At 42.7% G+C, this 144179-nt stretch overlaps 2 long non-coding RNA genes across 3 annotated transcripts; one reads left to right on the top strand and one right to left on the bottom strand.

Annotated features, from left to right (window-relative positions):
* The first annotated feature begins 47330 nt into the window (after nt 1-47330).
* LOC121009857 (uncharacterized) lies at nt 47331-70388 on the top strand. Of its 2 annotated transcripts, none has more exons than XR_005780870.1 (4): nt 47331-47669; nt 66906-66960; nt 68285-68415; nt 69727-70388. It is a non-coding gene; the product is annotated as an uncharacterized LOC121009857 (long non-coding RNA). The 2 variants fall into 2 exon arrangements; XR_005780869.1 differs by having other exon boundaries at nt 68280-68415.
* A 4632-nt stretch (nt 70389-75020) lies between these two features.
* Nucleotides 75021-130324, bottom strand: LOC121009856 (uncharacterized). Its single transcript, XR_005780868.1, has 3 exons — nt 130242-130324; nt 77627-77791; nt 75021-75133 (listed from the first exon to the last, which is right to left on the bottom strand). It is a non-coding gene; the product is annotated as an uncharacterized LOC121009856 (long non-coding RNA).
* Nucleotides 130325-144179: the final 13855 nt, after the last annotated feature.

The following is a 144179-nucleotide window of genomic DNA, read 5'->3' as shown; positions in this document are numbered from 1 at the left end:
CAGATGTCACGATGGTTTTCTGAACCTCTTCTTCATATTTTACACTACAATTATACACGAAATTTGTATAGTGCTTTATTTTCTTATTTTCATTCAGCTCAAAATATAATTGTATTTCCCTTGAGACTTCCTCTTTGACCCATGGACTATTTAGAACTGCACTGTTTAGTTTCCACATGTTTGGAGTTTTTCCCATTATCTTTCTGTTACTGATTTCAATTTCGATTCCACATGGTCAGAGGATTCCTGTTGTGTGATTTCAAACCTTTTGAATTTCTTGAGGTTTGTTTTGTGGCCCTGGATGGTCTGTCTTGGTGATTGTGCCCTGGGTACTTGAAAAGCATGTGGATTCTGCTGTTGGTGGATAGAGTGTTCTAAGCTAACTAGACCCTGTCAGTTGACGGTACTGGGTTCTTCTGTATCCTTTGCTGATTTTCTCACTGTTCTATCAATTGTTAAAGACAGAGATGTTGAAATCTCCAACTACAATTGTGGATTTGTCTATTTCTCCTTTTAGTTTTATCAAGTTTTGTTTTCCATGTTTTGTGGCGCTGTTGTTAAATGCACTTAACACATATTTAAGATTACTACATCTTCTTTGTAGACTAACCCTTTTACATCATGCAAGGTCTCTCTCTGTCCTTGGTAATTTTCTTTGCTCTGAAGCCCCTTTGATCTGATGTTAAGATAGCCACTCCTGCTCTGCTTTGTTTTGATTACTGACATACCATTTTCTTATTTTCATCCTTTACTTTTCCTGTCTGTAGTGTTGCATTTGAAGTAGGTTCTTATGGGTGGCATGCAGTTGTATCATGTTTTTTTCTTTTTTACCCACTATCGATCTCTGGATTTTCTAATTAATGCATTTAGACGATGAAATTCAATGCATTTAATGATACGTTAGGGCTTAAGTTCTGCCATTTAATTTTTTGTTTTCTATTTGTTCCATCTGTTTTTCATTTGTTTCCTTTTTCCTGCCTTCACCTGGGTTACGTGAACATTTTTTTTTCTTTTTACTTTATTTAAATTCAAGTTAGTTAACATATACTGTAGTATTGATTTCAGGAGAATTTAGTGATTCATCACTTACATACAATACCTAGTGCTCATCACAAGTTCCTTCCTTAATGCCCCTTGCCCATTTAGCCCACCCCCCACCCATCTCCCCTCCAGCAACCCTCACTTTGCTCTCTGTATTTAGAGTCTCTTGTAGTTTGTCTCCTTCTGTTTTTATTTTATTTTATTTTTGCTTCTTTCCCCTATGTTCATCTGTTCTATTTCTTAAATTCCACATGAGTGAAACCACGTATTTGTCTTTCTCTGACTTATTTCTCTTAGCATAATACATCCTAATTCCAACCACCTTGTTGCAAATGGCAAGATTTCATTCTTTTTTGATCGCTAAGTAATATTTCATTGTGTGTGTGTGTGTGTGTGTGTGTGTGTCTGTGTGTGTGTGTGTGTGTGTGTGTGTGTGTGTGTGTACACACCACATCTTCTTTATCCATTCATCAGTCGATGGACATTTGGGCTCTTTCTATAACTTGGCTATTGTTGATAGAAATGGAAGGAAAACTTTGAAAGTCATTCTATGAGGCCAGCATTACCTTGATTCCCAAACCAGACAAAAACTCCACTAAAAAGGAGAATTACAGACCAATTTCCCTGATGAACATGAATGCAAAAAATTCTCAACAAGATACTAGCAAATTGAATACAATAATGCATTAAAAGAATTATTCACCATGATCAAGTGGGATTTATTCCTGGGCTGCAGGGGTGGTTCAATACCCACAAATCAATCAACATGATACAACACATTAATAAAAGAAAGGATAAGAAGCATATGTTCTCCTCAATAGATGCAGAAAAAGCATTTGACAAAATATAGCATCCTTTCTTAATAAAAACACTCAAGAAAGTAGGGATAGAAGGAACATACCTCAACATCTTAAAGGCCATATATGAAAGACCCACAGCTATTATCATCTTCAATGGGGAAAAACTGAGAGCTTTCCCCCTAAATTCAGGAACACAACAGGGATATCTACTCTCACCACTGTGGTTCAGCAGAGTCCCGGAAGTCCCAGTCTCAGCAATCAGACAACGAAAAGAAATAAAAGGCATAAAAATTGGCAAGGAAGAAGTCAAACTTTCACTCTTTGCAGACAACATGATGCTCTACATGGAAAACCTGAAAGACTCCACCAAAAAACTGCTAGAACTGATACATGAATTCAGCAAAGTCACAGGATATAAAATCAACATACAGAAATCGGTTGCATTTCTATACACCAATAATGAAACAACAGAAAGAGAAATTAAGGAATTGATACCATTTATAATTGCACCAAAACCCATAAGATACCTAGGAATAAACCTAACCAAAGAGGTAAAATATCCATACGCTGAAAACCACAGCAAGCTTATGAAACAAATGGAAGAAGACACAACAGCATGGAAAGACACTGCATGCTCATGTATTGGAAGAAAAAATACTGTTAAAATGTCTATACCACACAAAGCAATCTACACATTCAATGCAATCCCTATCAAAATAACACCAGAATTCTTCACAGAGCTAGAACAAACAATTCTAAAATTTGTATGGAACGGGAAAAGACCCCGAATAGCCCAAGTAATGTTGAAAAAGAATACCTGAGCATTTTTGTGCACAATTTCTTCTTTTATCATTTCTTCTCTGCTTAGGAAAATTCCATCTCACCATTCTTATAAGGTAGGTCAGCTGGTGACAGAAGGTCTCTTAGTTTTCCTTCATCTTAGAATGTCTTCATTGCTCCTTCATTCCTGAGGGATATTTTCACTGGGTATATATTTCTAGGTTGACATATCTTTTCTTTCAGCATTTGAAAAATATTGTGCCATTTCTTTCTGGCCTCCCTACTTCCTGATAAGAAGTCTACTGTCATCCAAATTGCCTTTCCCCTCTGGGTATGGTATGGTTTCTTCCTGGCTATTATCAAGAATGTTTCTTTGTCTTCAGTTTTCAGAAGTTTGACTATGATGTGTCTTCATGTGGATTTCTTGGGATTATTCTACTTGGGGTTTGCTCAGCTCCTTGAATCTGAGGTTTAGGTCTTTTACCAAATTTGGGAAATTTTCAGCCATTATTTTTACAAATCCTTTTTCAGCTCCACCTTTCTCCTGGCCTTCTGTGACTAACATGACCTTTTATTATAATCTCCAGGATTTTGTTCATTTTTTTAAAGTCTATTTTCACTTTGTGGTTCAGACTGAGTAATTTTTATTGTTATATCTTCACATTCACTGATTTCTTTACTCTGTTCTCACCATTCTGCTGTCCAGCCTATCCACTGGGCGCGCCCCCCCCCCCCCCCCCTGTTGTAAATTCAATTATACATTTTAGTTCTGAAATTTCAATTTGATTCTCCCTTATAACTTCTTTTCTTTCTGAAACATTCTCTTTCTTTGCTGAACTTTCCTTTTTTTTTTCATTTGTTCCAAGGATGTTCATAATTGTTCACTGAGGCATTTTGATGTTAGCTGCTTTAAAATCCTTGTCAGATGATTCCAACATCTGTGTCATCCAGACGTAGGCATCTGTCAATTGTCTTTTCTCATTCACATGGAGATTTTCCTGCTTCCAGGTAGGATGGGTGATTTTCACTTGTATCTTGAACATTTTTCTATTATATCTAGAGACTCTGGTTCTTCTTTACGTCTTGCTTTTTAGCAGCCCTCCTCTGACTCGTGCCACCTCAGTACTGCCAGGTGATGAAGAAAGTCCAGTTCCCCATTGAGCCTCCATCTGGTGGGCAGGGATGCCTCGTTACAGCTGAAGGGTGGGACTCCAGGCTCCCCATTAGGCCTCCACTGACACCACATCACGGCTGGTGAGTGAGGGGTACCTCATCTCATTATTATTCATTCCCTTTGGTGAAAGTGGACATCTCAACTCTCTGCCTGGCCTTTGCTGATGGGGCTGGGGGTAAGTGTCATAGGTTTTTCTCATGGTGTTTGGATGGTCTGTCTTACTACACTGCCCCTTTCCTGGTCTTTGGAGAGAGAGGACTTTTCTCAGAGACTTGTTTCTTTGTCTGAACCCATTAGCATTTCCAGGTTTACTACCTTCTCTAGAATCTAGTCCAGGATATATGAGGCAAAATGAAACCTCAAGGAACTTATTGCTGTGTCTTGGGTCTCAAAACTGGTCTTTCTCCTCTCCACTTTCCAGAATATACTTATGTTTCCTTTATGGATAACGTCCAAAGATTTGTGCTATACTTAGTGGGAGGAGTAAGAAGTGGTCCTTCATATAGATATACATATAGATATAGATAGATATAGACATATATAGAGATACAGATATATATGACTGTGAATACAGATATATATAACTGTGAATACAGTTGTATATATAGTTAACATAATAGAGTTATATTAACTCTAGAGTAATATAACATGCATATTATAAAATATATACACAACATAAAAAAGATGAAATTTTCAAAAAGTAATCTAAAACAAAATTCTGTAGATCACCTGGTGCATCATACCGAAAACCATTGCTTAGATTCCATTTGAAGGGCAGAGAGAAAAGGGCCTTCCTTCCACTACTAGCCCCTGGGTTCTGCTGTGTTCCACAGACACCCCTCGAGAGCCTGTCCCCATGCTGTTCAGACATGTGTTCCTTCTGTGTGGCTCGTGAGCAGATCATGAAGACAAACTGTGGGTATGACCCTCTGCTCTACAGGGTACCCAAGGAGGGACAGATGAGCTGGCTCTGTTCAGCCTTAATGTACCCCCTACGAGGCAAGCCAGTTACATTAACAAACAAGATCCTGAAAGGGACACAAATCAATCAGAGAAGACTTATGTAGTGACTCTTTCTACACGGGTAGCTGTAGTTTAAAGCACTCAAAAGAAAATCAGAAAATCCATTCCCAAGCTCGAGTCCTGCTGAGTCTCTATGGCCTCCAGCAGCTCAGGCTGTTCTTCAAGGGTGGTGCTGATGACACTGCAACACTTCACATTTTTAAATGGCCTGAGGTGAAGGTAGGGGAGGCTATGACCCTTGGGGCAGGATTTCAAGCCAAACTGGAAGACTCAGTGACCTCAAACGACTGTACCTGCTCTACTTCATAGGCTTGAAAAATTCCCCATCCTTCTCTCCATGCCCCTCCACACTCAAGGGTATGTAAGCACTTACCTGCACTTAGCAACTGCTTACTTAGCGTCTACTCTATTTGAGGCAACATGCTAAGCGCGGCATTGAGAGAGACCACCAGTCCAGACCCAGTCCTATTCTGATCTAACGAGAGAGGTTCTTCTGCTGACGCTCTACTGCTTTAACTTACAGAAGGCAAATTATACTGCCCTCCTCACCCACAGTGAACATGGCTAATTAATCATGTCACCACGATGTACCACTGAGCCTGGATTTGGCCCCAGATTCCTTCAGAACACATTTTCCCCTGTAATGACTACCAATCAATGACAGTTGCCCCACAAGATGAGAGTATGTGCCATCTTCAGAAAAAGTCTCTGGTCTCTACTCCAGCTCTGTTCTCATTTAGATCCTTTCCATGGTTTGTGGAGCATAAAAGGAGTCCATATTTCTGAGATTTCATACTTATCATCTGGAAATGCTCTGACTGGTGGAGGACTTGGCATGCAGTAGATTATGCCTGGTGTGGCTCCTCCTTACAAAGTGATACAGGTCATCTGTAAGGCAGTGTTATTCCTTCTTCCTCCAAGATATTACCTTGAAGTAAACTACAAACTTAAGAACAAAGTTAACATTTAATGAAAAAAAATTTTTTTTAAGTCTAACTGTATAGCTGTAGGCTCCTTTGGGAAAGCCTTACTTTTCTCCCAGGCTCCCAGATCTCACGGACATCTCAGCGAGTGAAAAATGAGCAACCCCACGTGTCACACACACACTCTCCTCTGCCCTGAGCTGGCTGGCTATGTCTGACGGTTGGGATATGGAACGGCACCAACCCTCCTAATGGCAATTCCAGCCACATCTTGTCAGCAGAAACTATGTGTTTGTGGTCTGCTAACATGCTATGGAACTGCAGGAAACACAAATTTGTAGCAAAAATATGAAATGCATTTCTGTAACTTTTTTTTTTAGGAGTACAGTTGATTCTCATTATCCACGGTACTTATGTTCAATAGCATCACAATAAATATCGAACTAGCAGATACTGAGCCATGCTCCTGGGGAAATACGAAATTAGGATCCTCTAAGCCCTGGCCATGATATTTTCACCAACCAATCAAACCAGAACCTTATTTTATGTGCATCTCTATTTAAAGACACATTATTTATCATACATTACTGATTCATTCACATCAAATGCATGACTAAAGGCACTATAACCCATGCTTGAAGGAAACTTATCTAGCACACATATTTTCTGCATATGGCACATCACAGCCTTCTCGCACTTATGAACACTAGACAGTAATTTAGCACTTGTGGGCCATTTTAAATAGCAAGATCACCTCCCAAAAAAGCACAAAAATGCACTAAAACATGGCAAGAAGGACAGTTGTTTGCAGGATGAGAGCTGAAACAATACCGACACTCCCTCTATCCCACCTCAGCTGGAAACGTGTATATCAGACAAAATTTTCTACTGCTTTGCCCACGTATGCAAATAACCACAAACGTGCCACAAGTATTGATTTGGAGATTACAAATAAATTTTAGCAAGTAGGCAGATTCAGAAATAGAGAATCTGCAAATAACGAGGATCAACTGTATTTATTATGTTACTGCCATGATTCATTTTAAGCTGTGTACCATCTGTAACGTTAGGAGGTCAAGAGAATCTCCAAAGACTCTAGTATAAAAAACTGTTTTCAAACATTTGCTGCAAATCCACAAGAAATGTAAAGTTCTAACTTAACCTGTTGTGGATTTTCGTGTCTCCCTGAACCACTCTACTCCCTGCTCCCAATGTATTTCCAAGTTATAGCATATTCATAGCAAATGACTACTTAGGATTTCTTCATATTGTTTAAATTTTTCTTTCTTTTTTTCCCCTTTCTTTCTTTTTTTCTTTCACTGCCATTTAAGCATTCCTGTGGCATGCATCACCATTTTAATTTATTTGCTTACTTCAGACAGTTTTGCTAATTCTGAGTAGTTAAGCAGAGGCCCTGGTGAGGGTGAAAGAACCTCCACCCACCAGAGTGTCTAAGCCTGTGTGATCTAAGTTTTGTAGCCTCAGCAAGAAGCCTTGTTTCATCTTTCTCCTTTCTCTGTAGGAGCTTGAGCTTCTTGGAACCATCCTTGAGCTTCTCAGGAACCTGTGCCTGGGGAAAGGATCATATGATACTTCACTGTGGGGACCACTTCTCAGGATGGGGGCAGATAAGAGACTGGTAGGATGAGAAACTGAAACTGGGTTGGGTACTGCAACAGTCCTAGCCCATATTCTTTCCCATTCATCTGTGAAGTTGTTTGGCCAAGAGAAATCAGCACCTAGAAGATGAAGCAACATCATGCGAGGGTACCTTACAGTATACTCTTCAAGAAGGCATCTCAATTTAGAGGCTTTGTGCCAGCTGCAAATCCTATAGGGAATACCCAAGCACGACTTTTCCATTGAGAGGTGAGAATGGCCATGCCACCTCTCACTGGGAATGTGTCTGGTTCGGCTTCCTAGTACCTCAAGATCCATTCCCCGGATGCTAAGGACTGTGGGAATGGAGAGGATTTCATAAAAAAGAAACTCTAAAGGAAAAGTTACATTGAAATGCTGTGTGTCTGACACAAAGCTAGGCACATAGTGAGCCCTTGACTAATATGTATTTAATCAACTGAAAATACCCCCTGGGGGAGAAAGAAATAGAAAGGAAGAGAGAGAGAGAGAAATAGAGAAGGAAAGAAGGAAGGAAGGAAGGAAGGAAGGAAGGAAGGAAGGAAGGAAGGAAAAGAAAGACAGCCCCAGCAGCTTACTACACAGATTTCCACTACAGGCGAAGTGGTGGTGGGCTCGACATGGTGACATCAGCATGTCAAGCTGTGCAGGTGTACATGGGCAGATGTTTGGGGAGAAGCCCACGCATACAGATTCTCTTATCTTCACCAGCCCCTTTGCCATCCTCTGCCTCTCACACGTCCTGGACTTCACACACAATATGGATGCCCAGCTCCAAGATGAAGTGTTGGGGTAGAAGAGGGAGCAGGGCCTTTGTGTTAAGCGCCTCCTGGAAATGCACCGTGGGGTTGTTTTCTGTGTGGGAAACATTTACACCAAGCGTTTCCCCATTTCCCATACTGATCTCATCTGGTTAGCAGCCTCCACTTCCAGCTTTGTGTAACTCTCTTTGCCAGCTGCAGAAAGCAGACTTCTTCCAAAATCTAACGAACAAATTTGCCTGGCTAGGCTAGTAACTGTTTTGTTTTTCCTTTCTTACTATGTCTTTTGGTAACATAGAGCTGTATTTATATTTTATATTTGAAAATGAAAGGAATACTAATGCATCATAAAAGTGCCTTCATGCACACAATTTCTCCAGTAAAGGGCTTGACAAATGTCCATTAAGTAGATGCTCCATCCCACATTCTACTTGCATTTGTCATTTTATTTTCAGCATCTCAGCTGGTACACAAACGGAGTTACAGTAGCACAGGCGTGTTTCTCCCAGCATCGCGCATGCAGGTTTCCTGTACCGCTGACTTGCTACTATTACAGCTCAGGTATGAAATGGCCAGAAGTTACCAGTTGGGAATGATGACATAAACGAGTAAATGGCAACACGCGAGCAGTCCACCAGCATCAGGTGTGAGTTTATGTGGACACACTCTGTAGGGAGATGGATTTATCTGCATCGTACGCAGTTTACTTACATTTTCGTTACATAACAACTTTCTATGAGAACAGCGATTAATTTATAAACACTGCCAGAGTATTTTCTATCTGGTTTGTGATTTTTGAGAGTGCATTTTGTGGTTGTGTTTTGTCGTGGTTCTTGTTTTCGTTTCTGTTTTAAGAGTAGATCTGTACATAAAATTGTAGTTAAAGCTTTGCCTTTTTGGGAAAAGTAATAACTAAGTGTGTGCAGGGCAACTGGTGTTTATGGGAGGAGAAACCTGAGGGGAGATGCTTTAAAAGAGAAGTCAGGGGATATGAACGGACACTTTTTCAAAAAAGACATCCAGATGGCTAACAGACACAAGAAAAGATGCTCAACATCACTCATCATCAGGGAAATACAAATCAAAACCACAATGAGATATCATCTCACACCTGTCAGAATGACTAAAATTCACAGCTCGGGAAACAACAGATGTTGCCAAGGATGCAGAGAAAGGGGATCCCTTTTGCACTGCTGGTGGGAATACAAACTAGGGCAGCCACCCTGGAAAACAGTATGGCGGTTCCTCAAAAAATTAAAAATAGAACTACCCTAAGACCCAACAATTGCCCTACTAGGTATTTATCCAAATGTTACAAAAATGCTGATCCACAGGGACACAGGGACCCCAATATTTATAGCAGCGCTACCGACAAAAGCCAAAGTATGGAAACAGCCCAAATGTCCACCGACTGATGAATGAAGAAGATGTGGTATATATATATATAACGGAATATTACTCAGTGATCAAAAAGAATGAAGTCTTGCCATTTGCAACAACGTGTTTGGAACTAGAGTGATGCTAAGCGAAATAAGTCAGTCAGAGAAAGACAAATATGACTTAACTCATATGTGGAATCTAAGGAACAAAACAGATGAGCATAGGGGAAGGGAAGCAAAAATAAAATAAGATAGAAACAGAAAGGGAGACAAACCATAAGAGACTCTTAAATACAGAGAACAAACTGAGAGTTGCTGCTGGGTTGTTGGGTGGGAGGAGGGGCTAAATGGGCAAGGGGCATTAAGGAGGGCACTTGTTGGGATGAGCACTGGGTGTTAATATAGAAATGATGAGTCACTAAATGCTATTCCTGAGATGTTTATTACACTCTATATTAACTCAGTTTTAAATTACAAAATAATAAATTTTTTACATAAATAAATAAATTTAAAAAGAGAGAAGTCGGGATAATTGTCAATTTGTGGAAACTTTTTTTTTCTTATCAGGTACAGGATTTTGAATTAGGAAGTATTTCTCCAAAATTGGGAGAAGACGAAGTATTGTTAAGTTTACCTTTTGTATGCCCTTTAAAAAAGAAAGTACATAATACAATATATAAAAGAGAAAACAGTGTTTATGAGTTTTATAAATGGATTTCTTGCAGGATGGCTTATTCTGTAGCTGTGATCTTACCACTTCAAATACATATAATTTGAACAAATCTTATATGGGAAAGAACCAACAAAAATGATATTTTAAGGTAAAACAAAAGAAGCCTGAAATCAGTAGTCCAGAGTTGGTATGGGGACTCTGATGGTTATCAGGGGTACAGCCTCCTTCTAGCTTGATGTTTTGCCAAGCTACAGCTTTACCTCATGGTCTAACAGTGGCTGCTCAAGTTCCAGCCATCATCTCCACATCCCAAGGAATCAGAAGAAAGTCAAAAGTGCCTTCGCTGATGATGTCATATTCCATCTGACAGTCTTCCCGTGGGTTTCATACAATCCTTTATATCCATAACTTTCTCTCACCTGGCCGCATTTCAGTGCAAGAGAGGCTGAGAAACACGGTCTTTCAACTGAGCATGTTGCTGCCCTGAGAGAATTCAAGGCTCAGTTATTAGGGTAGGACAGACAAATGAATGTTGGGAAACAGCCGTAAGTCTAGAATTCTCTCCTAGCGGGGAGGAAAAATGAGACAAGAGCTCCCGACTCCGACTGTGCTCACAGGAGACACAGATATTAAGGAAAGGGCCACACTAATAATACAGGTGAAATCACAGCTGGGGTAAATTCGATGTGAGCCTGTGGTAAAGGGATTCAGGAACTAAGCTGGGAACCAACTGCAGAGCTGAAAGAGTGGATGGTGGGATGAACAAAGGAGAAGAAAGTGCTTCCCAGCAGAAGAGGGAGGTGTGAATCAGACCAGACGGAAGCAGGGCCAACCATGAGGCTCTGCAGGTGCAAGGTGCTGACCTCCTTGCTCCTTCTAGGAGCCCTGAGAAGCTTTTTGCCAGAGTGGAGGCAGGGATTCCACGGCTAGATTCCCACTTTGGAAACATCTGGCTACTAATGGGCTACGGGGAGGGGGCTTTCACGTGAGGATTATTGCAAAAATCCACGCAAGTGGGTGGTTTCCAGAAAGAGTCAGCCTGCCCTAGAACAGAATGCGAAGCAAGAGTTTTCTCTTGGAGAAAAACACACGGTGGGATGTTTCCTTGAGAGAGGAGAAACAATCATTTTCTGATCCGTAGTCCCACCTACCTAATCCCGGGTGGCTAGGCACACTTCTGAGGAAATTGGGCAGCATTTGAAGACACAGGCTCCCTGTGGCCATAGTCTCATCTAATAGTGGGTCTGAAGGGGGTCTTGGGAGGAAAACTGGCATGAGTCTACCTGCAGCTTGTGATTTTTTCCTTTGTGCATTTTCCTGGTCCCCAGCTGAGTTTCTGATGTGGAACTGGAGGCTCACCCAGGGAAGCACAAGGAGAGTGGCAGGGGTATGCTGGGGGCTCTCTGTGACCAAGGCACCTGCAGCTGGGGGGAGCTGAGGGGGTGGTGAGTACTGAAATGAGAGTGTTCTCACTGTCCTACCTGTAGCAACTGCCTGGCCCAAAGCAGGCCCTCGATATATGTAATATTCCTTGGATGTTAGGATGAATACATCGCCTGTTCTATCATCAGACTGGAGGAGGAGTGGGCAGAAAGGAAGGGAGAATATGGAGGGGGGGGGGGGGGCGGGGAAAGCCCTCAGATGGGAGAGAATAAGCCAGGAAGGAAGGTGGAAATTCGCAGGGGAGGTTTTGCATACACTCTGCCAGCGGGGCATCCCCGGCAAGGTAGAGAGCCGCTAATGAAGCAGCCTCCTCTTCTGGCTCACGCCCACCGCCCCCTCGGTGGGCACAGTTATGGACGCCTGCAATGTCCTCGCTGGCCTCCCCGCTTGCGTGAGGTTACCACTCAAAACGCCTTCGACGGCAAGTCTGCCCACATCCATCCCAGCTCCTCACCTCCTTCCTCCAGTTCAGCCCACGCCCCACCCTGAGTTCACCACACAATGCTGTTTAATTCAGGCCCTCGCAGCAATAACTCACCTTGGGTTCTGGAGTCAAGCAGACCTGTTAGGGTTTGGATTCTGGCTCATAAATCTACAAAATTGGAGATAATCATAGTGCCTGGCTTATGCGGTTGTGAAAATTTAATACGAAGTTCCAAGGAAAACACTTAGCCTTAGGCCCACCTCCCAGGGGTCACTCAGTAAGCTGACCATCACAGTCGCTCCACACCCATTTACTGCATTGCCCCCTCCCCCCAACCACCGCATATACACTCCTGCTTAACTTCAGGGCTGGTGACTCTTTTAGCACAATGCACAGCACTTAAGTTAGGCTATCAAAAGAGTAAATTCATCTCATACAAACAGCCCTGTGAAGTAAGTTTCATTATTAATGCCCCCATTTTACCCATGGAGAAAATTAGGCACAAAGAGGTGAGGTCACTTGCCCAAGGGCACAGAGCTTCAAGGAGGCAGAGCCAAAGTTTAAACCCAGGCAGTTTGGGTCAAGCCCACACAATTGACCCCTATACCCAGACCGGAAGAAACAAGCCTCCTCAGAGAGAGAGTGTGCTGTTCTGTTAATCCTTCACTGAAGGGTGGAAAAGCTAAGCCCCTCCGCTGCCCTGCCTCACCTGAGAAATCTAAAGTTCCATGACTGCCCTCCCAAGATGAGGCTTGGAATGTCTGTGTCCAAGCCTCCAAGTCCATGCAGCAATGGCAGGGACGGATCCGAGGCTGAGAGTCAACACGAAAACCCAGAAGGGAGGGAGATGGAGACAGAACACTCAGGTCCACCCAAAGCAAATCTGAGCACACTGGAAGGCAACAAGCCGAGAAAAGGAAAGAAATGTTTGTGCTGTTGATTCATTCATTCGGTATTTGTTGTATTATTTACTACAAAGCACGTGAACAAGAGAAAGCTTTTGTTCCCACTGAGTTCACATCATGGTGCAGGAAGACAACCAGTATTCAAATCCGAAAAGCAGAAAATGTACACCTTGCAGAGAATCCAGACAGGGTGGTGTGATAGGTGAGGGATTCTCTACCTCAACTGCACGTTAGAATCATCTAGGGTGATATGTAAAATCCAGGTGAGCCAGCCGATCACCAGATTAAATCAGAATCCATGGTGGGTAGGACCTGGACACTAATATTTTTATAGCTCTCAGGTTACTCCAATGTATCTCCAGGGCTGCAGACTTGCTTGGTAGAGAGCAAGAGGGTGGGTGGCTTGAGCAGGCTGGCTGTAGAAATCCTCTCTGAGATGGTGGCATTTAACAAGGACCTGAATGTCCAGGAAGAGCAAGGGAAGATCCCTCCTGGCGGAGGGAAACGCTGGTCCCTAAGCCCTAGTGTCCCGACTTCCTGCATGTTTACAGTCTGCAGCCACTAAGCTCATTTTCTCCTGGCTAATAAACAGTGTGATCCACCAGGGCTCGGAGTCACAAGCAACAAAAAAACAAATTTTGCGATGTTAAGCGGAGAAGCAATTTAGAGAAGAAAACTGGGTTCACACAATGAGAAGACGGAAAACCCAACTTGGAAAACAGGCGTGAGCCAAGTCAGTCTTAGAGGACCAAGAGGTAGCATCTTTTGGCAAAGCAGCCTGACTGGATGCCACCAGGGCGCTACCAGGCTCTGCTGCAGCTGCGGCCAGTGAGTTCCAACTATCCCTTCATCTGGCCCCATTCAGTCCTGACTGACCAGCCCGGGCACATCCTCTGCTGGCTCAGAATCACGCTGCCTCGTCTCTTGCAGTAGGAAGCAGGGCACTAAGCACCACCAATACTACCTGGTCCGGAGACGGAGCTGAGTGCAGGAGGCACAGGAGATGGGTGCGAACCGCCCACCACAGACGACCTCAGCGTGCCCTTGCCACCTTGTGGTGCCTAGGGCGTGATTACGTCAGTATTAGCTCAGTGAAAGAAAAGGTACCGCCCTCTGTTTCTTTGTCTTATAATTTTCCTGCTTCACACCGATTGCATAATGTTTCTCTTGCAAACTGCACACACCCAAGGAAAGATGTGTTGAATGAATAAGACTGTTTTCATCTGTCATCCTGCAAATGTATTCATAGAAAAAAAAGGGGAAAAAAAGTGTAGATTGCTTTGTGATTCCTTTGCTTCCTTTTCTTTCCCTCCTGTTCACCTTCCAGGTTTATCTTTCTCAAGGTTTAAGCCAATTACGGCCCTGACACCCCTTCCTTCCATGTCACGGCGCGAGCCTTCACTCACAGGCTGAAGTGAAGGTCACAGGACGGAAGGACTTCCCTCCCGGTTTTCCTCGCGGCTCCAAGATGCAACTGCGCCACCCAGCAATTTATCCTCCTTGTGCACAAAGCCTGAATAACTTGCCTTTTGAATGGTTCTGATTAAAGGATGAAAGAATTGCATTCTGAGATTTGCAAATTCATAATATTCTCGAAAAACATGAGCTTCGTGGAGTTAACGTTCCATTTAAAAATACACTCTGAAAGACCTACAAGTTACAAGGCCGATTTTGACAGACAGCTTCTACTGCCTTTGGCATTTCAGTAATGACCCCAGAACTGCTATTGACCTGCCAGCATTGCCTGCTTGGTAAAGTGACAGTCTGCTCGACTTCTTCCCCTATTAAAATGTGGTAGGAGCAAGTGGGAGGCAAGGGAGAGAGAGCAAAGGAAGGCAAGAAGGGTAAAAAGTGAGAGGGAAGAACGAAACCAAGGTGCGCTAGGCAGGCTAATGGCTCCCACAGACGTCCACATGGGAATCCTTAGAGCCTGTGAATATGTTGCTACCTTCCAAAGGACAAGGAAGGTTGCAAATGGAAGTAAGATTGTTAATCACTTGACCTTAAAATAAGAGATTATCCTTGACTGTCCAGAGGGGCCCAATGTAATCACAAGGATCCTTAAAAGTACACGCAGGAGGGGCACCTGGGAGGCTCAGTAGGTTGAGCATCTGACTCTTGATTTCGGCTCAGGTCATGATCCCAGGGTCGTGGGATTGAGCCCCACATTTGGTTCTGTGCTGAGCTGACTGTGGAGCTGACTGTTTAAGATTCTCTTTTTCTCTCTCTCCCACTGACCCTCCACAACTCATGCTCTCTCTCTCTCAAATAAAAAGAAAGAAAGAAAGGGGGGGGGGAAGTACAGGAAAGAGGCAGGAAAGTCAGAGATGTGACAAAGCAGGTTCTGAGAAATGTAATGTTGCTGGCTTTGAACATGAAGGTAGTCACTAAGCATCAAGGAATAGGTGTCTTCCAGACAGAGGAAAAAGGAAAATAAAAACAAAAACAAATGGATTCTTTCCCTTAGATTCTTTCCCCCGAAAGGAACACAGCCCTGCTCACACCTTGATTTTAGCCCACTGAGACCTTTCTTGGATTTGTGACCTACACAACTCTCAAGAAATAAATCTGCGTTGTTTTAAGCCACCAGGTTTGTGGTAATTTGTGACAGCAGCCATAGGAAACTCATACATAAGGCAAGGAGAAGGAAGGAAGCATTTCTCAGAAGGAAGCACCTCTGGGCCAGATACTGGGCTGGGAGAACTAACATCAGCTACTTTATTGGGCATTTGTGGTGCATTCTGGGCATCTGAAGTAGATTCTCTCCTAAGAAACTGAGTTAGCATGAATTCCAAGGAAAAAATGGCCATCCTTGGACAGAAATGTAGAGCTAAAGGTTAGGGTGAGTATTCACATGGTAAAAGGAGATCATGGATAGAATACAAAAAGTCTTGTTTGTGAAGCAGGAGATGGGTGTCACTGTGAATAGCAAATATGGAAAATCCACATGGTGCCTGAGAATCTACCATGAGCTAGACATGGGGCAAGATGCAGGGAGATGGTACCAAAGGAGACATGGGCACTGCCAACATGGATAAATCAACCTTCAAGAGATGTTGAATTCCAAGCAGGCCACAGTGAGATACCATTCGACACCCACTAGGATGGCTATACCCAAAAAGACAGACAACAAAAAGTGTTGACAAGGGTGTGGATGAACTGGAACTCTCCTACACTGATGATGGGATTGCAAAATTCCACTTTGGTGTAGTCACTTTGGAAAACAGTCTTTCAGTTCCTTAGAAAAGTGAACATAGGGCTACCATATGACCCAGCAGGTCCACTGTCAGAAAAATGAAAACATGTGCCCACAGAAGAACACATACATAAATATTCATAGCAGCATTATCCATAATAACCAAAAGGTAGAAACAACCCAAATTTCCATCAACAAATAAATGGACAAATAAAATCTGGTGTATCCATGAAATGGAATATTACTCAGCCATAAAAAGGAATGAAGTACTGAAAAATGCTGTAATGCGGATGAACCTTGAGAACATTATGCTAAGAGAAAGAAGTCAACAGAAAAGACCACATATTGTATGATTCCATGTATATGAAATGTCTAAACAGGAAAATCCACAGAGACCAAAACTACATTAGTTGTTCCTTTGTGCTGAAGGGGAGGATAAGAGTATTAGGGGGTGATAGCTAAGGGTAGGGGATTCCTTTTAAGCGGGATAAAAATTTTCCAAAATTAATCGTGGGGATGGTTGTACCATTTTGTGAATAAATCAAGAAAAAAGCACTGAACTGTATACTTGAAATTGGTAAATTGTATAGTATGTGAACTATATCTCAACAAACCTGTTATAAAAAGAGTTGCAAGCAGGATCAGCATGAGACACCCAAGCCAGGAACAGGCCTGAGCAGAGGCAAAAACAGGCTGACAGTGGATGCCACAAAGGTTTGTCTGGGGCAACTCTTGCTACCGGGGGTTGCTGACTTGAAGATCCTCATCAAGGCTGATAGCCAAACCCAGCAGGCAGACTGGCTTCTTCCCTAATCTGAAAAGCATCTGACAAAACCGAGTTAATGGCCCAAAGATGTTCATCTGCATGGTCTCTTTGGGGCCCTAGGATTTTGTCAGTTCTGAGACCATGGGACGTCAGTTCCTGTTGTGGCTCCAAAAGGAACTGCCCAAATGCATTCCATGGCAGGGTTGCCTTACACCTCCCTCATCTGCGATCAGCTTCTCAATCTGTCTGCTTTTCAGGAATTGGGGCTGTAGGGCCCTTGTTAAAATGGGGTTTGCCTTATAGTACCAATAGTAAAAGCATACTAGTGGCCCCTTTGCTGGCTACTTGTGAAAATCCCAATGCTTTTGGACCACAAAGGAAGAAGAAAAAGGCAGGGGAAAGGAGGGGGAGAGGGAGGGAAAGGGGAGCACTTTGGTCACAATGCACCTGGGGGGGTCATTGTGTCACTGTCTGAAGTCACCTGGGACTGGAAGCACGCCCCATGCCCGCATGCTCATCACTCTGTGCCAGCTGTCCCAGCACCTGGTACATAGTATGCTCTCAATAAATACCGACTGATTAACACAAAGGAGTAAAGAGTGACAGATAACATAAAATTTCAGTCTTTGTTTTTTCTCCTGCTGCCTCCAGTCTTTATATAGGAAATTATTTTTCAACCGTATGAATCATGACCCCCCCACACAAAGGCAAAAGAGGCAACAGACAGCGGAGTTTAAGATTATTTTGACTTTGGTGTCCTTATGAGCACTCTGTCCCAGGAAGGGCAGCTGAGAATGAGATACCCTGAGTGTCCTTAGGTTGGGGTATAACCCACTCAGCTCAGAGAGAGAGCAGGGAGGCCAGTGCAAGACTTCAGGTCTCTTAGCAACTGAACTTTGGGGAAGAGAAAGGATGAGAAACTGGGGTGTATGGTTGCTTGTGCCAGGATGTCTTAGTTGGGGTCATTCAAATTTGTGGTTTCAAAATATGTCTATAGTCTTCCCTTCAAAAAGAGGACCCTAATTCCCCACCTTTGAGTATGTGCTGGACCTAGTGACTCATTTCTAAGTGACTAGGAGGAGGAGGAGGAGGTGACAGGAGATAACCCGAGGGTAGGTTGTGGTCAGCTGAGTAATGTCCACATCCTAACCCCTGGAACCTCTGAACATTACCTTAAATGACAAAAGGGACTTTACAGATGTGATTAAGGATCTCCACATGGGGAGATTTTCCTGGACTATTCAGATAGGTCCTAAGTAACCACTGGACCTTGTAAGAGCAGGGCAGCGAGGATCTGACCAACAAAGAGAAAGAAGGTGATATGATGCCGCTGTGATCCGAGGAATGAGGATGATCTCAAGAATCTGTAAACGAATCTCCCCTTGAGCCTCTGGAGGGAACACAGCCCAGCTGACACCTTGCTTTTAGCCCAGCGAAACTGATTTTGGACTTCTGACCTAGAGAGCTGTAAGAGAATAGATGTGTACTGTTTAAACCACCAAGTTTTTAGCCATTTGCTATGGCGGCCACAGGAAACACACAGGGCTGAGAAGACACTGCTTCTTCCACCTTGCTCTCTTGGATCTTCTGGATGCCAGCTACCCTGTCGTGAAGACGCTCAAGAAGCAATAAAGGGAATGTTTTCAAGCCAGCTGCACTGCAGGCCACTGAAGCTATTCCCTTCAGGAACCTCTGGCATTCACTGTAGAACATGTGCCTCACCACATTGAGAGCTAAGGAGGCTGGGGTGTGTACACCAGGTCCTATCCGCCACTGGGGGAGAGCTGTCCCTGGCATAGGAGGTGAGGAGGACGTGAGTTCCTCAAGATTGCCAGTCTGTGGAGTGGGTTCCGGTGGCCAGGGAAATCCAGGGGGGAAGATGCGGTTTGGGGCAGTCAGAAGACAAAAGGGCTTCCACTGGGATGGTGACGGTAAGGGGATGTGGGCAGAATTCTGGCACCTTCTGCAGTCTACACCAAGCAATCAAGAGTAGGGAGGAGTGTGGCAGAAGAGGAATGCCCAGAGGCACAAGGGGAGCTCGGTGGGTTAAGCCTCCCACTCCTGATTTCAGCTCAGGTCACGATCTCACGTTTCATGAGTTCTAGCCCTGCATCGGGCTCCACGCTGATGATGCACAGCCTGCTCGGGATTCTCTCTCTCTCTTCCTCTCCCTGTACTCCCCTGCTTGCGCGCTCTCTCTCTCTCTCTCTCTCTCTCTCTCTCTCTCTCTCTCTGTCTCTCTCAAAATAAAGAAATAAACGTTTTCTTAAAAATTTTTTAAAGAAGAATGCCCAAATCAGAGTTTCTGCAGAAAGATGAGCAGGTGTCAAGAAACCCAAGTATGGAGGTTTTATACCATTATTGAATTCCAACTGTGTGCAGCAGGGAATCTGCAGAATCCCTAATTCTTCAACAGCACATGGAGGCGGTAGGGGGTCACATCACTCCCATTTTGCAGATGGAAATGTTGAGGCTCAGAGAATTTGACAGGGTCGTCCGAGATCACTCGAGGCTAGCGAGCACAAATGGGAGAGCGGGTCCTCTCTGACAGCTCTCCCCTGCCTGTTGGGCAGCTGCAAACTGCCTTTAAAGCAGTAACAGCTCAAGTCTGTCTCCAGACAGCCAGTGCCCTTCTGGACGTCATGCCCCATCCGTGGCAGCATCAGGCTACATTACTTCCAAATGTCATCTGCCACTCCACCTGCCTCTAATCGTGTGCACACACATGGGTGTGCACACGCAAGTGCAAAAGCACAAGCAGTCTGCTGTGTCACTGACATGACAGAGAGGCTGTCCCACCCAGCAGGCCACACATGGCGCTCCTCTTGAGAAGTTTAACCAGCTTATACGGGAGCAAATATTTGAAGTTTACCAAACATAAACTAGGTAAAACCTAAGTCAATCAAAAGTGACTAAACACTGCTTTAGTCCAAATACATGTTTCTAAAAGGTCACAGCTGGTGTAATTATCCATGCTAGACTTAGCACGCATTCAGCTGTGTGCTTAAGACTGCCAAGAACTGGAATACATTCAGAATCCTTAAATAAGAGTCACCTTGTTTTCAGAAAATGCTTGGTTAAGTCAGTCTTGGGCGGGGGGAGTTCTGGGGGGAAGCCTATTAGAGTTTAATGACACTTTGAGAAAATGTATAAGGAAACTTCTCTGGAAAAGGAAAAGAAATACACGTCAGAGCCAATTTCTCATAGTACGTGGGTTGAGCCTTTTTTCCTCAAAGTAAATAAGTCCTGACAAGTACAACAACAATAACAAAAGAACACAATGACAAAACCAGCAGCCCAGGATGTCGGTCAACGGGAGCAAAAATCAATTAAATGCAGGCTGAGACAGTGGCCTCGGAAAACTGGCCAGGGTCGCCGGGGTGGGGGTGGGGTGGTATACCTAGGATGTCAATTTCAGTGGGCAGGCGACTTGTGCAGGCGTGGTTGTTAAACTGTGTTTTGTGTCATGCCAGAGCCTTGGGCATCACCACAAAAAAAGATGAGCCAGGCAGAGAGCTCCCAGCTGTCCTGCCTGGCTTACACCCGAGCAGCTCAGACTGCCTACAATTTTGCTTCAAGACAAGGTTGTCCTAAGTAGGTACCAAATTTGAAACCCTCAGGTTTATACAATGTCTGAAGTTCATGCCTGCCCTCATGCTCAGAGAGGAAGTGATACCCTGAGCGTCTTTCTGGAGAAGTGCAAGCAGGATACAAGAACCAGGGTCTGATTCTGGAGGCAGGTTGTGGGAGGACAAGAGGCTAATGTTTAGACTGCAGAGCACAGATCTTGGGGAAAAAAACCTGATCAACAGCAGGGGAGAGAGAACCAAGGGGGAGTAGATTATAAGCACTCAGAAAGGCAGGGATTTGTGCATCTGGCCCCCACTGCTGCATCCCCCGGGGCCAATGAGAGTACCTGGCACACAGCAGGTGCTCAATAAATATTAGTAAATGAATGAGCGAAGCACCGGGTGGAAGAGACCAGGGGAGAGGCCATGTGCAAGGATGAGGCAGTCGGGCAGCACACTCCGGCCAGGACGGTGGAATGGAACCAGCCAGTGGGGAGAAATGGAAGACGGTGGCTGGGGCTTAGAGAGACCACCCGAGAGGAACGGAACAGAAACTTGGGCAGGAGGCTGGCCACATTCTCTAGGACACCTGAAAACGTCTCTGTGGGTGAGAAATGAGCTGTTAAAGGCTTAGAACCAAAGTTTGGCCATTTGCTCTGTGGCCGGAGGAAAAAATGACCAGACTCGCAGGCAATGGCAAGACAATTCCACAAAGGACCCAAATGAGACTCTAAAAACTTTCCCCCTGAATTCAACCAACTGTAGGAGAGTCAATGCCTGTATAAGTGGAACTCAGGTCAGGGAGAGGGTACAGACAGGATTTGGACTGAATCTCTAATGTTTCACCTTTAACAAAATTTTTAAAAAGAGAAAGAAAGCTCTTAAATCTCTGTGGGTAGATTACTGTGTTGGTGAAGGGCACGGATTCCCTGAAAACAGGTTCCCTGAGCTCAAATCGAGGATCCTGCTTGCTAGCTGTGGGCCCTCTGGCAAGCAGCTGTAAACCTCTATGGGCCTTAATCTCTTCCTCTGCAATATGGGTCAGCAAGAAAACGTCTCTCCTACAGTTGTCTTAGTAGTAAGTTATGCCATGCAAATCACCTACATAAGCAATAGCTTTAGTTAGGGATCAGGAAAACTGTTAACATTTGGTAAAAGGGGAGTTGGCACAGTGGTGTTCAGTAGAATTTTCTTAGGTTTTAAATAATTACAGTTAAGAAAAATAAAACTTCCCGGGCACCTGGGTGGCTCGGTTGAGCGTCTGACTTCGGCTCAGGTCATGATCTCACGGTCTGTGAGTTCAAGCCCCATATCAGGCTCTGTGCCGACAGCTCAGAACCTGAAGCCTGCTTCAGATTCTGTGTTTCCCTCTGTCTGCTCCCTCCCCCACTCATGCTCTCTCTCTCTCTCTCTCTCTCTCTCTCTCTCTCTCTGTCTCTCTCTCTGTCAAAAATAAATAAACATTAAAAAAAAAAAGAAAAGAAAAAGAGAACTTCCCCAACCAAAGGCATACCCTTCTGGCTATCTCCCTAGCTCACAAGGAAATTAACCTTCTGGAGCCACCAAAGAAGGAAGAGGAGAACAGGGTAAATACATGCCAGCAATTCTCAAAGTCTGGTCCTGCAGCCAGCAGCCGCAGGACCAGGAATTTGTTAGGAGAGCAAACTCTCAAGCCACACCCCTGACCCACTGAATGGGGACTCTGGGGCTGAGGCCAGGCACCCTGTTTTGCACGCCCTCCAGGGGGGTTCTGATGTGTGCCCAGGCTGTCACTTAGAACCAAGTGAAGAACCCAGTGGCCTGAGGTTCCAGTAACCTATGCAGCTGAGTGTCTGCGTCTGCGATATTGATGCTGCCACTGGCGGGGGTGTCTTTGTCAGCCTCAGGGGGGATAGCCACTCTCCCTAATAACCCTGTTAACTACTCACAGGGGAAGCTGGGAGCACTAGTTCAGCAGTATGCCCAGGAGAAACCACAATCTCACTTCTCCCAAACCTCCTTGGTGGGGTGGAGTAGCCTCAACTAGGGTGATGAGTGCATCTCTTGTGAATTTCGCTTAGTAGGACAGTATCTGACCATAACTCCAGAATAATTCTTTGTTTGTTCACAGAGATCTTAATCTCCCAAATCCTCTCAGTGCCTCTGCACCCCCAAATCCACCACCACCACCACCACCACGACCAGGGTATGCTACACAGATGCCAGCGATACCCCTTGCGCCCTAAACGTCTCTTAGAGCCATAATATTTGTCTTACCTGCCCCCCCACACCGGTATTCTCAGGTGGGGAATTTCCAACAGTGGTGGTTGGAAATAGGAGAGAACTATCAAAAGGCTATAAAGGCAACTTTGTAAATTGTAAAATAGACAAAATAAAAATGGTGGGGTTTGTTCCACAACAGTGTATACACTGCAAATTTATTATTGAGATAGAAGTTAAAAACAAAGACAGATTGTGAGCATATTCTCCTGGGAAAGGTTGTACAGGGTTAGGAGTAGTCAGAAATGATGATCTGGGATGATTTAGTGCCTTTATCAGTCAATATTGATGCCCAATAATATTTGGCATCAAATATTATTAGCCCTTCTGTTACCAAAAGTTTAGAACAGTTCAAAAACAAATATGCAAAGAGAGAAGAGCCAACCTTCAGAAAAAGTAAAGGGGGGAAAGGAGCATAAAAATAAGGCAGTGCTCATTCACCAATGATGAAACTTGACTTCCTTACAATAACATTCATGATAATAAACTTCTGATCTAGAAAACCAGGCTGCTTGTGCCCAGTGAAAAGGCTCAGGGGGTGAGGGAGGGTGGAATCGCAAAGGTCAGCAAAGTTAACTACAAAGAAGGACCTTAAGTGGATCCATCATGGTTGAACTACTAGATAGAAGGATTAAGTGGCTAATAAAAGGGATGTTCTACTGACCTCTAACACAGGAGGGAGGAGATAATGAGATAAGTAAAGCTGGAGAGGATAATAAGACTATAATTATGGCCAACTTCAAACTACCAGATGAACACTGGAGAATCCTCTAGATACTATGGAGAAAGGAAAATCTGGCCTCCGAAAGTTAATGCTGTTTCCAGCGCCTGCAATGTTCCCAGCTGCAGCTCCCTCAGACCAATGTGAAGATAAAACTGTCACCATGGAAGTTTCAAACATATTACGGTGGTGTTTGTGGTCCAGTATACTGAAAGGGGAAGGCAGAAAGGAGAGCCTCATCACCAGGAGAAACCACCGTGCTCGGAAGCCAGGCCACTGTGATTCTTTTAGACAGTAACTCTTGCAGCCACTGTTCACAAGCACTTAGTGAGTTTCTGCCATGTACATGGTGGTGAGGTTGGCATTGTGCATTCTGGGATGTTGAAAAAACACACAGATACACACACACACACACACACACACACACACACACACACACACACACACTGTAAGTTCCCTGGCTGGAAGATAAAGTGCAGCAAATTTGTATGTTGATTCCTTTTGAGTGTGGGAATTCAGGGTCTGGTAACAAAGCAGCAAAAAATAAATGTATTAAAGGAAGAGCATTTGGTTAGGGACAAGCACACAGTCTCCCTTTGCATCTGGGATGTTTAGTTTTTTTCCTAAAGAATGTTTATATAATTGTTCCCTTAATCTCTTGGGTGAAATAAATGTATGGCAGCTTTACTACACTATTGGTTCAAATTATTACTATAATGACACAGCTATCCAGGGAGCTGTCACTGAGTTTCTTGAAATGTCCTGATGGCTGTCATGTGCATTATTAAGGAGCACTACAGAAGGAAAGCCCCTCCCAGCATGTCCTGAGCCAGAATCACTGATGGCCCTGCAGGCCTAATGCTTGGGACCCAGGGCACAGGCCTGGCTGTCATGAGCCAAAAGAGTTGCTGGGTTTGCAGCTGCAGGGTCAGTGTGCCAGTGGAGTGGCCCTGAGGTACTGGGCTTCCGTATTTTAGACCAGCAGTCCTGACCACATGATTGGACATTCACGAAGACAGGAAGGAACATGGTTTACAGCACAAGGTCCCTCAGGAAAGAGAAGACACATTTAGATCTTGAAAAGAATTTAAAGAAGGGCCTGTTTACAGGTAAGGGCAGGGTTATGGGGACTGGGAAGGGATGATCAGGTACCAGAGAGCAGCATTAGCAGCATCAGCACTGGAGGGACACAGGCAGGAAATCCTGCTACAAGAGCCTACTAGGAGCCAAAGCACAGAGGGTGCAGGTGAAGAAATACCCCCCTCTCTCTCCTCCACCTCTCTCACTCCTGCCATTGCCCCAGTGGCTGAACCCCAGTGGAAGCCAGAGGAAGCCCACAGGAGTCAGACTCCTGGGACTGGCACAGAGTAGAAGAAGGCAGAGAGTGGATCTGGGGGTGCAGCAAAGATTAATAACCAGCCGCTACAGCTCAAGGGCTCAGAGTGTTAGAGGAGAGGGTAAGGGAAGTGTGAAGGGCTGAGAGATGAATATGAGTGCTCCCGGGTCAATCACAGCACCACAGTGATGTCCCACTGATGTCCTGAAGCCAACCTGAAGGACGGTGAAGACTCTTCTCATCACAGGGGAGAGAAGCAGTCAGGAGTCTGGGATTTACAGTCATACAGACCTGGGATCGAGTCCCAGTTCAGCCTTGTTCCTGTTGTGTAACCTTGAGCAAGCTATTTAACCTTCCCAAGGCCCCGTTTGCACTTCTGGAAAAGAAGCATCATATAGAATTGTTTGAAATCAGATAATGTTTATAAAGAACTGAGCCAGAGAGCCTCAGTTGGTTGAGTGTCCCTCTCTTGATCTCAGCTCAGGTCTTGATCTCAGGGTCATGAGTTTGAGCCCCTACTAAATAAATGCATAAAAAATAAATAAATAAATAAATAAATAAATAAATAAATAAATAAATAATTTAGCCTATTTCCTGGCTCATAGTAAATGCTCCAAGATGATGGTTATTTATTTTAATTAGGAAATCAGAATCCCACTAAAACTGCTTAGGCAAAAGGGGACAGTTATGCGTAGACAATCTTCAGAAAGAGACCACAAGCAGGATCCCGGGTGGTATCCATTCTCCGTCTCTTGGTTGTGCCTCTTTCTGCACACTTCCATCCTCCTTCCCTCTCTGAGCACTGGCTGTCTCTGTTTTGCTGTCCACACAGTAGACTGTGGATCACCCAATACAGTTCCTGAATATACTACAATCATAGTAATTCCCAGTCACCCAACCTCACTTGCCAGCTGACCCTCAGCCCTGGCTCTAAATTCCTGCGGAAGAGACTTGATTGAGCTGATTCTGGTGAGGAGTCCATGCTGGCCCAGTCGCCCTCAGCTTTCTGGCTCTTTTCCACTGGCCCCTGCAGATCCACTGTCAAGCCCTGGCTGCCTTCCCTCTGCCCTGTGAAGATTGCATTCATGTCCTTCCTTGACTTTGGCTTCTGCCTAGGGGCGACCAATGGGGAACCACAGCAGGACACTAGGGGAAGGGAGTGGATGGGGCCAGGACTCCCTCCCTTCATAGTCAGCTGGGGCTGGCTTCATCCCTCTACCAAAGGCCAACAGCTTCATTCAGAGAGATCCTCTTTGCAGGATTCTCAGGTTTTAGTAACAATTCCCTCTTCTTGTCCCTTCAGGACCAACGGTTTTAATAGCCTGGCTGTTGCTAACCCTTGAACATTAGCACTATCCCTCTGGTGTCCCTATACCCCACCCGCATATTTTCCCCTCACTAAATACTCCTCAAATTAATTTGAATACATTATCCGTATCCTTCTGGGATCCTAACCAACTTACATGGCTAAAGACTCTTAATAAATGAGGCACCTTGGTCCTATACCTACTGGGGCCCCTGTAGAGGTAAAGGGACTACCGAAAGGTGGGAAGCTCAACATGGTTTGTGATGCTGTTACTGCCTTTGTGCTTACTACCACTAGTATTATAAACTTCATTAATGGATTCAAACATCTACCCGTTCTCAACAGAGTCAACCTCCATTTCCCACACAATTCAAATGCAAAGACCTCCAAGAATACAACCACTTGCGTCCTTGAGCCCTGTAGCTGTGCTTCTCCTGGCTTCTTGCAGGAACCTCCACAGTCTTTAACTTGGTTTCCTTCCTTTGAAAAAAAAAACCAATACCTTGGGACTCCTGGGTGGCTGTCTGTTAAACAACTGACTTTGGCTCAGGTCATGACTTCAAGGTTGGTGAGTTCGAGTTCCATGTTGGGCTCTGTGCTGATGGCTTACAGCCTGGAGCCTGCTTCAGAGTCTGTGTCTCCCCCTCTCTCCGTCCCTTCCCTGCTCATTCTCTGTCTCTCTCTGTCCCTCAAAAATAAATAAACATTAAACATTTTTTTAAAAAAGAAAAGAAAGAAAACAATACTTTGAAAAGCCTTGGTGATCCCCAGTTTCTTAAGCCAAGTGGTGACACTCGCAGAACTTGGGGGGACCCAGGACTGACCCAGCTTCTGAACAATCACAGACTTGTTTATGTGCAAGAGAACGTCTCTGATCACTGGCAAGAAAGGGTATGTGGCTCTCCCCTTTAAAGTGTGATTTTCAGGATCATTGTCAAGCCATGGAGAAGCCCAGAGCCTCAATCCCAGGCCTCTGCCATTCTAGCTGATCACACACCTCTGTCTGTTCTCCCTTCCACCTAGATAATACACTCTTTTGTCAGTGATTAAATAAACCCATTAACCTGCTTCCAAGATTAGGAAGAGGTTATTCCTATTTAACTGTTTACAATGCACCAGAAATTGCTGAGGGTACCGAGTACAAAATGCAATCCAGTCTCCCCACTCTCTCCTTCCACTCTGAGATAACATGCCTGCTGTAAGAAGTAGTATGACCTGCCATACTGGGGTTAAACATGCACATTCTTGATGGCAAAATACATCCTTCCACATAGCAGAGGTCAATTTTGTAAAATTAAAAGCAAACATCAAGTGGAATTATTTTTCCTGACCAGGAGGAGGCTTATAGGATGAAAATAAAAAATGAAGAAAATAAGGATGAATTTACTAAGCCAGGCATCTGATTTTTTTCTAGCTTGTTTAAATATCTGTGATTCCAGCATGGGGTCCCACTCTCTAAGCTCAATGTTCCCATCCAGGCGATTTTCAGCTGAGTTATCTGCATGATCTGTTTCCATGGAAACAATGGTGAGGTCACATACCTAGTAGAGTGACTTCTTGGTGACTTTACGAGGGTTAGATCTAGGTGAAAAGTCGAATTCTGTCATTTAAGAGCTGTGTGACCTAGGGCACCTCAGTAGACCTCCCTGAGCCTCAGTTTCCTCTTCTGACAGTTGTGGATAACAACAGCCCTAGGAGTTTTTACAAGAATCAAATGACACTATCTGGGTAAAGTGCATGGTATGTTTTCCGGCATTGAATATGCTCAGTAAATGTTAGGTGCTTCTGTTTTTACTATGTATTAGGAAGTTAGACCATTCACTCATTCATTCATTCATTCTCTCATTCATTTATTTCACAAACAATTATTGAGCTTCACTATGTTACAAATACTGTTCTAGATGCTAAAGATAAAATAGTGAACAAAGTTGACAAAGTCCTGTCCTCATGGACCTTACATTCTTATTCTAGTGATGGAGATAGACAATGTACAATAAACCATACGTACATTTCACATTCTATCTGGAGTGATAAATGCTATGAAGAAGCTTACAAGAGGATTACAGGAGAGAGGCATCAGGTTGCTGCAGAGGGAAGGGGAGCTATTTCAGATAGCATCCTCCCTGGGGAGGAGACATTTGAGGAGAAACCAGAAAAGCACACGACAGAATATGCCTTGTGGATGTATGGGGAAGGGGAAGGGCAGGAGGTGAGCAGAAGAGCAAATAGGCTACTGAGACAGGGGTATAGACAGGAAGGGAGAACTCATGGGTCTTAACGTGTTAAAGAGCTGCAACAGGAAACAAGAGAGCATGGTGATGAAGAGACAAAGCCCCAGAGTCCTGCTGCCTGTAAGAGAATCTCAACTCCACCATTTACCAGCTCTCAGTGCTGTCCCCTAACCAGCAGCCTAGGCATCACCTGGGAGCTCATTAGAAACGCAGAATCTCAGGCCCTAACCTGCCCCACGAGATCAAAATCTGCATTTCAACCAGATCCCCTGGTGATTCATAAACCCGTAAAATTCTGAGAAGCACTCGCCTAGGGACTCATTAGTTAACCTCTCTGGGTCTCAGAAACCCAATCTGCAAAATGGACATCATAAAAGTAACTCTTTCATAAGGTTATTGTGAATTGTAAATAAGCTTGTGGCAAGAAAGTGCTCAGCCCAGTGCTTGAGACTTTGTAATTGCTCAATAAACCTTATTTTTGCATTTAATCCTTGGTGGGTTATCATACCAGAGGGCTAGGTCCTGAAGGTTTCATTTAAAGAGGAGGAAATCCCTGCATCCTTTATGAAGCCCCATAAGAACCCAGGATGCTAAGGGAAAGTTCCCCTGGGACTCCCAGGAACTGTCACATTGCTTGTTGACTGCTTTGAGCCCCATTTTGAGCCTATACAGAAGGAATGGTACCCAATTCTACTGCACCTATTGTTGAGACTGCTGGCTTTAGAAATACCCATCTCCGTGGTTATATACAGAAGGCCATCTTCACATGTGAAGAGACCACTGGAGCCCTATTATCAGCAGTGCCTACAGTACGAGTCAGGTCTCTGATAGTGGAGATGGTTTTCAAGGATGCATGCACACTCCTTGACCTAGTTCCCCTGTGATTCATTGCTGTCATCGATGGTTTTCCTCCATGGGAAACTAGCTGACTCTGGAGAGGCTCAAACCTGAATACTGGCCTGGATACCACTGTATTTTCAAGTGTAAGGGAGTGCCTCTCGAGCCAAGATGGCAGCTGTCAGAACTCCCTCAATCCCAGTTACATTACTGTAAATCCCCAAACTATAATTGTGTAGAAAAGCAAAATCTGTTTATTAAATAGGAGCTTGTAACTTTCGATTAAACATTGTTGGCAACTATAATAGAGTAGCTAAGCAGTCTGCTGTGCAGACAGACTCTCTGGTTTCCAACCCCAGCTCAACCCTGTCATGCCCTCACTCCAGTTACCTAACCTCTGTAAGTTTGTTTCCCTCATCTGAAACTGGGGGGAGGGAGGGGGAAGGGTAGCAAGAGGACACAGGGATATTGTAACAAGTAAACCAGAACCTTTAAAAGTCCTGCGAGACACTGAACATTCTAAAAATGTTAGCAGTTGGGGCACCTGGGTGGCTCAGTCAGTTAAGTGTCCGACTTTGGCTCAAGTCATGATCTCGTGGTTTGTGGGTTCGAGCCCGGCATCAGGCTCTGTGCTGAGAGCTTAGAGCCTGGAGCCTGCTTCAGATTCTGTGTCTCCCTCTTTCTCTCTGCCCCTCCCCTGCTCACACTCTGTCTCCCCCTCTCTCTCAAAAATAAATAAACATAAATAAATAAATAAATAAATAAATAACTATTTAAAAAAATAAAAATGTTAGCAGTCACCATTGCTGTTATTATTGTCTGTGATTCCAGGTGTGTTACATGCTAAGTCAAAGAGGACACTTTCTCAGATAGACGGGGCCCATTCTTCAGCTAAGAGAATAATAAGGGCAATGTTCTGCTAGTAGGGACCAAAAAAATGACAAAACTGAGCTGGGATGATCACAACAGGAATGAAAAGAAGCAAACAATTCAGGGCATATTTTTAGAAATAGGGGCGTTAGGACTTAGCGATCGTATGTGTACAGGTGGTAAAGGAGCAAGAGAGTCAAGGTTTCCAGTCTACATTCTTACATAGATGGTGATGACATTGCATTCCAGGGGAGACACAGAGAAAAAGTTCATGGAAAAGGTCAAAAGAGTTTAAAGGCAGTTTGTAAACTCTGGGAGTGTGCAAGCTCTGGACAAGGAATGTGTAGTTGTTCAGAATGAAGGGGTAAGAAACAATGAAATAAGCCACAAGGGAAATGCATGATGCAATCACGCTGAGGTACCAGATGGTTAAATCCAAAAGCATGAACAATACCAAGAGTTGGCAGAGGTATATGAGAACTGGAACTCTCCTTCACTGTGGATGGCAGGGCCAATGGGTATGATCCCTTCGGGAAAATGTCTGGTAATATTTATTAAAAACTAAATACGTTAGCAATTCCTCTCCTGAGCATAGACACAGTCTACGTGAATGCTTAGTCCGTGAAAATACGTGTATGAAAATGTTCTGAGTGGTATTATTCATAATTGACAAAAACTGAAAGCAAGCTAAGTGTCCTAAATGTAGAATGAATAAGGAAACTGCAATGTGTTCATACTATGTTACAGTGCACAGCAATGGAGAAAAATAAACTATTCAATGGCATAGTCAAAATATTGACTGAAAATATCCAGCTATTAAAAAATAGCACTGAATAGTGATATTTATATAAAAATGCAAGAAAAGGCAGAACTAATCTATGAAATTATGAGAGTGGAAATGGTGGTTACATTTGGTGGTGCGGGGGCCGGGGTGGGGGGAGCATATCATCTGTGAGAGAGGACACACAAGCCTGCCCTCTGGGGTGGAAATGTCTGTATCTGGGGTGGAAATGTCTGGATCAGAGTGGTGGTTCTCTAAATGCACACATATGAGAAAAAAAAAAAATAGTGAGCTGCACATTTTAAATGTCTGCCATCTATTTTGTGAAGGTTATATCTCAATTTAAACAAAATACATTTAAAAAAAGAATACAGGGCTAAAATATCTGAGCAGCTCTTGAAGCAGCACACACAAAAGCAGTGAGCAAAATACAGGCTGAGGTGACTTAGTACTCAAAATTCGTTTTTGGCTCTAAAAGGACTATTGATCACTGTTGATGGTCATTTTTGGAATTAATTGTGGTTTTGGTGTCTGCCAACCATGGCCCCGGTGGAATCTGTAACAAGCCTCCAGAAGGAGCCAACTGAGTGAGTCTGAAGGAGAAGGGTGTGTCCCATCAACTCTGCTCATGGACTCCGGGGAGCTTGGGACAGCTGAGTGTCTATCACAGAGCTGCCACTAGAGGGCACCCCTGGGAGCCTCTGCCGGGACCAGCCCAGGAGCTGTGGCTCCGGAAGGCTTTGGAGACACAACCCTTGTCAGCAGCCTTCTCAGTAGAGACCCACAGGCTTATAGTACAGGGTGTCAGCCTGGATTCTTCTTCTGGGGTAGCTTGAGTGGAGCTGCTTCCTTTCCTGGGCCTCGCCCTTCTCAGGAGCAAACAAACAAGCAAAAAAAACAAACAGTACTGGCTCCTTCTAGTCCTATAAATTTCAAGATTTCATGATGCTGTAGCTGAAGTGTTCAGCTATCAACTGTTTGTCCAGTATTTATGGAGCACCTACCATGTGTATGGGGGACACAGCCACAAACAGGACAGAAATGGCTCCTGTCCATATAGAACTTGACTTTCTCATAAGGGAGACAGACAGAAAACAGGATGTGTTCAAATGGTAGCTAGTGATCTGAAGAAAATGTATTAGGAGGACCTGGAAGGTGACAATGTTAGATAGGGTGGTCAGGGGCTGCCTTTCTGAGGAGGCGGCATTTAAATTCTTTTTGTTTTTTGGTTATTTATTTTTGAGCGAGCAAGAGAGAAACAGCGTGAGTGGGGAAGGGACAGAAAGAGAGAGGGGAAACACAGAATCCGAAGCAGCCTCCAGGCTCTGTCAGCACAGAGCCCGATGCTGGGCTTGAACTCACTAACTGTGACATCACGACCGGAGCTGAAGTCGGCCACTTGACTGACTGAGCCACCCAGGCACCCCCCACACCCACTCCAGGCAGGAGGTGGCATTTAAATTGAGGCTTGAATAACAGGAAGAGGGTGACTAGGGGGAGAACAAGGGCGGAGATCAGAGGCAGAAGCTGGAATCTGGCGTCCCTGCCCCACCTGAGCCAATCACCTGTGCTGGACTGGCGGTTAGAAGTGCCTCCGGCATCTCTCTGCTCCTGTTCCTTGGAATCAAGAGGCAGCAGTGGTCTCCGGTTTTCCTGCTCTCCTCATCACAGAGAGGAAACAGCAATTTTCCACCAGCAAACCCAGTTAAGTGGAGACTAAATGGCACAGGAGTTAACACTGAACATGGGAGCTGGGAAACCTGCTGGATTTGGAATGCATTCGTTCACAACAGAGGCACACACACCTGGAGGCAGTTCCAACAGGAAATAAACATGAACTAGCAATTAATTACGTGTTGGGTCTGCAGATGGAATCACACGTGCGGAAACAGGAAGGACCCTCAGCCCCCCTGGCTGGTCTCCCCTCTCCCCAGGCTCCCTTCACACCCAGGGTTTACACAACCTCGTGGTAATTATCACATTGGATTGCTATTGTTGGCTTGCCTGCTCTTCTCACTAGGGTATGAGCTACTGGAGGCCCAGACCATGTGGAGCTTGTCTTGCTCACAGCAGCTCCTCTTCACTAGCTGGCACTTTGTGCACATTCTAAATGTTGCAGAAATGAATGCATGCACACGTTCACGAGTTAATGCACCAACTCAATTCAGACGATAGTTACTGAGTACCTACTATGCATAGATATTTCTCCAGGGGCAGCAAGTAGAACAGGAAAAAAAGGTCCTGAGTTTACGAAGCTGGCCACATGGTGGGGGACAGGGCAGACAGACGATAAAATCAGTAAGTGAGGAGGCCCGGTGGCTGCTGTGGAGGGAGTGAGGGCAACAGTAGAGAGTGAGAAAGCCAGAGAGTCAAGGGCAGCTGGTGAGCAGGGACAGAATAAGACCAAGCATGAGCCTTGTTAGGGCTTGGCTTGACTGTGAGAAAGATAAAAGGCCATCAGATAGCTCTGAACAAAGAACGACATGATCTGGCTTGTGTTTTTAAAGAATCAGGAAGACTCACCTAGATATGAAAGCTAAGGGCTTTAGTGTCCATCCTGTCAAGTTACGTAAGCACCAAAAGAGATGAACCCTTACCCAGGGCAAGAATGAAAGAAACAGGTATCTGAGGCTCTCCCTGGGAGTCATGTAGAGAAAAAGCAGTTTGAACCGTACTCTCAATCAACTGACTTCAGAGTTTAGCTGCCATAGCACCAATGATATCACCTGTCTCCTCGCTCATTTCTACCCCAGTTTTATGGAGACGTAGTTGACATACAACACTGGATTACTTTAAGGCGTACAGCCTAACAATTCAGTATGTGTACATATTGCAAAATGATCACTGCAATACGCTTAGTTAACATCAATCTCACCACCCCACGTAGTTACAAACTTTTTCTTATGATGGGAACCAACTTTTAAATGTGCACTATTGTTAATTACAGTCATGGTCATTTTCAAAGATAAATGCGAGGGTAAGGAGTGGCCGCCTAGAAGGTGAGCGCTGCCAATCTTAGCCCCAATCTGACAGTCGTCTCAGAGACCAGAGCTCTCTGTCAGGGTCTCTTGGTGTGTGTAAAGACTTACAAGGCAGACAGAGCTTGTCGGGGTGTGAAGATTTGCTCTGAAAAGTCCCTTTTCAGCAACCAGGGCCCAGCCATGCAGGAGCTAGAGACAAGGGGGGGCCATCAGCTAGAAGGTAACCAAAGACATCCCCCTCACAGCCATCTTTCTCTCGTCCAACAAGCAAGTGGTCCTCCCTCCTCAGGACCATGTACTGACACGGAAATCCCAGAACCTTCTTCCTCCTTTGCTAGCTATCTCTCGACTTCCTCTTCTTGTCACACCTCCCCGTCGTCAATCTCAGCTAAGTCCCTGGATTCACCCCATAACTGTGATCTGTAATTGATTTCCTTTAGGAGCTTTGTGTGTGTGTGTTTTTTAACTGTCTCTGCAGGTCGGAGACAAACCTCCATTTCTACTACGGGTTTTCCTTAAAAACAGCAAAAGCCCATGTCCCAGTGCACCTGCCGCATCCTGTCTTAGGCACTTACAGCACTTTGGAAAGCACCCACCACCTGGTGAGTCCCTGACTTTGATCTCCCCCCACCCCCTCCACCCCACACCATGCCCCCTCCCCTCCCGGGCTTCCCTCACCAAGGGAGGGTCAGTGACCCAAGCCTAGCCAATCAGAATCAAGGTGTTGGATTCAGATTAAAGCCAGGCCCCTACATGTCACTCTATGAACATTTGCTGATATTATTTGGAAAAGAGTGTTCTTTGGCCTACCAGGATTGCTAAAGTGGCAAAGTGGAAGCCTGTAAGCTACTGATGGGCCCCAACTCAGGGAAAAGTCTGCCTGTGAACAAGTCTACCACAGAAGAAAATAGAGCTAAAGTATGATGAGGAATAACTTGATGGCCACCTTCTTAGAGCACCTGGACCTAGCCATGCCTGAAGCCAGCATTGCCCTGGACTTTTTTAGGTATAGGAGTTGAGTTATTTTCCGATGGCTGGGGTCATAGATCACCACAAATTTGGTGACTGAAAGCAACACATACGTATTTACTCTTTTACAGTTCTGGAGGTCAGAAGTCAAATCAAGGTGTTGGCAGCACTGTGTTCCTTCCAGAAGCTTCAGGGGAGAATCCATTTTCTTGCCTTTTCTAGCTTCTGGAGGCCACCTGAATTCCTGGGTTTGTGGCCAGTTTCTCACATGCCTCTACCCTTCTGCTTCCATCCTCTCATTTCCTACTTCTGCAGTGAAATCTCCATCTTTCCCTTAGAAGGACCCTGGTGATTACACTGGGATCACGCAGGTGGTCGAAAATAATCTCTCATCTCAAAATCCTTAGTTTAATCAGAACTGCAAAGCTCCTTTTGCCATTGGAGGTGACATCTACATAGGTTCTGGGGAATCAGATGTGGACACTTTGGAGATGCCACTGTGCAGCCTATCCCAGGAGTCAATGCATTCTTTTTTTTTTTTTTTTTTTTTTTTTTTTTTTTTTTTTGGTGCTTGAGCCAGTTTAAGCTGCAATCTGTCACTAAATCCACATCATTTTACTTCTGGGGAACACACAAACCCTTGTATTCAGTTCATCCAATCAGAGTTCTAACTTCTTTGTGTCACTTCAGTATTTTTAATTTCAGCTGACAGTACAGAGCAGAGGTTAGGAACACAGATTTTTGGATTCAGACAGTTTGTATCTACATCCTGACCTTTCCACTCACCATTTAAGACTTTTAAACTACAACCCTTTTGACCTGACAAATGGAGATAATAAAAGCACCTGCTTCAGATGGTGATTGTAAAAATTAAATGAGATAATGAATGTACCATGCTCGCAGTACAATGTCGATGCTCCCTAAACAGTGCTCTTTCCACCAGGCTGCAGACCTGACTCCTTCCTTCTGGCATTACACTAATTTTACATACAATGTGTCTCAATTAATTGCTACATTTTATTCAGCTCCTTTAGAAATGGCTCCAGACTCAGAGAAGGAACCTCTCAGCAGATTCTCACACCAACACCTCCGTTTTAAAGATGTGGTCAAGCACTTCCACGGAATAGACGACTGAACCAAATTTCTGTACATTGGCCACGCCTCCCTTTCTTCATCATCTGCCTTTATTGCTAACATCACTCTGCCTCCAGAGTAACCCTATCCCATCTACGAGGTCTGTATTTTTCAGCCACTTGAGGCAAACACTCCTCTTCATACCTATGTAATTTCATTTTTTTCCCTGGCTTATCTGGTAACTATGGCTTTTCATGTTCTTTCAGAAAATGTGATTGTTTCTCCCTTCTGCCAAATTCCACTCAGCACTTAATGTTCTAGTTTAACTCGACAGAAATTGTTTCAGCCTCGTACTCCCTGGACATCGCATTTGTCTGCAGGGTGCCTCCCTGGATGGAGTCATAGGGATTTTCGAAGTTGGTGTTCCATGCTTCCACAACATCCCATAGAACAACAGGCAATAGCTTTACTGGGTGGTTCAGCTTTGGACTGCAAGCCGGCAAGGGGCAGTCATCTGTGACAAGTGACAGTTACACTATGTGGCTCATAGTGGCTGAAGTTTCCATGTATTTTATACCGCAGATGCAGGCTACCTGGAGGAAACACAACAGGGTTTCCTAGAGACAGGGCAATTTGTGCTGAACTTTTACCTGGATACCTGCCCATCCCAGCATCCACCCCACCCACTGTCTCCTCTTCCCTCCTCCCCTATGAAGAATTTCTTTGACATTTATTCCTACCCATTTAAGGATAATTTTTTTAATTCGTTCATACAATTAATCAAAATATACTTATGGAATACATTTTCATTTCCGCCCACTCAGCTAGTAACCCCTTTATTATTGAAGACAGTAGAAACTTCATCTCATGAAAGGAATCAGGCCCCTTCTGAGCTTCAGGTTGGTCTAAACTACCATGGTAATTCCTTCCCTCTTTGCCAGCCATTGGCTTACATTTGGGCATGTAACCAAGTTCTGTCCAATGAGACATCAGAATAAGTCTGCTGGGAAGCTTCTCTTTGCTGACAAAACAACAGAACCTCAGGGGAAAAAGTCTTTGCTTCCCTTCCTTTCTGCTTGGAATGGAGAGATTGATGCTTGGAGCAGTGGCAACCATTTTTCCCCCATGAAGTAAATGCCAAAAATAATCTTAGAAACACTGAACCCCACTCTGACCTCATCGAGCTGCTAAACTTATTATGTGATATTTTTAGCTACCTTTATTATTTAAGCTGCTATTCATTAGGCATTTTGTTACATGCAGCTGAATGCATTTGAAATGATACACCATTTAACTCTTTGCTTTCTAGGTGGACTATTAAATAAAACTTAACCCTCCCTATGCCTGCCTTAAAAATTGTGTGGGGGCACCTGGGTGTCTCAGTCGGTTAAGCATCTGACTTGGGCTCAGGTCATGATCTCATGGCTCATGGGATCAGGCCTCACATCAGGCTCTGTGCTGACAGCTCAGAGCCTGGAGCCTGCTTCAGATTCTGTGTCTCCCTCTCTCTCTGCCCCTCCCTTGCTCACACTCTGTCTCTCTCTCTCTCTCTCTCTCTCTCTCTCTCTCTCTCAAAAATAAATAAACATAAAAAAATTTTCTTAATTGTGTGTATAGATATGGTGGGTGCACCTTCTTATTGAACAACCTTTAAAATGACATCAAGTGTTAGACTCCCGGATGGTTCAGTCATTAAGCATCTGACTTCAGCTCAGGTCATGATCTCACAGTCGGTGAGTTCAAGTCCCACATTGGGTAAGCACAAGCCCTGCTTCAGGTGAGGTTGTGCACGACTTCAGGTGAGCTCCAGCCCCGCATCAGGTAAAAACAGGAGCCCCAAGTAAGCCCCACGTCTCCACCTCTCTCTCTCTCTCTCTCTCTCTCTCTCTCTCTCTCTCTGCCCCTCACTCACTTGTGCCCTCTCTCCCTACCTAAAAAACAAATAAATAAAAGGACTTCAAGTGTTAACAGTCCCCAAATGTGTAGTTATGTATCTTGGGAGGTTGAGTTCCCCCACTGAGCCTACTTACTGAACAAGATTTCTACCTTCCCTAAGCAGTCTATTAAGTGCATTTCTGGGCTCTTAACACCCAAATATTGTAGCACTTGATGGTTCTTATCACCCAATATTGTAGAATTTGATTATCTCTCTCCCTTTTCCCTATCTGGGCCATGCAGCAAGGTATCAGGACCAGATCTTATTATATAGGAAATATGCAGAAAGGAAAAAAAAATCCTAGAATTCCCAGCTGTGAAATAAGAAATCTCCAGTATAAAGCTGATTTCAAGAAAAAGTGAGAACAGAATCAGGAGCCATACTTTCCATGGGCATTGCTAATTAAAAATGGCGGCTTAATCACACAGTTTCCAGTTTAGACTATAACTAAGACTTTTTTTTTTTACTATAGCTTTGCATCTGATAAGTAAATTAGAAATCTAAATATAAAGTGGTCAAAGGACAAATTAAAAATATTACATAAGGATCATTGAGTCAGGAGAAGCAGTTAACCCAAGGCCTAAGCATCTTAGAGCTTCCCAAAGGTGCATCTACAAAGAGTGTTACATGCCTGATGATCCCTAAGACTAAGACCTAAAACACTCAAATGAGCATTAGCTCACAAGCAAGGGCATCTGGTAAGACTACAGATGGAAGTCAGATGGTCCACACAGAAGAAACTTCTAGAAACATTAACACAGTCTCTCAAATGCAGATGTGGGTCAACCACAGGCCAGTAGTCTAAGCCTCAAAAGGCCTCACAAAGTGGAATTTATTCCCTTGGTAAATTTACTAGTCTCCAAGGGCTGATCCCTCAGTCTTAGGGGCTCAGAAAGCTGACTTTTCTAACACAGAAGGATCAGTTCCTTCTTCAGATATGGAATCATATTACTGAAGCTCATGGGAGTTGTTATAAAACTGAAATGTCAACTTATTAATGCAAAATGATAAATGACTGGCATAAGAACTTTTAAAAGTTCTCCCAATTAGTCCAGTCTTTTCATAGAGCCGAATGTGTGAGGAGGAGGCAAATCTATTTTATCTGAAAGTTTAATGGAATCAAAAGGCACTGGATCTGTAAGAGCATCACATGAGATAACCTGATAGAGCCCATGCACTCTGAAGATGGCCTTGCCAACGGACCAAAGTCAACTGAGTACTTCCTCATCATCTCCATAAGGGATGCCCTTGCCACTGGGAGTAGAATTCTTCTAGGTGGCTGGGAATGCCCTTTTCCCCCAGGGCAGAGTCTATATGTGCAGTACCAAAAACTGCCTCCAAGACAATCCTTTCTCGCTGCTCTTGTGAACACATTAAAATCCCTTTGACCAACATGTTTTGGTTTTTTGTTTTTTTGTTTTTTTGTTTTTTTTTTACTAAATGTGCTTATTCATTCCATCAGATTGCTGAGAAATCTTGTAGCCTAGAAGCCATCTCCTCTTTTCCAGTTGTTCAGAAACATTATATGTTGACATTAGGGCTTCAATCTCAGAATATAATCCTGATTAATGTCCTACAAGAGCTTCCAAGTGATATCCATAAACCCCACATCAGATCTTGAGTTCCACATTAGATCAGTAACACATGACCAGTATGGTTGCATTCCTTCCTTCCTTCCTTCCTTCCTTCCTTCCTTCCTTCCTTCCTTCCTTTAATCAACAGATATTCACTGGGTAGCTGGTATACAGTAGGAAACAAAACAAACAAAAACTCCCATCCTCATGGAGTTCATGTTCTATTAGGAGGAGATAGACAGTACACATACACATATTATGTCTGACGGTAAGGATTGGAATGGAGAAAAATAACGGTGGATAGAGATTTCTGGGGGTGAAGTATGCAGTTTCTAAAATATGGCATTGGGAGTCCTCATTAAAAAATTACATTTAGACAATGACCTGGGAGGTGTGTATGCCATGAGGATATCTAAGGAAAGATAATTCGAGGAAAAGGAAGTAGTGTATGTAGCTAGAGCAGGGTGGATCTGGGTAGAGAAGCAGGAGATGAGGTCAGGGAGTTAATGGTGAGCAGGATCAGGTAGGACCTATGTCTGTGCCTACCCAAAGTTAAAACATACCATTGATAAAAATGTTCTCATCCCTCTGGCCCATGTAAACAAGTGGGCATTCTGGTTCTTCAAATATTAAACAAATTTAAGGCACTGTCCCAACATTCATTCAACCACTATTGCTGAGCTCCTACCATGTGTCAGTCCTTGGGCTAGGCCTGGATGATACCATAATGGAGAAGAGCCTACAGTCTAATGGGGGAAGATAGACCTCACACAAATAACTACTTGTCTCCATTGAGATAAGAGCTTTGCCAAAAAGGAGACTACTGGATACCCCAAGATGTAGTCTAGTCTGGGAAGCCAAGAGAAGATTTTTTAGGAGGACAGACATTTAAGTGAAGACCCAAAGATGAGACATTAATTAGGGAAAGGAAGAAAGGCAACAAGGAAAGGGAACTCTTCCAAAAAGATGGGAGTAACGTAAGGAAAGGCAACACAGTCAGTGAGTCAGAAAGAGCAATATGGATAGAGGGAGATAAGCAAGAGTAAAGCATGATGGTGGATTGGGTTACAGGAGTCGGGGGCCAGACATGCAGGTGAGAACGTTGAGTTTGGATTTTATGTCAGCACAATGAGAAGGCAAGAAAAGTTGGGGATCACCTGTTTATTCCTTCAACAGATAGTTAAGGCCCAACTAGGTACCAGATGTTGTCCTCAGCACAGAATGTTGCTCTGTGTAGCTCACAGACCAGCGAGGAAAGCAGGAGGTAGCATAAACCAAGCAACTATGGAATATCCACAGCCTTGCAGCTCTAGAGACTATAGGTCAGTAGTACTATATTATCTACCACATTTACCTGTTTATAAAGTCCTTGAAGAAGCTATTTATTTTCTCCATCTTATAGCTGATAAAACTAAGATACAGAAAGGCATAAGGAATTTCCAGAAACACACAGACGTATGTGATGGATTTAGGATTTGTGGCAGATTAGGTTTTCCAAACCTAACCATGACAACTCATCCTATCCCACAAACCCTTTTTGTTAAATGACCTTGACATCCCTCCAACTGAGTGGCAGAGACTAAATCCCCTTCCCTTGAACCTCAATGGGCCTGTAACTGTGGTGGAAAAGATGGTGTGTGATCACAATTGTGTAGCTAAAAACACACCTCCCGTGTTTCTCCTTTACTATTGACACATAATCCTTCACTTCTGGCCACCAAATGTGTGTGGGGTTTTCCCCATCAAGCAAATCTCTGGGACATCAGCTGGGTGTACTACAATTCAATTCAGTTCTGACACTATCTACCCGGACTTGCCATCAGATTCCACAGGTTAAGGGCTCAATTCCACAGGACTGCCCCACCACACACACACACACACACACACACACACTCTCTCTCTCTCTCTCTCTCTCTCTCTCTCTCTCTCTCACACACACACACACACACACACACACACACACACACACTTTAGATTACATTTCTCTCACATTGTCACCTACACTTCTGACTGGCTATAAATCAAGGTTCCCACAACCCTTTCATTGGGTTCCACAATTTACTAGAATGGTTCACAGAACTCAGGGAAATATGTTCACCAGTTTATTATAAAAGAATATGATAAAAGATACAGATGAACATCCAGATGGAAGAGATACATAGGGCAAAGCATGTGGGAAGGGGCACAGAGCTTCTACGCTCTCTCCAAGAGCACCACTCTCCCAGCATCTCCACCTGTTTGGTGACCCAGAAGCTCCCCACATCCCTATGCTTTGGGAATTTTTATGGAGCCTTCATCACATAGGCATGGTTGATCATTAATTCAATTTCCAGACCTTCTCCCCTTCCAAGGAATAGAGGCTGAAATTTCCAAACTTCTAATATGACTTGGTCTTTCTGCTGACGGCACCCACCCAGGAGCCCATCAAGCATTGCCTCATTAGAACAAAAGACACTCCTATCACCCAGGAAATTTCAAGAAATTTAGGAGCTACGTGTTAGGAACCTGTTTGAAAAACCAAACAATAGAACCAAAAATATTCCTAGTGCTCTTATTACCTAGGAAATTCCAAGGGTTTTAGAAGTTCTGTGTCGGGAACCAGGACAGAGACCTGTGTGTATATTCTATTATTTCCACAAGGATCAGTCACAAAGGTGAAATGGTTTCCAACTGCTTCTGAGAGGCCTGCTTCTGGAACCAGCCATCATGCTGTGAGGAATCCCCCCTGGGTCACGTGGAATGACCACATGGAGAGGTCATGCAAGATGTCCCAAGTAAAAGCCCCAGACCCAGCCAGCAGCCAGCAACAACCCGCAGACATGTGTGCAAGCAAGCCTGCAGATGACCCTAGCCATGGAGTCACCTCTGGTTTTCAAGCCTTCCCTGATGAGGCCCCAGATACGGTGGAACGGAGAAGGACTAGCCCTGCTGAGCCTACTTCAGATTCCTGCTCCAAAGAATGTGTGCACATAATAAAGCAGTGATGTTTTCACACCCCTTAGATTGGGGGGTCTGGTGTACAGCCACAGCAGCCAGAACAGGTTCCAACTTCCTATGTCCTCACTCCTCTTGAAACAGGACTTTGGCTGCCTCCATTTTGACCTCCATCTCGCTAGTTGGAGCTCTTCTTTCCAGCTTGTCTCTTGGCTCAGGTGAAAGACCCTGTGGGCAAACCATCCCCTGATGGGAACAGAAGCTGCCTCCTTAAGCGATAAAGACTTCCCAGAGCCCACAAGACCCCAGTGGGGACTGATTCCAAGACAATGATGGATTTGACCTTCAATGCCCACCTGCATGTATCCACCCACCTTTGCCCCACATTTTCCTTACCTAAACCTGGAAGTATTTTTAACACTTTGGAGACAGTCTTTGAGCGCTAGTCTACTCTCTTCCCGTTGTTGGTCTTACTGAAATAAATCCCTTTCTTACCTATCCAGCACTTGTCTCTCTGCCTTTGGATTTTGTCAGCTTTGAGTGGCCACACCACGTTTGGGACCCCCGGAGACAGGTGCTCTTGTACCCTGACTACAACACTTGTTTCCTGAGACATTCATAACCCCTAGGGTGTACCTTCTCCCATTTGTTGCAACAAATCCGTGAACCTAATTTTGTTTGCCTACAGGGGTATTCCTGGTGGTCCTCTGCTGTCTACTGACAATAAAAATTGGTATAACTACTTTGAAAGCTGTCTGGCAGGATCTACTGAAGCTGAAAATATACATGCCCAGCGACCCCAAAATTTTAATCCTAGGTATAAGCCCAGCATATGTGAGTGCCTATGTGCACAAAAAATAAATGTACAAAAATGTTCATAGTGGCATTATGCATAATAGGGGGGAAAAAAACTGGAAACCACCCAAAGTCCATCAATAGCAGAATATATAAGTAAATTATGGTATATACTTAAAAGAGAATTCTGTATAATAAAAGGGAATGAATTCTTGCTACACTGAACTATATAGATAAATTTCCCAAAAAGAATGATAATGGGAAAAAGGAAAAGCCAAACATGAAAAAATATACCAAATTATTTCAATTATATTAGGTTCAAAAACAGACAAAATTGATTCATGAAGTAAAAGTCAAAACAGTGGTCATCTGGAGGAGATAAGTAAGGGGCTGTTAGGAAGCTAGTAATGAGTTAATTTTTTGTCTCAGTGATGGTTCTATCAGTGTGTTTGTGATAATCCATCAAACTGCATATTTTTTTTAAAAAATTTTAATGTTTATTCATTTTTGAGAAACAGAAACAGAGCAGGGCTGGGGCAGAGAAAAGCGGGAAACACAGAATCTAAAGCAGGCTCTAGGCCTGAGCTGTCAGCGCAGAGCCCAACGCGGGGCTCAAACTCACCAATGGAGAGATCATGACCTGAGCTGAAGTCAGATGCTTAACCGACTGAGCTGCCCAGACGCCCCATCAACCTGCATATTTATAAATGATACAATTGTCTGGATAGATGCTAACTTCAATTAGTAAGGTTAGTTTAAAGATTACCTAGCCATACTTTGTTAATACTTACAACTGAAATAAACTGAACTATTATATAATGTATTCACTTAACTAACTTTATTGAATACCTTCTATATGCCACACACCATGGATATACAAGAGCTAATGTTCAGTCATGCCCTTCCCTTCATGGACCTTTCCTTTACAGTCAAATGGAGGAGACTATATAAGAATAAATGCACAGTAAATGAAGCATGAAGCACTGTGGGGAGGGGGGGAGGAAAACAAAAGGAAAAAAGAAATATTAGAAATTCTTAGAGGCAGCCTCAACATCCTGTAGGTTCATGTATATTGCATGTGAAAAGAAATATTAAAATGATATATTTGACTATCACAAACAGATATGCCGAAACACATTGCACTGATAACAAATAAATTGCAATGTGCTTCATAAAATGTTGATGTGGTTATACGTAATATATTCTCATTTCAAAATTTATTGCTAAATTATTTAACAATTCAAAACTGTGTGTATAGATCACAATTTTGTCAAAGTTGCAAAAAATGGTTTCTATTTTTAAAAAAAAAATTAATTTCTTTGGATATATTTTTTTTTCCTTCTTTTTTCTTCTTGGTCTTTAGAATATTAAAATAGAACTACCTGAATGTGAGGGGGTGGAGCATGAGGGGGGTAATTATTTTCCACTCTTTTATTTTAACCCTATCACTCACCCCCTGAGAGACCTTCTCCATCTACTTATCTCCTATAACTCACTTGCTCATGTGCTGGAGTCCAGCCAGCCTAGACTCACTTTAAAACTCCACCACGGTTTAGTGCTAAGCTAGGCAGAGAATTAGGAAAGAAAAATTGCTCGGGGAATTTTTGTTCAGTAGTCAAGAGCTCAAGCTCTAGAGACCAAGAATTTATACGTCAACTCTGCCACCTGTTGTATGACCTCGAGCAAGTCCTTGATTTGAACTGCAGTTTCCTCTTCTGCAAAATGGGGATAATAAAAATAGCACCATCTACATAGAGTTATGAGATGAAATGGGGAAAAAATGAAAAGCATAACATAGCACAGTGCTTGGCATATTGTGAGTTCTTCCCCTCTTGCAGACAACACTCTGGGATCTGAAATCACACCCCCCACTTCTCTTCACTCCCAAGCCTCAGTCCACTGCCATTTGGAGACAATCAGAATCCTGACTCAAAACGATTTAAGCAAAAAGACTATTTAGTGGCTCTTGTAACTGTAAAGTCTAGGGGAAAGGGGCGCAGGATCAAGGGATTCAACATGTCAGCAGGATACTAACTCTGTATCTCTGTGTGTTTCTGTCTTTCTGTCTCTGTATTTGTGCGCACCTCTGGTCAGCATCATTTTCCTGCAAGGTATCTCTATGTTATGTCAAAGATGGCCACCACCACCTACAGGCTTAACCATTTATTAGTATCAGAGAAAAGAGAGTATCTCTTTTCTAACTGCCCCATCAAAATTTCCAGGAGTGTCTCTCATTGGATCATAGTGGTCACATGCCTATGCGTGAACAAATCACTGTGGTAAGAGGATTGGAAAAAACCTTGCAGCTGAGTGGTGAACTGAGCCTCACCCAATTACATAAACAAAAATCAGAGCAGGAGTGGTTCCCCAAGGGAAACTGAAACTACCATGCTGCCTACAGTGGGTGACTTTTCCCAAGAAACAATTAACATTCTCTGGTCCATTCCCCAAAGTCTTTTCTATCATAGGGAGGCTTCAAAGAATAGCTAATACTAATTAAGTGGAGTCACAGAATATAGGACAGTAGAGCTGGGAAGTCATCATGTGCAACTCCCTCATCTCACAGGTGAGAAAACTGTGTCTCAGGACGGAGAAAGGACTCACCAGAGACAACATGGTGAATTAATGACCAAGGCAGGAGAAACCAAAAATCTCTGGGTGCCTGATCCAGTAGATTGTTATTTCAGTTTTTATTTTTCCCTCCATTCAAGTGTATGTGGCTAATATTTGCCTACATCAACCCCTTTAGAAGAGTCTATTTTTGGGGCACCTGGGTGGCTCAGTTGGTCAAGCGTCTGACTCGGTTTCGGCTCATGAGTTCAAGCCCCACATAGGGTGCTGATAGCATGGAGCCTGCTTAGGTTTCGCTCTCTCTCTCTCTCTCTCTCTCTCTCTCTTTTTCTCTCTCTGCCTGCCTGCTTCTCTCTCTCTCCCTCTCTCTCTCTATCTCTCTCTCTGCCTGCCTCTCACTCTCTCTCTTTCTCAAAATAAATACATATTTAAAAAAAAGAAGAGTCTACCCTGATATGAGCAGAAATTACAGGTTATGCTCAACAGTAACATACAGTTGTATAATCCTTGTACACTCTCTACCAAGGATGAAGAACATACCATAGTGAAGCTTAATACACACCACTTCATGCCCAGTGTAAACCACCCAAATATTTCACTAAATATTGTGACAAGGGAGAGATGAGGCCCCAGTGAAGATTCCAATGGAGGAGCAAATCACCTGCCTTTGAGCATCATGAGGGTATTGAAGGATGACTCTTTGAACTTCTCATTTCTGCCCTGCCTGGCAAATGTTATCATGACCGCCCCTGAAATAGAAAGGGACTTCAGCTTCTTACCTGTCTGTGCTTAGGATAGGATGGACGTCAGGCAGCCTTGGAATTAGAGTTTATTCGTGTTTAACTTATGTGAATTCAACCATAAGCACTCAGTACAGAGAAAGAGGGCAAAATTAAGCAGTGTGGATTATCCTACCATTTTTCAATAAATGAATGCCTGCTCCAGATTGACTGTGAGAGGGAAGTATAAATCTGTAAGCAATGCCTTTATCTGGAGCTCAACCCACAACAACACAATTGGATTTAGTGCTAGCAGGAAAACCGGCTGGGTTGACTTATCAGAAAATATGAGGGCTAGTCTCCAGGGGAATTTGGAGGTAATTTGGGCTATACAAGGTATTCACCTTAAGTGCTGACTTTGAATAAAATGTGATGGCTTGCAGAAAATGGACAGCACAGAAAATCTCACAAGCAGTATAATTAGCAAATAGTAACAATGGCTAACACTTTACAGCACTGCCCTACACATTTATACCTCCATTAATTAAATTCTCAAAAACAACCCTAAGAAGTAGGAAGGTAGATTTTTTATAATCCCAAGTTTATAGATAAAGAAAATCAGACCTGCCCAAGGTCATGTAGCTAACAAGTAACAGGAACCAGAATATAAAGATATAAATGTGTGTTTTGTCTTCCCTACTGTAGGTTAGTTTTCTCTTGCATACCCAGAAAGGTAGTCCCTTCTTTGTATAATGTTGCCTTGGTTGTGCTTTAGTGGGCCAGAGCTTAAAAAAAAAAAAAAAAGCAGGTCTGCCAGGCAGAGAAGAAAATGTCCTTCCTAGCTATTTTTTTCCAAAAGCCTTGCCTCTCTGAGAAATGTTACAGTAGGTTATACTATACAGACAGAAGGGAAAGTTAGATGCTTGGGCTTTTTCAGGAAACTTGATTTGAAGACAGGTAAGTATTTATTCAGCAAGACAATAAGCACAAAGTCCTTTGCAGTTCCCACATGAGCTGGTCCACGCCTGGTGGCTGTTGGTGGCTGGGGTCATGACTGAACAGTGGAAGCTTTAGTCCCAAGAACCGCAGAGCCATGCCCAAGCTTGGCATGGAAACCTCAGGGTTTTCCCTTCAAGTGAACTTCAAGGCTGGAAAAATGAGCCTGTAAGTGGTGACCCGTGTAGGCCAAGGCAAGTGGACCCTTCCTTGGTAATGCTGCCCTGCAAAGACTTTCTGAGCCTCTGCTGGACTGTATGAGGTAGGAAGTAGAAGAATCTCAGGTAAGGACAAAGACTGAATTTTCTGCTACTGCAGATTAAACTTGATTTACACAACTACGGGAATGTGCCATGTCTTGCCCCATGGTGTTGGGGAATAAAATGCATCCTTGCTACATAGATAAGGAGCAAATTCCTGAGAGAGGGGACTAGAGTTGACCTTTGTAAGAAAGCAGTGGAGTGAAGGTCTTGGGGAGGTGAAGGAGGTGATGAAACAAATTAGGCCTCCACACAGATAACATTCCTGAACAAGGCAAGATAAGGGAACAAAGGCATATCCTTGGCCGACTAGAGATAGGGAAACAAAGAAGAGACCACTGTGGGTGGCCTCCAGAGACAGTGATGGGCAGGGAGAGAGGAGGAGAGCTGAATGATGGGAAGGAGGGAAGGGGAAACTTGGAGGAAAAGTGCTTAAGCTTGTATAATCAGTGTGCTGCTTTAAATCGGCCTGCTTGATGTGGCTTTTTCCCCCCAGCTGGTGGACTGATGGAAGAGACAGGACTGAATGCAAATGGGGAGTTTAGTTTCATGAGTGTGTTCAATGCTAAGGTGGCCTTATCTCTCAGGGGACTACTATAGTAGTCTGTCTATGAGATATAATTGGTGTCATAATATGTATGATGCATGAGGGGACAGGAGGACAACAGAGAGATTGATAGAGAGGGTGAGTGAGGCAGAGCTGGTTGGCCAGGTAGCCAATAGGTTCAAGGGAACCAGCACCTCAAGGACAGATACAAAACTCAATAAGCACAGCACATCCTGCCGTGGTTTGATCAGGATTCAGCAGGGGATGCCAGTTTTGAGGTCAGAGGAGCATGGAGACACTAGGCTGAGTCCCAGTCCTCAGGTTAACTGGCAGGAGAAATAAGCAAACCACACTGGATGGAAGAGGTGAGAGGGGAACAGAGCTCAGAGCTTCCATGAAATCAATAAAGAAGGAAACAAAAAAAGATCTGGACCTCAGAAGGCTCCCAGGGCCCAGCGCTGATGCAGGGTCTACTGGAAACTGGGTCTTGTAGGTAACATCATCTAATTCTAACCTTCCCAAGGTGTGTTGACAGTAGTGATGGTGACAAGTGCCAATCAGCCTGGGCTCAGGAGCAGTGTTCCTGGGTTCAAATCCCTGCTACACCACTTACACTTGCCTGTGGAATCTGAGTTAACATCTACCCACCTCACGTTATCTCATGGGTAGATGAAGCTAACTGCTATCACCTATTCCAAAGAGTTACTGTTTAAACTAATTGAATTAATTCAGGTTAGGTACTTTATACATACAGAGTAACCACACATCCCAGTTTGTCTGAGACAGTCTAGTTTATGCCTACTACCAGATATATTTGTTAGTATAGCTTCCTTTAACTGAATAGTATCTTGGTTTGATTTCTGTTTCTGGCCAAGATGGAGTACCGTGGGAGGCACATGGGTGGCTCAGTCGGTTAAGCATCTGACTCTTGATATTGGCTCAGGTCATGATCTCACAGTTAGTGTGTTCGAGCCCTGTGTGGGGCTCAGCATTGATGGTGGGGAGCGTGCTTGGGATTCTGATTCACCCTGTCTCTGCCCCTCTCCCGACTTGTGCTCTCTCTTTCTCAAAATAAATAAATAAACTTAAAAAAAAAATGGATGGGCTCATGACATTTGAGAAAACATGGATGGGCATAGAGGGTATTACACGTAAGTGAAACGAATCAGTGTGGGAAAGACAAATACTATATTATGTCACCTATATAAGGAATCTAAAAAAAAAAAATGAATAGACAAATAAAAATCAGAATCACATCTGTAAATACAGAGAACAAACTGATAACTGCCAGAGGGAAGGGGGTTACGAGGATGGGCAAAATGAGTAAAGAGGAGAGGGAGATACAGGCTTCCAGCTATGGGATGAATCAGTCAAGATATAAAAGGCACAGCATAAGAAATATCGTCAATGATATGATAATAGCATTGTATGGTAACAGATGGTGGCTACACTTGTGGTGAGCATAGCATCGTGTATAAACCTGATGAATCACTATGTTGTACATCTGAAACTAATGTAACATTGCGTGACAACCACAATCAAATAAAAAAAAAATTTAAGCCAAATACTTTTTCAGACACACCACAACGTGAAAGAATTTATAACGGCAGACTTGTAACTCAAAAATTATTAAAAGGTCATTTATGAAGAAAAAAAATTATTCCAGATATAAACCTGGATTCGGAAATTTTAACTGCCTATATAAACACAATAATTTTTTTCTCACCACTTAATTTTATCACTTAAATATTTATTAAAACAACTGCTTAAAGTATTCACACACATACACATACATACATATATAAGCACATATATGTAAAGTTTTAAACCCTGAAGCAACCACTAAAATAACACAATGAAAAGTTATAGCTAATAAACCAACAAAGGACAAAAAATGGAATCAGGAAAATTAATCCAAAAACAAAGTGGAAAAATAGTAAAAAAGGATTTAAAAGGAGACAACAGAAAACAAAGAAAAGGATGTAGCCCAAATATATGTATGTAAGCCCAAGCACAATACTCAAATTAAATGTAAATAACCTAAATCCCTCAATTAAAAATCAAATTGTCAAGTTGGATACAAAAAAAGTAATACCCAATTACATGCTGCCTATAAGAAACTCATATTAAATATAAAAATTAAAGGTAAATTGATGAAAAGATATATATCATGCTAATACTATTTGAGATTAAAAGGAAGAGGTTAGGGGCACCTGGCTCTCAGTCAGAAAAGCATGTGACTCTTGATCTCAAGGTTTTGAATCTAAGCCCCATGTTGGGTGTAGAGATTACTTAAAAATAAAATCTTTTTTAAAAATGAGGAGGCTATATTAATATCAGACAAAGTTTAAAAAAAAACTTCACCAAAATTAAATATAGCCACTTCAGATGATAGAAGTCAATTCATCAGGAATATATAATAACAATTTTAAATATTCACATACCTAAACCAAGTAAATCCAGAAGTGATGGAAACTTCCATGAGAAATATATAAAGTGTCATTTTTGTCAAAGATTTCAATACTCCTCTTTTAATTATCGATAAACCACAGAAAATCAGTAAAAAGAAAAAAGAAAAAAAGCTTAGACAACACTCAACCAACTTAATCTAAGTGACGTTACTTTAACACTTATCAACAGTAAACATTCTTTTCAGATGTACATGTAATATATATCAAAACAGCTCATATTAAAGGCCAAAAAATAAGTCTCAACAAATTTACAAGGATTCAAGTCATATAATGTGTGTTCTCTGCCCACAGTGGGATTATATTACAAATTAAGAACGGAAAGAGATGTCGAAAATCTTCCAGATATTTGGAAACTAAGTAACATACTGCTAAATAACCCAAGAGTCAGGGCACCAGGGTGGGTCCGTCAGTTAAGGGTCCATCTCTTGATTTCAGCTCTAGTCATGATCTCACAGTTCATGGGTTTTAGCCCCACGTTGCTTGGGATTTTCTCTCTCCCTTTCTGCCCCTCCCTGCCTCAAAATAAAAAAACTTAAAAAAAAAAATCTAAATAATGAGTCAAGAAGAAACCAAGAGTATTTTCAATTCAATGAAAATGAAAACACAATTTATTCAAAATTTGCTAAATGTAGCTAGAGCAGTACTTATAGGAAAATTTATAACACTAAAATGCTTATATGAGAAAAACAGAAAGGTCTCAAATCAACGACTTCAACTTCCACCACAAAAACTAGAAAAAGAGGAGCAAATAAAACCCAAAGTAAGCAAAAGGAAGGAAATAAACATCAGCATGGAAATCAGTGAATTAGAAAACAACACAGAAAAACAATAAGACCAAAACTTGGTTCCTTGAGAAGCTCAATAACACTGAAAAAAAAAAAAAAAATCTAGCCATCAGGAAAAAAAGAAAGACACAAATTTCCAATATTAGAAATAAAACAGGTGACATCACTAAAGATTCTACATATAGCCAAAGGATAATAAGAAAATATTGTAAACAATTTATGCCAATAGATTTGACAACTTAGACGAAATGGACCAATGACTCAAAAGGCACAAACTTTCCAAGTTTACTCAAGAAGAGCTAGATTACCTAAATAGCAAAACAACAAACAGATTAGTTGTTAAAAACTCCCACAAAGAAAACTCCAGGTTCAGGTGGTTGCAAAGGAACTGCTACCAAACATTTAAGGGAATAATAATCCCAATTCTAGGCAAACTTTTCCAGAGAATTGAAGAGAAGGGAATACTTCTGAACTAACTCTATGAGGCCCTTTACTCTGCTTCAAAAGAGAAAGAGAAGCACTGCAAAAGAAAAAGGAAAAAAAAAAAAAAGAAAACCACAGGCCAGTGTCTCTCATGAATATAGATGAAAAAAATAGTAACAACATATGAGCACATTGAATCCAACAATGTATAAAATAATAATACACCATGACCAAGTGAGATTATCCCAGGAATAGAAGTTTTATTTAACATTTGAAAATCAAAGTAATTAATGATAGAAAATTTTAAAACTTAGCCATTTAATAATTTCAATTGATTCACAAAAAGCGTTCAACAAAGTCCACCATTTAATTCTGATTTTTAAAAAAATCTCAACAAACTAAGAACAGAATTCCTCAATCCGATAAGGATATCTACAAAAATAATGTAGCTAACATAATTCTTAATGGTGAAGAGCTAAATATTTTACCTCTAAAATCAGGAATAAGCAAGAATATACAATCTCACCATTTCTATTAAACATTGTCCTGGGGTTACAGCCAGTGAAATAAGGCCAAAAAAAAAAAATAATAATAATAATAAATAAATAAAAACATTGAGACTGAAGTAATGCTACCCTTATTCACCAGTGACACGATCAACTATGTAAAAAGAAAAATTCTCATATGATGTACAAAAAAATTTCTGAAACTAATCCAAGAGTTTTGGAATGATTAAGGATATAAGATCAATATATTTAAAAACTGTATTACATACTAGTAACAAATAATCAGAATTTAAAATTAAACAAGAATACTATTTACAATACCATCAAAATTATGAAATACATAGAGATAAACTGACCAAAATGTGCAGGACATGTATGCTGAAAACTACAAAACATTGTTCAGAAATATTAAAAGCCTACGTAAATGGAGAGATACCATGCTTATGTATCAAAAGACTCAACATTGTTAATATGTAAAATCTTCTTCTCAAATGGATATGTAGATTCAAACCATTCTTAATAAAAATCCCAGCAGATATTTTTTTTTAGAAATTCACCATCTGGTTCTAAAATTTATTTAGAAATGCAGAAGACTCAGAATAACCAAAATAACTGTGAATGGGAAGAAAAACTTGGGAAGATTCACACTACAACTGTGAGACTACTTGTAGAAAACAATCAAGACAGTATGGTACCAGTGAACAGGTAGACAAAAGACAAATGTAAAAGAATAGAGAGCCCAGAAATACACATGTATGGACAATTGAGTTTTTACAAAGATTCAAAGGTGATTTAATGGAGAATAGTCTTCGTGTTTGTTTGTTGAGAAAGAAAAGTCTTTTCAACAAACTGATGCTAGAAAAATCATACAAATATACATGTATTTGTATATACATACACATGTACATATATATACACATACATTGTACACACACACACACACACACACACACACACACACACACACCTCAACCCCTACCTAGCTCCATACACAAAAATTAAAGCAAAATGAAAAGAAAGCATCAAGCCCAAATGGGTTTACTAGTGACTTCTAACAAAATCTAAAGAAGAAATTATACAAAGTGTCTATAATCTCTTTCAGAATATATATGCAGAAGGATTATCTCCTAACACATTCTATGAGGCCAGCTTTACCCTGATACTAAAACCAGGCAAAGGAATAAATTATAAGAAAAAATAAACAGACCATTATGTCTCATAAACACAGATGCAAAAATCCTCAACAAAATGTGAGTAAATCAAATCCAACAATGTATAAAAAGGATAATGCATCATGACCAAGTGGTATTTACCTCAGGTATGCAAGGCTGATTCAACATTTGGAAGTCAATTAATGTAATCCATTACACCAAGAGACTAAAAAAGAAAAATCACATCATCTTATCAATACACAGAAAAAAGCATTTAACTAAATTTGATACTCTTTCATGATAAAAACTCTCCGCACACTAGAAAGAGGGGAACTTCCTCAACTTGATAAAGGATAGTTATAAAAATATAACTAATGTCATATCCAATGGTGAGAAACTCAAAGCTTTGCCACTAAGATCAGTTACAAAGCAAGTATGTCCTCTCTCAACATTCCTTTTCAACATTATTCTGGAAGTTCTACCTAGTCCAATAGGACAAGAAAAAGAAATTAAAAGTATATGGATTGAGAAGGAAGAAATAGAACTGTCTTTGTTCTCAGATGACATGATCACCTTTATAGGAAATCCAAAATAATTCACAAGAAAAGTTAAAACTAATCAGTGATTACAGTGAGGTTGTGTGACACAAGGTTAATATACAAATGTCAACTCCTTTCCTATACACTAACAGTGAACAAGTAGAATCTGAAACTAAAAACAGTTGCATTTACATTAGCACCCAGAAATGAAATACTTAGGCATACATTGAATGAAATATGTATAAGTTCTATATGAGGAAAACTACAAACCCCTGATGAAAGAAGTCAAAAAAGAACTAAATAAATAAGGAGATATCCCATATTCTTGGATAGGAAGCATCAAAATTGGCAAGGTGACCGTTCCTCCCAACTTGATCCATATTCAATGCAATCCAAATTGAAATCTTAGCAGGTAATTTTGCAGATGTTTATATGCAGAGGCAAGAGACTCAGAATAGCCAACATGATATTGTAGAAGAACATGTTGCAGGACTGACACTATCTGGCTTTACGACTTATTTTAAAGCTACAGTCATCAAGACAGTGTGACACTGGTAAAAGAACAGACAAATAGATCAGTGGAACAGAATACAGGAGCCAAGGAGCAAAAGCAATTCAATGGAAAAAAGATAGTCTCTTCAACAAATCATGCTGGAACAACTGAGCATCCACAGGTAGAAAAATGAATCTAGACACAGACCTTATACCCTTCACAAACATTAACCCAAAATGGACCACAGACCTAAATGTAATTGGAAAAAATAAACTCCTAGAAGATAACATAGGAGAAAATATAGAGGACTTTAGTATAGTGATGACTTTTTATGTGTAACATCAAATGCTCAATCCATAAAATAAATAATAAGGTGGACTTCACTAAAATTAAAAACTTCTGCTCTGTAAAAAAAAACAAAACCAAAAACCAGTGTCAAGGGAATGAGAAGATAAGATACAGACTGGGGAAAAAAATATTTTAAAAACACACATCTGGGGCCATCTGGGTGGCTCAGTCAGTTAAGTGTCCAACTGTTTCATGGGATGGAGCCCTTCATCGAACTCTGCACTGGCAGCATGGAGCTGCTTGGGATTCTTTCTCTCCCTCTCCCTCTGCCCCTCACTTCTCAAAATAAATAAATAAATAAATAAATAAATAAACATTTTAAAAATATAAATAAATAAAAAGAAAAACACCTATCTGGTAAATGACTCACCCAAAGTATACAAAGAACTCTGAAAATTACACAGTAAAAAAACAAACAACCCGATCTAAAAATGGACGAAGGACCTTAACAGACACCACTCCAAAGAAGATATGTAGATGCTAATAATTACATGAAAAGATGCTCCATGTGATATGCCATTAGGGAAACACAAGTTAAAACAACAATGAGATATCCCTATAGACCTATTAGGATGGCTCAAATCCAGAACACTGACAACACCAAATGCTGGCAAGATGGGAAGCAACAGGAATTCTCATTCACTGCTGGTGGGAACGTAACATGGCACAGCCACTTAAGAAGACAGTCTGCTGGATTCTTACAAAACTAAACACACTCTTACTGTGCAATCCAGCCAGTGTAGTCCTTGGTATTTACCCAAAGAAGTTGAAAACTTATGTCCACACAAAAACCTGCACATGGATATTTGCAGTAGCTATCTTCCTATTTCCCAAAATTTGGAAGCAAGCAAAATGTCCTTTAGTAGGTGAATGGATAAATAAACTGTGGTACATCCAAACAACGGAATATTATTCATCACTAAAAAGAAACTCAGGGCCATCTGTCTGGCTCAGTTGGAAGAGTGTGCACTCTTGATCTCAGAGTCGTGGGTCCAAGCCCCACATGGGGTGCAGACATTACTTCCATAAACAAAACATAAAAACAAAAAAAAAGAAATGCATTATTAAGCCATAAGAAGACAGAGAAGAACCTTAAATACATAATACTAAGTGAAAGAAGCCAATCTGATAAGGCTACATGCTTATGATTCCAACTACATCACATTATGAAAAAGATAAAATTGTGGAGACAGTAAAAAAATCAGTAGTTTCCAGAGATTAGAGGAGAGAGATGGATGATTAGGGCAGTAAAACTACTCTTGTATGATATCATAATGACAGATACATGTCATTATACATGTGTCCAGACCCACAGAATGTACAACACTGAGAGTGAACTATGATGTAACTATGGACTTTGGGTGATTATGATGGATTACTGTAGGTTCATCAATTGTAATCAGTCCAATCTGGTGGGTGATATTGATAATAGGAAATGCTATGCATGTTTGGGGGCAGGGAGTATATGAAAAACCTCTGTAATTTTCCTTTGATTTTGCTGTGAACCTAAAACTATAAAAAAAAAAAACCTAAAGTATTGATTTTTATTTTTTTTTTTATTTTTTTTTTATAATTTTTTTTTAATTTTTTTTTTCAACGTTCATTTATTTTTGGGACAGAGAGAGACAGAGCATGAACGGGGGAGGGGCAGAGAGAGAGGGAGACACAGAATCGGAAACAGGCTCCAGGCTCCAGGCTCTGAGCCATCAGCCCAGAGCCCGACGCGGGGCTCGAACTCACGGACCGCGAGATCGTGACCTGGCCGAAGTCGGACGCTTAACCGACTGCGCCACCCAGGCGCCCCTAACGTATTGATTTTTAAAAAAGAAAAAGAAGAAATAAATTTTAGTATTAGCATAATCTTATCTGTCATCATCATAAAGGCCCAAGAATGAAACTAGGTCTGATCTGAGGACATGCCCAGGCAGCTGATCTAGGAGAGGGAAGTTGGGGAGACCATACAATACAGACTAAGGGCTTGAGTTTTGGGGGTAGACAGAACTAGATCAAAACCCTAGCTCTACCATTTACTAGCCATGTGACCTTGAGCAAGTTACTAGCCTTTTTTGAATTCTCAGATCTCTCTCTTAAAAACAGCGATAGACAGCAGCAGGTGCAAGGAAGTGGTAACACAAACAGTGGTAGCCTCGTAGGGTAGCTGGGACGGCCGTGGCAGGGGGGAATCAAATGAGATGCTGCGGGGAAAGACTGGAGAAGCACATCCTGTATTCAGTAACCACAAAACAGCTTATTAAAAAGGGGGGAAAAAAAAAACATGGCAAAGCTCTGGGCAAGAAGGGGATGTTGAGCATAGATGCTTGGTCACTGGAGGTGACAGTGAACCCCTAAGGCAGTATGCTGCAGTGCGACCCTTGAATACAAGGCTCTCTGCCAAACCCTAAGGGCATTAACAGGCTTGGTTCTGTTTTCAGGATGAAATTGGAACAGGAAAAAGTGTGAAGACTTTTTTTTTAATAATCTAGCTAAATGTGTTACTCTTCCTAAGCGAGATGCTAATGGAACTATCCCACCAGCCACAGCATGTACTTAGCAGAACTGTCACAAATGTTTAGAAACAAGACTATCCCTCTGTCAATGAGGATGACCTGTCCTCAAAAAGTGGAGTTTCTTAGGGACAAAAGGTGAGGCCACAGGGACAGTAAGTAATCTGGTCACAGCAAGGGAGAGACAAACAGAAAGCCAGACAGATCTGTTGGCAGAAAACAGCAGATGCAAGGTTGAGCTGACCTTTGAAGGTCATGCTGCTTACAAAGTTCTTTTTCTTAAGGGCTGTCAGGCTGTCGAAGTACAATTTTCAAAAAGTTAATAACATGATTCCCATATAAACAATGGGCATATGCCAAAGTTTTATTTAACTTATCAGTGAGAGAACCAGCAGGATGACAAAGCTGGATACAGAAATCGATACACAGACGAGGGGGACTGCTGGGTGAAGTTTGCTAAATCAGATTCTAAACTAGCTAGTGTCCTACAAGGCAATAAAAGCATAACCACTGGGGTTATTTCTTTCTACTGCACATAAATCGTTTGCATCTCTACCAGACAAAAACAGTTTGTACCTTGTCAGTTATTAGTAAATAGTAAGTCAAACAAAATTACATTCCCCAGGAGCAGGGACACATCAAACTAAGGCATATGGGCCATTCTGGTCTGTCTCATGTGTTTGTAAATAAAGTTTTATTGAAATATAGTCACATTTGCTTATGTACTGTCTGTGGCTGCTTCCAATACAACAGCAAAATTGATTAACTGTGACAAAGACCATATGGCTTGCAGAGCCTAAAATATTTGTCACCTGGTTTTCTATAGAAAAAGTTTGCCGACCCCTGCCTTAAATAGTCAAATAAACTTTAGGTGGGCTTGCTACTGAGTATTCTAGCATGACATTGAAAGGATATGCAAATGTAAAATCATCACAGTGATTTAAATATCTTACAGTATGAGGGCACCTGGGTGGCTCAGTCGGTTAAGCATCAGACCTCGGCTCAGGTCATGATCGCGTGGTTCCTGAGTTTGAGCCCCACATCAGGCTCTGTGCTCACAGCTGAGAGCCTGGAGCCTGCTTCAGATTCTAACTCCCTCTCTCTCTGCCCCTCCCCTACTCACGCTCTGTCTCTCTCAGTCTCAATAATAAAAAATAAACATGTAAAATAAATAAACATCTTATAATTTTATATGTCAATTATATCTCAATAAAGCTGAAAAAAATAAAATTCTGCACCAAGAAAAAGAAGAAAGGACATGGTGGGTTCTTTTGGTTTTATTTACAAATTTCAGCTAGACAAACATACAGATAGATTGATAAAATAGGTGATAGTTGGATGACAGGTAGATAGATAGATAGATAGATAGATAGATAGATAGATAGATAGTTTTGTTTTTTAACAAGGTCAACTACCCTTCAGGGTAAATGTAATGTCCACTCCAATAACTATGGCTGAGGAAATCCATGACTTTCTTACGGAAAGGATTATGTAGATGGCCACCATTATTAACACAGAATTAACAGAAGGAGAAGACGTTCAGCAGAAAGCGTAAAATATGATGAAGACTCTCCTTGGCCCACAGCTTCATCCTTCTGGTTCACTTTTTCCTTTGGTCAGACGCTGCCCCCACAGCACTAAGAATTGGATTTGGATTTGACTCTATTTCTGTCTGGGATGGCAGTTACTCCCTGACAGACCTGGATGTCTGAGAGTGTCTTAAATGAACGCAGAGGGGGGAATGGGGAGAACTATAAGGATGTCCATCGCAGAATTCTTTAATGGCAACAGAGTAGAAATTATCTGAATTTTCAATGATAGGGCATGCTTAAAGAACAATGGCTTAAATTAAGTAGTCATTAGAAACAGAGATAAAGTTGCATGTTTGTCAATAAGGGAAGACATCCATTATACAGCGTTGAAAGAACAAAGCTGATCCCGAAGAGCCTGTACAATATGATTCACTGTTTTATTTTTTTTTTAATTTTTTTTTCAACGTTCATTTATTTTTGGGACAGAGAGAGACAGAACATGAACAGGGGAGGGGCAGAGAGAGAGGGAGACACAGAATCGGAAACAGGCTCCAGGCTCTGAGCCATCAGCCCAGAGCCTGACGCGGGGCTCGAACTCACGGACCGCGAGATCGTGACCTGGCTGAAGTCGGACGCTTAACCGACTGCGCCACCCAGGCGCCCCTGATTCACTGTTTTAAAAGATATAAGTGCATGAAAAAATTTTAGAAGGCCAAACACAACTTGATAATAGTTATTACCACTGGATAGTGAATTTTCATTTTCTTCTTTGTGATCATCTGGTTTTCTTTATCCTAACTGTTCTATGGTGAGTATGAATGACCTGTATCATAAGCAAACATTAAAGAGTATTTTTAAAGGCTTTCCTCATAGGGAGCTGTGTTATATCAGTTGTTAAAGAGGGTAACATGGGGTGCCTGGGTGGCTCAGTTGGTTAAGCGTCCAACTTCAGCTCAGGTCATGATCTCACAGTTTGTGGGTTCAAGCCCCGTGATGGGCTCTGGGACAGCTCAGAACCTGAAGCCTGCTTTGCATTCTGTGTCTCCCTCTCTCTCTGCCCCTCCCCTGCTCGTGCTCTGTCTCTCTCTGTCTCAAAAATAAATAAAACATTAAAAAAATTTTTTTAAAGAGGCTAACATAATTTTTATCTCAAAATATATGCATCTATACAATGGAGTATTACTCAGCAATCAAAAAGAATGAAATCTTGCCATTTGCAACTACATGGATGGAACTGGAGGGTATTATGCTAAGCGAAATCAGTCAGAGAAAGACAAATATCATATGACTTCACTCATATGAGGACTTTAGGATACAAAACTGATGAACAGAAGGGAAGAGAAGCAAAAATAATATAAAAACAGGGAGGGGGACAAAACATAAGAGGCTCTTAAATATGCAGAACAGAGGGTTGCTGGAGGGGTTGTGGGAGGGGGGATGGGCTAAATGGGTAAGGGGCATTAAGGAATCTACTCCCGAAATCTTTGTTGCACTATATGCTAACTAATTTGGATGTAAATCAAAAAAATATATGTGTATATGCATCCCTGTCAATAGAGGACTTTTTATAAAAAGGCGGTAGTATAAAGTCTTATCCCCAAGTAATCTAATGCATCCACATCATTATAAACCATTATATGAAAAGTAACTTTCCCAAAGAGTACAGGTTATCATGGAAGAGACAAAGGGAACAGGAAAGAGTAAGAGCATATGTGCAAGTTATGGTACATACTGAAGAGTCAAATTAGCTCTCTTTTTCAAAAGAATATTAACCCAATTAATCTTCTAATAATTTGATACAAATAAAACTAATCTAAACCAGTATTTCACAAGATAGCATGTAAACTAACCCATATGACCTTCTACCTAAAGAATATGCCCTGGGGCGCCTGGGTGGCTCAGCCGGTTAAGTGTCTGACTTCAGCTCAGGTCATGATCATACGGTCTGTGGGTTCGAGCCTTGCGTCGGGCTCTGCGTTGACAGCCCAGAGCCTGGAGCCTGCTTCTGATTCTGTGTCTCCCTCTCTCTCTGCCCCTCTCCTGTTCATGCTCTCTCTCTCTCTCAAAAATAAATAAACATTAAAAAAAAATTTTTTTAAAGAATATGTCCTATAAAATGGTGACTTTTTGAGCCAACAAATATTAAGAATGCAGTAGTATTCTTTCTTTTCTCCCTCCCTCATTTTCCATGTGACATCCTTGGCCGTCTCCTGACATTTGTTGTCTCCTGGCAATATGCCAGGTACTCTAAGGGTAAAAAGATCATGGACATCAATGCAACAACTCATTCCAATAGGTTTGGATCTGTTGGCCACATGCACTCTGTTCCTGAGGTCAAACTGTTCCACTGATATCCTAACAACGATTTTTACTAAGAGTTTTCTGTTTTTACAAAACAACAAAACATAAAGTGACATGACTACCACAAGATATGTGTCTTAGCGTCTAGGTTCTAAGTGAATGGTACTCAAATTCCCTTCTATGTCTAGAATAATAAAGAAGCACAGAGTGACAGTGTCCACTCTGTCTTTTTTCTTCTCAGGGTAAATGTACATGCAATGAAGAAGAAAGGATTGTAGAAAGAAGAGGCGTGGAAGAGGACTTACAAATTTTATTAAGAAATTAATACTAATACCCTTCTCATTTTTCATATGAGATGTGGCACTGGATAGGACAGATAGAACAAAAAAGGCTTGGGTTGGACAAAAGTTCACAGGGAAGAATTTTACTAGATTCTGATATCTTAGATTTGTATGGAGTTGCATCTAAATCAAGATATTGTAGTATTTAGATAGACAAAGAAGAAAAAGCTAAATGCGTGCACAATTAAAGGAAGTTTAGACAATTTATATTTTTAAATGCTAGTTGATTTATTCATGTTGCTATGTTAATGCATTTAAAATGAGCCTTGACAAGGAAATTGGGAATATGCCCTAAGGAATCATTCCACAGTGGAAATTTGTGACCAAAGAGGCCTTTTTTTCAAACTGACATGAGTTTTTCAATGAATTAATTGCAAATTTCAAGAATTATGAGATTTCCTAAGTTATTTGTATTAGGAAATGAACAGGAAAATGTAATTATTTTTCCCCTCAAATAATATTTGAGGTCTGAAAAGAAGCTATGAACTATGTCATATTTCTTGTATCTTTCTGACAGTTTGTAATTACTTTTAATGCTGCTGTTCTCTAAATTATTAATGCTAATCTGTCATGACAGGGGCTGAAGAGAACCAGTGATTATATGCCTTTTTACTAGCAAGCCTGGTTTTAAATAAATGTCTTAATCACAAGAAAATAGAAGAGTAGTTACTTTAAAGGAAACAGACTTGTACCTTCTACCAGGTTCCTCCCATCCCTTAAAATAAAGTAAATGCACAGTGACAACAGTTCAAGCAGGATGACAATCTATGCAATAATTTCTGAAAGTGACATCGTGCGATGACACCCAGTGATTCACAGACTCACAGAGTTGTAAGGTGTCTTAAAAGCTCATCAACTGCAACTTGCCTTCTAACACTCAAACCATCTCCATTAATCATGGCCAATGGCTACCTGTTCTCTGTTTGAATATCTTCAGAATGACAGGCGACTCCCTCCCTCCAACGGCACCCATTTCTCACTTATTTTGAGTCAAGATCTTGCTTCCTATAAATTGTACCTACTGGTCTTAGATCTGTTTTGGTAACACATAGAACAGGCAGGACTTCTTCCCAATACATGCTTGGCACCTCTTCAAATATATGGATATATATTTGGCATTCTCTCTGGTCTTTGCATTTTCAGGCTAAACATACCAGTTTCCTTTAACAAGCTCCATGAGATCAGGGACCCTCTGTTTTATTCACGGCTTTATCTCTAGCTCCCAGCATAACATAAATAATAAATAATAGTGAGAAGAATAAATTTAAGAACTCTATTCATCATCTCTAGTTTCCCACATTTTTGTTTCTTTATTTGTTTCCAATGACTAACAAACTTGACTGCCCTTTTCCAATCCCTGGCCAATCACATCCAAATTCTCACCTCAATTCATCCAGGAATGGGACATCCATTCCCCAATTTCCTCCTTCTGCACGTTTACACCATCCTCACTTTCTCTACTTTTGTTCCAAAGAAGAAAAGCCTCTTATTTCTCTTCAAGGCTAATGCCACCATCTCACTTGTTCTCGCTTCCACTCTTCCATCAATCATATTTCTAGCCTATCCTTAATCTCTTTCTTGAGAGATACTCCTTCAGGTATCCGCATGCTCGGTTGCCGCCTTCCTAAAAACTAAGCTTTCTCTCTTCAAGAACTGCCACCTTTTTCATCACTGCCAACATCTGTGATCATTTTCTACAGACATATTTTAGTCTCCATTCTAAAACTATCAATATTTCATTGCTAATATAAAAACATACACGGGTGAGAAGTGGTTAAGTGCCACCCAAAGCCTGCAGATTCTTTATGTGGTGAAAATGATTTCTGACAGTGGATTACTAATAATGAGGCGTCAATCAACTGAATTCAGAGACAAACTGAAGGACAGGACCAAGTTCTGTTGTTTAATAAACAAATGTTAGCCCTTTGTAGAAACCTTTTATTGTTCAACATCAACTCATATTTATGCAGACATTGGAATAAAGCTTATCTATCCATAAATATATTTTTTACAAAGGCACACACAGGCAGAATTTTGATAGTCTAAATTCCATTTCAAAAACAATTTGAAAGTATGCCTTTGAAACGTCTCCCTATTTTAAAATCCACTGTCAAAATCAAATAATGACACATCCATATCTACCTTTAATTTCCAGAGTGGGTTAATAAGATCAAAAATTAAACCTCTAAAATACACTCTTCTGTTTGCTTATTATTAACTTCTCTTAACACCGCTTTATGCTTCACATTTTTCCACAGCTCACTATTTCTTCATGGTCAATAAATCAAGATCATGATGTGTGTGTGTATGTGTGTGTGTGTGTGTGTGTGTGTGTGTGTGTGTGTGTATTTAAAGCAAGTGGCTGTATTAGGGAATCAGAGCCATGTAAAACATTTGACAATAATTAAAACCAAGAGGCTTTTAGCAAGCACTAGGCTAATTACTTGATGTGCATTGTTCCTCTGAGTGCTAGAAAGCGTAATATTGCCTCCATTTTATACATGAGGAAACTGAGGTTCACAAGGGTTATGTAACATGCCTAAGGCTACACAGCCAGTCAGGGGTGAAGCTGTGATTCAAATACTGTAAAATTGATGCTCTGACCCAGGGCGACATGCCACCCCTCGATTCCACTCTTTTCCTTGAGTTAAGAATTAGGGCACGGAAGTGCAGAGAGGCGAGGGGCTTATACAAGCTCACGCGCTGTTAATTCCAAGAACCTGTATCACCCATCAGGTCACACAACGCTGGGAGGGGGAAGATGATTTCCCATGATCTCAGCTCCTTTCTCAGGATCCACTTTTCCCTGGACACCACTGGAGTTCTGACTGGAATGCTGTGGTCAGGTAGGCGACGATCAGAAACCAGAGTTTGACGGGCAGGAGAGAGAAGGAATGAGAGCTTGAATCCCCAGTTCTTTATTTGCTAGACCCTTCAGCTCTATCCCCCACAGTGTGACCCCACATTTAAGGAGCAGAGAAGAACTAAACAAAAACCTCTGTGGCCTCAGCATTTTTTTCTACAAATAGAGCTTTAAAGAGCAGCCTCTGTACTTGGGGAATACAGCAATGGCAGACAGAGCCCAAAACCCTCTTAGTAATGGAGAAGAATTATCCAGGCAGCCCCTAGTCTGACAAACACTGAATCCTTTCCCCACTTGGAGCAAAAAATAAAATTAAATTAAAAATAAAATCCTCAAAACCCACACCACCACCAAAGTCACAGAGAACTTTTGCTGAGTTGTACAAGCAAAGGACATTTTTGTAGAACACATTTGCATTTGAAAGTACCAACACATTCTAAATGTGCAGTGTATGCACAGATCTGTGCAGTAGCAATTAGGAACAGAAATAACCAGCGCAACTGAATTAGAGTTGATGAGATTCTGGTGTTCAAGGCAGCCGCTTCCTTTATATGACTAATCCCTATGCATTCTTGGGGTTTCAGATTAGATGTTGCTTTTTCTACAAAGTTTCCCAGACTCCCAAAGTCTAGGCTATGTGCCCATCTGATGAGTTTCACCTTGTATTTCTCCTTCTGGTCGGACCTGTTGCCTGAGATCAGTATTGCCAGTTTACTTCTCAGTTTCTCCCCCTAGACTATAGGCTTTGTGAGAGCTGCCTTATATATTTTATCACTAGTATGTCTCACAGTGCCTGGCACAAAGTAGTAAATGTTTTTGAGTGGATCAAGAATAAATAAGCAGTGGGGCGCCTGGGTGGCTCAGTTGGTTAGGCATCCAACTCTTGATTTTGGCTCAGGTTATGATCTCACAGTTTGTGAGTTCGAGTCCCACACTGGGCTCTATGCTGACAGTGTGGAATCTGCTTGGGATTCTCTGTCTCCCTCTCTCTCTCTGCCCCTCCCAAACTCATGCTCTCTTTCTGTGTTTGTCTCAAAAAATAAGTAAACAAACATTTTTTTAAAAAAGAATAAATAAGCAGAGATGGAAAATAGGATAATTACTTACAAACACTAAAAACTCTATCCAACTCTGATATCAGCTTCAATTATAAAGTGTCACAAGACCAGGATGTGGTAAGTGGTGGCCATATAAGTAAGTCATAAATATAGGATCATGAAAAAGGAAGTATCAGATCCAGACCTTGATGGCATCATCATGCTCACTCCTGGATAAGAACTCTACCCAAACTCTATTTGTGGAAGCATTGGTAATTATATAACAGACACAAACTGGTATTTACCTAACTTATCAATGTTATACTTCCATCTGTTCACATATCTACCTATCCATTTTCTAGCTAGCTACCCATCCATTTATTACCTATCAATAGCCTGCTTATCTAGCTATCTATTTATCCATGCATTCATGCATCCATCCAACTGTCATAGGCAAAATTATAAAGATGTCCCCCAAGATTCCTACAGCCTAGTTATAGGACAAACACAAACCTAGTTACTGCTATAAGATATAATTAAGGTTCTAATCAGCTGCCTTTAAAATAGGGAGGTTATTCTGGATCATCCTGGTGGGCCTGACATAATCAGGTGTGCCTTTAAAGCAGATGAGGAAGTAGAAGAAATGAGACAGAAGTGGGAAGCAGAAGACATTCCAAGAGTAAGAGAGACTTACTCCCTTACTTGTTCCCTTGCTCCCTGGGAACCTTGGTCTTATAACTAGAAGGAACTGAATTCAAGCAACAATGTGAATGAGCTTGGAAGGAGATTCATCTCAGAGCCTCCAGAAAGGGACAACAGGCCTGGCTGATGCCTTGACTTTGGACACATGAAACTGACATCAGAGAAACCAATCTAGCTGCCCAGATTTCTGACCTATAGAACTATGAGATGAAAAACTGTGCTGTTTTAAGCCACTAGGTTTGTGGTAACATGTTACAGCAACAACAGAAAACCAATGCACCATCCATCACTCTATTAACTATTTAGCTAGTCTCTATTACCACTTATCTGTTATCCATCTATCACTTATATGTTGTCTTTACCTGTCACTTATATACCATTGCTTATTGTATCACCTTACCTATTTTACTTACCTATTGCCTAAATAGTATATATTTATTATGTGTATTTCCATCTATTCATCTGTCTATCTTTGTTGCCTGAACTGACTCAGTTCCCTTAACAGCAGCCTTCTCTCCCTGACTTCCCACCTCTACCCCCAAACACACATGCTTTCCTCCTGGGAAAGGCCAACAACAACAACCAAACAGTGACAACTTGGATAGCAACCCCACAGGCGATGGGAAGCTCTGTGACCTGCACCTTCCCTGGAATCCCTGTCTCTTCCCAAAGCCTCACATCTGGCTTCTGCTTTCTCCTTGACCCTCATTCAAATAGCCTGCTCAGCTCTGGATCCTGACTCCACCCTGGGATGCTCAGCTCCTCCAAACAGGTAAGTCATTACCTAACTGCCCCATCCTTAACAAGCCTAGGCTCAGTCACTCCCACCACTAGGACCAATATGGCCATGGCTGTCCAAGAAAGACCCCAGATAGTCATCAGGACATTAGTTCATTTTCTTCTATGAATAGTATCTGTTTTGTTCCATTTTTGTTTAACATTTATTTATTATTGAGAGACAGAGAGAGACAGAGCATGAGCATGGGAGGGGCCAAGAGACAGGACACAGAATCGGAAGCAGGCTTCAGGCTCCGAGCTGTCAGCACAGAGCCTGACGCAGGGCTCAAACTCACAAATTGCGAGATCATGACCCGAGTGGAAGTCAGACACTTAACCAACTGAGCCACCCAGGCACCCCATATCTGTTTTGTTCTAAATGAAGCTTTCTTTTCTCTTTATAAAGACCTGATTTCAAATAACTTTCAACTATTATTAAAAGATACCCAATGCAGGAAAACTGTCACTTATATTCGCCATTCTGATACTAAGAAGCATTATGTCTTAGACAACGGTGCCAGCACAGGGCCAAGGGGCCTCTCACAGCAACACTTACACAATATTTCCTTATAAAAGATACAGTGCTGTCCTTCTACGATCACATGCCAGAACTGAAATGGCCATATAAATCCAACCTCATAAAGTAAGAGTCAATTTTAACTATTGAAGCCCTTAGAAATACAGGTCTTACAGCATATTACCTGCCAGAATATTAGATGTGAGGGTTTTATGTAAATATATAGATGTGTATACATGTGTATATCCTTTGATATCCTTTGAGTCCTTGCTTCACACCAGGCATCAGACATACATACTTTCACCTGCATTTCTTCCTATAATCCCTACAGCTCTATAAAATATGTCCTGCTATTATGTGCATCTTTTAGACGACAGGTTAAGAAACCAAAGTCACACAGCTAGAACGTAACAGAGTCAGGATGTAAACTCAAGACTAGTTCTCTTAACAACTGCCCTCCATTTTGTTCTTATCATGGTGAGAGTGGCCAGGCGTGAAGTAAAGAGCATCCTTGCTCCTTGGATGAATCACATTACACCCCTGGCCCTCATTTGTGAAATGAGGGTGGTGGGCCATGTGTTCCCTCAGGCTCCACCAGAACCCAGTGGTCTGCAGTTTCTCGGAGCAGCCCCTGTGGTTGGGTCCGTCTCTAACCAGGATACAGGAGATGGATGCATCATTATCACCTTTCTCCTTTCCGCACTAACCTGATGTCACGTACATCATTGTCCTTCCCTTCTTCTAAAGATCATTTAACACCCCATTTAGTCACCTTTGATAATGCTCTTCTTTCAAAGTACAGTGAGAGGAGCAGCTTTCAAGGTGATTTCTCCGCACTGAGGACATGTCAGTCTCTGGAGAGCCCATAGCCAGCATCCTGGTTCTGGAGCAGATGCGACGGGACCAATGTCAACAGCAGGAAAAATAATCCAGGTCCGTGAGAGAGCAACAGGTTGACCAGTTCTTTATTGAAGAACCAGGCTGTAACAGACATTACTTGCGCTAACAGCACCATTTAGGAACTGTCCATCCTGACCCTGAATCACAGGAGAAGTAGTCCGTGATGTCAGAAGAGTAAATGCATCTCATCTAAGTCGCCAAGTCCAATCAGTTATGAATGGGTTCCTGGAGTGCTGGGGTGAAGCACACAGGAGACGGGTCTCCACATAGCAGGGAAGAGCACTGACGGATTAATGACGTCTGCCAGAGCAGAGGGCTAGAAAAGAGGCTCCAGGTTTGCGGCCTACTCACAGCCCCTGCAAAATCAGTAAAAGGCACAGGCTGTGCCATCAAATCAGCCCAGGTTCAAACATTGGCCCTCCCACTTACTAGCTGTCCAATACTGTGAAAAATTCTTAAACTCTCTGAATGCCAGCTAAAACAGAATAGCTGCAAGTAGAAAGACTGACATGTTTGGGAAGTGCTTAGTTAGGACCCACTAGTGCCTTAGCAATTATCATAAAGTTCCTCAGATAAAAATCAGTGCAAACAAAGCTGATAAATACAGCCAGGTAAAAATGTTCTCCTTCCCTCCATCTTTGACTTTTGAGACAAAAGTCATAAACTGGCAGTCATGGGCTCAGTCTTGCCTTTAGACCTATTTTATCTGGTCCACATTGTCGGCTTACATGATGTCTAAATAATTTTGGAATTAGTTACAAGTTTATTTCACATTTTTTTAAAAAATTCATGTATCTTACTTCTTTGAAAAGTTTGATCTGACACCACTGACCCCATTGTCACATGGCTGTGCGTTGGAACTAACCAGCGGCTGCTGCCTTTGGAGGGTTCCTGAACTCCTTTTTCTTTCCTTTTTTCATTGTAGAATATGTCATATATTCAGGAAAGTGCATAAAATGCACCACAGTTTAAACAGCAATTAGAAAGCCAACATCTGTGTAATCAAGTCCCAGGTCAAGGAGTGGAACATAGCACCCCAGAAGACCTATCTGTCCTTCCAATCACAATCTCGACCTCCCTCCAAGGTCACCCCCATGCTGACCTTTGGGATAATCATTTTCTTACTTTTCACTTTATTTTTACTGTGTATATATGTACCTCTAAGCACACAGTTTGGAGAGCTGTATAGACATGAACTCTTACCGAATGTCTTCTTTTGGGTCCAGCTAACTTTACTCAACATCATGGTTGGGAGACTCACTGAGGTTGACAAATTACATTTATTTTCATTGCTGCATGGGTCAAACGTTCTTTCTGTCATCTCTCCACCTGGCCCTATTATAGGCATTTGGATTTGCGCTTTACATCTGGACACAGATGACTTCTGATACAGAGACATAATCATCATCATAATCATGGTCCACACTCTGACCACTCCAGCCAAGATCCCTAGCTTCTTCTGCAGCCCCACCGCGAGCTCGGCTTGCTGACATTCCCCATGAAGTTCAACCTAAGTAGGCTCAGTCTGTCCAATTCCTCCTCCACGTCACTCAATTCCTAGTGACCTTCCCTGCCCATCCAGTAAGTGACCCCGTCAGCTAAGGCTGACCATTCTGTAGTTACACCTTCTTCTCAAAAGACCCCTTCTTCTCAATAAGGAATTAAGAGATTCAGTGAAGCTAGAGCCAGATCACCCTTCCAGGAGCACATCAGGCAGCTCATAGTATCTCCATCCATGACTGTTTGTCATTACCTCACTTTCTGAATCTTCGTCCAGCTCTCAATCTGTGCAGACAGCTCCCCGCCAACCCAATTTGAATTAATTTGTCAAGCAAAATTTTGTGAAATAATATATCAGCTGCATTACTAAAGTAAGATCTATGACTTCTACTGCAACCCTTTCATCTTCTACTCTAGCCATTCCATCAATAAAACCAATCAAGTTTTCTCGGCAAATTTTTCTTAATAAATCAGCTTTATGGGTCATGGATCCATATTCTTCTTGATGTTTATGGATTTTCATTCCTAATACCAGTTCCATTATTTTACTACAATGGAAGTGAAACATCTAAGACAATGAGAATGGGGGTGCTTTCCAATACCTTCTGGCTATAAAAGCCAAACTCAGAGTTTCAGGAATGCTGAATGGCTTTATTCTACCAACCCTCTGCGGTGTTGGTTCCAATCTCTCAGGATGGCATACAAGGCCCTTTGACCACCTGACCCCAACCAGCCTCCCATGCATGAAGGACATGACAAGGCCCTGTTGTGTCCTAATTATTAATCCTTTTTACTCTCTCTGCAATGCCCCTTGTGTCAAGTAGGACTCTTTAGGTATGAGTGACAGAAAGCCAAGTAATGGCATAAATTGGCTTAAGTTTTATATATATATATATATATATATATATATATATATATATACACACACATACATATATACATACATATATATACATACATACATATATATTATATGTAATATAATCTAATAATCTAATAATAAACTGATATAATATAATCTTATATTATAAGATTATAATATATATGATATAAGATATAATATAATCTAATCTTATATTATATATATATAATGTATATATACATTGGCTTATATATATAATGTATATATATTGGCTCATGTAATTTTTTTTTCAACATTTATTTATTTTTGGGACAGAGAGAGACAGAGCATGAACGGGGGAGGGGCAGAGAGAGAGGGAGACACAGAATCGGAAACAGGCTCCAGGCTCTGAGCCATCAGCCCAGAGCCTGACGCGGGGCTCGAACTCACGGACCGCGAGATCGTGACCTGGCTGAAGTCGGACGCTCAACCGACTGCGCCACCCAGGCGCCCCTTGGCTCATGTAATTTAAAAGCTCAGGAATAACATTGACTACCAGCACTGACGTCCAGTATTCAGATGCCACTTGATCAGGACTTCAGCAAAGAGATCACTCTCTCTCTCTCTGTGTCTCACTCTCTCATACATTCTGCCCTACAGTCACATAACTGCTTGTGGTTTCTCCAATATTTACATTCCTCACTTCCAGTCCTAAAAGACATAAAGCTTCCATGGGATATTAGAGGGATTTCCTATGTTCTAGAATTTATACATCTATGGCCATTCTCTACTGAGAGTGATTTTGCCCCCGATGGGATATTTTACCATGTCTGGAAACATCTTTGGCTGTCACAATTTAGGGGGCATGCTACTGAGGTCAGAGGTGTTGCTAACATCCTACAATGCACAGGACAGCCCCTACCACAAAGGACTGTCCGGCTCCAAAGGTCAATGGTGCTGAGGTAAGAAGCTCTTCTCTACGCCCTTTGCTCTTTGCTGTGTAAATTGATAGTGTTTATAGTTCTCCCTCTCTAGATGCAACAAAATTCTGTGTCTACTGCCCAGACCCACACAGGCCCAGGCCCAAGCCCACTTGTATTGGACCCAGAGTCTACACAGGGACACTGCACATGACTGTGCACAAGGTGCCTGGTTGAGGGGTGAGTGGGACTGTCCGGGATCTGATAGCCAACTGACCAGGCAGTGCCCACAAAACTGTATCCAATTAAATGACATCTTTTCCCAATTTTCATGGATTCCCAGTGGTGGCACAAGAGGAGGCCAGCCTCTTTCCTGCATCCCCAGCTAGGTTTATGCATTCACTTATCAAGATTTCTAGATGGTTCATGTTATTCTTTGAGGTCTTAAGAAGGACATAATAAGGTGCCTGCTACATTAGGAAGCAGACCCGATAAAAGGCACATGTGGTTTCTAGGTAACCCCCACCCCCGCTGAATCATTATTCCTTTGTCCCCCTCCTTCCAACAGACTCATCAGAAGTTCAGTCTTCTAAGAGGCAGTGCCTCTGGTTGCAGGGTGTGGGTCTCAACAAACACCACGGTGGTAGAAAGAGTCTGAGATGCCCCTCAAGGTCCTATCCCCTGGTATGCATACCCTGTATAACCTAGGACTGTGAATATGATATCACTGCCATAATTATTTATGTTATAAAGAGATTTTACAGATATAATTACATCCCAAACCAATTAACTTTAAGACAGGGAGATTACCTGAGTGGGCCTGACCTAATCACAGGAGCCCTTTAAATCTGGGTCTAGGGGCGCCTGGGTGGCTCAGTCGGTTGAGCGTCCGACTTCGGCCCAGGTCACGACCTCGCGGTCTGTGGGTTTGAACCCCACATCGGGCTCTGTGCTGACAGCTCGGAGCCCGAAGCCTGTTTCAGATTCTGTGTCTCCTTCTCTCTCTGACCCTCCCCTGTTCATGTTCTGTCTCTGTCTCAAAAATAAATAAACATTAAAAAACATTTTTTTTAAATAATAAATCTGGGTCTAAAGGTCAACAACAGAGGAGATCAACATTTCAAAGCACAAGAAGAGGGGTGCCTGGGTGGCTCAGGTGGTTAAGTGTCCAACTTTCGCTCATGTCATCATCTTGTGGTTCATGGGTTTAAGGCCCACGTCAGGCTGACAGCTCAGAGCCTGGACCCTGCTTCGAATTCTGTGTCTCCTTCTTTCTCTCTGCCCCTCCCCCAATTGTGCTCTGTCTTTCCCTCTCAAAATTAAATAAACATTAAAAAAATAAAATAAAATAAAATAAAACAAAATAAAATAAAGCACAAGAAGAATTTGACGTGCCATTGCTGACTTGAAGATGGAGGGGCCCATGGGTCTAGGAATGTGGGCCCAAGATGACAGTCAGCAACAAAATGGGAACCTCAACCCTGCAACCACAAGGAACTGAATTCTGCCAACAACAACAGTGATGCGACTGGAAGTGGATTCATCCCTAGAGCCTTCAGGTGAGAACTCAGTCCAGCGATCACCCTGACTTCAGCTAAGTGAGGCCCTGAGCAGAGAAGTTAGGCATGATGTACTGGACATCTAACCTACAGAACTGTGGGCTAACAAACGGGAATTGTTTAAGCTGTTAAACTTGTGGTCATTTGTTACACAGCCATAGAAAGCTAAGACATCCAACAGACCTCTAGTCACACCATACCTCAAGCCCTTTGCGAACCTCAAAACACTGGCTTTCTACTTGTTTCCACTTTCTTTCCACACCGCTGTCAAATGTGGATGATTTACCTGAGCTTGCAAGCTCAGTTGCACCTAAATAAATTTTTTCAGTATAAGACCAATGGAATTTACCTTAAACCGGTTTCTTTTAACACTCCATTAACACTCAAGGTTGTGCCTGACCTTGAACACCCAGTAATGCTCATTTTAAGAGCTTAAAGCATATTATTTCTGAAACAAAATGCAAACATAATATTTTTTTAAAAAGCAGTCACCCTGATGCCGAGCTTTACTCAAGAGCTGCAAGATTTCATGGCAGGCCCTCTCGATTATTTAATATTCTCTTCGTCTCCACCGGAGGCTGTGAGGCTGAATAGAGATGATGTCTCGGGATTGTTAAACATAACTCCAAAATGCGTGCCTGAAACACATTCTGGTTGCTAGAAGATGTAAGATATAAGAGGCAGGGCTGGTCTGTGCTGATGTAACTCTTCCTACTGAATCCCCAAGCTTAGCCAGAGTAAGAATTTTAAAGTATTTGGGCCAAATGTTCATCTACTTGCAATTTGAGGCATATTTAAAAAGTTATCCACCGGGTCCCACTATAATTTCAAAGATATATTGGAAAGAAGTATTGGGACTTGTGAGAAAATTTTTTGATCATGAATTAAAATTTCATAACACCACTACAGCATTTTTGATGGTACTTTTGTCTGCTTATGAAGCATTTCCCTTGAGTTCAGCTGTTCCATTTGCATTTTTAATATTCAGTTGTTTCTAACTCATGCCCAGACTTTTTGACCATGTTTATATTAGAATCTAAAGAGTACCAGCAGTTCCCAATTGTTTGCTACAGAACGCTCTTGAATGTTGTTTTTAAGTAGATCATTGCATAAAAGTACTCTTTTTCCCTTGGACTCACTTTTGTAAAGGGATAAGGGTTCCTGACCAATGATGAGCATCAGAAATTAACAAATATCTTTAAAAGAAAAGATCAATCATAAACTCCTCTGGATAACTAAAAACAGACAAATAATACTTATAGAATGAACATAAATATACCAAATATACAGATTATTATTGCATCCACTGTAAACCAATATATTATTGGCTATTAGTTAACAATTGGGCTTGTTTCTTCAGATTTAGAAAGACTTGTAAAGAAAGTTGCAAACACTCTTATCTTGTTTTTAAAATCTCTCAGGAATTGTTGACCAAGTGCCAAATTACCCCCCTTGTGAGTTTCCTGGAACAAGGGATGGTGTTCAGAGTCCTATCAGTCATCACAAAACTATCTTCAACTATCCTCAACTTCAGAGTTTGTTTTTTTTTAAATAAAGCGTTGGTCAGCTAATCCACATGAATGTGCCTGTGCGTGCAGGTGTGTTTGTGTGTGTGTGGGTACACGCACGCTCACACACACGGGAGAACCAGAAGTCTGCTTTCTCCTCTTCTGACTTCTCTCTACTCCTTCACACACACGCCATCCCACCAGCCCACCTCCTCACTCCTCTCTGTCCTGATGACACTATTACAAATCCTACATGGAGAAATGGGGACAGGTACAGAGGAGAGGGATGCAAGGTGATACTTACCCTGACGTGAGGATGGTTTGTGCAACTAAGGATGAAGAAACGGGCTGGTATTCGCTGATTCCATGAAGAAAACCATTTTTCCGTCAGTTGACTACAGTACTTTCTCTACCTGCTTCTTCCTTTGTATTAGAGAGAGACTCAATAAATAAATCAATATGGTGGGAAATGAGGTAGTCACACTAAATAAAACTGAATAAGCTAAACTATAAAGTTCAAAATTTGCAAGTGGGAACAGTATCTATCCATACTTCCTTTTCATCAATCTTGGAGGCTTTAACTTGGGAGTTCAACTCATGTCAGTGGAGGAGTGAGGGAACGTGTGATATAGAGTGTGATAGATATTGTAGTTTATTAGTGAGTTTGTTTTTCCTGCCCTAGATATTCCCCTCTTTTTCCCTTCTCCTCTGGCCACAGGGTGGGTGCCTGATATGAGCTTACCTACTGGAGTATCCTGTTTTACTGAACACAGTAACTGAGGGCATGTGATTCCAAAAACGCCAGTGGCATTTCTTCACTGGAATTCACATACAGATGATGTAAGAGAGAAATTCCCTTTGTGTTAGTATGAATAGTCTAGGGCTATCAACAGCCATTGTCCCTAGCCACATGGAAATAACTTGTCTGCTTATTGAGGAGAATCACAAAGTAGAGAGAACAGAAAGGGGATGGATGGATAACTAGATGGATAAATGAACAGAAGGATAAATAGGTGAGTTCTCCCCTACCTTCCTTTAAATTTTTTTTTTTCAACGTTTATTTATTTTTGGGACAGAGAGAGACAGAGCATGAACAGGGGAGGGGCAGAGAGAGAGGGAGACACAGAATCGGAAACAGGCTCCAGGCTCTGAGCCATCAGCCCAGAGCCCGACGCGGGGCTCGAACTCACAGACCGTGAGATCGTGACCTGGCTGAAGTAGGACGCTTAACCGACTGCGCCACCCAGGCGCCCCTCCCCTACCTTCCTTTAAAGGAGACAGGGATGCCAATAATTGTATCCCCAAAAAATCAGATACTCCACTCATAGACCATGGGCTTTAATCAAATTCATCAGCTACTTTGCCTTGCTTTCACAGTGCCAGCAACTTGAATTCTCAAAGTCCCATGGAGATCTTAGTGAGCCCCTGACCTTGGGTAAGGAAAGGACCTGACTAGTAGGTACCTATTGTCACCAGCCTTCAAACCCAGAGCCATCATACTGCATTCTTCCAGAATGTGAACTGGGTCACACACACCGCATGCTTCCAGGAGGTAAGTAGGATCTACTGGCATTGGATGACAGCCAAGGACAGCCAGCCCCACCCTGGGACCTATTCTTTGGAGCAACTCTTTCATCCTTCATCTCAGTCTTTGCCCGAGTGAATCCTTAGCTTCTCATCAGGTAGACTCCATAGTGGCCTTTCCCCACCAGTGCTGAAATCATGTCCAGATTTTACAATGAACACAGCTTAGACCCAAGCTGGGATCCTGGCAACCTACGTTCATGTGATTTTTCTACCACCTGCCCCTCTGGCTTCTGCTGCCCGAATCTGGCAGACGATATGCTTGCTGGGCCAATCACTGGGCTACAGAGGGATGACACAACAGCCTCGGCCCCTCAGAATTTATTAAGGATTTCTGAGCCCAAACAGAAGACGAAGGATGCTAAGTATTGTATCCTTATTCATGCAAATCAACAATAAAAATACCACTTATGATGCAATCAGGGAAGTAAACACTGGATATTTGATGCTAATAAATAGATACTGTCATTTTTTTTTACACGTGATAATGGTATTGTGATTATGCTTTTTTAAAGAATTCTTGTCTTTTAGAAATACATACTGACATATATGTGGATGAAATGACATGATAGTTGAGATTTGCTTCAAAATAAATCAGTCATGGTGAGAGAACTGGAGAGAAGTGAATGGGGGTACAGAAAACACACTTCTGTTGAAGACTGTCGAAGGTAGGTGATGATTACATGGGGCTTCATTGCACTATTCTGTCATTTTCTGTCTGAACTTGAACATTTTCATAACAGAAAGTTAAAAAATAATTCCAGGCATCTCCAGAGGCTGTGGTTCTACAGTCTCCTCACTGCAGGGAGGTGGTTATATCTACATTAGAATTTCCCGGGTGCAGGAAATTCAGTTGCACAGTAGAGACTGTTTTCACATGTCTAGTTCCCACCAAAAATATACAAGAAAGTCAAACTCTGTACACCATGTCAAGGTGAGTTAAAGAAAGTAATGTTCCATCAAGCCACAAAGATCAAGAAATATGTCTGCTTACACTCAAACTAAACAAAAATTTTAGTAACATCCCGGCTTAAGCCAAAATGCCTATCTCCACCTTCTGGAGGCAAAGACAAGGATGTGGTTTCAGTTGGAGGCAGCCCCTCTAAATATATCCAATAACCACAGACAGCTTAAGAATTACTTATTTCCTTCTCAAGTGGTTAGTTTGGACCATGTCTCTATAATGGGGGCTTTCAATGCCAATAACTACTGCTCAAACATTACTACTTCAAGTATATCCATTATCATTGCATTGGGGTTCTCCAGAGAAATAGAACCAATACGATATACATAGATGTACATGAAAGAGATTAATAATACGAACTGGCTCACATCGTCATGGAGGCTGTGAGGTCCCACAATCTGCCATCTGCAAGCTGGATAACCAGGAAAATCCGTGGTGTAGTTAAGCCTGACACCAAAGGCCTGATCATTGGAGGGCCATGGTATAAGTCCTAGTCTGAGTTCAAATGTCCAAGAGTCAGAAGTGCCAATGTCCTAAGGCAGAAGAAGATAAATATCTCAGCTTCAGGAGAGAGAGTTAATTCAGCTTTTCTCCATCTTTTTGTTCTACTCAAGCCCTCAACTAACTGGATGATGCCCTTCCACATTTGTGAGGACAATCTTTATTACTTAGTCTACTGATTCAAATGCTAACCTCTTCCAGAAACACCCTCACAGATACACCCAGAAATAATGTTTTACCAGCTTTCTGGGCATCCCTTAGCTCAGGCAGGTTGACACATAAAAGTAGCCAACACAATCATATTAGAAAAAAGCAGTGGTTTCTTCCATGTGGTGTTCACAGACATGAGGTTGTGCCTGTTTTCTTTTCAACGTTTTTATTTATTTTTTTTTTTATTTTTGGGACAGAGAGAGACAGAGCATGAACGGGGGAGGGGCAGAGAGAGAGGGAGACACAGAATCGGAAACAGGCTCCAGGCTCTGAGCCATCAGCCCAGAGCCCGACGCGGGGCTCGAACTCACGGACCGCGAGATCGTGACCTGGCTGAAGTCGGACGCTTAACCGACTGCGCCACCCAGGCGCCCCATGTTGTGCCTGTTTTAAGCCTGTTCACTTATGGGTTTTTTTCTGCAGCAAAATAATTCACATGAATGGAGGACCCACTGTGCCTGATACAACATGTCCATCATTTATTTCTACCAAATCAGTGTATCATTGCTGCCCTCTCAGAAAAAAAAGGAGTCTCTGCATGCTTTTATACACAGGCAATAAAAGAGATCTTTGAAAACTGTGTTGAATAACTCCACAGTCTGCTGTGCATCACTTTTATTGACCGTGAGGAAGATGTTATCTGTGTGGCCTAAGTATAATCTGAATATGGCTGGACACAGAACTTTTCAAAAATATTTGACTTTATTCTGACTTGGACCCAGCAGCACTCAGCAAGGGAAGCAGACGGTGTGGTGAGCAGAATTCAGCCCTAGCGCTGAGGGAGGAGGTACCACCTGAGTATCTCCAGGTGTATCCATGGACATTGGCATCTCCTCCCCTGCCTCTAGTAGTCCCTGATGTGCCCAGCTCTGGTCAGCTGGGGGCCCTGATAACCCTCATCATAGCAATAGAGGCCCATATCCAACAAGGGGATGCAAGTTTCCTCCTGTGTCTCTAAGTCAGTGATTAGTTATGACAGGCCCATTGTACCATATGTTCCCCCAAGACATTTGCTTTGCCTTTGCTCCTTACAAAAACTCTACACCAGTGGGCCTCAGCCTTCAGTGTACATCAGAATCATCTGGAGGGCTCTTTGCATCACACATTGCAGGATCCACCCCCTCAGAGCTTCTGATTCAGTAGAATTTGCATGTATAATGATTCACCAGGTGATTCTGACACTGCTGATCTGAGGCTCACCCTATAAGAAGTACTGTTCTAGAGCTCTCCTGGAGTTGGCAGCCTCTTCCTGAATCCCAGTTTCCTTGGTTGAGGCCCTCCTCTTTCTTGGCCTAGACCTTGGCCTTCACCCTAGCTGGAAAAACTAGAAAGATCATGACACAGGGATTATCCTGATTCATCTTCAAGCCTCCTGCTGGTTCACTGTGAGACCCCTACTTAGACACCACGAGGATGGTCACCAACCTTGAAGACTGAATTCTCCATACTTTCCAGGACACTGTGATTTGAGTTGTTGCTACTACCTCAGTGCGTGTCCTAGAATTGGGTTAAATTCCCTTAGTTCCTCTTCCACCCATCCACAAATGTCTTCATGCCCAGTGGCCCCAATTCTGAGATCCCAATCCCATGTAACCAAACCAACAGGATAGTGTTCCAACCCTCTGTTACGTCTCTCTACTGGAAGCCCAGATCTGAGGCTGCCAACTTGACCTGCACTGATGATTCATCTTTTATTGTTGATGATGATGATGTGCTCTTCCAGGGCATAGGAAAGCCTCAATTCCAGCCCAACTGTATAAATAATTATTTAGGAAGAATTTGGCCAAATGCCTTTACTTCTCTGAGCCTGAGGCTGGAATAAATCTATAGATGCCCAGCTTCCACCTGCAGGTAGATGTTCCAATTCACAGAGCTTGGAGGGGACCCAGGCTTTTCCATTTCCTCAGAGCTTCCTTGGTGATTCCAACGTGCAACCAGGGTTGTGAGCCACAGGTCCATACCCTGACTTCACAAATAAATGGACCAAGACTTGGAACAGTGGCATGTCGAAGTTCCACAAACAAATATTGGAATCCAGCACTATGATTCTGGCCTCCCAATTCCTAGTTCAGCGATCCATGCAGACATGGGAATAGATGCCACCTTCCCAGCCCTGGGCAGGCCCGAACCCAACCAGGGGCTGTCCAGCTTGAGTGTGCCACAGAATCGCCTGAGGGGTTTGAGGTTTATTAAAATGGAGATCTGGAATCTCACCTCAGTGACGTAGAGACTCCCATAGAGAGAGCCTGGGATGGGGGATGGGGAGGACAAGGAAGGGAAGGTGACTAGAGTGTCCCCTAGCCATCAGCATCTGCCAAGCCTCTTCCAAACCTGAGTTAGTATCTTGGCACTGGACTGGCCCTCCGTTCTCTGGCTGTGATGCTCTGAGTAAACCTGAGAGCTGATCCTGACTTGGGCCGCAGATGTGAAGCCCTATATTGGCATCTTGTCCTAAGACCCTCACCTTTTCTCCCTCTCTTCAGCTTCCCCGGCTGAGGAGGTTGTGTGCCTCCCTTACAAAAGACCAAATTTTGCCACTGCTGAAATTTCAGAGGCCTTCCCTGCGCATACAAAAGTAACACAGCCTCTCCTCTCAGGGGCTGGAAAACTGGACTCATTATACACACTATTAGCCAGAAAGCCTTCAGGGGCTATTAGAGAGAAACAAAAGTCCCCCCAGTGACTTCCATAGATGGTCTGAAATGTTTGTCATTGTCCTCAAACAATAGTTTGTCACAGGGACATATAATTCAGCAGAGTCTGAGCAGGCCCCTGGCTCCTCACTGGTTTATTTATGTCATTTATTGGGAGCTTTTAAAGAATTGTTTTTCCCAGGCAGCCAAATGCACTGATGGAAGCACATTGTCAGCCTTCAAAAACCAGAATCACATCGTTGTCTAGTAAATATGTTCCTGCTCTTTAACGGAGTTTTTAAAATTGTACTGCATTGAGGAAAGAAAAATGGCATGTGTGTGAGTAGGATCAAAACCCCCCGTGCTTGGGGGACGGTCAGCTGGGTGCTAGTATCTATCTTTCAACAAAATGCAGCAATTTATTTGTGGAAATCCCATTATAGCTAATAGGAGTTAAAAACCATTAAAAAAGATAAGGATGTCTAGCCATTTCAAGATTATCTTGTGAAATGTGCCCTGCTAAAAAAGGAATGAATTTTGCAAAGAACATCACAAATCTAGTCATACCAATTCAACTCACATAAAACAATTAAAACTAAATAAATCTGATACCAGTGCTAAATGCTTTTTTACATCTATCTTTAACTACATCAAGCTTAGAAATTCTCACTACTAGGAAAACATAGGCTGCACACTTAGGCATCAAAGGCTATTCTCAGGCAACTCCCTTTAAGCAAGATAATTAGACAAAATTTTAAATTAACATGAAGGAAGACAGTATTATAATTCACAGAATTGGAATTTTCAAACATAAAGAACTTTCAAACTGGAGTAAATCATACCCTTGAACCTGTTGTGCTCAACGTGTTTAGTAGCATCTTGGATAAAGATGGAAAGAAAGCTTTTCCAATTTACAGGAGAAACAAAACTCAGCAAAAGAAGTGATCCAATAGAGAATAAAATAAAGATGATTCACATTGATTTTGACAGCCCTGAAGAAATTGTACCCTTTACTAAAGTAATTCTATTCTATGCCTAGAAATTGATTCCAGGAAAATAATCCTAAGAATGTTGGAAGAGGAAATAAAAAAGAAAAAGAAAAATTCATGTACAAAGATGTTCTACACAGTCTTATTTATAATATGAGAAACATGAGTAGCAGGCTAATACTGGATGAATGCATCAATAGATTATGAAACATAATGTTACAGTATTTATGAAAAGTTTATAATAACAAAAAGAAGTGCTTGTTTTGTTTTTGAGATTAAAAAAATCAGGATATTAAATACAGATTAAAAGTTTTTAAAAAAGATAACAGATAGGGAAAAATAGTAGAAACATACCAGCATGGTAGCAGTTCATTCTTTCTTTCAATGTTGCAATTCTCACTCAACAGTCACTCTTTCCACCGTCTAACGTTTATTAAAACAACCAACCTGGGCCAGTACCTGGGGGTGACTTTTATTTTCTTTTACTTCATACTTGTCTATGATTTATAGTTTGTACATAAGGCTGTGATTTCCTCCAGAGGACTCAATTATAAGAGGATTCTCACTGAGCTTATGAAATTATACAGACTCTCCTCTTTCTTTTATTTTTTAAAAATTTTTAGGGGCGCCTGGGTGGCGCAGTCGGTTAAGCGTCCAACTTCAGCTCAGGTCACGATCTCGCGGTCCATGAGTTCGAGCCCCGCGTCAGGCTCTGGGCTGATGGCTCGGAGCCTGGAGCCTGTTTCCGATTCTGTGTCTCCCTCTCTCTCTGCCCCTCCCCCGTTCATGCTCTGTCTCTCTCTGTCCCAAAAATAAATTTAAAAAAAAGAAAAAAAAGTTGAGAAAAAAAAATTTTTATGTATTTATTTTGATAGAGGCAAGGAGGAGCAGAGAGAGGAAAGAGAGAGAATCCCAAGCAGGTTCCGCGCTGTCAGCACGGAGCCCAACATGGGGCTCAATCGCAGGAACCGTGAGATCATGACCTGAGCCAAAATGGAGAGAGTTGGGAGGCTTAACCAACTGAGCCAACCAGGCGCCCCTCACCTCTTTCTTTTAACATTCAAATCCCATCTCTGTTATAGGCTCCCCAGGTCACCTGGACCATCTGCTCTTTTGCTTCTCAGGCCCTGAGAGATGCTATTTACCACCCGATTGTAGGAGTTGCATGCCTCAAAGAGGAAGTCTACTAACTGCTACGGACTGTCTCAGCTTGTTCCACTCCTCTGAATCCCCTCCCCCAACAAACAATAAGATAGTCTCTCTAAACCAATCCTCTATATCAGGTTTCAGTACCATCCTTGATAATGACCATATGGGTTAACACATACTATAAAGAAAGGTGTTTATCACACACCTGCCAAAATGCTCAACACCCTCCAGACAATCTAAATCAGGGCTTTATGGGTTACAAGTACCTGAAACTTTCTCTGGGCCCCAGGGACTTGGCACGTGCTAGTCTCTGTTTGCAGAACACTCTTCTCCCAGATGTCCACCTGGCTTGCTCATTTTTACTTCCTGTCTTTGCCCTAATTTCCCTTTCTCAGGAAGGCTCGTACAACCACACTATTTTAAAACTCTTGACCACTCCAATACCAGCCCTCCCTGTCCCTTTCTCTGATTTTATTTTCTACATCACATTCATCCTTTTCTTGTTTACCATGTGTTGTACTTGTGTTGTCCATTGTTTCTTACTCTCCCACCTCCCACCAGTAACCCCTGTAATGCAAAGTTCCAGGAAGTCAGAGATATTTTTGTCTTTATTTTCTGCACCTGTAACGTCAGCCATGAGAACAGTGTCTGGCACATTATAGGCACTCAATATTTACAGAATGAGTGATGAGTAAATGATGCAATCTTGAGGAAAACTGTCAGTCATAGCCAATAATTTCTTCAACACTTCTCATCTACAGAGAATATTTGATACGTTATTTCATCAGGTGCTCTCAGATGAGTGACTCATTTTACAGATGGAAAAACTGAAGCCCAGAGAAGTGAAACAACTTATCCATGCTCATTTAAGTAATTTATTTGTTTGCTATGGCTACCATAACGAAGTACCACAGGGCATCAACAACAGAAACTTACTTTCTCACAGTTCTGGAGCCTAGAAGTTCAAGATCAAGATGTTGGTGGAGTTGGTTCTTTCTGAGGGCTGTGGGGGCAGGATCTCTTCCAGGCTTCTCTCCTTGGATTACGGATGGCCTTCTTCTCCCTACGTCTTCACATAATCTTCCTTCCATGCATGTCTGGGTCCCAGTCTCCTCTTCTCATTAGGACACCAGTCAGATTGGATGAGAGCCCCCCATATGACCCCATTTTACCTTAATTACATCTTTAAAGGCCCTATCTCCAAATACAGTCATGTTCTGAGATACTGGGGATCTTCAAAATATGCATGTTCCCATAACAGGTAGCAAGTAGGTGGCAGTGGCAGAATTTGAACATGAATCTCTTGACTACAACCCACTCCCTTCCAACATCACTGCTACCTACCCTGGGATAGCCGCTGACCTACAGACATGACAATCACCTCCCTATGTGGCCCATCCACACATCCACTGTGCCTGAGCCAGACAGCTTGATTTCCGACTTCCTAGGAAAGCATGTGACCCAATTTCTCTCCAGCCTTGAATCTTGCTAATCCAATTCCTCCAGTGCTTCAGATTCCATTGTGAGTCACATGGGGACCATCCTCTGTGCTGTGTCATATACACAGAGCATCCTTCTTCCAAATGGCTCCCGAGGCAATGCACAGACACGGCAGAAACCCACAGCCCAAATGATCCCACAGGAGTCCCAGATGCCACTCGGGAAGGGCCAGGGAGAATTTGCCAGAGTTACAGCCTGAGATGACCAAAGCTGTACCTGCCACCAGACCATTTCATCACCCTGCCTCCCCAAGGTCATTATGTTTCCTCTCCTAAATCTATGATGAATAAACGCCTTTTTTTTGCACTTCCTCTTTAGGGACATTTATCTAGCTCTCCCATAGCGTTTATTTGGTCCTGAGCATTAGACAGTCTCCCCATCTATCAGACACTATCATCTAAGGCCCAGACCAGGCCTAGGCAATGACCATCTTCTGTTTCACTGCCACTCAGCTCAGATCCAATGTCGCTATTAAGAAAGCCCAATTACTGGCCCACAAGGCAGTCTCTTTCCACCATCTAAATTTACAATCAACTCAGACTGACCAGGCAAATTGATAAGAACAATTGGTTAGTGACTGATCATGAAGAAAGCTTTAAAGAAAAATCTATTTGGTGGGAACAATAAAGCTTTGGGCCACGGAAGACACACTTCTGATGGGAATATTCATAAAAAGAAGAAAGACCCCCATTAGTCTTATTAATACTGAGAGTTCCTGCCAAGTCTCAGGCACTGGCTGAGCACCTGAGTTCCAAAATGGACAAGGCATGGCTGAGCCCCTCTAGAAGTCCACCATATCATAGATGTGACAGGAACACCTCATTACAGTTCAAGATGGTTCAAAACAGGAGGCTCACCATGAGATACAGCCAAGGTAAACCATGAGAGAATGACCCACACCCCTCACTCAGGGGAAATCAGACAGTTGACCTGGAAGCAGATGCAGTCAGATGGAGAAGGAGGCTGGGACAACCACCAGAAAACAGAGCTCAGGCTGAGCTGGCTCACGATTCCCTGTGTCGTGCAGTCCCTCCACTGACCTCCAACCACCCGTTTACAGCACTTGGCCAGAGTGGGCTGCCACATACGTGATCCTGTCCTGGGCAGCAAGTTTGCACTCCACCGTTTCCCTAAACACCCACTTCACACTCACACACATACACACTCGCACACTCATACTCTCACACATTCATTCATGAGTGTGTGTGAACACACACACACACACATACACACACACACACACGCACGCACTTTCATTTTTCCCTTCAACCTCACATTCGGTTTCAAACTGAGGTAGGTTCAAATTATGGAAAGAGCCTAAATGTCCATCAACTGATGAATGAATAAAGAAATTGTGGTTTATTTCTTTTTTTTTTTTTTAATTTTTTTTTCTCAACGTTTTTTATTTATTTTTGGGACATTTTATTTATTTTTATTTATTTATTTTATTTATTTATTTTGGGACAGACAGAGCATGAACGGGGGAGGGGCAGAGAGAGAGGGAGACACAGAATCGGAAACAGGCTCCAGGCTCTGAGCCATCAGCCCAGAGCCCGATGCGGGGCTCGAACTCATGGACCGCGAGATCGTGACCTGAGCTGAAGTCGGACGCTTAACCGACTGCGCCACCCAGGCGCCCCAAGGAATTGTGGTTTATATACACAATGGAGTACTACGCGGCAATGAGAAAGAATGAAATATGGCCTTTTGTAGCAACGTGGATGAAAGTGGAGAGTGTTATGCTAAGTGAAATAAGTCATACAGAGAAAGACAGATACCATACGTTTTCACTCTTATGTGGATCCTAAGAAACTTAACAGAAGACCATGAGAGAGGGGAAGGGGAAAAAAAGGTACAGAGAGGGAAGGAGGCAAACCATAAGAGACTCTTAAAAACTGAGAATAAACTGAGGGTTGATGGGGGGTGGGAGGGAGGGGAAAGTGGGTGATGGGCATTGAGGAGGGCACATGTTGGGATGAGCACTGGGTGTTGTATGGAAACCAATGTGACAATAAATTTCATATTAAAAAAAAAAAACTGAGGTAGGCTCCAAAGATAGCAGGGATGTCGAAAGGGGTCTGACATAAGGTGCTACATGCCCCCAAGACATCCTCAAGGGAACTCTGACTTTTGCCAGGACTCATTCTATACCAACTTCAGCCTGTCCTCCACACAGATAAGGGAAACACCCTGTGAGATGTGAGCCACATTGGGCCTCCTTCCAAGTCCAAACTCTCCAATGGCTCTTTACCTCACTTGGGACCCTCAATGGCCCACGCAGTCTTTCACACCTGCCCTGTTACCTCGCTTGCCTGCCCTCCCACTCTGCTCCCCATCCCACTGGGATTCAGGCCTCTTGGCTCCTTCCTCAACACCTCACCTCACTGGCCATCCCCCTTGCTCGTTCCACAGCTGGGTACTGCCCTTCCCAGGTAGCCTACCCCCTTCGCTCAAATGTCATCTTTCCAATGTGGCCTTTACTGGTCATCTTGTTGAAAACTGTTCCACTGACACTCCCATAGGCCTCATCTCCCAGTCCTGTTTGGCTTTAAGTCCACAGTGCTTATGCCATCTAATGTAGAGTACACTGTTTTCACTCACTTTGTTTTTGTCTCCATTTGCTCAGGGAAAAGGCAAGCTCCAAGGAGCAGGGAGTGTTATCAATTTGGGCCACAGCTATTTCCTCTGAACATAAGGGAGTGCTGGGACCAAGGATGGGCTCCACAAACAAACAACCAGCAGGAGACAGACTCATTTGTCTCCCGGCCCTCCAGGAGAGAGGACAGTCATCTTTACACTCAGAAGTTCCAGACAAGCACCTGGGAAAAACCAGAGCAAATGATGGGAAGGGGCACTGCCTGCAAGGCTCTGCACCCCCACCCCCACTGCATCCTGGGCAGCTCCATCTCCAAACTTTCACGTAAGATTATACACCTGAAACTGATACTACACTGTATGTTAACTAACTGGAACTTAAATAAAAACTTAAAAAAAGAAAAAAGATTGCTTTTAAAGAAAGATTTCCGGTGCTTTACTTTTTTTTTTTTTTTTTTTTTTTTTTTTTTTTGAGAGACAGAGCACAAGTTGAGGAGGGGCAGAGAGAGAAGGAGGCACAGAATCTGAAGCAGGCTCCAGGCTCTGAGCTGGCAGCACAGAGCCCGACGTGGGGCTCAAACTCACAAACCGTGAGATCATGACCTGAGCCAAAGTCGGACGCTTAACTGACTGACCACCCAGGCGCCCCATCCAGTGCTTTAGACAGAAGTTTGAAAAACACTGGGGAAACATCACAGAGACAAAAAGAAATGGACAAAAAGAAATCCAGCTCTGCTGCTTATAACAGTGAGATATTGGCCAAGTAACATATGTTTTCAGAGCTTCAGTTTCTGTACGTGAGAAATGAGGATGATGCATACCACCAGGTGTGGTATTGACAATATTTAACAAACGGTGAAGCACAGGCAGCAGCCAATCAGAGAGCACCAGTGTCAACATTTCAGGAGACAGGATGGCTGTGCCTGGCATAGGCAGAGGGTTGTTAAAGCATAAGTTCCCAAGTCAATCTCCGGGTCTTCCCAGGAAATTTGAGGGCTCTTGGTGGTCCCTCCTAGAGACTTGGGAGTGTGGGAAAAGGACAAGGCTAATTCAGGGTGAGCAATAAAAACCCAAATCTTTTTGCAGCCACATTTGGAGAACAGACCTAGAATGCCCCAGGAATGAAAATCCAAAACAAAAGGTCTGACCCATCTTCTTCCTAAAAGCCCTTGCCAGGGATTAAACAGCACACCCCGAAGCCACAGACAAGTCATAATACGCCCATATTTTATCTGGGTCATATTATGTGCAGCATAATTAATGTTTAAAAAGCATTTCTGTAATAAAATGTCTCTGGAATAACCGGCATGAATCACAAGGAAGCTGTGGCCGTGTTTAATTTGATTGCAGAAGAGATTTCTAGTTAGTGGAGCATTGCCGCCAATGGCCCCTTACTGGACACAGCTAAACACAGCCAAGTGATTACATTTCCAATCAGAGGCAGAGTCTGGGACCAACAAGTCCCCTGTGAGAGCGTTTCCTGGCCAAGAAAGCCCTTTGTTCCCTGTCTTGTTCTGGGAGTGTGCTTTCTCCAATGTCTCCCGATTACTGGGCCATTTACCCGCATCTCCAAGGAAGATCTTCGCGTGACTCTGATGAAAGAATTCTCGGCTGAGACTGCCTGATGGCAGACCTCTGTTGAGTCGTTCTCTCAATTTGGTGAGCTGATGAAATGCATCAATTATCTCAAAGCACTAAAGTTTGACAATTTCTTCATGAAATGAATATTTTAGTCCCCGCATAACAATGGAGGCAAAATGAGTTGGGAGGAGCAGAAAATTGACAGGCCAGGGTTTTTCAAAGAGAACCAATTTATCCTTGGTACAAAAGACTTTTCTTCATCCATTCCTTCCTACTTCCTACCTTCTTCACCCCTTGGCTGCTACTTCCCTGAGGTCCTCAAATGGGTTAGGGCAGGAGGGCAGCAGGGATGTTTGTTTCACCTATGAACTGGCAGATGCATGACAGGATCTGATACAAACAGGGATGATTTCTGGACATGGGAGACATGATGCACTAGGCCTAAAGAAAATACTCCCTTGTCCCTGGCTTGGCTATGGACAAATAGACAGGTGGTCCAGTCTAGTCTTCTAGATTTCACTGGAGTTCCCCTCCTCATTGCTTTCAGCCTGATTCATAAATAATCAAAACATAGCAATCTGCTACTAAAAATGAATTATCAGAAGCTGTATATCATCTACTCTTCTATAAAAGTATAAGTTGGATCAAGTTAATGGTTATCCCTACAATAATGTGTTTTATACTTGCATTTGAACTTGCTTTATAAACGGGTAATGTTGCTTTGTACTTAAGAACTTGGGCTCATGAGTCTGAATGCCTGGGTTCAACCCATGACTGCCATTTCTTCCACATCCACAAGGCTGATTCTGTCCGGTGGTAGCCATTATACTGACATTTCTGCTCAAAGCGCTAATTAGTAAGTAACCCTTCCAAGCATGTATAATACTTAAAGGTTTGCAAAATACTTTAAACATATATTATATCATGGAAACTTCCCAACACTCTGGGAAGATATTCTCCCATTTTTCAGGCCTTCACAAAGGCAATTGTTCTGCTTTGAAGATTCCACTTGCTGGTTAACATTCAGTTGTCCTGCAGATTTCAGCTAAGATAACACTTCCTCCAGAAGACACTATTCTTAATCCAGATATGGTACTTGGAGCAGTAAACTACTATTGTACCCTCAGTTTCCCCTGCTGGGGCATCACTGCACTTTATTGTCAGTACTTGCACATCTGACCTCCCCTCAAAACAGAGGTTCTTTGAAGGCAGAGATTATGTGCATCTTGCCCACCACATCAGCCAGAGTTTAGCACAATGACTAAACCTAAAAGGCATGTACTATTTCTTTAAAGCATTCATTATTTAATAGATTAATTAGTTTGCAGATACAAAAACTGAGACCTAGTTATGGCCCGACATTTCCCAGCCTCCTTTCAGCAGGCAAGGCCATGAAATTAGTTCTGGCCAATGGGTTGTGAGCAGAAAAAAACATGTATCCCTTCAGGGTCAAAGCTTAAAAGAATGGATGGAGGTTCTCCCAGCTTCCTTTTCTCCTGGTGCAGTGATGTGAGCATCCACATGTCAAGAAAAAAGAGCCCTAGGACAGAACCACTTGGACCCCTGAATCATAAATTGAAAGAGAACTAGTATGAAGAGAACTCAGACAAGCACAGTACTTCCTGTAAGTGACTATAAACCCATGGATATTTGAGGGGCTTGTTACCACATCATAGCCTCGTATGACCCAATTTGAGTGGTATGTTTGTTACTACAGCATAGCCTAGCCTAATCTGATGAATTCAAAAGATTTTCCAGGATGACACAACACAATGGTCCCCAAACTCAGATCCCTTGAATTTATAAGTTAACATTAAGTGAATAATAATGTGTTGCCTTTAATTCCTTATCATCCTAATATCTTTTTTTTTTTTTTGCCCTTATATCCAAAATGCCAAAAGAGAAATAACTCATAAACCACCTACGCCAAAAATCTCTGGAGAAAATGACTAGCCATTTGTTATCAATTTGCAAACATTCCTTGTGTATATTAGGTGGATGCCTCTAGACCCTACAATCACACTATATACCCACAGAAAAAGCTGTGTGGTAGAAGGAGAATCCCTCTTTGTGAATGAGGCTACTGTTCCTTTGTTCTGATTTGACTAATGTGAGTCTCTTCCCTGTGGGTAGGTGAACAGTCATCAGTTAATTTTCTAGATAGTTTCCTCAGATAGGATTATAGTACAATTACAGTGATAATCAGCTCAGTGTGTGGTCAAAATGTTTTCTAACAACAACAGCAAAAAGTATCCTACTACATGGAAATAGGAGTCTTTATGGAGTAGTTAATTGATAGGCTAATGTCTCCTTATACCAACTATGATTGCAAAGAAGGGTCCTTTCTATGAATTTAGGCTATTGAAAATGAGATAGACCAGGTAAGTAGGGATAAAGAGGCTGAATCTTCGAGTTGGGGCAAAGGTAGAAACCGGTCCCCTAGTGTGTTTCATCACAGGGTAGTACAAACCATGATTCTCTGTACACTGCCTTCCTTTTTCCTCCAGCTCTGCAGGGCTAGCCCTAACTCTTTAGAAAAAGAACACCAGCATTTAATAAGAACCTATCCTTCATGGTTACTTACATACATTCTCATTTAAGCCATCAACTCTTTGCAATAAGTGTTTTCCCAATTCAGCATGTAGCACCTGGCTGGTCTTTGGAAAGTCACTGAAGTGCACCAAACCTCCACTTTATCATGTATGAAACGGAGGATCTATCTACTGTCCGTGCAAGGCTGGAAAGGAGTCAAGCACTGAGGGATTTCCTGGGAAATAGATTCTGAGAGAAAGAATTGCATTCAGGAAGCTTATTAGGGAGCACCCTCAGGAACAACCCCTATGAGGGAGTAGAAGGAGCTAGATTAGACACAGAATTTGCACCATGATGCAGTTCCAGAATGACCTTAGTCAATCACATGGGAGCTGTAGGACTGGCAGGTCCTTCAGAGTTGTCTTAGATTGAGGCAAGGCAAGCAGGCCTTCGTATACCTCTCCCCCACCACCACCACCACAGTCTAAAACTCATTGAACATCGGCTGGTCGCAGAGAAGGGGCATAATCTAGAACAAAGCAGTTCTCTATAGCAGGACAATGCCGAGGGGAGAGCTCTGCTGTGAGCCATCAGAAGGCAACAAACACATCAGTAGCCAGGAAATGAATACTTAATTCTTGAAGGGGGAAATAGATGGTAGATCACAGTATTCACTGCAGTGGTAAATAAAACAGACAAGAGGTTTGCCCACACAGAGCTTATAATCCAGTGGTAAGAGGGAGTGGGAAGAGTAAACAAAGAACTGATTTTTTACAATGCACTTGGTGCCATTATAGATACACACTGGTATCCATTTAGCATGGAGGAATATATTCCTGAAATGGAAGTGGCCCGTACATTGGCACCATCTTGAGTCCTTATACCGAAGTTTATTTGGATGTGTGGCCTGTCATTGTACATGGCAAGTGGTCTTCAAATTTTCTACATTATGACTTGCCACCCACCCATAATTTCTTCCAACGGCTGCTCTCAAGCTATCGTTAGACAATCCTCCCAACTTTTTACCATGATACCATAATGTCAGAGGCCTTTCTGCCTTCCCACAGCATCTTCTGAGTCTCTGCCCTCTGTTTACCTTATCATGAACTCCAGGTATTGTCAATGCCTCCAATGAAATACTCTTCCTTGGGTTATCTGGACCAAGTGCAGCATCATCACTGTCATACTTGGCCTCAGTCACTGGAGTCAGAACTGTTTTCCAGGACTCAAAGTATACATGGCAGGAAGAAAGTCTCTTGCAGAGGAAATAGCATATGTTGCCAAACACACTCACTTCAGGACCATACTGCAGGTGCTCAACGGAGGAGAACACTCCAAAATCGTACACTGATATTCACTGGTCAAGGGTATATAGACGAGTCTGCCCAGCCCCAGCTCTCAGGGGCTGAAAGAAAGACATTAAGATGCAGGACACAATAGGGGCACCTGGGTGGCTCAGGTGGTTGAGCATCCGACTCCTGATATCATGCTTTGGTCATGATATCATGGTTGCGCGACTGAGCCTTACACTGGGCTCTGTGCTGAGTGGAGAGCCTGCTTGTAATTCTGTCTCCCTCTTTCTCTGCCCCTCCCCAACATGTGTGTGCATGCACATTCATTCTCTCTCTCTCTCTCTCTCTCTCTCTCTCTCTCTCTCAAAATAAATAAACTTTAAAAAGAAAGTTGCAGGACATGATGAGTAAGAAACACAGACACACACACACATGCAGTAATGTAATGGGTTTTTCATATTGAAATATTTTATAATTTATATAAATGGCTTTAGAACGTATTTCATAGACAAACAGCACTTAGCAGTACTGCACAAGGGTGGTATTAAACAGAATACGTTTACACAGGATGTGTAGGCACTCATAAAAGGGTGACTGACTTAGATGCAGGGAACAGGGAACATTTGCTGGCAGAGCTGAGATCTGAAAGGTGAGTGGGATTGAGCAATGCTTGGGGGTGGGGGAGCATATTTCAGGCAGAAGCAGCAGCATATGCCCAGCCTGAGAGATGAGACCAAGCATGTGGCATATTTGAGGAAAGAAGCTCATGTGGGTAAAGCACAGAGGGTGAGAAGGGGACTGAGGAAAGGTGACGTGAGGATAGAAAGGGAGGTGGAAGTTTCCCTGAGGAGAAAGGGAAACCAAGGCGCCTGTTAAGTAAGGGGTGGTGAAATGAAAGGCTGTGATTTTATAAAAAGAGGATTGAAAGCTCTGAGGCTCCTCCCTTAAACCATCAGAACCTCAGAGCGTTGCTGTTCTCAGAGCTGAGAATGTCTCCCCATCAACCCTGTCACCAGTTAGCATCAGAATAGCAATTCCCTAGAGTTTGCAGCCTTTCCTAGTTACAGCTCTTTATGATTTCATATATGCTGTCATTTCACATTTATCATATAGATGCATCCATATATTTCATAGACACCATCACAAAGTCCTGTTAGGTGGGCAGAGCAAAGTATTCATGAAGAATTTTTACATTTTACAGATAAAATTACATAAAGTGATTCCCATTACACAGCTAACGAATGGAACCAGAACACAAACCCAGGTGTCCTTATTTTCTCCGGGCTCTTTCCAGGCATTTTCCAATGAGAACAACCTTTCCTCAGACGCAAAGGTGTTATTTTTTCCTATCCTTTCTACTGTCACTGAAAAGTAGTTTTCTGGAGGCACCTGAGTGGTTCAGCTGGTTAACTGTCCAACTCTTGATTTCAGCTCAGGTCATGATCTCATAGTTGTGGGATTGAGCCCCACATCAGACTCTGTGCAGACAGCACAGAACCTGCTTAGGTCTCTCTCACTCTCTCTCTCTCTCTCCCCCCCCCCCCCACCTTTTCTCTCTCTCCCTCTGGCCCTCTCCTGCACATACACTCTCTCTCTCAAAATAAGTAAACATAAAAAAAAAAGAAAAGTAGTTTTCTGGAGCCCATTGAGAATGATGTATAAACACAGATGAGAAGTAAAGTTAATGTTGGACCAAGAATCTCTTGACCAGCAATAGAAAATAAGCTAGCTTGTGAACAACTAACAAATTCTAGTCGTTCATTCAACAAAAATGTATTAAGCACTTATGATGATGCAGGCATTTTATGCTATTCAAATGGATACAAAGAGACATAAGGCAGTCTCCCAGCCCTTGAAGTACTCATAGGTTGTCTACCACATGCAGTTTGACTGTTCCCTCATTTAAGAGATGTGATGATGGAATTACTGACCCCAGTTATTTGCTACCCTGGAATCACATTATTCATCCACCTCTCTACCATAGTCTCATAGTGGGAAAAGAATGCATCTCTCCACTTGACCTAAGGCTTGGTCATATGACTTGCTTTGGCTAATGGGATGTTAAAAGACATAATAGCAGCAGAGGTTTGAAACATACTTCACAGCAGGGCTTTCCCTCTTCCTCTCTTGCACTACACAAGAGAAAACCCTGCCCTTGGCAGACACAGTCCAAGGAGGATGAGAAACATGTAGCATAAACTTAACCCAGCACAGAGCCTGGAGCCTAACTCAGCCTAGAGCAGCTAAGCTCCAACTAACCCACAGATACGGAGCAAAAACTAAATGTCTATTGATGTGTAAGCCACTGAGCTATCGTGGTTATTTGTTATACAGCATTATTATGAGGAAAGCTAACTGATACAGGCTATATACATGCACAGTATCATCCCTTTGAAAAGGTAAGAACCAATCACATGAGCCTGGCTGCTGCTATATAAAATTGAAATCAGATGATATCAGATCCTGTTTAAAACACTTTAGTTTCCCCCTAAATTAGGAACAAGGCAAAGATGTCCACTCTTACCACTCCATTCAATATTATATTTGATGTCCTAGACAGTACAATATGGAAAAATAAAAAATAAAAAGCATAAATATTGGAAAAAAAGAAAACTGTAATTATTTATACATGTCATGATGAAGTAGAAAATCACAAAGAATCTACAAAAAATGCCAGCAGCATGTATTTGTGAGTTTAGCAAGGTCACAGGAAACAAGATCAATGTGTAAAACTCAATTGTATTTCTATACACCAGCAATGAACAATTGGGAAATTGAATTTTTTAATGCACCATTTTCAATAACAACCAAAAATATGAAATACTTAGGGAGAAAGCTAACATAATAAGCATTAGACTTGTATCCTGAACACTACAAAACATTAATGAGAGAAATAAAAATAATAATAATAAATGGAAAGATATACTATGTGTAGTACAGAAGATTTGCTATTTTTATTTCTCTCCAAATTGATCTAAAGATTCAATGCAATCTTAATCAAATTCCCACCAGGTTTTTGTTAAAAATTGGCAAGTTAGTTCTAAAAGTTATATGAAAGGAAAAAGCAAGAACGTAGAAAAACCAAAATAATTTGGAAAAAGAACAAAGTTGGATAACTCACACTACCTGATTTTCAGAATTACTATACATTTAGAGTAAGTAAGACATTATAGCAGAGATTAACAGAGATTTTCTGTAAAAGGCCACATAGAAATATTTTAGGCTTTGCAGGCCACATAGTTTCTGTCACAACTACAATAGAGAAAAAGCAGCCATAGAGGATATATAAATATATGATTGTGACTGTGTTCTAATAAAACGTTATTTACAAAAACAGGTAGAAGCATAGATTTGGCCAATAGGCCATAGTTGGCCAACCCTGACATTATGGCATTGGTGAAAATATGGGCATATGGGTTAATGAAATAGAACATCATTCCCAAAATAGACCCAAATATATGTGGTCAATTGATTTTTTTAATAAAGGTACACTGGTAAGAATCACGACCCATGCCACACCTCAAGTTAGATCATAGGTGTAAATGTAAATGGATCATTGACCTAAATTTAGAACCCAAAACCATAAAACTCATAAAAGAAAAATTTCTACAACCTTGGGTTAGGCAAAGATTTCTTAGATAAAACAAAAAACCATGAACCATAAAAGAAAAAAAATGATAAATTGGACTTTATAAAGTTTAAAACTTCTGCTCTCTGAAAGATGTTATTAATAAAATGAAGAGATAAGTCATAGACTGGGAGGAAATATTTGCAAACTATACCACGGATAAAGGACTTGTAGCTAGAATACTTAAAGAACTCTCAAAATTCAGTAAGAATAAAACAATACAGTCTTTTTGAAACGGTCAAAATGCATTAACAAACACTTCACCAAAGAAGAACTATGAATGCGTGATAAATAAATACATGAAAAGATGCTCAATGTCATTAGCAACTGGGAAACTCCAAATTCAAATCACAATAAATAGCTACAAAAGATGTGGGTTTTTTTTTAATTTTTTTTTTTTTTGAAGTTTATTTTTGAGAGACAGAGACAGAACGTGAACAGGGGAGGGGCAGAGAGAGAGGTAGACACAGAATCTGAAGCAGGCTGCAGGCTCTGAGCTGTCAGCACAGAGCCCAACATGGGTCTAAACCCACGTACTGTGAGATCATGACCTGAGCCAAAATCCAACATTCAACCGACTACCCAGGCGTGCCACTACAAACGATGTTTTTAACTGATAATACCATGTGCTGATAAAGATATAAACTAATAGCATTTCTCACTCATCACTAGTGGGAATGCAAAGCCACTTTGGAAGACAGCTTGGCAATTTCTTAAAAATTAAACATGTGCTTCCTATATGATACAATAATTCCACTATTAGATATTTGTGCAAGAGAAATAAAAACATGTCTACACAAATACCTGTATAAGAATGTTTATATCAGATGTATTCACAATTTCTAAAAACTACAAATAACTAAATGTCCATCAACTGTTGAATGGATAAACAAACTGTGATACACACAATTTCATATTGATAAATAAAAAGAAATACACTATGACACATGCAATAACATGGATTAATGGCAAAAGCATCATGCTAAGTGAAAGAGGCCAGACACAAAAGGCTACAAGCTATATGATTCCATTCATATGACACTCAGGGCAAAGTCTATGGAAAAAAAACTGATGAGTGGCTGCCAGGGACTGGGAGAGGAAGAAGGGCTTGACTATAAAAAGGGCACAAGGGTACTTTGGGGCTGATGTAAATATTCTGTATCTTGACTGTGACAGGCTGATGGTTATAGAACTATTATTTAGCTATTGCTAAAACCTACAGAATCTCAAAATGTGGAGGTGACTCAGATGGAAATTATCCCACAATTATATCAAAGAACTTCTTGGTGGACCTGGGGGGCTCAGTCTGTTAAGCGTCCAACTTCAGCTCAGGTCATGATCTCACAGCCCATGAGTCAGAGCCCTGCATCAGGCTCTGTACTGACAGCTCAGAGCCTGGAGCCTGCTTCAGATTCTTGTGTCTCCCTCTCTCTCTGCCCCTTCCCCACTCATGTTCGGTCTCTCTTTCCTCAAAAATAAATAAACATTAAAAATAAATTTTTTTTAAAGAACTTCTTCAGTTGTTCCCCAATTCAATACAGATTAAGATAGGAACACATATCTTTAACATGGTCTCACTGTGTCTATGAATCTGCTATGTCAACCACCCCAAGATTCTTGTTAAAATGAAGACCTCCACCCCAGATCATCTGAATCAGAACCTTCAGAGGTTCTGCATTTTTAAGCAGCTTCTCCAGGCAATTCTGAAATTCACTGAAAGTTGAGAATTCCTAAGGAAGAATTTCTATCTGATGATCTACCTGCCTTCTCAGCTCTGGGCCTTCCCCACCCCACTCTGTCTGCACTCCAGCCACACTGGCTTACTTCCACCCTCTTGAGGCTGTCCCCTAGCCTCCTCAAGTCCAGCACAAATGTCACCTCCCAGGGACAACTTCCAGGACATGTGCCAAGTGGGCCAGAGCAACTGAATTCACTCTCACTGCACCCTGCATGTCTGTTTCCTTGCACTTCTTGTAAATATTGCAGTGGGACAGCTCATCTCCAAAAGGGAGGCACACTCTGTGAGGGAAGGGCCCTGCCCTATGTTGCTACCTAGCCATGTGCCCAATTTACAGTAGTAACACATCAGCAAATACTTAAACTGCACCCACAGGTGCCAGAAATGACTCGGTTAACATTTGGAAATATTAATTCACTTAACCCTCAGAAAAAATCCCTATGAGACAGATCCTTTTATTAACCCCATTTTATAAATGAGGAAACCAAGGCACAGGGAGATTAAATAACTTTTCAGAGGCCTCATAGCTGCTAAATGAAAAGCCAGGATACAAACCCAAGAAGTATGGCCCCAGAGAACTCACCCAGAGCCCACTATGCTGTGAGTTTAATATCTATCAGCTCAATGAGGAAGAAGTGAATAGAAAAATCAAGTTGACAAATCAACAACCCTGTTAGTAACAAACTGACGCCACAGGACAGCTCTGCTGATCCCCAATCCCAGTCATTACCACCTCTCCTCAGACACTCCAACTTCCACACAGGCCACCTCTTCAAGGGGAGCAGAGAGGAGAAACCTTCACCATGTTTCTCAAACATAAACTTAGAGGTTTTGTGTCTCGGAAAACTTGCTGTCATCAAGACTGAGAAAAGAACCGCAAAGAGAAGGATTTGCTGTCAGACAGCAGACTCTCCAACAACCCACAACCCCCACCGTTTAACCACGTGTTTGCTTGAAGGATAATCAAGTCCATTTATCAGACATTTGAAAGAGCAGAGATGCTTTCTCTAGACAGATAAGCAAGACAAAAACAAACTAATTTGTGCTTCCTTTCTTGATACTTGGATTTCTCTAACTGAATCAGCCAACTCTTAAGGAGGCTTTTGGGGCATCGGAAGAGATAACAATGACCACAGCTATGGTGATTGGTATCCAGTGGGACCACAGACCTACAGAGGTGAGGGAAACGGGGTCAGGCCAAAGGGATACGACACCAGACAAACAAGTGAAGCGTCCACAGATGTAGAGGTCTTATCTGGCCCCGGTGGGTGGTCTTCTAAAAAATAGCAGGCCCTTATCCTGTTGCCTTCCAGACACATGAATTCCTCTAACTGGGAAGTCAGTCAACCAGTGCTTACTGGACATTTTCTGAGCAATGGGAGGCCCATGGTTTAAAATCAATCAACTGCTACGATTACTATGGCCCAATGCACTGTGTGTGGAAAACCTAGAGCTGAACGGAATGGGGACACCACCAAACAACAGGAGAGAATGTATATGCAGAGCAGCTCAGGCCCAGCACAGAACCTGCACAGAGCTGTCCATCCCAGTAGGCCTCCTCCATGGTCCTCAGGACAAAACTCATAAAAAGTCCAGTGGACAAGGCAGAAAAACTTTTTAAAGAAATTTCTCTACAGCTAGTTAAAAAAAAAAAAAAAAGTATTTAGAAAAAATTTGGATAAGAGACATGAGATATAATTAAATAGATGTATAGGTTAAGTTATATAGATATAAGTAAATCACAAATGAAATGGAGAAGAAGGGGGGTTGAGGGGACATTTGAATTTCTGCCATATTTTCTGCAAGTGATTCCATATCTACCACCTTCAAAGACACGAAATCATCCTGCAGGCGGGCTTGCTGCTACCCTATTCCCCAAATGAGGAAACTGAGTCTTTGAAAAGTTAAGTGATCACTCGCTGTCACTCCAACCAATGTCCACAGCAGTCCTGTTCTATCACACTGTGTCCAAGAGAAGCTAATGCACAAAGAGAAGTCTCTGAATGCACAAGTACATCAATAAAGCCTTTATGGTTTTCCAAGTATCTTCAAACAATGATGTTTTGTTTAAGATACAAGACAAAAAATTAGAAGTTCATTTCTCAAAATAGACTTCACGTGAAGATGGATGCATCGTGAGGGACCCAGTGGTGAACTCTAAAGGTAAAAAGCAGAAAAAGAGATTTGGCATCATAACATCGTAAGAGGGACACAGATATCAATAATAACATTGTGGGAACTAACAGTGACTAAATGCCTAGGAATGTCAAACATTCTTAACAGTTACTGGAATGTCACAAAGTGTCCCAAGGGCTCGATGCACAACACCTCACTTGATCCTCAGAACAAACCCAGAAGTTAGGTACAATAACCAGTCCTATTATCCAAATGAGGAACTGAGGCCCAGCTGGCTAAGTACATTGTCTAAGATCACACGGTTAGGAAAAGATAGAAATAAGATTAAAACCCAGGTTTCTGGGGGTGCCTGGGTGGCTCAGTTGGTTAAGTGACCGACTCTTGATTTTGGCTCAGGTCATGATCTCACAGTTAGTGAGTTCAAGCCCCACACTGGGCTCCGTGCTGACAGCGTGGAGCTTGCTTGGGATTCTCTCTCTCCTTCTCTGCCCCTCTGCTCATGCTCTCTCTCTCTCTCTCAAAATAAATAAATAAACTTAAAAAAAAAAACAGGTTTCTGGACCTCAAAGCTGGTATTCTTGCTCACTGCATTCACTGTGGATGAAGATGAGTTTCGGGGGAATGACCCATTGGCCAAGACATTTTATTATTTGGCAACTGACCTGGGTGCCATGGACGCTCTAAGCTCAGTCCTTGATGAAAAGGTTCACATAAGAGACCAGTGGACTGAGAGGCAACTAGAGGAAAGGAACAAGGCTCTGAGTCACGAAGTCAGGATTGCAGGTCGGATGGGGACAGAAGGTTCCAAGAGGAAAGAAGAGATCTGCTGGAAGCTAAAGCCTGTCTCAGACCCTTATAACTTAAAGTACCAGATGAGTGAGATGGCCTGCTCCCAGTTTCTCTTATACCTTCTAGTTGCTTAAGGTATCCAACAAGTTACTCATGCATTCATTCAACAATGATTGGTTTCCTCCTACAATGCCAGCCACTTGGCTAAGCACTGGGTATAAAACAGGACACTAGATTGAGCCTCTAGCCTCATGTAATTTACACATGGTGTGGGAATGACAGACAATGCAAACAAGGACTTAAGACAATGTCAGGCATTGATAAGGACCATGAAGAAAAATAAAGCAAAAGTAAGAAGAATGAGATGGGTGTGAGGGGATTTATGTTTCTGTTGAAGCATAACACACACACACACACACACACAGAAGTGTATTAGTTTATGGTTGACTGAATGTTAACATGCTGAACACAAAAATGTTACAAGCATTCATATCAAGAAATGGAAGACCATACTTTAGAAGCCCCCCAAGACCCTCTTCCAGGCACAATCCTGGATGATGCGGGAGAATTCTCTTGAAGAAAGTGACATTAGAACTGAGAGCCAGATAAAGGAAGAGAACAAGTGAGCTGTGTGGGTATGAGGAAAAGAGTATTCCAACAGAAGGAACAGCAATGCAGAGAAGGAATGAACTAAAGGCACTTAAGGCATAGCAAGAAAGCAACTGTGTCTGAGTCAAAGCAGATGGATGGATGCATGCATGCATGCATGGATGAGTGAGTGGAAGGAAGGACGGATGCATGGACAAATGAAGTGGTGGACAGCAGATGACATCAAAAGAGAAGCAAGGACCAGATCAGACAGCATTTTGAAAGAAGGAGCTATGATTTGATTCTAATAGGACTGGGAAACCAACAAACCATCAGATGGTCCTCTCTGGGCACTGTGTGATCTCATTTGCATTTTCAGAGCTCAAGTGCAAGACAGATTTAAAATTGTTTTTTTAACATTTTTATTTATTTTTGAGAGACAGAAAGAGAGAGTGAGCGGGGGAGGGGCAGAGAGAGAGAGAGGGAGTCGCAGAATCTGAAGGAGGTTCCAGGCTCTGAGCTATCAGCACAGAGCCCCACGCAGGGCTCGAACTCACCAACTGTCAGATCATGACCTGAGCCAAAGCTGGATGCTCAACTGACTAAGGCACCCAAGTGCCCCTAAAGTGGAAGACAGATCTAAAGGATAGACGGGAGCAGTATTCCAGTGCGGGTTGCTTCTTACCTCTGAGGTAGAGGAATCATACCACCTACTCCCACTGACTCCACCCCAAACCTTTTCACTACCCATGTCAGACGGAAGGGGCCAGAACTGCTTTCCAGAAAGACACTATAGCCTGGGAGAGCCGTACAGGCAGCCCAAGGGCCTGGCCTCAGTTATAGTTGCTCAGTGGTCAAGCTGGACAAGGCAAACACAGCACATTGGCATCCTTGCGGGATAAAATCTGCAGACTTCAGCATTCTGTCTTCACTACCTCCAGGCCTCTTCCTTCTGGCTCACTCCTCCACTTAGCATCCCCCACCCTAACTCCCCCTACCCCTTCAGACACTCAGCACTCCTCTGCTCTCTAGCCCTTACCTTGACCCAAAAGCACAAGGAGCTGATGTGGCAATCAGCCTGGAGCCTAAAACTCTTCACATCAGCATGTGGACAATCTCAGTTTTCAGAACATAAGTCTGAACTCCCTGAGCATTCAATGTAATGCCTGTCTCCAGTTGGGATTTCCAGGCTGTACGAAATAAGAAGTGGAGAGGCTTGCAGACAGAGGGATATAGGGCTATTAGCTGATGCTGCATCCCTAACTGGCCTGGACTGTGAATGGCATGGTGAAGAGACTATGCACTTGATTTTTTTTTTTTTTTTACATTTATTTATTTTTGAGACAGAGAGAGACAGAGCATGAACGGGGGAGGGTCAGAAAGAGAGGGAGACACAGAATCGGAAACAGGCTCCAGGCTCTGAGCTGTCAGCACAGAGCCCGATGCGGGGCTTGAACTCACAGACTGCGAGATCATGACCTGAGCCAAAGTCGGTCGCCCAACCGACTGAGCCACCCAGGCGCCCCGCACTTGATGTTTTCTGCAGGAAGCCCCTCAACTGATGGCTGCTGCTCTTCCTCCCCTAATCTAACCTCTCCTCCCCCAGACTTGGTCTCAGGACACCTCTCACCCCTCACCAACACCAGGATCACTGGCTGCCTTCCCCTGGAAGTCTCCCCTGCTCTATCTGCCACCCAGAGCTACAAGGGGCAGAGAGGAGAACTTAAAGCATTCTAGAAGTAGGAAACCAAGGAGGGGTCTGGCCAGATGGGCATCAAAAGTAATATTCTGATCCTCAATCTAGAGCCACTGGTGGGGAGTGACAGGGCAAGGGAACCTGGGCATGGAATTAGAACTAGAATCTGTGTTTCAGAGCAAGGGAGAAGGCAAAACTCATGCTAATTAGTGAGAAGGAAGAAGCAACAAGGTGCTAGTAGAAAAGCTCAGGTCGTCTGCATAATCAATGCTAATCACAATCTTTTATGGGAATTGTTTCTCATTTTATTCCTAATTACCACTCACTACAACAATGCTAAAGCGTATCACTAAATATAATCTCAAATTAACTTTGTAGTAAGTTCCATTTGATTATAACGGTAAATTCTCGATGTGTCCAAGGAGTGATTACAAAGTACTGAGTGGTCCCAAAATTAACTCTTAAAAAGCATACTCTTTGCTGGTAGCCCAAACATCAGATAGACAGGCTCTGAGCACTCACTTCTACATGTGGTCATGGGTCCTGGATTTTCTCAAGAGGCCTTCATTTTAAAATACCCCATCCCAGGGGCACCTGGGTGGCTCAGTCCATTGAAAATTTGACTTCTGATTTCGGTTCAGGTCATGATCCCAGGGTCATGGGATCAAGCTCCACATCGGCCTCAATGCTGGAGCCTGCTTAAGATTCTCTCTCTCCCTCTACCCTCCTCTCCCCTGCTCACACTCTTTCTCATAAATGAATGAATGAATGAATGAATGACCCATCCCTGTTATCCTCATGAGTATCCAAATATTAGCTACATTACAATTCTCACTTTTAGTTTAGAAGGATGACCACCAGCCTCTGGCAATGAGGGTTGATTCCCAAACTTCAGGAGGTCTGAGAATTCACAAGTCAGGGTAGCCCTGTTGTCTTTGGAACAGTTGTTTTTTCCAGCCTGGCTCAGGACAGATTCTGGCCATTGCATAAGAACAAGGAGGTGCTTTTATGTTCTCCTAGGTCTGTGATAAGACACTGACTCCTCCTTTAGGGTCAGTATTTGGAGATTTGGATATTCTAACTCAGCAAAATCCAAGAATGATAAGTCCCTTCTCCTCAAAAAGGCATGCGCACACTCACTAATGGCAAAAGCATAGGATTACTAGTTCAGGTAAGGAGAAGGCTGTTTTATAGCAAGGCCAATACCTGAAATGTGGCTGGATGTCCCTGAGGGAGCTGCCCTGTTGCCAAGGCAACAGCTGAAAGACTCTCACCCTGACCCCATCTAGCCGCCCGGCCATTTTGTAGGCAGCAGGAATTTCCTGACCCCAAACCATCCCACCCTCTAGAGCACAAACTGAATCTGGTCTGTGGGTCAACCTGTATCACTCAGTACAAAAAAATTCCACAGCCACACATGTGGGTCCCATTCGGGGCACCGAAGCTCTCAGCAGCAGCCAAAAGCTAGAGCCTGCCCCACCCAGCTTCCCCCAGCACAGCCCGCTGGGCCACTACAAAGTGCTTTAAAGCTGAGAAAGACTCACCTGAATTATAGGCAGATGGAGACAAAACATTGTTTATAATCTCAAGGGATAGATGTAATATCATTGTATCATGCCATCATGACTATCATTTATTAAGGACCTACTTTATTAATGGACATGGGGGGGGGTGGCACATTTGGCCCAGACCCCATCTCTTTAAGAGCATGGATTTACACTTTTGAGGTCACCCTGAATGAGGCTATTTACATGGTCCTTCTATTCTTGTATGTTTATTAAAGGCATTCATCTGTTCAAAGTAAACATTTAAAATGTAGCACTTTTGTAACAACTTTGAAATTTCTTCATTTTATTAAACATACCTGGAGGCTCAACAATGTGAAGCTTCCAGTCTCTAGAAAGCTAAGAGTTCCTGTCCCTATTATGTATTAAACGTCTTGCTTGGGGGCACCTGGTTGGCTTAGTCAGTCAAGCCTCTGATTCTTGATTTCAGCTCAGGTCATGATCTCATGGTGTGTGAGTTCAAGCCCTGCATCCAGCTCCAGGCTGACAGCGCAGAGCCTGCTTGGGAATCTCCCTCTCTCCCTCTCTCTTTGCCCCTCCCCTCTTTGTGCTTACTCTCTCTCTTTCTCTCTCAAAATAAATAAACATTTAAAATTTTTTAATAAATAAATGGACTGCTTGGCACTTTAGGTGTATTATTTCTAATTCTCACAACAAAATTGGGTATTTAGGGTATTATTATTTCTATTATACAGCTGATATTGAGAGGTGGGTACATGGTTTCTATCAAACAGATGAGACTGTGAGGTGGGTAATATGACTTCTATTCTGTAGATGAGGTTGTGAGATAGATTATATTGTTGCTTTATAGAGATGAGGAGACAGAAACCCAAAGAAGCTGAGAAGCTTGCCTAAAAGCATACAGCGTGGACAGATGAAGAATCAGATCTGAAGAAGCTGGTCCTTGTGGGGGTCTGCAGGTAGGGGCCAAGCAGCCCTGGAGAAGCATGATGCCCTCCTCTGGGAAAGTAGAAACTGCCTGCAAACCTCCATTGAGGCTTTACCCCAGCGCCAGCCTGTGCCTTTCTGCACATGTCTCCTGGGAACCAGCAAGGCACATGCAGTTTGCCACCACCTTCCTCACCCCTAGCAGCTGTCACAGAGGAGTTCCCCTAATGGATGGGACGGGCCCTGGGCTTTCAAACCAATTTTGAAAAATGAATCTGAAACGGTGCATGTCAAGGTTGCAGACAGTGATGCTTCAGTGACAAGCATCTGTAATAACGTGACAGTACAGCTGCTGGGCTGAGCTGAGGAAGCTCAGAAACCTCCCTCTCGTTGCTGGCAATACTCAGGGCACTTCCTGTAGAGTGCAGCCAAAGCTCCAGTCGCAGAGTTCTATGTACCAGCATCTCTCCAGGCAAAGGAGAGCCAGCCTCTGCTTCAAAGCTGCAGCAGGACAGTGACTGCTTTTCCATACTGCATGCCACAGAAAGTCACACACTTCACACACTCCTGAGGAGGGTGCGGTTCCAGGTCCCCTGCAAGTCACAAAGTCACAAAGCAGACCTTGCACCTTGCAGCGGTGACTCTAATATTCACCAGCTGCTACCTGAGCTGTCTGGAAATCCCTGCTGTGGGGGGTCTGGGTCTGGGGAAGATAGGTGAATAGAGATCGAGATTTGCCTTTTACATGTTGTCCAATTTCAGGCTGGCTCCAAATTACAAGCTGAGGAACCAACAGTACCTTTGTCTTGTATTTTTTTTTTTTATCTCTATGCCCTGGTTTTCCAACAGGCAGCAGCCTCTCCCTCAGCATTTAAGTAGGGGTTCTCAACTGTATTCTGGGGAAGCCTGGGTGTCCCTAGAGATGCCCCAGAGCTACCCTGGGGAGGAGAATGAGAGAAAGTCAAGCAGCCAGCGTTCCAGGGTAGACACACCAAGTTCAGTTTGAGCAAACTTGCTTTGATCTGTATCTTACGCGGGGGTTTTGCATAAGATACTCTTTTTAAAAAAATTTTTTAATGTTTATTTATTTTTGAGAAAGATAGACAGAGTGAGAGCAGGGGAGGGGCAGAGAGAGAGGGAGACACAGAATCTGAAGCAGGCTCCAGGCTCTGAGTTGTCAGCACAGAGCCCAACGCGGGGTTCGAACTCATGAACAGTGAGATCATGACCTGAGCCGAAGTCGGATGCTTAACCGACTGAGCCACCCAGGCACCCCATTGCATGAGATACTCTTTGCCAAAAGGGTTCCATTGCTATTTTTTAAAGATATGGAAAGGAGAAAGAGGTAGAATAAAGGAAAGCCACTTAACAGCCATCCAGGTGTCTCCCATTTGAAGAGAATCCTTCCATGGAGAGATTCCCAGGAAGGAAGGTAAAAATTGGGTGTCAGGACATTAATTTGAAACAATCTCCTCGGAAGAACCAACAAGGTATGTTACTGTTGGTCCTGTTTGACCATCTTCAACAGAGCAGAGATCAGGGGTCTCAAACTCAAACACTTGCAAGGGCCAGGAAAGAAGTGTCCAAAGAGAAGGGGCCTATGGGGTGTTTGTATTTTGCATTCAAAAGCTGCTACACAGCAACTCTTGGGCGTTGTCATGAAGAGACGAAAGCCAGTATTGCCAGACCTTCTGGTTTCCAAAGGAAATTAGGACTCCAAAATTCTATGTGACTTTCCCAAAGATATATGGTGGCAACACTTCCAAAAACAAAACAAAACAAAAACATCAAAACACTTTGTGGACCAACATACACATGTCTGTGGCCTCATGCTCCACAGAACTGGAGCAGACAGACTGGTTATCTTTTGGGGGACTGGAGAGGAGGCAACCCCCCTGCCATGGACGTGGAGGAACAGTACTGCACACTCAGAGATGAGGGCACACACCTCAGATCAGCCCACGCACTCCTGCACATCTGCCTCCACTCCACCGCATCCCAATCTGATCAACTCCTTCTCCTCCTTTAGCTCTCCATTCAAATGCCCCTTGTTCAGCACACGCCTTCCTTGGCCTCCACTTCCTCCCAACTAGCTCAGAGGCCCCATTATAGCTGGCCCCTCATAGCTACTCCCAGCCCTGTTCTTTCCCAGCAATTAACACAATTTATTTTTATATCTTCGTTAGGTTTTTGGAAGAACATCTCTACAACATCTCCCCCTCTAAACTGTAAGCTCCAGGAGAATACAGGCTGTACTTCTGGCTCTCCACTATGAATTTCCCACACTTAGCACAGCACCTGGCCCAAAGCGGGGGCACAGATCTGCATGGACTTGTAAATGAATTAGCCTAGAACACCTTGAACCACTGGTCACCATCCCAAGCATCTGCTGGAAACACACAAATCCCCCTGCCCACCTTCAGCTTGCCTTCCTTATAAACTCTGCCCATGTCCTTGCCCTTAGAGGCATGAGTTTGGAACTGAGGATACTGAGGCTCAGGTCAGGTGAAGTGATTTGCATGAGTATATAACCAACGAATTGTTCAGTCAGCTTTGAAGCTGGGTGGTCACTCTCGACTTCCTATAGCTACTGGAGGCCTCCCTGGCCTCCCCCGACTGGAGCAGAGTCCCACAGTACACTCTAACTGCCAGTCCCTGTGTTGTGACTAACACGGTTTACAGGGGAATTTCTTTTCAGAAAAATCTTATCTTTGGGCTTCTGTCCCTCCTGAATAGCCCCGCTCATGCCACGGAGATTTACCACACTGAGCTATGAGCTGGCTTGACATTACTCCTTGGTACCCCAAATAGAATATTTCAATAACTCAGTCACAGCCTGCCTACCCTCAAAAGAAATTTAGAGCACATCTGTTGCTTATAATCAAGCGTCTTCCTTCTCCTCCAACCACTGAAAACCCTTTGGACGGAGGGGGTGGGGCAGAAAACAGCAGGATCTCAGATAAATGGAAAAGTATATAGCACGTGCCCCTTTCGGTCCCAGCTCAGAACATCAGCCGCCCGAAACAGGCCTTCTTCCGGCTTCCAGCCCAGAGGTCAGGAGGGGCAAAGTGAACATGGTAATTTTTCTAAGTGTCTTATTAAATCTCTGTCAAGTGGCTGAACATCTGTTCTCTTTTCTGCTTGTGTTTTGAGGAACAGATCTAGCCTGAAATCACAGGCCTTCGAGGGACCCCGGTTCATGTATAATCATACCAGAGCTTTCTCTCAGGCTCTTGCCAAAGCAATTAGCAAAGCTGCTTTTAACCAATTAGGCCCATCTTTTCAGCTCCCTGAGGCAGAGGCTGCTGCCTCCCTCCCCACCGCTTGGCCTCCATGGAGGCCATTTCAAAAGGCACAATTTGAACCAATTACGCCTGTCTTGTTATTATAATCATTAATCATCATCACCCTAATGACAGCTAATAGGCTACTTCACATCCCTTTCTGGAACATGATGGGGCCTACACAAATAAAAAAACAACAAATATTTTGAAGAGTGTGTTCAAGTTCTGCATAGTCTTTTCACACACGATCTTGTTGGGTCTTCAGTGCTATGAGATGGGTTCTTAATGGCAAAATAAAAAGCAGCCTTCCTCTGGCTCTCAAGTTCCTTAGGCCACAGTCAATTATTAAATCACAAACAGTACTGCATAAAACAAAAGAGGGAGCCCACCGTGTGGTAGGGTGCAGAGACAAAAGATAAACCCCATAGGTCTACATCTGTATCATGATTCCCTACTTCCAAAGCCCAGTTTTCTCATCTGTGAAGCGGGCCTCACGGTGCCTGTCCCACTGAACCCTGGAAAACGCTCCAGGGCGTGGCGCTCAGAAAGTGCCCAGGACGCGATGCTGATCGAAGTGTAGCCACAATGATGAGGAACAGTTCTTGAGCTCATACGCTGTGTCAGGCCGTGTGCTCTCCCCCTACCTGCTCTGCGTCCTTTAATCCTGCAGGCAACCCTACAGGTAGATGCTTTTGTTCTAGCACTTTCTAACTGGGATACATAAGGCCAGGGGAGTTCAGTGTATTGCCTAAAACCATTCCATTAAAAACACAAAAAATAAACTTTGAATGGATCTCTACCGGTGCATGACTTTGTTACATCATACATTGGGCATTTGGAACATACTGGATCAAGGAGTTAATGCATCACCACTGCTTTTACTCCAACAGTACAAATATCAAGACAAATTATGAATTGATATTATTATGAAAAAATTTTGACTTCATGGGCTGCTTCTGAAAGCATCTCAAGGGAACCCCCCTCCCCCCAAACCCCAGTTCCATGCACCACAACTTGAGGACTGCTGGAATCTAGTGACTAAAGACAGTCAGCTTTGGAGTCAAGCACAGTCAGCCTCTGCCACATGCTAAGTGCATGACCCTGGACAAGTGCATGATCCTTCTCTCTGAGCCTCATCTGTAAAATAGGACTAACGGTAGTTCCTACTTCATAGGACTGCAGTTAGGGTCACCTGAAATATGTTCTGTGAAGAGCTTAATACAGTGCCAGACACAGAGTAAGGTACTTGATAAATAATTTATAAATTTTAAGAAAATATATTATTACAATGCGATGTGAGTGTGAATAGAGGAGGACACGCAATATGAGCTATAAAGGGGGAAATGGCATTTTATTCTACTTTGTATAATACACACGTAGATGCATGCTGGTCTTCCCCATTCTATTTCAGGATCCTGAAGGAGAGAAAAGGACTAAGCACTCCTCTGAATTTACATGCATTTTCAGGGAGACATATGCCTTATTTAACCTACAGAGCCTCTCGGTGCCCATATGTAGTTAATGCTCATTATCAAATAAAAAATAAGTAGCAAAAAGGCAGTAGTTTAGCTCAAACATGGGTTTTCATTTGGATATGGATCTTTTTCAGATTTTTTTTGTCTCTTGTTACATTAACTATTCATCCATTACACCTAACTGACACTAATATTGCTTTCACATGCTGAGGGGAGACTTCAAATTTAAATACTCAAAGTTCTTAGAAGTCTCCTTTGCTGTAAAAAATAATATGCCTTATTCTTTCAGAAGTCAGATCAAAGTAAAGACCAAACCTTTCCTCTAAAAACCAGTAGCAGCTTCCTCCAGAAAAGACAGCCGTGTACATCTCTGCACAGTTGAAAAGCAAACTAACAGTGTCTGGCTCAATACAAGACAAGAGAGAGTTACGGGCCTGCCTGTGTGTTGAAATATGGAAGTGCTGCCTCGCAATGACTCTACAGGGGTACCTGTTAGCCCCTTCCTGCTCACGCAGACTGCTGGTCCTCACACACCCAACCTGCTGCTTACCCTCTCCAAGGCTCTATGGCTCCCTATGGTCACATCTGTGGATCTGAACCTCCCTCTTTATTTGCCTCTTCAACTGTCCTGCATCCCCCTCCCCCAACAAAGGAAAACCTGTACCTCACAGATGAGTTGTGAGAGAGTTGGCACACAGGGCAAAAGAAGAAAACTGGAATTACTTTTAGAAAATGCTTCAACCTCAAGCTGACCCAGACAGAGACGTCCCACATGGGACCATCAGTGGGAGAGGAATGCAATTCCATTCTTCTCATAAACAAAGTGGTAAGAGTAAAATGTTTGGGCAGGAATAAATGAGGTACTTCTCCTCATTTTACCACCCACAGGCAGGCTTTTCCAAGAGGCAGAAGGCTCAGGGTTTCTCCAACATCAGGGTGCTCAGAATCACCTGGAAAGCTTGCTAAAATGCAGATTGCCTGACCCCACCCCTCAAGTGACACAGAGAGAGCATCCAGGTTGCCCTTGAGAAGTATTCTCTACCAATATGGATTTCCAAGCTACTAATGCCAAACACAATTAGTCATGTCATTATATATATATATTATATATATATGTATAAGTATATTCATTATACACATATATACCAATTGTATATATATTGATATATTGTTATATATGATATAGAACAAACTTGGCTTTCACAGAGCTTAAGTTCTCATGACACAAGTCAAGTAATCAACAAATAGCCTATGTGATATATACAGCTGTTCATAGCAACATTAGTCATAATAACCAAAAAAATGGAAACAATTTATTTTATTTATTTTTTTTTTTGAACGTTTATTTATTTTTGGGACAGAGAGAGACAGAGCATGAACGGGGGAGGGGCAGAGAGAGAGGGAGACACAGAATCAGAAACAGGCTCCAGGCTCTGAGCCATCAGCCCAGAGCCTGACGCGGGGCTCGAACTCCCAGATCGCGAGATCGTGACCTGGCTGAAGTCGGACCCTTAACCGACTGCGCCACCCAGGTGCCCCATAAAATGGAAACAATTTAAATGCTCAACCACAGGAGATGGAAACATAAAATGTGATATATCCATACCATGGAATATTATTCGGTAATAAAAAGGAATGAAGTACTGATGACATGTTACAACATAAATAGATCTCGAAAACATTATGCTAAGTGAAAGAAGACAGACACAAAAGGCCATGTATTGTTTAATTCCATTTATATGAAATGTCCAAAAAGGAAAATCTACAGATACAGAAATTCGATCTGTGCCTGCCAGGGCACTGGGGAGTTGGGGGAAAGAGGAGGTGACTTCAAACAGGCATGAGGGATATCTTTGGATGATGGAAAGTTTCTAAAACTAGAAAGTGGGGATGGTTGTCCAACCACACACCTTTCAGCTTTGTGTGACTGAACAAACACCACTACAAACAGGTTATGCTCCCCATGTCTGTGTTTAGACCTCTGGAGTTGAGCCATGACATAGGGCTCAAGAGAACCCTGGAAGGAGGCTATAGTCGAGCACAGTGTGAGAAGGAGACTGGTGAGCTCAGAAGTGGCACTAGCTAACCCACCCATCAACCCACACCACACCTGAGAGGGGAAGAACACGTAACAGTCAGAAACATGATAGAAGGGACACCTGGGTGGCTAAGAGTCACTTAAGGACTCTTGATTTCAGCTCAGGTCATGATCTCACAGTTCGTGGATTCAGACCCCATGTGGGGCTCTCAGCTGACAGTCTGGAGCCTCCTTGGGATTCTCTCTCTGCCTCTCCCCCATTTACTCTCTCTCTCTCAAAATAAGTAAACTTTGAAAAAAAAAAAAAACATATGATAGAATAGCCAAATGGCCATGAAATCAAGCGCCCATGGTCTGACATGCTTCTGTTACTCAGAGATAGCATAACAACATAAGAAGAACTAAGACTCATGCAGCAGCTGAAATTTAACAAGCCCCCCCTATGCACTGGGCACCATTTTAAGCTTTTCACATATGAACTCATTTAGTTATCGTGGCCACTCTAGAAAATGTTATCATCATAAGAGGTTCCTGTAGGGTCCTGGCAGGACGCAGACAGCACATTCAAACGAGGTGATTGAGGACAGCTTCATACAAGGCCATTTACAAAGGTGTAGGCAGTGTCCCAGGGACCAGCAGGCACTGGTGTGGTACCCCAAAGCTGGCATCAGCAGGAAGCTATCACTTCCCTGGGTCTGAAAGAACTTGCAAGGGGAGGAGTAGGTACCAGCCCCTGGAGGAAGCCACCCTAAGTAGGAAAGAGGAAGAGACCAACTCACAGGGACCCATAAAGCAGGGAGGTTGGGGAATAAATTCCCTTTCTCCAGTTTCCTGCTGACAAGTCCCATTAACCATTCAGACTCCACAAAACAAGGAAGCCCATTGATGCAGCCCACATACGTCAACCTCTTCCGCACAAAGAAGGATGGAGAAGGAAGGAGAATGAATAGGGAGGGACAAAAGGGAAATGTCCAGGGTATGACCATTATCATTTGCTCTTGACAGATAAGGAAACTGAGCTATCAAGCAGCTGAGGAACATGTCCAAGCTTCTACAGCTTGAAAGCCAGAGCCAGAATGGGAATCCAGGTGTTCTGGTGACCATTAACCACCACCTCTAGGCTGCAAGTGTTTCCCTCCAACCCCAATCAAGGTAGAAAATGGTCAGCAAACACGTGGGAAGGATGATCAGGGCTCCAGGGTTCCAGGATCAGGGGAAGCAATTGTGCCCTAGCATATCATGGTAATCCAGAACTAAGAACAGATCTGGTGACCCCCATACTCGCATGCACCCACACCCAGATATTTTAGTCATGTTGCTCCCAGGGCCCCAGTCTCATGGGACAAGAGCAGCCCAGGTATGTGTATCAACTCTTCGGCCACGTCATTGAATGTGTCTTGAACACCTAACTCCAGGCACAAGGTTTTCAGTGAAAAATATTTTAGACTCTTCCAAGTGGGTGCTGGTTTTCTGCCACCTCCTTCCTGTACTTCTGAACTGTTGGGGAAGCAAAGTTCCTACAATTCCTGCATGTCCTTCAGCCCCAGAGAAAGTACCACCTGGGGAGATGCTTCAATTTATGCAGTAAAATCCTCTCCAACCCTTAAAGAAAAAAAAATAAAAGTGCTTCTCCCTATTCTGATTTGCAGCAATTTGCAGAATCGGTAGGTGATGAAATGGGCCATGGGGTTCCTGAGTCCCCAAATAGACCTGGTTATGAGGAACCTCCTTCATGTGACCTCTCAGACCCCACAGACTGGGCCTGCAGGGTCCCAGAGCTGTCCGAAGAAGACCCTGATCCCAGAGACAGATGCCACCCAGGAGTCACCCAGCTGGAGGGTTCTGCCCTTTGAGGCCCCTGTAGCCCCACAGGAGAAGCAGGCAAGGTGGGCCTCTTGGCAGCGGCTAAGCTGACAGCTATAGCTGAGCAGTGGGGCTGACGTGGAAAGAAAAGCCTGTCTGCCCTTCCAAGCCTTTGTTATCAAACAGCTCCTACAGAGTAGCTGCAGAGAACACATCAATACAAATGCAGGCGGCCTATCACAAGGTAGATGCTAGGCCTGCCATTAGCCAAGGTCCTAGGGGCTCTAAGCCCATCTATTTCATCTTTGACTTCCAGCTTTATTGTTCTGTGATGAGGAGGAAGGGACCACTCTCCCTGTGTCCACCTCATCTGCCTTCTCTACCATGCACTGTGATGGTCTCTGCCCCCGGCAGGTTGCAAAACCGAGCCAGCTTTATGATTGCTCTCTCCCTGTTTCCCCAGTCTGTGGATCTTTCTGTCCCAAATAAATCAATGTTACTATTTCTCTTTTTCCTCCTCACTCTCCACAGGCCACCACTCAGGCCATTTCTTTCAGATAATGAGCCGGGCATGCTCTTGAGCTGGGCCTGTGTGGGGCTCAGGCTAGGATGGAAACAAGACTGCATGGCCCAAACCAGAGGGTTTCTGAGCTGCCACTCACATTTCCCCCTGGCTGGGTCCATCACGGCCATTTCTCTTCTGCATGATGTATGAGGAGGACGGTGGGACAGGGCAAGGGCGGTGAGGGTGGAAAGAGCAGGTGCAAAGGCCTCATCCTAAGCCATCTAAGTGGACTCTCCAGTCAGCCCACGATACACACTCCAACTTTAGGTCAGCAGGCTTCTAATACCATTTCCACTTCAAGTTCAAAAGGAGGATTCTAGGAGCCATTTAGCTGGGTGGTTACCAAAACAGAGACTTAAAAAGAAAAGTAAACAAACTCCTACATGGAACCCCAATACATAAAAGAGGTAACTGTAGCTTTGTATCAGATGATATTGAGAGGAGGACCCAGGACCCTCCCCTGCTTTCTCTCCCCATCAATACCACAGGCTACCCAGGTGTCTCCTAAAAGCCCAGATTTCTGCCAGATGTCATTTGGAAATTGTGAGTCAGCCCTTTAATAGAGCTTAAATCCCCTCTGGAGAATTTCTAGCATGTTCTCAACTCTAGTCTTTCATGGCCACATCTGTGAGTCTGTCCCTGCCTGGCATCCACTGTTCTTATAGTAGCTGGTACCAAGCCACCCTGGAGGCTCTGCCCTCCCTCTCAGCAACCCTTGCCATACCACTCCCAGTAAGGAGGAGCCTGAGTCTGGCAGGGCCCCTAACCCAGTGCTCCGCAGTCCCCTGCTTGGCCTTTAACACCTAAAAGGGCTCCCTTGACCTGCACCTCCCCAAGGTGAGAATTTCCTTGAGCCCTAAGACCTAACTGCCTTCTGGACAATTTGGCCTGATGGTTAGGAGCCTGCATTCAAATCCTGACTCTGCTCCTTTCTAGCTACATGATCTTTGATTAAGTTAACCACTCTGTGAATCAGTATCCTCATCTACAAAATACAGACAGCAACCCATCCAACTGCCTGTGGTTCTTGGGAGAATTAACAGGGTCAGTATAGCACAGTTTTATGTATGGCCCCAGCACATGGTAAACACCCAGTAATTATTACTCTATTGCACTCACCCCGTTTCCACCCCAGACCTGGCACCCAAGATCGGGCAGGAGCTGGGCCACCAGGCAGTTCTCTTACCTCCCTGCTTCTGTGTGCACACTTCAAACCACACTGCCACCTGCTGGTGGCCTGCACACACTCCAGGGGCACCCAGCCAAGATAAAACTTCAACTCAAAATTTCATTTTAGAAAAATCCATTCGATAAATATTTATTGAGCACCCATGCAATGCCAGAAACTATGCTATGTACTAGTAATGTAATGTGGGGTAAAGGGAGACAAGATTTTTACTCCGGTGAAACTTACTGTGCAGTAAAACTTCCCCTCAAGGAACCCAGAGGCAAAGGCTGACAGTGAAAGCTGACAAAAGACTCAAGAAAATGTTCAGCACCCCTGCCCTGTGTTGCACATGTGCCCAGTGGAAGCACTAAGGCTAAGAAAAGAAGGAAAGAAGCATCACCATGATGGTGGCCTGGGTTCCCTTTTTCTCTTGGGCCTCCTCTGCAGCTATGTGGCCATGGGACGGAGTCTGGCCCACAGAACCTGGGCAGAAGTGATGTGAGCTGCTTCTAAGCTTGGCCCATGAGAACTTCCAACAGGAGATGCTCCCCATGCTTTTGTCCCTTCTGGGTGGTCTTGAATAGAAAGGACTCCCATGGCAACTTAAGAGTCACCTGTTGAAGACAGCAGAATCATAAGACAGAAGTCTGAGCTCCCGAATCACCACTTGGGAGAAAGTTGTTCAACCAGAAAACTTGCACTGGAGTTTGACAGGAGTGAGAAATAAACTTGGAAACTTGGGGGTTATGTTTTATCACAGGTGATACAATATTAATGTACAGAAGTGGTAAGGGATTGTGGGGAGCAACAGAGAAGCTAAATGAGAAAACAAGATGGATGATGAATAGGATGGGAATTCAATAATATTCTGTTGCTCTTGTAAGTTTCTGTTCTTTAACATCAAAAAGTAAATGTGGTTTATTTTTCCACTGAGCTTAGTAATAAAACATGAGCCACAAAAGGGGATTATATGCCCACTGCTTTAGGAAAAGAAAAACATAACTTTGGCTTGACATGATTTCTTTCACAGAGAACAGGAGAAAAAAAAGAGAGAGAGAGAGAAAATACAAAGGAAATCCTCAGGCTGGCTGGAGAATTTAGAAGCAGAGTCACAGAGAGAGCTCAAGAAACTTGAAGGACATAAGACCAATTTCAAAGGCTGAGAAACATCTTAGACTGTAGAGCCTCAGGCCCAGGGAAAGGTCTGATGAGATCACCTAAATCACAGATGAGTTAACAGAAGACAAAAGCTATTATCTTCTCAATTTGTGATCAGGGTTTAAGAATCCAAACTACCCTAAACATGTTACACAAGAATGATAAAATGAGAGATACCAGAAGGGACTCTCTTTCAAAATAACATTAAAATTATTCTCACTGGGGTTCTTCATACCGTCAACATCAGAATCATAGGGGAATGCTAGTTGAAATGTAGTTATATTTATTCGTAGTAACCAAAATCTAGAAACAACCCAAATGTCCATTAACTGGTGAATGGATAATCTAAATTGGTATCTCCACACATTGAAATTTTATTCAGCAATCAATACAGTGAGCGATTGATAAGTATAACATGTATGAATCTCAAAAATGTTACAGTAAGGCAAAGAAACCAGACACAAAAGTACATACTGTATGTTTCCACTTACATGAAACTCTAGAAAAGACAAATTTACTCTACAGTGACAGGGCAGGGAGAGAGGGGAGTGGAGAGTGAAGGGGAAATGGCACAAAAATGTGGGAATGTTCTCAACCTTGATTGGAGTGGTGGCAACTCTACTTGTAGGAGCTTATGGGTATATAAATTTGTCCAAACTTATCAAAGTGTACACTTAAAGTGGGAGCATTTTATTTTATGTAAAGTATACCTCAGTAAAATTGATTTATAACTTTTTTAAATGGTTGATTTATTTATTTTGAGAGAGACAGAGATGGTGCAAGTGAGGGAGGGACAGAGAGAGAGGGAGAGAGACAATCCCAAGCAGGTGCCCCGCTGCAGCACAGAGCCTCATGCAGAGCTCAATCCCACAAACTGTGAGATCATGACCTGAGCCAAAACCAAGAGCCTGATGCTTAGCCTACTGAGCCACCCAGGTGCTCCAATAAAATTGATTTAACCATTAAAATTTACAAAATACAGGCTTATTAGAAGCAAAACACCCCAGGAGCAATAAGCAAAAAAACTACTAGTCAAATGTTGGTTTCTAATATCATTGTCCAATTCAAGGAACCAAGGCTGATTCTAGAAAATAGGCATATACAGATGAGCCCTGAGCTACAGAGGGTGCAAGAAAGTAAGGAAGTACTGGAGGGGGGGTAGCCCACAATGATGTAGATGTGTCAAATAGAGAATCAACCAAAGGCACTCCCAATGGCCAAAACTGAAACAATTTGAGCAAGAAAATAAAGTCGTATTGGATAGAACCCGAAGGTATAACGTATATAACCATGTGTCCATATCGAGGGAAAGAAGGGAGGGAGGGAGGGAGGGAGGGAGGGAGGGAGGGAGGAAGGAAGGAAGGAAGGAAGGAAGGAAGGAAGGAAGGAAGGAAGGAAGGAGAAAAGGAAGGAATAAAGAAAAGAAGGAAGGAGGGAGAAGGAGAGGGAGGGAGGAAGGAAGGAAGGAAATAGAAAACACTCTCATAAAGAAAAATTCCAAATAATTTATGTAGATATTCTACCCTCAAGGAGAGGGAACTTAATTCTTCACTCTTTCAGTGTGGGCTGTGCACAGTGACTTCTTTCTAAAGTGTACAAATATGACATCAGCCACATGATCAAGGTCATCATCAAAGTGATAAGTCATGTTGATAGTATACCTACTGATACTACGTGATGAGAACGGCACCTACCCCTGTGGTTTAAAAAAAAAAAAAAAAACCCATAACCACAGTCCATGAGAAATATCAGACAAATCTTAAGTGTGGGATAGTCCATAAAATACCTTACTGGTACTCTTAAAAACTGTGAAGTTATCAAAAACAAGAGAAATCTGAGAAATTGCAGCAGCCAAGGGGACATGACAAGTAAATGTAATATAATATCCTGGATGGAATCCTAGGACAGAAAAAGGCCATTAGCTGAAAAATAAGGTAATTGGAATAAAGTATGGACTTTAGTTAATAAGAATATATTAATATTGGTTAATTAATTGTGACAAATGTAAAATATTAGTAATACAGGAAACTGGGCTTAGGGTATAAGGGAAATCTCTGCACTATCTTTGCAATGTTTCTGTAAATCTAAAACTATTCTAAAATTAAGTTTATTTATTTATTTTTATTACAGCCCTACTCGGGCACCTGGCCATTTCAGTCACTAGAGCATGTGACTCTTGATCTCAGGGTTGTAAGTTCAAGCCCCAAGTTGTGTGTAGTGATTACTTACAAATAAAATCTTAAAGGAGCCCCTGCGTGGCTCAGTAGGTTACGTGTCCGACTCTGGATTTCGATTCAGGTCATGAACTCACAGTTTGTAGGATTGAGCCCCACATCAGGCTCTGGGCTAGCAGTGTGGAGCCTGCTTAGGATTCTCTCTCCCTCTCTCTCTGCCTCCACCTCACTCGTACTCACAATCACTCTCAAAATAAATAAATAAACTTCGATAGATAGACAGGTAAAAATCTTTTAAAAATGTTTCTAGATGGGTAATGGGGATTAAGGAGGGCACTTATCAGGATGAGCACTGAGTGTTGTATGTAAGTGATGTATCACTGAATTCTGCTCCTGAAACCAATATCGCACTGTATTTTAACTAAACTAGAATTTAAATAAAAATTTAAGAAGTAAAAATAAAAAGTAGATTACAGCCCTATTCAATCACAATCTCTGGCCTGTGTTGCCTTCCTTATACTCTGTGCTCAACATACTTGAGTGTATCCAAGAAACCTTAAAGCGGTAGTTCTCAAACCTGGGCTGCTCATTAGAATCAGTTTGGAGGGGCCTCTGGGCTCAGTTGGTTAAGTGTCCAACTCTTTTTTTTTTTTTTTAATGTTTATTTTTGAGAGAGAGAGAGAGAGACAGCAAGCCAGGGAGGGGCAGAGAGAGGGAGACTCAGAATCCCAAGCAGGATCCAGGCTCTGAGCTATCAGCACAGAGCCTGATGCGGAGCTTGAACCCACGAACTGTGAGATCATGACCTGAGCTGAAGTCAGATGCTTAATCGACGGAGCCACCCAGGCCCCGCAAGTATTCAACTCTTGATTTTGGCTCAGCTCATGATCTCACGGTCAGTCATGACATTGAGTCCCATGTGTGGCTCACCCTGAGTGTGGAGCCTGCTTAAGATTCTCTCTCTCTCTCTCTCCTGCTGCCCCTCTCATGTGCTCAAGCTCGCTCTCTCTCACTCTCTCTCTCGCAAAAAAAAAAAAGATCTATATATACATGTTATATTATATATATAATTTCTTTTGTATATATATTTTATATAATTATATATATTATATATTTATATATATAATTTTATATATTTTTTAATGTATATAATCATATAATCACTTAGGAAACTTAAGAAAACAAAACCAAAGCAAACAAAAAAGATAGTTAGACCCCACCCCCAGAAACTGATTCAATTGGCAACAAGAGGGATCAGACATGGGTCTTTTTTAAAGGTCCCCTGGTGATTTAATGTGCAGCCTGAGTTGGGATTCACTGCTTTTCGAATAGTGGATTCCTTCCTTTATTCTCTTTTACCTGAACATCCAATATTTCCTCTTTCCTTTCCCTTAAAACATTTAATCACACCACTTGCCTGCTTGGGAGAAAACAAAAAACAAAAACAAAAACAAAAACCTGTCACGGGCCTGCAAAAGGCAGGAACCACTCCTAAACAGTCATGCCACAGCCCCTGGCCACCAGCGCCTGGCCATCTCCCAACTCTACCTGTGTACATCCCCATATCACCACAAGCACCCAGCCCAGCAAGACTCTGCTCCTTCACAGGACCACAATCCACAGAGAAGCCTCCTCTTTCCCAGTGGAAATTTCCTGCCTCTTCTGCCTGGCAAACTCTTCCTCATCTTTCAAAACCTAGATCAAATGTCCCCTCCTCTCTGAAGCCTTCCCACACATCACCCTAGAACTTAGTCGCTTTCCTCTTCTGTCTTCACACCATACTTTCCTAACACCTGTCTTATCGCCCACTGTGTTGGGTTGCAATTATTTGTTTGGGTGTCTCTGTCCCATCACTGGGACATGAGCCCCCTGAGGGTAGGAATCTGGCACTGCTTGCACTCACACCCCCCATCTTCTCAGCCCAGTGCTGGGCACAGAGTTGTTCCTCAATATTCACACAAATGAGTGAGTGAATAAGTGCACTAGTGAACAAACTCGTTCTAGAGGACTTAGCCTTGTGTTAGGGGACATAAAATCCACCAGCTAAGAGAAGATCTCTCTCTGTATCAGATGGCCCATCTATTTTTGTTCATTTGCTCTGCAAGCGACATTCTGAATGTTTCCTTTATGTGTGTGTTAAGAAGAACTATATACAGTAACTTAATGAACAGGCTCTCATGTACACAAGCCAGTCCAGGATATCAGTGATGCTACTGGGAACATGGAAGGCAAGCAGGCAGGCACCCCAGACTAGAAGCTGCAACCAGCCTGAAAGCAGCAAACACCTTGCATGGAAGAATGCAAGCAGAGGCGGGGTCAGGAGACCAGTACTGTCCTGCCCTCAGCTTATCGCCCCGTAAAGCACACAGGGCAACACTTTTAAATGTCTCTTTTTTTGTGGGAGGAAACTGAGTCTCAAAGAAGTTGGGAATGGGAGCTGGTATCAGGGGCAAACCCCAAAGCAGCCACCAAAAAGGAGAAACAGACTTAAAGCACCTTCTTCTACATTTGTAAAAGTTTCATGAGAACCATAAATCCAGTTCCATAGATCCTCACGCTGCATTTCAAGAAGTAGCAAGTCAATATCCCCAAACTCATTCAGTGGAGGAATAAGGACTGGAATCCAATCTTCCCATGACAAAAGGAAAGATTCTGTGTGATGTAAAGAAGAGGATCTAGGGGCGCCTGGGTGGCGCAGTCGGTTAAGCGTCCGACTTCAGCCAGGTCACGATCTCGCGGTCCGTGAGTTCGAGCCCCGCGTCGGGCTCTGGGCTGATGGCTCAGAGCCTGGAGCCTGTTTCCGACTCTGTGTCTCCCTCTCTCTCTGCCCCTCCCCCGTTCATGCTCTGTCTCTCTCTGTCCCAAAAATAAATAAAAAACGTTGAGAAAAAAAAGTTAAAAAAAAAAAAAAAAGAAGAGGATCTAGGACCACAAACTATGTGAGGATTGGATAAGAGTTATAGACCCTCTTGCCAGGAAAAAATTCAGTGCTCAAGATTCTGCATAAAAGCCAGAGCCTAAAAAGCTCTCTGAAATAAGCAGGGACTCTCCATGAGTCAATGGATCCTGGGTAAGAACCCCTCGGCTAGATGGTCCTAGAGCTCCTCCATGTTATGACATTCCCTAAATTACCCTTTCTTAAACAAAAGCGCTTAGTGCAGGCTGCAACATAGTAACTTCTCAATAAATGAAAGCTATTAATTATAATGATGTGAAAATAAATGCGAAATTAGTCTCTTTCGATTGCAAGGAATGGAAACTCAACTAAAACTAGTTTAAACAACACGGGGGTTATTGGGAACATCAGCTTTAGGTGCAGCTGGATCTAGGTGCGCAGATGAACTCCTCTAGATTCTCTAACTTCTTGGTTCATCTTTCCAGGATCTTGTTGTATTCTCAGCCATGCTCTCTCCGTGTTGGGGCAAGATGGCTGCCAGCCGCTCCAGATTCACACCTTATACTTTCAGTAACTCCTGCGCAAGTTTCCCAATAGTTACAGAGGAAACTCAGGATGGTCTTAGGTGGATCACTTCAAGTCACCTGCCCATCCTTGAACCGTTCTCTAGGCCTGAGGGACAGCATATCCTAATGGCCTTGTTTCAGTTTCAAGCCCACAGTGAGATCTAGAGGTGGTGAGGCCAACCACCCAAACCGCACACACTGGGAGTGGGGAAGGGTTGGCTCCCCAAGAAAAATCAATGTGCCATTACCAAAGGAAATAGACAAGGGACCCCGAATGGGCAGAATCAATCTGTGTCCAACACAGTCATAATAAACAGCAATCATAGCTAGTGGGTTGTTGCTGTCTGGTCTGGAAGCTGATGCTTATTCAATGCTGCTCTTAAAGCCTTGTACATCAGACAAAGCAAAATAAGATGGAGAAGCTAGAAGGCACGGGAAGCCCATGGACCCCTTCATCCCAGTGACAGCCCTGTTTGCTCATTTCAACTGCTCTCCTTTGGAGATAGCAGCTCCCAGTAATAGACACTCTCTATCTCCCGCAGTCTTGTTTCTGCCAGTCAACAGCCACTGTTAAAGGGAGAAGAGAAAAACTTCCTGTCTCCTGACAGGCCTCCTGCTCAGGTGTATTCTTGTTCCTTTACCTAACCCTGAAGGCTATCTTTATTTTCTCCCTTACTGAGTGGTTTGGTGACTGTCTACTTTAATCATTATAGAGATTTAGAAATTTGCTGCAGGGAATACTGCAATCCTTACAGAACCAGGATATCTGAAGTGTTTTTTCTATTAATGACCTCGGCCCTGAAAAGGAATCTGAGCACCAGTGATAGATTGCCACCCTTCAGGCCTTGGGAACAGGGACTAGCCTCTCCACCCCCTTGTCCTCCATTAGCAGCTGGCCCCAAGACATCACTGGGTCTGGTTGAGACGAAGTAAAGGGCTTTCAACTCTGTTTCCTGCATCTAGTCTGCTCTGAGCCACAGCCCAGCTCAAGTGAGGCCCCTTTTCCTGCAGTAACCAAACACCCCCTGAGAAGCCCCAGAAGAAACGATCAGCCTGCAGCCTTGAAGATATGGTTGTGTAGTTTCATCTGAGGAGAGGGCTCAGCTCTTTCCAGGGTAGTTTGGGATGGGAGGGAAGAACGTTGAGTGTAATGAGAACAAAACGGTAAGAAAACTAAGTTGTTATCTAGGCAACCAAAGTCCACTTCTTTTCTAAGAACAAGGAAGAGAGTCAAGTGGTGATCTCAACACTAAAATCTGCTTGTCCCCTACTCAAAAGCCTTGTCTGGCTCCCTATTTCCTTCTATATACAAAACAACCTCCAGAATGTGCCTTGCAGGTCCTGTATGCTCTGTCCCCTACTTAACTTTTCCAGTCTCAATTCTCTGTGCTGATTCATCCCTCCACTTTTCTCCAACATGTCTTAGAGAGTGGATCTTGCTCTCTTGCCAGAAAGCTTACAAGCTGTTCTCTCTTCCTAATGTGTTTCTCTACTTGGTTACTGCATTAGTTTCCTTTTGCCACTAACAAATAAATACACACTTTGTGGCTTAAAACAAGACACTGTCTTTTCTTACAGTTCTGGAGGCCAGAAGCCCCAGCTGGTTTCACTGGACTGAATTGGCAGGGCCATGCTCCCTCCAGAGGCTATAAGGGAGAATCTATTTGGTTGCCTTTCCCAGCTTCTAGAGCTATATTCCTTGCATTCCTTGGCCCCTGGTCACTTCTTCCATCTCCGAAATAGCATAGCATTTTGCCTTGTTGCTCCAATAGCCTTCTTCTTCTGTCTGATCTCCCCGTGCCTCCTTCTTATAAGGACACTTGTGCTTGCATCTAGGGCCCATCTAGATAATCCAGGAAAATCTCCTCAATTCAAAATCCTTATCTTAATCACATCCGCAAGCCCCTTTTGCCACATAAGGTAACATCCTCAGGTTCCAGGAGGTTAGGACCTGGATATCTCATGTGGGTTCATTACCAGCCTTCCACATTCACTTCCTACACATCTATCAGGAGTCACCTGGGATGTCAGCTGGTTGCTCCGGGATGCCCTCACTGCTCTCTTCTCCCCTCAGCTCAAGGTTATATGTCCTCGCCTCCCCTGCACACTGAGCACACTACAGTATGTGACACTGTCACTGGTCTGCTCCCTAATTAAACTCATCTCTTTGGAGGCAGGGAGCAGATCTGAGGCACAGAAAGATGTGTCACTTATGGAAGGGCATGTGAATCAAGAAGTTGGGGGGAAATGAAGCTATAGAACAATAGGTACAATGCGGGCACTGGTTAAAGAGTAGTACCTCTTGCGCGCCTGGGGAGATGCAACCCAACTTGCATCGGTGGTTACCTCTTGAGAGAGGGGCAGGATTGAAGACGGAGACTTCACCAATCCTGGGTTGCCTGCGCTTTTGTCGTGAGAAGGTGTTCACGAAACACCTGAGAACTTGAACAGTGACATATTTGAGATCCTGTCACATTTCCCAGCTTTCTGCTTGGACAAACAGTTGTTTTGTGTGTGTGCGCAGTGCCAAACAGGCCCCAGTTTGAAAATGTTTGCAAGAAGACCACTAAGTCTTAAGGCCTCATTATTCAGTCTTCTGCCAAAAGCCAAAACGCCATCCCAAGATTTCAAGTCCTGCCGGGCACTTTCTGCTGAGAGGATCCATTTAGGGTAGGACATGCTCCAAAAAACCCAGTCTCTAGTGAGTGAGGGAGCCAACTGGCCCACACCATGCAGCCAGGAGCGACCGCTATTGCTTCAGGATGCCTCGCGGGGCTGAGATGACACTCATCCATCCCTGCCAGAGCAGGGAAGGGGGTCCGCAGCCACCTTATTCAATAGCAGATGTTACCAACCAGCCAGCAAACAGCAGAGGTCACCAGGACTGAGCCAAGCTAATTGTTCTGATTAAAATATTACGTTCTGGGGCGCCTGGGTGGCTCAGCTGGTTTAACATCCAACTTCAGCTAAGGTGATGATCTCACAGTTTGTTGGTTCGAGCCCTGCATCAGGGCTCTGTGCTGGCAGTGGGAGGCCTGCTTGGGAGTCTCTCTCTGTCCCTCTCTCTCTGCCCCTGCCCAACTTGTATACACTCTCTCCCAAAATAAATACATAAACTTAAAAATAAAAATAAAAATAAAATATCACTTACTACAGAAATGCTGACTCAAGTCAGCCAAAATTTGCCCCTAGCACACCATCCAAAGAAGCAAGGAGATGCCCAAAGAAACCCACATGTGGACACAAGAAATATCTGTAAGCAGTCATGGAAAGAGAAAGGTAAAAGACACAAGGTAATAAAGACACCACTAAAAACAATTTCTGATAAGCAAGGGCAAGAGACAGGCAAGGAGAAAATATTTGCCACACATGTAACAAAGGATTATTATGTAAATATACATATTTTAAAATTTTCTCACAAATGAATAAGAAAAAGGCAAGCAGACCAAATAAAAACTGGGCAAAAGATAGGACAAGTAATTCCTAGATAGAAAACGGTGTTCACATGATCCATCAATTCATGAAAGAATGTTCAAATTCAGTAAATGATCAGGAAAATGCAAATGTTATTCTTATGTTCTATTTGTAGAAGGGCAAACTGTTAACAGTTTTGTGAAAATTTTGGGTGTATGTAAGAAACTTTAAAATGCACATATCCCTCCATGTCGCTGAGTATCAACCCTAGGGAAAAACTCACATACCTGGGAAAAATGAGAAATGGATTTTTGTTGCAACACTGTTTGTTATTGTGAAAATCTGGAAATAGCCTAATGGTGCAGTCACAGATGAATTGCTAAATAGAGTATAAAACATTCATACTGGGAAACACTAGGTAAGAGTTTAAAAGAATAACACACATCTTTATATACTGACATTAAAAGACCTCTAAGATACCCTATAAATTTTTAAAATGATATTAAGGAATTATGCTTACAAATTATTTCTAGATATCTGTATTATAATAGTTAGGAAAAGTATAATCCAAATTGCTAATAGTAATGATAACACTGGCTGTCTCCAAACTATCTTCCCCAATATAATTTATGTAAATATGCACATAGGAAAAGAAATTAGAACTATTAGCTGATTGTATTAGTTTAAAATCAATATGTAGCTATAACAATAGCAAAAAACAAAGAAAAGAAGAGAGAAAAGAGAAGAAAAGAGAAGAGAAGAGAAGAGAAGAGAAGAGAAGAGAAGAGAAGAAAAGAAAAGAAAAGAAAAGAAAAGAAAAGAAAAGAAAAGAAAAGAAAAGAAAAGAAAAGAAAAGAAACCTTTATTCAGATTAACAGAATAGGTCCTTGGAATTTTTTAGGGATATTGGCTGATGACTTTTGAGAATATCCTAATTTGCAAATTCCATCCTTATTCATTCTACATCACTTCTATTACTACATGTATGCATTTAATTTATTCTATTTTTCTACGAATTACTAAAAGAACAGTAATAAAATATCCCAGTATGATTGTGGATTTTTCCATTTATCACTTGAGTTATGTCATTTTTTGTTTTCTATATATTAAAGCTTTTTTAATAGAGGCATACACATATTAGACTGTTGAGTATTCCTGAAAAACTGACAATTTAATTAATGTAAAATATCCTTCTTTATCTCTGTTAATACTCTTCTGTCTTGACATCTACTTTGTCTAATATTTACATAGCCACATCTGCTTTCTTAAACTTAATGTTAACCTGGTGTATCTTCGCTCATCCTTTGGCCTTCAATCTGTCTTTATATTTAAAATCTTTCACAAATGGCATATAGTTAGGTCTTACATATTTATCTAATCTGACAACTCTGCTGTGGACTTGACGCATCTTGTTCATTTACACTTAATGCAATTGTTGGTAAGGTTATGCTTAAGTCCATCATTTTGCTAGTTGTTTTCCATTTACTCCATTTATTTCATCTGTTCCTTTTTTCCTCTTTTCTTCGATTAATTTGGGTAAATTGGGTACTTTTTGGTATTGCAAAGAGTCTTTTATTTGACTTTTGAGCTGTATCACTCTCATATATTTTTAGTAATTTCTACAGAATAGCACTGTTTAATAGAAATACAATGTAGGGGTACCTGGGTGGCTCAGTTGGTTAAGTGTCTGACTCTTGATTTCAGCTCAGCTTCATGATTTCATGGTTCATGGGATAGAGCCCCCTGTGGGGCTCTGCACTGACAGCACAGAGCCTGCTTGAGATTCTCTCTCTCCCTCTCTCTCTCTCTGCCCCTCCCCCACTCATGCAGGCACACACACTCTCTCTCAAAAAAAAATAATAAACTTGAAAAATATAATGTAAGCCATACATGTAATACTTACAGAATATCTCAATTTTCTAGTTGTCACATTAAAAAAAATTTTAAAGCTGAAATTAACAATATATTTTATTTAATCCAATGTCCCCAAAATATTGTCACTTAAACATGTAATAACTAAAAATATTGAGGGGCACCTGGATGGTTCAGTTGGTTAGGCAGCCAACTTTGGCTCAAGTCATGATCTCACTGTTTTTGGGTTGGAGCCCCACAATGGGCTCTGTGCTGACAGCTCAGAGCCTGGAGTCTGCTTCTGATTCTGTGTCTCCCTCTCTCTGCTCCTCCCCCACTTGTGCTCTGTCTCTGTCTCTGTCTCTCTCTCAAAAATAAATGAACATTTAAAAAATTTTAAAAAATATTCATACAGTTTTCGTTCTAAAATTACATTCACATTAAGTCTTTGAAATCTGATGTGAATTTTATCCCTATACCATATCACAACAGTGAAAGTGAAAGGTAGTTCTACAAGAGCAATAAAATGGTATTTCATAGAAGACTATGTATGCCACTTCAGTTTTTCGTTCAAATTTTAATAATTAAAATTACAAATTCATTTCCTCAGCTTCACTAACCATATTTCAAGTGCTTAGTAGCCACATGTGGCTGGTAGGTACTGTATTGAACAGAACAGCTCTAGAGTTTATTCCATGTATTAATGTATTACAGTCTAGCCTAAAATAATACTCTAGAACTCCATTAACAATGGAGTACTACTGATAGCCTAATTCCGCTTATCCCTGCCCACCCTTTGTGCCAATATTCACCTATCTTTTTCTCTCACCTGTATTACAGACCTCACGACACATGGCTGTAACATTCGCTTCAGTCGGTAGTCTTTTAAAGCTCAGCTACATATTTAGTATGCATTAAAATTTTTTCCTAAAAATTGGATTTTCAGTTTCCCTTCATATCTATTCATATTTATTTACCCTTTCCCACACTCTTCAGTATTTACTGTAGACCTGAGTTCCCATCTTGTATCATTTCCCTTCAGCTTGAAGAACTTTCTTTAGCATTTCTTACAGCGAGGTTCTGCTGGCAACAAATTCATCCAGCTTTCCCTCACTTGAAAATGTCTTCATTTTGCCTTCATTTTTAAAGTATATTTACTCAGGATACAGGATTCTATATTGAGAGTTGTTGTTTTTATTTCAGCCCTTTAAAGATACCATTCCAGCATCTTCTGGTCTCCACTGCTTCTGAGAAGGAATCAGCTTTAATTCTTGCACTGTTCCCATGTGTCTAATGCACATGTATTTTTTCTTTGATCTCAATATTTCCTCTTTAACATTCATTTTTGTCAATTTGACTATAATGTCTTAGGAAAATGTTGTTGTTGTTTTAATTTATCCTACATGTTCTCTGAGTAGTTCTGTTAAATTATCTTTTTTTTTTTTTTTTTTTTGGTAATTCTCTTGTTGCCTCAGTTTACATGAAGATTTTATTACCAATATAGCGTTTTTTCAATTCAAGGGTTTCCATCATGTTCTTTTTTTATAGGTCCCATTTTATTCATTTGTTAAAATGATTCATTTCTACAGATTTTTAATAGACTCATTTTTTAAACATTTGTACTAGATCATTATTTTTAAGTTGTTACCTGAAAATTATATCTGAGTTGCCTCCCTTTGAGTAATTAACCACACTTTTCTATCTTTTGCAGGTCCTCTAATTTTCTATTGTATGTTAAACACTGTTTCTAGGAATGGCTCCTCCCTCTAAAGTTAAGTCCCTTTACATTTCTTTGCCTCCAGGGCTCTTTGATAGTTTGAAAGAAAAGTATGACTGTGGCACGTGGGTGGCTTAGTTAGTTAAGCATCTAACTTCAGCTCAGATCTCACTATTCATGGGTTCAAGCTCCATGATGGTCTCTGTTCAAGGGGTAGAGCCCTGCATCTGGCTCTGTGCTGACAACTCAGAGCCTGGAGCCTGCTTCCGATTCTGTGTCGTTCTCTCTCTCTGCCCCTTCCCCATTCATGCTGTCTCTCTCTCAAAAATAAATACACATTAAAAAGAAAAGAAAAGTATGACTGTATTGCTCTTGTTTGCCTAGTGACTTGTGGTTTTGTTGTTGAGTTGAGGGTCTCTCACATTTTCCTATATCCCAGCCAAGGATGCAACACCTCATTTAGGTTTTGTTACGTAACAAACCTTCCCCAAAACTAGTAGATTAAAACAACACCCGTGCTTAGTTCACATGTCTATGGGCTGGCAATTAGGTCTGAGCTCAGCTGGGTGGTTTTTCTGGACTTGGCTAGGCTCTCAAGCATCTGTAGCCAGGTACTGGGCAGTTTGGAGGATTCACTTCAGAGTGCTGAGTATAAGCTGCACAATGTGGGCACCTCGGTGACCCATATCTCATCCCCAGCAGGCAAGCTCGAGTTCTCATGACAGCAAAACAGCAAACCTAGCCAAAGCATGAAGGTCTTAAGGATATGCTCAACACTGGCACACTGTCATATTTGCCACATACTACTGGCCAAACAAGTTGTAAGACCAACCCAAATTCAAGAGATGGTAATAGAAACTTTACCTCCTGATGGAAGGAGCTGCAAAGCCACAGCAATGGCATGGGTCATGAAAGAGTTGAGGATTGCAGCTTTTTTTTTCTTTTGCAATCTACAAAAAATGTAACAATTTGTTTTTTTTTAAAAATGTTTTTCGGTTTTAATTAAGCACTCAAATTACCTTTTCCAAAAGAACAACAGAATCTACTTTTTAATGTTTCTCAGAAAAGAAAATAATGAATCACGGACTGCAATCAATCAAAATTGAGAATGTTCAACCCATGAATACCAACAATGTGGGGTAATCATATAATGACTTCAGGGAGGGAGAGGCAGGTTTTATTCTACTGTAACCCCATGAGTCTCCACTTGAAACAGTGTTTTGATTTGGAAAGGGATATCATAAAAATAGCACTGTCAACCTGGGGTATTTAGTGAAGAAATCAGTTCAAACCAGGAATCAAAATAAGACAGATGGCTAAAGAAATCAGAGCTCTTTTTCTTGGAGAAGAAAATCTTCAATAAATACAAACTGGTCGGCTTCAAATATCTATAGATTTGTTTGGTTTAATCATTATTTTTTGAATCAGAAATAAAAAACTATTTTCTTTCCTAAATAATTTTTGTGTTATAATTCATATACCATAAAATTGACCATTTTAAAGTATACAATTGAATGGTTTTTATGATATTCAAAAGGTTGTATGACTATCACCACTATCTAAACCCAGAACATTTTAACCATCCCAAAAAGAAACCCTGTGCCCACTAGCAGTCACGCCCCATTCCTCCCGCATCACAACCCTTGGAAATCACTAATCTACTTTCTGTCTCCATGACTTGCCTATTATGGGCATTTCATATAAATGGAATCATATAGGGGTGCCTGGGTGGCTCAGTCAGTTAAGCGTCTGACTTCAGCTGAGGTCATGACCTCACAGTGTATGGGTTCAAGCCCCTTATTGGGCTCTGTGCTGACAGCATGGAGCCTGCCTGGGATTCTGTGTCTCCTGGCCTCTCTCTTTGCCCCTCCCCTGCTCACACTCTGTCTCTCAAAAATAAATAATCATTTTAAAAAAATTAAATGGAATCATATAATATATGGTCTTTCGTGCTAGCTTCTGTCACTCAGCATGATCTCTTCAGTATTCATCCATTCTGTGGTGTGTACCACTATTTCGTTCTTTTATATGGCTGAATAAAATTCCATTGTATGAACAGATCATATTTTTTAACCATTTATCAGTTGGTGAATACTTGCAATATTTCCAGATTCTGGCTATTATGAATAATGCTGCCATGAACACTCACTAATATATTTTTTTTTTTAGACATAAGATTTCAATTTTCCTGGGTATATACCTAGGATTGTTGGGTCATTTTGGTTTACCTTTGAAGGCAATGCCAGTTCAAAGAGCAAAGAATTCTCCACCAAAGTAACTATGTTCAAAATGGAATGAGTTTCACTGAACACAATAAGCCACCTATCCCTGTGGTGGTTGAAGGCGAAACCAGATGAGATTCTTGGTAGGCTATATGGAATGTTAGACTAGCAAGAAACAGAAGTATAGGGACTAGGAGCAAATATTCCAGAGCTTAACTACTTGAGGTCAAATGTCACTTCTGCTCCTTGCCAGCTGTGTGACTTTAGGCAAACCACATAATCTGGTTTAGCTTCTGAATTTCCTCATATTTAAAATAAAAGCATATGACTCCCTGGGATTACATTACATGCTATACACAAAGCTCCTGACACAAGGCCTGGCAGAGAGTTAAGTGCTCAAACAACACAAGCTACTATTATTACTGTGATCATCATGAGACTTGAGTTTTAGAAATCTTGTTTTAAAATACAAACTCAGGGACGCCTGGGTGGCTCAGTCGGTTAAGCGTCTGACTTTGGCTCAAGTCATGATCTTAGGGTTTCTGAATTCAAGCCCCGCGCTGGGCTCTGCGCTGACAGCTCAGAGCCTAGAGCCTGCTTCTGATTCTGGGTCGCCCTCTGTCTCTACCCCTCCTACACTTGCACTCTATCTCTCTCTCTTAAAAATAAACATTAGAAATAATTTAAAAATAAAATAAAATACAAACAATATCGCTTTATCATTTTACTCTTCCACTTACTCACAATCTTTCCATTTATCAGTTCCTCAATGTTTTTCTCTCCAAATAGTTTTGCCAGAAATAAATACATTAAAAATAACCTGGAAAATAACACAAACTCTATACCATTCCATAGAGAATTTGTTTGTTTCATATTTAAAGAAGGGAATTAAAAGATAAAGTTATAGGAGCACCTGGGTGGCTCAGTCAGTTAAGCATCCGACCCTTGATTTCAGCTCAGGTCATGATCTCACAGTTTGTGGGATGGAGCCCCACTCTGGGCTCTGCACTGACAGTGTGGAGCCTGCTTGGGATTCTCTCTCTCTTTCTCTCTCTCTCTCTCAAAATAAATAAATAAACTTTAAATAAAATATGAGTTTATAGCCAGAGTCTAACTCCTTGAGAAATCCAGTCTCCTTTAGGTCAATGAGGCCATCATTGGGCCAGATGACCTTCTACATGTTCCTTCCGGCTTTTCCAAGAAGGAGCTCAGAAAGCTCAAGACTGCCCAAGGATTCAAAAGCAGTAAAGCCAGAGTTAAACACAGTTAACAAAATAGGGTGGAGCAGGGACCTCAAACCTGGGTCCAGAACTCTGCTGAGTGTGTTAACAAGTCAATAGTTCATCAAATGAATTAATGAGGTTGTTGAAATAATGCCAACATTCCTTCTTTAACAAAACATATATGTATGTATGCACACATACATATTAGTGTATACTGTTTACAATATAGCAGGCACCAATCCTGAGCACTTTACATGTGTCACTTGGCTCAAACCTCCTAACAGTCCTATGAAGAGGTACTCTTGTTATTATCATGTCCATTGTACACATGGGTAAATGGAGGCACAGAAAGATGAGTACCTAAGATGATCTAGCTGATAAGTGGCATAGAGCCCATGCTGTCACCCACTGTGCTATGCTACTACTGGCATCGAGAGAGGAAAACTGACAGTAGGGTAATTTCCCTACCTATTAAACGTCTACTTCCCCCCAGATGCTCTCCTTGCCAGGTGCAAAATCTCCTGTGACCAGAAGAGAGGTCCCACGTCCTAGACATCACTGATGGAGTCTGAGTCCAAAGCAGGAAGTTCCACGGTATTCTCAGACCTAAAGCCACAGGAGTGAGGAAAGCATCCTTTTGTAAGAAGCCCAGGATGCTCTCCCCATTATGGGTGTATCAGCTGCCCCTGTTCTTGGCCAATACTCCACTTCACAGAGAGGGCTCCTCCTCTCTCCACTTCCTGCTGCTAGTTCACCTCGGCAGACTTCTGGTGTCTTCAACCCAATAACTCTGAGCTCATTCTGTCTACCCAGAGGCTGGCTGCCCTTGACCTGCATTCTGCCTCCAGCCACAAGCAGCAAGGCCCTGCACCCCACAGATGAGTAATAATGGCTCAGCCTCTTCTTTCCGGATGCTCTGGGGCTGGAGCTGCGTCCTCCTGTGCCCCTTTCAGCTCATACGACACATCAACCTTTGCTTTGGCCTCCAGTCGACATGCAAATGAGCCAGGTCCTCACTCTAGTGGGCAGCGGGCTTGAGAATTCTCTCAGAAAAATATGTGCTTTGCAGCATCACATAATTCAATTCGCCTCCACCCATTGCAGAGATACTCTTAAGCTCAAAGAACCAAATGTCATCTTGGAAGAAAGCATTTGAAACTGCCCACATTCAGCATCATTAGGTTATTTCTAAACATTTCCAAAGCTATGTTTGCATATTTTACTTCTATGTGACTGAGTTAACTCATACTCCAAATCCACTTTATGGTTTAAAAGAACCAGGGTGCCTGGATGGCTCAGTCAGTTAAGTGTGCAACTCTTGATTTTGGCTCAGGTCATGATCCCATGGTTCCTGGGATCAAGTCCAACATTAGGCTCTACACTCGCAGCTTGGGAGTCTCTCTGTCCTTCTCTCTCTGCCCCTCCTCCACTTTCTCGCTTGCTCTCTCACTCTCTCTCTCTCTATCTCTCAAAATAAGTGAATATACTTCGGGGGAAAAAAAAAAAGAATGACAGTAAGACATTTTGAATTATTTACATCAGTGGCTCTCAAAATTTAGTGTAAGATACACAATCAGGACAGCAGCAAAAATGAGGCTGTTATTACAGTCTTTCAAAACCTGAATCTTCAAGAAGGAACATTTACTGATGTCCACTACCCCACCTGTCACCTGCTCCCCATTTATTCTGATTCAGGTGGCCTAGTGCTTTGAGAAATACTGCAACAGAGTAAGCAAAGGAGTCTGTGAACAGGATTCAGGGGTCTACAAACTTGGGATAGGAAAAAAGCTTTACATCCTTGTTTTCAGTATCTTCTCACTAAAATTTAGCGTCTCCTTCAATAAGGAACACGGGCAACAGACCAGAGCTGTATTAACAGTGCCTGTGAGTTTGTCACCAGAACAAGTCACAGATATTTTTATATCACCAGGCTTTGCAGGCATGTCAAAATATCTTTTACGGTTCTTCAAAATTATAGTTGTTATGAGACTTGCTGCTATATCTCATCAGTATATATTTTTAAAAGCACATTGCAAATTGTGTTTTATTTAGTATTTTGATCATTGTAATTTAATAGAATTGGCTGCCTTGGTAATCCAACATATATTTTTATGCATTTAAAAACGTTATTCAGAAGAGAGGTCTACAGGTTTCACCAAGGCTTTCTTGCTTTAAAAAAAAAAATTATGGGGTGGGGGGGGAGTGGGGAGGGCAGGGGGGGAGGGCGGGTGGCTCAGTCAGTTAAGTGTCAGACTTCAGCTCAGGTAATTATCTTGCAGTTGGTGAATTCAAGCCCCATGTCGGGCTCTGTGCTGACAGCTCAGAATATGGAACCTGCCATGAATTCTGTATCTCTCTCTCTCTCTCTCTCTCTCTCTCTCTCTCTCTCTCTCTCTCTGTTCCTCCTCTGCCCCCCACCCCCCTGCTCATGCTCACTCTCTCTCTTTCTCAAAAATACAGAAACATTTAGAAAAAAAAATTTTTAATGAAAAGTTTAGGAACCTCTACTCTCAGACCTCCCCCTCACCATCTAGATGTTTATAGAAGTTGGAGGATGATAGTCACCTGACTCAAGAGAAGCCAGTCCATTGGCTGGGTTGAGCCAATCAGGTTCTCCCTCTTGACTTAATTGGCAGCCCCGTTGTCAGTGGAGGAGACTCTGGGGCTAAGAGGTGTGTAGAACCAGACCTGCAGTGAGCTCCACTGAAAGCCACAGGGAGAAGTGAAGAGACTGAGAGAGCTGCCCCCCAGAAAGAATCCAGCAGGCACAGAAAGGGAGGCAGACATCTGCTCCACAAGCTCCAACCTGTGACCCACGAGGGGCAAAAGAAGAAAACCGTTCCAACTGCCCCATCGCTCAGCTGCTTTCCCTGCGCTAGACATTCATGAGAGTCTCACCTTATAATCTATTTCCCTCCCCTTTCCTAGTCAGGGTTTCTGCTCCTCATAACTAAGGCCTTGACTACAACTGCCTGTGTGCCCCTTACTGCTCATTTCAATGTGTGTCCATATTTGCCACATCATCACTTAACCACATGGTAGCAAAGAGTCTGTGTGTTCTGGTCAGAATTCCTGAGGGCATCCTCAGCCAATTTCTCATCCTAAGAACACAGGCAAGTGGCCTTGCCTTTCTGTGCCTTCCTTCCTTACCTGGAAAATGAGGACATTAACAGTACTGACCTAAGATGAGCAACAAATGAATTAGTACATGTAAAATAGGCCTGGTAGGGAGCAAGTGCTCGGTAAGTACATGCAATTATGATGTTCATTGTCCCCAAGTCACAGGCCTTGGACTCTACACAGTTTGCACCTGCTCACCTCATTTTTCAGCACAGCCCTAATCAGAGCTAACAGTGAGGTACAGGCCTAGTTTGGGGCTAGGCATATTCACAAATTGGCATTCTCCATCAGCAACCTTAGACTTGCTCTTTGTAAAAAGTTTCCTTAGTAGAATCGTGAAGGTTCCCTCTTGGAGTCCTGTTCAATTATTAGAATGGATTTACTTACTTATGAGATAATTATTTCTCTTATGCTGAAGTTACTCTGCTTGTCTGGGCCAAATTACACCACATCTCCACTAACTATTGGGCAAATGGCTCAGACCCGTGCTAAAGCTAGGACCCCCTGCCACAAGGGCTGGGCTGGATACAGGTGAGTAGTTGCCTACCTCCCGGGGAGCATGGTCACAAATGTATCTCTGAACTGAATGCAGAAGCTCTGAAAAAGGACAGCCACCTCTTTAGGCTAACCACCTGACCATGCACATCTCCATGCTGTGACCCTGGGTGCTTCCTCTCCTTTTTACAAATGCTGTCTAGCACCAGCCTCTCAGCACAAATACACAGTGCAGAAACTGCTGCTGCTTCCCAGATGCACATCTACCCTGGGGGCTGTCAGAGACACAGATGTACAGAAAGCTTGTTCCAAGGGTCCAATTTCGGATCTCAAATCTATTTGGCTTAAATTCTGTACCTCCATCATTGACATACTCATCAGGGAAGTCACCTGGGGTTGATGTGGCATGCTTGAAAAACTTGTCTGTGATTTTTTTTCTCGAACCATCAGGCAGTTTCATTCATACTGCCCTGGGGTTTAGATTTTTTTAAGTGATTGATGGGGCGGGGACAGAGGGCACTTCTAAAGTTCAATTAGACTAAGACCCTCAATTTAAAGAAGATGAATAATATAATCAACCAGGATAAAAACTAGTCTAATGCTTAAAGTCTGCAAAGATTGTGAAACCCCCCCATTCCCTTGTTGTACCCTTTAATCATGCTAACATATGAAAGGTTATTAGAATAACAATAATAATATTAATAACAGTGAGTGTTTAATAAATAGTAATGTGCCACATACTTTATAGGTGTGTACTAGCACAATAGATGAGGCAGGTGCTGACATCACTTGCTATGTTCGCTTCTCCACGCCATGGCCACAGGTGATGCTCCAGACTGTGAGCCCCATCAGCATGAGTGGGCAGGAAACGCAGAGCAGAGCCCTCAGCCAACCCACCACAGACATGAAAGATCAACAAGTCACCCTGCATTGTGTTAGGTCAGAGAGACTTAAACAACTGTTACTGTAGCACAGCGCAGCCCATCCAGAATGCTACACGGTAGGATTCTCATGTTAGAGGTTCTCGGACTGGCTGCGTGACAGAATCATATGCACGGATTCTAAACAATAATGCCTGGACCCATCCCAAGGCAAACTGGTTAGTAAGACACGATCACTCTCTAGATACACAATATAACCATCAATATATGGACTGGGTACATGGGGAGTTTTTCAGACTAAGGTTTGGAGGGAGAAAGAAACAGCAATGAGTTGATGCATATATAAAATAATTTAATGATTTTAATGGCAATTTAAGACAACAGTGGCTTATAGGTACCTCTAAGTACCAAGTGGTGTATTTATTAAGCAACAACAAGGAGTACTGAGGTGTCTAAGTTGGTTGTGATTATTCAGAGAAATGTGACAGCTTTCCTGATCTACCAGCAGATACTCCTATCCAAGCCAGTTTAATTAACTTTTGTCATGTGGTTCACTGAGTCTAGAAATGCAAAATTATCTGACTGTGTCCAGAGATTTGTCAAACATAACCTGAAAAAAAAAAAAAAAAACTACTTTTCATTTACTATACAGAGAGAAAGGGAAGAGGAAGGAGGAATTCAAAAACAACATAAATGTATCACCGAAATTCCATTTTCCTAGAGCCACCCTTTGTTTCAAAAACAAAGAGAAATTAGTCAGACATGTGACAAACAGACAAAAACCCAAAATAATGAAAACTTGCTCTGGAAAAAAAATCCCCATTATTAGTATGCCTGGGGAGATCGCATCTATGAGGCAGCTGGGCTCAGCTAGTCTCCAAAGATAAGCAGAGAGGGGAAGCAAAGGCTGTTACAGAGATGGTGCCGTTGATACCCAGAAGAAAGCCACCCTCCTGATAATTGGCTAAGATTCTAAAATTAAAATACTCCTCATTTGGCTGACCCAGAATTGCAGAATTACAAGTGCATACAAATTTGCCTTTAGTGGGAAAGACGTCTCCGCACAAGAAGGATGGGCTTCAGGTACCTCTTTTGAAGTTGAACACTCTGAGCTGTTCCTGTCACATCTTCCACCTCTGCATCACCAGCCTTGCACTGAGGTCATGAACAACGCAGGGCAGCTTCCCTAGATTTTCAGCTTGCTACTGACTGAATCCTGCCTGAATTCAATGAAGAGGAAGCCAGAGACCTGCGGCCCCTTCTCAGGAGCTCTGAGAAAGAGCTGACAGGAGTCAGAGAGACAAAGATCCTGTTTATAAATGGCCCATCAATTTCTGCAACACATTTGCCTATGAAATATATAAACACGGTTTCTAAAAACTAGAATCACAAGGAGTCCTCGGGGAAGTACAACAGTCTAGGAAGACAAAGCCTAGGGCTTAAAAACAATGTTTTTTTAAGGAAGAAACTTTTCCTGCTAAGTACCTACCCCGACAGACACACACCCCTGGCAGACATTGTTAATCAATCATGGCTGTCTTTCTCACTGAGTCCAGATGTGGGCAGAATCCTCAACATCGTATTCCAAGTATTCGCTACTGGTCAATTCAAGTTAGCGCTTACGGTGAGTGCTGTGATCTCCATCTCTGAATTTGAGATTAGGCAGAACTTCTGATGCATAGGGGGAAATCCAAGCACATGCCAAGAATCGCATGAGTCAAACACTGTTGGCTGCCTACCCAACAGCCATTCACCCTTCCTGAAAAAAATCCAATTTTGCTCAGGTAGCTGCTCCCTCTTTACTTGGCCATGTGCCTCAAGAGAGGAGGACCCCAGTTCTCCTCCCAGGAAGGAAATTATGCGTGGTCTAAGCCAATCACAGTGTTCCAATTCCTCTGCCAGTGACACAACGCTGGTCAATGAGACTTGACAGGAGGGCTTGGGAGAGCATCTGGGAAAGGTTTTCTTTTACCCAGAAAGAAAAGATGAGACCGAAGGAGAGGAAGGAAAGGAAGAAAGGAGGGGAAGGAAGAGAGGGAGGGAGAAATAAAGGCAGGAAAGAAGGAAAGAAAGGGAGGAGGGAAGGAAGGAGGAAAGGAAGGGAGAACAGGCCTCTCTTCTACAGGACATTCATATTTGGATGTGGTACTTGGATCATTTTGCTACCAAGGGAAAGGCAAGGCTGAAAGGTAAGTCATTATGCAAAGATTGTCAGAGAAAAATGATAGGAAAAAACCTGGGTTTTTCACCCATCCAGGATTTCTAATTATGGAAAATAAGAACTCTTATCTACTTTTCAAACTAGCCGAGTTAGAGCTTTTGTTTCTTGCTGCTAAAAATTCCCAATTAATACATAGGAGAGGCTCAGGGCGGATGGGCAGAGGAGCATTCCAGAAAGGACCCCAACAGCCACAAAGGGTAGAGAAAGCAGCACCATGCATTGCTGATATCAGCAAGCAAGGGGTCTGCTCATGACCTGAATGTGAGTTCCAGACCAAGCAAGGCAGGCTACCTATCTAGGAAAAACCCAATTAAGGAGTAGAGTCAGGAGTCAGGGCTGCAACCCAGAAGGCCAAAGATAGGTCCCCAGGTTCCATAACAGGAGACAAAATAAATATAGAGAAGAGGAAGGCACTACCTTCCCCCAATTAATCATGTGCCAAATGCCCCTCTCTCTTTGTGTTTCTTAAAATCTCACAGGGTAGGCTGGTTATTCTTATCTTGCAGCTGAGGAAGTGAAGGCATAGAGATATTAAATGACTTACCCCAGGCCACCAGGCAATCAACAGCAGGGCAGGGATTTGATCCCAGGTCCAACTCTGAAGATCAAGTCCCTTCTATTGCATCACGCTACCTTCCCAAGAAACAAGGTAGGAGCTAGAAACCAACATTGAGTGTCACCTGGTCCATAGCTCTAAACCTGAACTTCTTTAGTACCCCATCTGGTTACAATACTAGCCTGGTTTAAGACAGAGGCTGCTGGTGAGGGCCATGGCTTCCTGGGGAGGAAGAAGAAAAATTGGGGACCAGCAGCCAGATCCATTAATGGTGCTTAGAGGATGCAGACCCCTCTGTGGGCTCTGCCACCAGTAGCAAAAAACACTGACCCCTCAGACTGTCACTTGTAGTGACACTGAAGGAGCAGCCCAGGTGGTCCCCACCTGAAATCTACATGCCAGCTGTCAATTCCAGTGGCCACTAATGCAGACACATCAAAGCCAGGAGTTTACTGAGGACCAATGTTGAATGGAGGTGTAGAAGTTAACAAACAGATCTAGAGTCAGAAAGGTACATAAGGTATGCATTTCGCCTTGTTGCTGTAACAAATTACAGTAAACCTAGTGGCTCAAAAGAACACAGCTATCTCCTACAGTTCTGGGGGCCAGAAATCCAAAATAAGTCCCACCGGGCCAAAACCAAGCTGTTGGGCCACAGTCCTTACAGAGGGTCTAAAGAAACTTCATTTCCTTCCAGTGTGCAGCTTTGAGAGCTGCCTCCTTGCATTTCTCAGCTCAGAGTCTCTTGCTCTATCTTCAAAGCCAACAGCACATAACAACTTCAAATCTCGCTGCCTCTGTTGTCATCACACCATTTCTCTCCTGCAGTCAAATCTCCCTCTTCTAAAGACGCTAATGGGGTGCCTGGGTGGCTCAGTAGGTTAAGCCTGCGACTTTGGCTCAGGTCGTGATCTCACAGTTTGTGAGTTTGAACCCCACGTCCGGCTCTGTGCTAACAGCTCAGAACCTGGAACCTACTTCGGATTCTGTATCTCCTTCTTTCTCTGCCCCTCCCACCATGCACGCACGTGTGCGCGTGCGCTCTCTCTCTCAAAAATAAATAAACATTAAAAAAAAATTTTAAGACACTATTGATTACATTTACGATCCCTTTCCAGAGACCCAAGAAAACCTTTCCAGCTCAAGATCCTTAATCACATCTGCAAAGTCCCTTTTGCCATATAAATTAACATTCTCAGATTCCAGGGATTAGGCCCTGGCTATCTGTGGGTCCATAATTTGGCCTATCACAGGTAACAATACTGACTGTACCACTTGTTACCCATGTGATTTGGGGACACTTCCTAAATCCCTCTGAGTCTCTGTCCTTTTATCTGTCAAATGGGATAATAATGAAACCTACCTGATAGGATTACTGTAAAAATTTAGAAGGAATGCATGTTAAGTCTTAGTACAGTGCTTGCTTTGCACATGGATGTCACTGTTAGTAGAAAGAACTCTACATTTGAACTCATAGCATTCTGAGTTCTAAGCCCAACTCTCCCACAGGTCAGCTGTGTGTCCCTGGAAAATAAAATCATCTCCCTGAGCCATTCTGCATCTATAGAATGAGGATAATATTAGACCACACTGCTCTGAGGGCAGTTTAGAAAACGAAATTATACTGTCATGTGTAATGAGCTAACAGAGGTGGAATCACTAAATGATAAAGGAAAGAGGGGCACCTGGATGGCTCATTTGGTTGAGTGTCCAACTTGATTTCGGCTTAGGTCATGACCTCACGGTTGTGAGATCAAGCCCCGAGACAAGCTCTACTTAAGATTTTTCTCTCTCGGGAGGCTGGGTGGTTCAGTCGGTTAAACGTCTGATTCAGGTCATGATCTCATGGTTCATGAATTTGAGCCCCACATTGGGCTCTGGGCTGACAGTGCAGAGTCTGCTTAGGACTCTCTCTCTCTCTCTCTGCCCCTCCCTTGCTCGTGTTCTCTGTCTCTCAAAATAAAATAAATTTCAAAAAAAAAGGAAAGAAAAAGATTCCCTCTCTCTTCCCCTCTCCCTCCTCTGCTCTCTAGCTCTCTGTTTCTCTCTCAATAAATAATAATAACAATAATAATAATAATGGAAAGAGAATGGCAGGAACAATAACAAAATTTAATGGGTATTTATTATATGGCAGGCACAGTTCTGCGTTCCCCACATGGATTTCCTCACTTAATCTTCACAGTGCCCTATGAAACAGGAACTATAGCCATCCCATTTTGCAGATGAAGAAACAGGCATACAAAGTTTCCGTAACTTGCCCAAGGTCACACAGCTAAAGTGTTTCTATTAGTCTCCTAAGGCTAGTATAACAAATTGCCACAAACTGGATGGTTTAAAACAACAGAAATTGTTCCTTTCACATCTCTGGATATCAGAAGCCTAAAATTAGGTGCTGGCATAGCCCCAACCCCTCTGCGGGCTCTAGGGAAGGATCCTCCCTTTCCTCTCCCAGCTTCTGGTATTGCCAGCAGTCTGTGGTTGGCTTGCAGACGCATCCCTCCAGTTTGTGCCTCCAACATTTCATGGAGTGATGTCTCCGGGCAGGGCAAACATTTCCCCTGGTTTCCTGCCTCTGAGCAGCCCCAAATGCAGGGGTGGCTAACGCCTCATGGTTATGAAAGGCCCCAGGGCAAAAATGACCCTGGGAACAGCCCCTCCCCACTAGCACAGGCTCTGTGAGCTCATGTTTCACTCAAAACTGATTTTACTTCAAACTAAGGCTGAGCCCCATTATCATTACTTAATGTCAGTGTAACGGCAGCCTGATACCCAGGCTTTTACACGATATATCATCCCTACAGACTTGGATGCTAGCAGGACACAGCAGAAATACAGCATCCCAACTTCCCAATGTGCTCATGGCCATCAATATTGATGGTGTATCATCAATCAAACCCGGCAAGCTTTTACATGCTCTCATTTTTAACCGAGCCTTACCATGCATTACAATGGAATATTTAAAACCATGTACACATTTTATCAAGCCTTCGTGACCACTAAATGCTCTCTGGTTTGCAGCTCCAAATATTATTCATTGCATCTAGAGAGGTGGTGTGCAAAAGTAAAGAAACTGCACGGGAACACAGTGTGATTAAGGACAGGACGGAAGAAAGATACCACTGGAATCCGCTGCCTGATCCAGCCCTACACTTCAGACCAGGCCACCAACCATGGACTCACACCCCCTTCCACCTGCTTCCTTCTCAGCCTGAACGGATGCCTGGTTTGAATCCCAGCCCTCAGCTGAGCTTGGCCAGGCTGCTTTGCCTCTACTAGCCTCACAGCCCTCATCTGCAAAATGGGGATGATTCGATCTACCTTGGGAGATTCTGAGGACATAATCAAGTCCTGCAAATATACAGGAATCAGCTCCAGTGTCACCTTCCCAGTGGAGCATTCTCTGACCCTCCCCCCTTTTTAAAATTTATTTAATTGCCACCACTCCCCATGCTAGTCATGCCCAACCCTTCTTACCAGGTGCCATTTTCCTAGCACCCACCACCTGCTCACGGCCTCTCTGACTCACTTATGTATCATATGAATGATCTGTTTCCCCACACCAGAGTGCAAGTTCAGCAAAGGTGGGATTTGTGTCTGTTTGGGGCACTGATTTACTCCCAGTTCCCAGAACAGTGCCTGGCACACAGTAGCTATGCACAGTAACTGTCTGTTGAGAAGTGAATAAAGCACATAGGAGGCTCTTGAACAGTTCACATTTGCTGGGTGCAGACAGACTGAATCTCGTGACCAAGCACAGCAACAGCAGCACATGTGTGCCTAGTGCTGACACTGTGATGGATGCTACAGTGAGCTGTGTGTGCGTTACTCCCACCAATCTGGGGAGGCAGCTGGCTGTCTCCCGTGTTGTAGATAAGGACTCCTGGAGTTCTTGTCCTGCACCTGCTGCACACAGTATGACCCTGAGCAGGTCTCTGACTCCTGGACAGTCTTCTCCTCCTTGGTCCCTTCCTCTGTGTTCCCACAGGACTCTGTCCTCATCCCTTTGCCCCAGAGACCACACTCCTCATAAATTCTCTCTCCTGAGCCACCTAGCCTCCACGCAGGTGGATCCCATGACTTA

This window comes from Herpailurus yagouaroundi, unplaced genomic scaffold (genome assembly GCF_014898765.1).
Source record: "Herpailurus yagouaroundi ecotype Mexico unplaced genomic scaffold, PumYag 190, whole genome shotgun sequence".
Classification (NCBI taxonomy): domain Eukaryota; kingdom Metazoa; phylum Chordata; class Mammalia; order Carnivora; family Felidae; genus Herpailurus; species Herpailurus yagouaroundi.
Note: the sequence above shows the minus strand (reverse complement) of the source record. Positions and strands in the feature narration are given on the sequence as shown.